Source organism: Thalia democratica, chromosome 6 (genome assembly GCF_965202585.1).
Source record: "Thalia democratica chromosome 6, ktThaDemo2.hap1.1, whole genome shotgun sequence".
Classification (NCBI taxonomy): domain Eukaryota; kingdom Metazoa; phylum Chordata; class Thaliacea; order Salpida; family Salpidae; genus Thalia; species Thalia democratica.
In genome coordinates this window covers 43,082,391-43,226,569 of record NC_139170.1, presented here as the reverse complement: position 1 = coordinate 43,226,569, position 144,179 = coordinate 43,082,391, and the positions used below count along the sequence as shown (strand labels likewise).

General features: G+C 26.9%; 7 protein-coding genes across 11 annotated transcripts; 3 read left to right on the top strand and 4 right to left on the bottom strand.

The window, feature by feature from the left end:
- Positions 1 to 5,815: 5,815 nt before the first annotated feature.
- LOC145839102 (uncharacterized) lies at positions 5,816 to 7,386 on the bottom strand. The gene is made up of 4 exons (XM_082946712.1): positions 7,141 to 7,386; positions 6,580 to 6,724; positions 6,426 to 6,520; positions 5,816 to 6,091 (listed from the first exon to the last, which is right to left on the bottom strand). The coding sequence occupies exons 1-4, from the start codon at positions 7,384 to 7,386 to the stop codon at positions 5,816 to 5,818; spliced, it is 762 nt and encodes a 253-aa protein (XP_082802838.1).
- A 22,900-nt stretch (positions 7,387 to 30,286) lies between these two features.
- LOC145837864 (abl interactor 1-like) lies at positions 30,287 to 38,622 on the top strand. The gene is made up of 5 exons (XM_082945329.1): positions 30,287 to 30,413; positions 33,476 to 33,966; positions 36,136 to 36,875; positions 37,160 to 37,314; positions 37,893 to 38,622. Exons 1-5 carry the CDS (start codon positions 30,336 to 30,338, stop codon positions 38,028 to 38,030), a joined length of 1,602 nt encoding a protein of 533 aa, XP_082801455.1. The 5' UTR covers positions 30,287 to 30,335; the 3' UTR covers positions 38,031 to 38,622.
- Positions 38,623 to 50,458: 11,836 nt separating this feature from the next.
- Positions 50,459 to 59,996, bottom strand: LOC145837984 (dolichyl-diphosphooligosaccharide--protein glycosyltransferase subunit STT3A-like). Its single transcript, XM_082945494.1, has 16 exons — positions 59,884 to 59,996; positions 59,549 to 59,731; positions 58,756 to 58,974; positions 57,566 to 57,690; positions 56,920 to 57,084; positions 55,198 to 55,378; positions 54,745 to 54,900; positions 54,320 to 54,411; positions 53,907 to 54,065; positions 53,301 to 53,489; positions 52,951 to 53,067; positions 52,557 to 52,659; positions 52,010 to 52,131; positions 51,667 to 51,733; positions 51,316 to 51,431; positions 50,459 to 51,080 (listed from the first exon to the last, which is right to left on the bottom strand). Exons 1-16 carry the CDS (start codon positions 59,969 to 59,971, stop codon positions 51,042 to 51,044), a joined length of 2,121 nt encoding a protein of 706 aa, XP_082801620.1. The 5' UTR covers positions 59,972 to 59,996; the 3' UTR covers positions 50,459 to 51,041.
- A 12,451-nt stretch (positions 59,997 to 72,447) lies between these two features.
- On the bottom strand, positions 72,448 to 83,077 carry LOC145837821 (BCL7-like protein). Its single transcript, XM_082945271.1, has 4 exons — positions 82,937 to 83,077; positions 78,941 to 79,041; positions 78,304 to 78,402; positions 72,448 to 73,005 (listed from the first exon to the last, which is right to left on the bottom strand). Exons 1-4 carry the CDS (start codon positions 83,029 to 83,031, stop codon positions 72,935 to 72,937), a joined length of 366 nt encoding a protein of 121 aa, XP_082801397.1. The 5' UTR covers positions 83,032 to 83,077; the 3' UTR covers positions 72,448 to 72,934.
- Positions 83,078 to 84,054: 977 nt separating this feature from the next.
- Positions 84,055 to 89,379, bottom strand: LOC145837820 (chitinase domain-containing protein 1-like). Its single transcript, XM_082945270.1, has 5 exons — positions 89,117 to 89,379; positions 86,709 to 86,905; positions 85,691 to 85,897; positions 84,904 to 85,070; positions 84,055 to 84,442 (listed from the first exon to the last, which is right to left on the bottom strand). Exons 1-5 carry the CDS (start codon positions 89,352 to 89,354, stop codon positions 84,070 to 84,072), a joined length of 1,182 nt encoding a protein of 393 aa, XP_082801396.1. The 5' UTR covers positions 89,355 to 89,379; the 3' UTR covers positions 84,055 to 84,069.
- Positions 89,380 to 107,492: 18,113 nt separating this feature from the next.
- LOC145839101 (carbohydrate sulfotransferase 1-like) lies at positions 107,493 to 109,979 on the top strand. Its single transcript, XM_082946711.1, has 2 exons — positions 107,493 to 107,706; positions 108,928 to 109,979. The coding sequence occupies exons 1-2, from the start codon at positions 107,493 to 107,495 to the stop codon at positions 109,977 to 109,979; spliced, it is 1,266 nt and encodes a 421-aa protein (XP_082802837.1).
- A 6,331-nt stretch (positions 109,980 to 116,310) lies between these two features.
- Positions 116,311 to 130,060, top strand: LOC145838043 (uncharacterized). 5 transcript variants are annotated; one of them, XM_082945569.1, is made up of 13 exons: positions 116,311 to 116,411; positions 116,854 to 117,075; positions 118,214 to 118,429; positions 121,688 to 121,870; positions 122,923 to 123,083; positions 123,510 to 123,651; positions 124,043 to 124,162; positions 124,396 to 124,475; positions 125,260 to 125,353; positions 125,881 to 125,940; positions 127,574 to 127,650; positions 128,244 to 128,280; positions 129,823 to 130,060. In XM_082945569.1, exons 1-12 carry the CDS (start codon positions 116,336 to 116,338, stop codon positions 128,253 to 128,255), a joined length of 1,443 nt encoding a protein of 480 aa, XP_082801695.1. In that variant the 5' UTR covers positions 116,311 to 116,335; the 3' UTR covers positions 128,256 to 128,280; positions 129,823 to 130,060. The 5 variants fall into 5 exon arrangements, 4 of the variants coding, with proteins under 4 accessions (XP_082801695.1, XP_082801697.1, XP_082801693.1 ...); XR_014370022.1 differs by having other exon boundaries at positions 127,574 to 128,280; XM_082945571.1 differs by lacking the exon at positions 125,881 to 125,940.
- Positions 130,061 to 144,179: the final 14,119 nt, after the last annotated feature.

Below are 144,179 nucleotides of genomic sequence, written 5' to 3'. Positions count from 1 at the left end.
AAATAGTAAGCGTTGTTTACGGGAGCAGTTAAACACTAAAACACATTAAATAGGATTAAAAGTATTTATAAATATAGAACAAGAAAATAAATCGTTTTGTCTATGTCTTTTTATTTTCGACATCAAAATACATTAGAAAAAAAAGATAAGATATACAAGATACCCGCGTACTTTATTTTTTTTATAAAGTAAATTTTAAACATAAAAAAAGCTTTCACAACTAATTTATGGTTTCCTTCTTGCAACTATAATAGTTGAAACATATAAATTATTAATTCATAAGAAAAAACAACATTTTGGAATAGTCTAAATTCATTCTGTGTGAGTAAAAAACCACGTGATAAGAGAAATCTAAAATCATTTAGTCCTAGTCTAAAAGTAAACTTATAGTTACTCCTTTTATGGTTAACTCTAAAAATAAGAACACATTTCTACAGTTCAGTTATGGTATTCTCAATGCAAACTTTCTCCTTGCAGTTGTTCACTCTACTGACGAAAAGTAGCCTAAAAAGGTTTTGAAAACCATAATATTAAATAAATAAAATAGAAAAAACTATAAACAAATTAAAAAAACAATTAAAAGGAGTTCTGTTTTAAAGAGTATTACTTATAGGATAATTAAACTGTTCAAAGTTATTTTCTCACCTCAATACGCTGTCAAGGTTTCTCAAGCGTTCTGTAGTCGCACAAGCACGGCAAGCATCTTCTACAAAGTGCAGCCACTCGTCCGATGAGGATGGCTCTGTACATTGGTAAAGGTAGACTACTAGGTTTATGCAGTCAAAAATATCCTTAAGCACCCAAAAGCATTTCATTTTGCCTTCTTTAAGCAGGTTCGAAGGACTGAATACGTTTTTGTCGATGTCATATCTATAAAGTATTGTTGTGCGCAATTTTTTGTTGGTTAACTTGACTATCATACTTTTAGCTTAAAGGTAAAACAAGAACAGTTATTATAATTTACTTTTATATATTTTTTTAATGAGTTTTTTAGTTTACAATACTTTAGAACAAAAATAAAGTCAAAATAAGCATTAAGTAACCAAAACTCAGAATATTTGACCTTTATATTTTTTGAAAGGACAGCATAAAAGTTTACAAAATTCATGCATTAATTACAGAAAAGTGAAATTTTTACTTACTGAAAACTCGTTTATGATTATAATTTTTTCATACATGTTTGTTTAGTTTATTTTTAAACACAACTTATAAACTAAATGAAAGTTAAAACAGTTTTAACCACATGTTTGACTTTTCTAGTATAATTAGGTATAAAGTATGTTTATAGTTTATAAAACAGTAGTTATGTAATGTTCTAACTTGGTTGTGCAAATATGGCAATGAAATCTATTGTCTCTTTTTGTGGTCTCAATCCATTTTAACAAACATTTTTCATGTACATACTTAGTACCACCTGTAAGTATTATACTACAGTTAATTTAATTTTCATTATAGGTAGTTTTTATTCAAGTAAACAAAAAAAGTATGTAATATAAATATCTAACTACCTTTGACTAGCAGTTATAAGAGTTAAAATTTAGTGATCTTACAAAAATATTGTGAAAAAAAATACTAATCTTTATAAAATCTCGACAAATATATAAAATTGTTTCTCTTAGTGTGCGCATTAAACTGTTGACTAATCTAAGCAAAATTAATTAAGATAAAAGTATTAGAAAATTTATATGACTTATATGTTATTCTGAAACACTGACTAGTTCTTTTGATGTTATTACAAACATATATAATTAAATCGTAATATGAAAAATAATAACAATGATAATAAAAAACAAATCATATAACTTAGTTTGCAAACATTTGCATCACAATAATTATTGATAAACTTTATTAAAAGCTGAACTTACTAAAAATAATTATAATTAAAAGAATTTACTATTAATTATTGAGAAAATCAACTTTTTGTACTAATAGAAAAGCAAAGCATCTCTTTTATAGTTTATTAAACTTATAAAAACTAATAAGTAACCTTTACAATTACAAGGATGTCTGAAATCTTCTTCATCTTCATCAGACAGACAAATGTAGCAACCTGTTGTTTAATAATAGATGTAAGTAATGTATATGACATTTTAAAAATTTTAACAGCATTTTTTATTTTTTGCTATCTAAATATCAAGTTTGTGACTATTTTAAAGGGGAACGGGTCAAATTTGTACGAAGACACTTTTGCACGAAGAATCACTTTTGCACGATAGATAAAAAAATAAAATAAAAAGTAACGAAAAAATTAAATAAGCTGACGACCAAGGGTAAGGGTCAGGGGTAATAATGATAGTAAAAAAGTTATAGTTAAAAAAAATTATGAAAATACAATAAACTAAAAAAACAAAGTTACAAAACAAGGGTAAGATTAAAGGGTAACAGTGATAGTAAAAAAATCATTCCGTGCAAAATTGTCTTCGTGCATATTTGACACCTACCCATTTTATTATTATACTTTTTTATATGCTTTAACACCTCCTCTGTTATTAAAACTAACCTTGTTTAAATTTTAATGATTAGTTTGTTTTATGTATTTAAATTTTCCAGAATTTGAGTAAGAAACTGTTTAACAGGTTTAAAAAAGTTTAATGAAAAATATTTGAAAATTTCTTTAAATATTAAAATATTTAATTACAAATAGTAACATATTTATCTCTAGTACTTCTTTAGTGTTTCTGATATTTGAATAGTTTAATGTGTAAGAAAAATTTTCTTTTAACAAAATTAGGGTTTTAATAATAATTTTCAAATTGCATTTAGAGACTTCATTTAAAAATTAAGGCTTTCAGAATACACTCATAAATATGTATTTTATATAAAGCAATATTTTTGCAATTCTTTATATCTGCATTAAGTAAACAAACAATACTGTAGTAAATAGACTTACTTCTTTGTTTTTCAGAAATGTTCTTTTTTACTTTTTGTTTTTTAAAAGAAGAAGAAATATATTCCAAAAGCAAAAAAGAAGTACTAATCATTTTTAGATGTAAAAATACTCTCTTTAGCACAAAACCTTCAAGTATTACAAAAAGTTTTGGAGTAGTTATAATAAAGTTATTTACACTATGTGTACTATTGTTTTAACAGGATTAAAATATGATAACTTTCCCTCATAACTATTAACATTAAAAGTTTATAAGAAGTAGTCTTTTGCCAGGACTTTGTTTTAAAACAAAGTATATATTTAGTAAAATAAATACTTTAACAGTTTTGTACTTTTTTGCAAACCTAATGAACATTATCAATACCTAGCAAGTTTATATCAAAAAGATAAATAAAACTATTTAAAACAATTTGTTAATTCAGAAAACACATATGTTAAAAGATAATACAAAACTCTGTCCTAAAGAGTATAAATTTGTTAAAGGTATTTTTATGCCACATTTTTAATCACACTGTTGTAATATTTTTTTTTTATAATAAATAAAATCCTTGTATTTTAATAAACCCAAAAAAGTCTTTTTTAAGAAATATATAGGCAGTATTACTTACAAAGAACTTGACAATTACATAAAATAACTGTTTGTAAGAAGAAAGTATGTAGTTTCATTTAAAACAGGATTTCCCAAAGTGGTCCAAGTATACCCTTTGGGACCACAGAGGGGCCATGAGGTCAGAATTTGAAACTTACTTAAGATATTTTGGTGCTAATGATGAATTAGTTTTTTGAGTAATCTTGTTGGAGGGGGTCATGGCGTTTTAAATTTCTTTAAAAGTGGCCTCTTGAAAAAAAAAGTTTGGGAAACTCTGACTTTAAAGAATTTTTTCTAAGAAATTGGTAACAAATTATACTTTGCAAATGAAAGATTATTTTAAGAAAAAGCTAATTACTAGAATTAAATACAATTTAGGTATAACATAAAACAATAAAAATATTATATTAGTTTCGAACTATAAACAAAATCTACAATTAAAACTTATATAAAAAGTATTTTGGTAAATTTTGCTAAATAATATAAAATAAGTAATTAAGTTAAAGTTTTAATTTATTAATTTTTTAAAAAATCATAAAGTGTGTAATTTTAAATTGTAAAAAACCATAATTTATTATTCAAATTTAACATAAAATAATGTATTTTGTATATACATTGGTGTTTTTTGGGTGATAAGAAGTAAAAATATGAGATTTTATATTAAATCTAAGGTTTGCTCTATTCTTCTTTTAAATACAAAAATTGCCTGGTTATTTTAAGATGTCAGTACATGTACAATTTTTGTAAAAATTACGAACATTCAATGTTCAACCAAAAAACTAATGTTCAATATCTATTTGAAAATGTTTGAATATTTGAAAATAACATTATATTTTTTAAGTTTAGACTTTAAACTGATAGTGTAATGTAAAAGCAATATTTTTGTTTTTAATTTGACTTTTTTAGTTATTTTATCACTATTTTTTTTTTATTTGCTTAAAATTTTGAAAAAGCCTACGACAGCAGATTCTGAAAGATATAAAACTATATAATATTGTATTAAGTTTAAACAAGCGATTCTTAAGCTGGGATAAAAATAACTTTGTTTAAGGGGGACATTTTCCTTATTACAAGTTATATATATTAATGTTATTTGATCGTATATTCAATATATAAATAAATACTTAACTGTAAATTTTTTAAGTTAAACAAATTCTTAAGTTTTCCGATATTTTTAAAAGGTTTTCAGTTCAAAAAAAATAGATTTTTTTCCACAAAATTAAGCTCTATTTTATGTATTTGCAGTAAATTTATTAATTACCTTCAAAAAAGGGTTAAACTTGGCAATAATAATCTAAAAAGGAGTAAAACACGAAAAAAAAGTTAAGAAAAGCTGGTATAAACATTAAAATTTATTGAGAAAAAATAATTAAAGTTCATATCTTTTGAAAGTCAAATCTAGACTGCTTTATTACTGTAATACTGTTTATCACCGCTAACTACAAATCAATGCAAAACATTTATTTTGAGTACAATAATCATTTTCTAAGAATTGCACTCTGTTGGTAAGCACTTCCTGTTGAGTAAGCGCTTTTGGACTGTATTAAAAGTGAGTACGCATAAGTAAAATCACTGCATAGTATATATATTATTTATCTATAAAGCTATATTTAAATTTCCTTATATCTAGAAGTTTATTTTTATTAATGTTAGAAAAACAACTGCTTCTAAAAGTTAAAACAATTAAAATAATTAATTGGACGAGCATTTTTGATTAAAAAATATTTGTTTTAAATATATGTTTGTAAGAAACTTTTAAGTTTCTTAAGATTTTAGTTGTGTAAAATATTAACCTTATACAGCCTAACAAAAAACTAATCATTTTCAAGCTGTCACACAAACTAAAGCATACTTAGAAATTTTAATTGTTTAAACTTATAACACAAATGTATCGGACAAAGGTAACAGAAAAAAAATAGTTATTTTAAGTATGAGTAACCAGCCTTGTTTAAGAATTATATATAAGCATAATATTGTTTAGTATAAAGAATTAAAATTACTTATTGTTATTTTTACTTTAAAATAATTTTTTGTAACACTTTAAATTTTTAACTCAAAAAGAATTGAAAAAAATAAAAAAAAATTTATTATTTACGTAAGAGTACTTTAAATTAGACAAATGAAAGCTTTAAAATACTTCAACCAGCATGAAAAATCAAAATTAAAAAGATCTTTAAAATTTAAATTTGATAAACTTAAGTATATAAAAGTGTTGATGTTTAATACTATATCAAATAAGCATATTGTTTTAAGTTTTATCGAATTACCAACATTATATTTATATCAAAAATTTAAGTAGAATATCATTTATAAATTACTATACTATAAAAGCAAATCATTCAATTGAAAACAAAAATATTCCTAAAGCTTGTTCTTTTCCCAGCCACCAATAACAACGCAAGTGCTGACAGAGTGGCCAATAAGAACTTGGAAATTTTAACTTCTCTATCAATCCGCTCGTAAACCGGGTGGCTGGAGAGTATTTCGTCGACCGCTGATCCCGACTTGTTTTTGTGCGGGAACGGAACATCGGGGACCGGATAACCGAGGAACTCGCAAAGCGGATGCCAACCGTCTTTGAAGTCGAATATTAGGAGGCGGTCTTTAGGCGCATTCTTAAAAAAAAATTAAGTGATTGTTGCTGTTAATATTGTTATGTATTTTATGTAACATATGTAGATTGTTGTTTAATTTTAGTAATAGTATATTTAGAAATCAGCTAAACTGCTCGCTACTCTAATCATATCTATAGTTTTAAATTTTAGTAATTTTTTTTCTTTAAAGCGAGACACCAAACAGTTTAAACTAAAATTAAAAGCTTATTCACTGAAACATTTATCATACCTTTAGTATAAACTCAAATTTTTTTAACCAAAAGCTAAATAACCTTAAATTACATTTTTTTTGAATTTGTAACTTGATACAACAACAGTTTATACTTTAACAAACCATGACAACATGAGCGTTATGCTTGTTGTACGACTCTACCACCAGAGCTTCATTAAAATCCCACGGTTTTGGCCAGCGTCCCATTATGGGAGTGACTGTTTAAAAAATGTATATTTGAATTTATTTATATTTTTGTACCAATAAAAAAACTAACAAATCATTTCAAAGAAGCTGATTTGTTTTATGTTGTATGGGGACAGCAGTCTGAACGGTGCATACATGTATCTTATCAGACTTTTGTTTTGCTTCCGATAGCTTTCCAACCACACCTCGTCCGACGATCTTGTTGTCAGTATTATCTAAACAGTAGCTTTTATACTAATGTTATATAGTATGAAATAGGAACGAAATTTTTATAATAAAACAATGCTATTAGCATACCTTGTTAAAATGTTATAGTTCACTGTGTGAGCAAAAGGGGTTAGCATTCTCTTCGACACCGGAGATAAAAAATGGTTTAAATCTAATATGAATTAAATGACTTTTTATTACACTACAACATAGTTTATATTTACTACAAACAAGTAAAAAAAAGTTTAACATACATTGATTACTAAGGTATTATTTTAAGGTTAAGTTTAGTTTACTTCAAGCTTAATTAACTTTTAACATATTTCGTTCAAAAACAAAAAAAAACAAATATGACTTTGACAAAAAGTTTGATATAGTTTAATAATGGAAAACTAAAAATAGACCTTCAAATAAAAAAATAAACCTTGGCATCGGGAAAAGCGTCGCTGATTTGCTTCCAAAAAAAGCAGGCCGGAGTGTCGGTGACGGAGTCGTAATTTTCAAACATCCGCTTGAAGTCGCACTCGCCACTTTCGATGAACTTCGTCCAATCACCGCGCTGCTCCATGAACTGATCGGCGAAATCGCAGTTTTTCAACCCCAGCTCCTCGAACGCGCACGCCATCGTCTTCGTCCCGCATTTCGGAAAGGAAGCCAGAATCACTTTCATACTTGCTTTTTGTTTTACTCAAAACTTGGCAATTTTAGGCTGGTAAGGAATATCAAGTACTCTGATTTTATAATCTAAAAAATACATGTTTTGGCAATTTACATTATAAGACAAGTGAAAGCTTCTAGTTTATATTATACCTGTACTTCTTTTAATATTAGGGCAAAATAAATTAACTGTAATAAATAAAATGTACTTTTAAGAGTAACATTAAGTAATTGAACAAGAACAAATCAAGATAAAGGCTGACCTATGTTATTAAAATAATCATCAACAAACACTTTGTTTTATACTAATGTAAGTATAAGTAACTTAAATAAAACTGTTTAAAAAGTAGTATTTTTTTAGTTTTCTTAAATACAAAGCTATATTCACAAAGAAAAGACTCAAAATACAAATTTTCTTATATTAACTTTAACAGCACTTTACTTACTCTGCCTACTTAAAAAAATGTATTAACTAATATTGTTTTTATCAGTATAGTCTTTTTTTTTTGCATTCAGTTTTGCCTACACTTTGATAATACTTCCGTTTTGTATAGTTTTGTTACGTGTTTTTTTTATTTTTGTGATAGTTTATCGTTAAAGGCATGCTTTGATAAAAAACGATTAAAACTCGTTAAATTTTTTTGGCTGGTTATGAACTATATCGTTATTTAACTAACATATTACTTTAATTTTCAAAAAGTTCTAAACCTAACTAGTTAAACTAACTAAATAAGTTACTTGGTTGGATAAAAATTAGTAAACTTATATTCAAGTGTTTTGATTAAACAGTTTTTTCTATGAAACTCAAAAGTTTAATTATAACTTAAACTTTAAAAATAATAAAAAACGAATTTTTGTTAATTTCTTCAACATTAATATTTGGTAAAACATAGTCTAAATTAAAAAAAAAACCTGTCTATATTTTTCAACTTTTTTGAATTATAGCGCGAGTAAGTTTCATACGCAGAAGTTACACTGGTTTTATCAAGCTTTTCTACTTCTTACACGTAACACTCCAAAGCTGCATTGGTACGACATACCATCGCTGCAAAATGATCAACTGCTGTGAAGCGACGTCGCACGCTTCAGTGCACATCATTCGCGAGAAAAAAGCTTCGCAGCATACTTCACTTCCGTTGTTTTCATTTTCAAGCAACTTGTGTTTAAGTCAGTATCTTCAGCTAATTATTTACAAAGTAAAAATTTTTGACAAAGTGTCTCAGCTTGGGAGTATTCGTGTTGATATTTTGAAACCAATACAACTAAAATAAGTAGTTTTAAACAGTGTTGCAATTTTGCTTCATTTCATCAACAAAAACACTTGTTTCAAGTTTAGGTACTACTGTGTGAAACTACAATTTTATTTATATCGACAACAAAAGACGTATGATTGTAGCAACCGACAAACGGACAAGTGAATCACTAGCTTTAGACTACCGCATTCCTTAAACAAAACTAATTGTTTTAACTAAGACAATTAACAAATACTCGAATTTTTGAAACATTAACTTATATTTTTGTTCGTGTTATACTAATAGTTATTTTTGCTGAAATTTAGTCTTATGTTATTGATACCTGTCAACTCTATACAAGTTTTGACTGATTTTTTTAATGCTTTTATATACAGTAAACTAATTTCAGTAGGTTCTATTTTTGTTAAAAAATTCTAGAATACTATATAAATTATTTTTTCAATTCAAAGTTTTTTCAACAGTTGGCTTATACAGATAACATTATAGTAAGCCTGTTTATATGGTTTAAAAAAAAAACAAAAAAGCTTTAAACTGTTTGTTAACTTTTATTTCGTTCAAAATTATTGACAAAAATATTTTATCTTACTGTTTCAAACTTTGTTTAAAAATTTACAAACATCAGGTCTCGAGTTCAATTTTTTTTTTTAAACTTTGTTAGTTTTTTATTGATAAGAATATAAAGTTAAAATTTCAAAGGAGGAATAATTCGTGTGTATAACCATTTTTTACCTTCTAAATAAGAACTTCTTTAGAACTAAATTTAAATAACATTGTCTGTTTAAAGTATTTTTATATATCTTGATTCTTGATACTGATACCATTTATTATATTATTGCTACTGGATTATTTGACACGATAAAAAATCAACGTTTAAACATTTCATTCAGGGGACCTACTGTATAAAAAAATCTTTCGGTCATCGAGCTTCACACGATCATTTTTCTAAAATTTTTATAATATAAAGTATATAACTTTATAACTTATGAATCATGACTTGTTCAATAGTTATCGTTAAAAACCTCAAGTTATTTAGTTATTTTAAAGGTATTATTAAAAGTTCAACTTATTTTAGATTTTACTCATGAATTTTTTGATCTGTTATGTTATTTTATTAAGCTTACTTTGCATATATATAAGATTGTTCATTGAACAACAAAATAAAGCACTCAAAATGTTTGGTTCAAAACCCGAAAAAGCAAGAAAAACCCTACGGTTATATATCAAGTTTATTGAACGACAAAAAAGGCGTTCAAATTATTTGGTCCTAGGAACTGGTGTACGGAGAACCTTTCGGTTATCGAGTCGCATCTCACTTGGTTACCTTTTACCGTTTTGTCCAAGACAGCTTAACAATAAGCTTAATAAGATATTTAAATGGGGGATTTTTCTAACAAAAAATATTAATTTTTTTTCAAGTAAGCTAAGGTAAATAAATGCATAAAAAGTTTATTGACATCATTAGTTATACTTTTAATTTTGTTTACCATTTGGTTTTTTTTTAAAGTAGTTTTGAAAAATTAATGATAGATTTTTTTATGTCTGGAAACCTAAAAGTGTGTATGGTTGCATTCGAAAACCTGCAGCTAATTATCATGAATTATTAAAGATAAAAAGAAATAAATTTACAACTATCAAGTTTGTTGCTGAGATCTTTTATTTCTAAATAAACTTATGCTAAAACCACTTAGTAATTTTAACATTTTCCTAAAATCAGGGTTGATGCAATTAGTTTAAAGCTCAAGTTTATTTAGGTTTTTTTACTATCCACAATCTTAGGATAACTTTCAAGACTTAAATATCAACTTGTTTTTTAAAAGTTATGTTTTTTATCCTTTTTTCTTATGACTTCTTAATTATTTAAGCTTAGATAGTAGTAAAATTACATTTACTATTGATCGGGTAGTCTCTCTTAAAGTAAAAAGTTCATTCTGAGTCAAAATATAAATCACTTAAGACTTCTTTGAAAATTCAACAAAAAATAATATTTTCTCCGAAGAATATTTTTGCTTGATTTTTCTGGACTTTTGTGTAATAGTCATCTTTAAATTGGATTAACTTTTATCATGTTTGACAAAAAATTTAGTGTAGGCAAACAATAAAAATTACAACTTTTAGAGTACGCGCGTCGGTTAAGTGCACACTTTTGAGCTGTGTTCAATGTAACTCTAGTGATAGGTTACTGTACAGCTATCTCTTCTTGAGCAACAATGTGTTCACTGCCCGATGTTGATCAAGAAATCTTTGTCGAAAATATTTTTAAAAAATCTACTTTATACATGTTAAATTTACTAATGTTTTGATAAAAAAATTACACTAAAACAAAAGATAAGCATCAATTTATTTGTTCTTTCTATGGAAACTACTTAAAACTATTGAAAACTGGTAAAAATGAAAAGCCTACTTTGACTAAAGCTGTTAAGTAATTTGTTAACTAATTGTATTAAAAGTAATTAAACCTCGTTAATAAAAACTAACAAAAACTGAAAAGCTCGTAAAAATTTATTGAAAAGCTTTAAATACCTTTGTGGAAATATAATAACAAATTTCAAAAATAGTTTTCTTCATAGTTGCCTCAAGCTTTTCAACTGTTTTTCATTAGTTTTTTAATAAGCTTCTAATAAGTTGTTTTGTTTTGTCTACCTGTTTAATAAGGGTAGCTTTCAAAATTGTATGAGGGCATAAAATTGCACAAAAATACTTTTCCACTAAGACACTTTTCAACGAGCATGCAATTTTGTACGAGTTAAATTTTATTTATTTTTGTAAATGTTCTTTTTTTGATTTAGTTCTCTTTTTTTTAAAGAATCCATGTTCTCTTTAACTCTTACCCTCGGTCGGTATTTTTTTTTTATTATTATTATTTTTTTATAATTGTTTCCATTAGTTGTTTTTTTATACTTACTATTACTGTTACCCCTAACCCTTGTCTCTTACCCTCAGTCAGTAACCTTTTTTTTGTTTTATAAATAAATTATTTTTTAATTATTTGTTTCTGTTAATTTTTATTTTTTTATTTTCTGTTTTTTTTTTATTTCTACTTTCTTGCAAAATTGATCCTTAGTGCAAAAATGCCTTCTTGCAATTTTGTTCCCTTGTGTAAATTTGTCGTCATGCAAAAGTATCTTCGTGAAATTTTGTGCCCTCTTACAATTTAGTCCCCTCGTGCAACTTAGTAACCTCGTGCAATTTTGACCAGTTACTGTTTAATTTATGTTTGCCTTAAGAAGTTTTCCAATTTTCATTAGTTTTTTGTCATCTGTTTAAATTAAGCTTGGCATTCATGTTTTAATATATGTTTATGTTGGTTATAAGAAATATACTAAAACTACGGGTCTCATTATGCTTGCTAATTAAGTGAAACATCGTTTTAAACATAAGTTCATAAATTGAAATTTTTAATTACCTCCTTGTATACAAATTTAGGACTTATATTGTTGCTTATACTGAAAGTAAATATTTATAACAGCTGTTATACTGAACTGTTTAAATATCTTGATTGCTTTCTTTACTTCCTATACCCTAAACTCAAGTTTATTGTACAGTTTTATGAAATGTTAGTAATTAAAATCTTCATTGGCTATGAGTTTTTTATTTTAATATGTTAAATTTACTTTTTTAATAAAAAGAACTAGGAACATACTGTTTGTTAATTTTTCAATATTTAAGAATTCTTTTTTATCGGAATCACATATATTTATGATGAAAACAGCAATGTTTTTGTTATTAGTTCAATTTTAGAGCAATTTACTGTATTTCTTTTAGTATTTTTGTAAGTTTTCAACTAATTTTATATAAAGTTTTAAAATATAAAACAAGGAAAAACTTCAACATGAATTTGTTTTTATTGGAAATATCAATCAAAGAGTTTTCAATAATAATATAATCTATTAGCATTTTTGAAAGTCGGACTTTATAAAAGAAAAGCTTTTACTTAGATAAGTGTGTTTAATAACTTAAAACTGTATTAAATACTACTTAACTTTTTTGAAAACAACAAAGCAAGTTCTGAAACAAACAGGAAACAAAAACTTATTTCGTATTAAAAAGTGTTTTTTGTTTAATTTCTACATGCTTTTCGCAAAACATAAAAGGTACTGTGCCACCCACTTTAGCCTGTGTACCTATGTAAATTTTTTATTGGCTTAACTAAGGAAGATATAACCTAAACAAGTCTTTGTTTTTACTATAACCAGGGATACCAAAAAACCTGGAATCCTGGAAAAACCTGGAACATGGCAATTTAGGCTTAAAAACCTGGAAAAACCGGGAATTTGAGAAATTTTATATAAATAAAAATTAATAAAATTCTCGAATTTTGAACATAAGTCACTAAAAAACCTAAAATTTTAAACAACTTTTACATGTTAAGTAGTAAAATTTCGATTTGACACAAATAGTCTACCATAGAGATAAAAAATATTTCTCATCAACAAAAACTTTTTTATTATAAAATACGTTTAAAGTAGCTTTACAGTATCTTTTTTAATGTATTTTATATTATTTATCACAGTTTTTTACCTTAAACTTGACTTTAACTAAAACTAGACCTAAAAATGTGTACTTTAAGAAACCTGGAGGAAGTTTTGAAGCCCTGGAGAAATTTTGCTAAAACTATTTGGCAACCCTGTTTTACATACCCTGAGGGGAATAACTATAATTAACACCTATGCACTAATGCTACAGTTTGCAACAACTTACAGGAAAAGAAACATTTATTCAATATACTAAACTAATGTGATGGTTTGCTACATTTGTTTAGATGAAAACAAAGATGATAAACTAGTTTCTCCCTGCAAATTCTGTGGTAAGTTTGGTTTATAGTATAATAAAATGCAGGTTATCTTAAATAATTAGTTAGACTTTATTTAAAAAGTTTGAGCTTTAAGAAGGTTTGATTCTATTTTTTAACTGAAAGTAAATAATATGTAGTTAGTTGCATAGTGCAATAGAACCAGAGTTACAAAAAACCTGGAAACCTGCAAAAGCCCATAATTTGAAATAATTTGAAGAAAATCTTTAAAAACCTAGATTTTGAATAAAATCTTTACAAATTACAAAAAAAACCTTGAATTTTTAATTATTTTTACACGTAAACACATAGGGTACTCAGGGTACCTCATGATATGTTTAACTTTTTTTTTAACTCACAATGACTCAGGACAGTTTTAATTATTTTTATCTCAGGTTACTTTTAAGATTTTTCTAAATCTTAGGACACATTTTTGTTTTATTGAAAATAAGATTTCGTTGATCCTATTTCAATCTTTTCATACCCAATTTTGTTCAAAATAATGATTTTTATTTATTTAAATGCTTACTTGTTCTTTTTTTCTTTTTTGCTTTGCTGTTAGTTCTTCTTTTTTCAAAGAAATAACATTGTACTTTTTGCTTTAAATCTATAATCAATATCTATCATGGTTTGAGTTCATATTAAACTGTTTAACAAAAACTGAAGCTAATATTAAAGCTGAAAAATATGCATTTAAATATTTTTTTTGTTAGATTATAGTTAGTCAACTAAAATGTAAAAGTATTCAAGCTGTTTGCTACTATAAATAAAGTTAACTAACATGGTTACATGAAAGTATCAACAAATTTTGTTTTGTAATCAAAATTTATTCAAAATTTAAACGATGAATCATCAAAAACTGTATTTCTCATAAGTTTGGTGAGCATCTACTGAAGAAGCCGGCATATTAAACTTTCCTTGTAACTATTAACAAGAAAATTAACAGGTGAAATGAGTAGTTTGCGCCAGAAACAAAAAATTTTAAATAAAAATTATTTTAAAAAACAGATCTAGATGACCAGGGCAGTTTTTTGACTCGAGTGGCAACCCTGTGCAAAGTAACTAAATTTCGATTAGATACAAAAATCTATGTAGATAGAATTTAAAAGTTTTGTACCATTTAAATCTTTTTTTATTAAGAAACACATTTAAAGTAGCTAAATAAATCAAAATACTTGCTTTTCTAAAATCCTTGAACAAAATACAAAATAACCTTTGGCAACTATGTAGAACTCAAATTATAAAATACATATTGACTTTCTATGAACTATACCAAGGTTTCCCAACCAGGGGTGCTCGCACCCCTTGGTGGTGCGAGGCAGCATTCAAGGGGTGCAAGATGGCTTTTAAATTTGGTTTGATAGATAAGAAATTTTTTCTTTAACTTAGGTGAATGTAATTTAAAACTTTGTTCACTAAACATAACTATCGATTTCTAAAGCTAACAAGCAATTCAAATCATTAAAATAAAATGATAAAGCCATACTATAATTGAATAATTGTAACCTAAGCTTTCAAACTTATACTAATTTAGTAGTAAAGAATAACATTTACTTATAATTCAATAATAAATAGAAAAAAAAATATCATTAAATTTAAAGTGGATCTTTTGTTTAATTCTAAATCTTTACAAAAAAATCTAAAATAAATAACAACTTAAACTTGCCTTAAATACGTTGTAAGTATTTGCCAAACGACGTGTCAATGGGAGTTTTATTAAAGAAATAGGATTAGTTCTTGTTTTTACTTTAGTTGGTTAAAAATAAAAGTTTTTTTTTTGTTGAAACTTAGATTGATATTTATTTCGTTTGATTAAAAGTTAATTGTTTTTTAACTTATTTAAAGATAGGGCAGGTAGAATAACGAGTGATGAGCTTAAAACTCACTTGCTTGACCTTCAGAAAACGTTTGTTGTTGCAGAATGAGTGTGAGTTCTGCTATTTTTTACCTTAGAAATTAGCTTAGAAAAAAAAACTTATGCAGTTTGTTGTATCTTTTAATTTCTATATATTTAATTCTTGTTAATATAGACCACTATACAAAAATTTGTAAACAAATTTTTATTGTTTTCTACAAAATTGTTCTTAAAAAAATCATTACATGTACTGCAAGGGGTGCGAGAGCAAATAAAAGTATTTTAACGGTGCGGGGCATCAAAAAGGTTGGGAACCACTGAACTATACGAAACAGGTTACACTTAATAAATGAATGATTTATAAAAGTTTGATCACTCTTTTTCGTTCACTAGAATACCAGCACATGTTAGACTAAAGTCATGAATTCGTTTTATTAAAACTCGCTATTTTATTGAAAGCTGTGGACTGATGTTCGAATACGTGTGATCCAACCTCTACCTTAAGTTGAGCTTGTCTTACGGCATATGTAGGTCTAGTCTTAAGCTCTGTAAGATTTCATTGATGTTTTTATTTTTGATGATTTTTTTTTTAATTGAAAACTATAAGTCTTATTCTTTTCTCTACAACAAAAAAACTTGTTTTAAAAGTCAAGCAGCTTCGCATTTAACAATTGACAATTAACTTACCAATAAAAAATATTTTTCAACTAAAAAAACTAGTGTTCTACCGAATCTAGGTATCCGTAGTCGCATCCTACCGGACCCTTATTTGAAAATATTACTCAGATCTGGCCGTATCTTAGATTGAAAAAATATGGATTCGAAGACTAATGGGTAGGTTTCAAGTTTGCACAAGGGGACTAAATTGTATGAAGATACTTTTTCACAAAGGGTCACTTTTGCATGATGACACTTTTGCACGGAGACATTTTTGCACGGGTTGAATTTTTTATTTGTTTCAAACGTTTTATTAATTATTTTTTATCATTCATTTATTTTATTTATTTTTACTATCTCTGTTACCGTTAACCCTTACCCTCAGTCAGTAACTTACTTGTTATTATTTTTTTATATTTTTGTTTTTTTTTGCTGTCACTGGCACCAACCCTTACCCTCGGTCAGTAACTTTTTTTTATCTTTTTCTTTTTTATTAATTTATCTTTATTTTTAATTTTTTTTACTTTTTTCCAAAAATGACCCTCTGTGCAGTTTTGTCCCCTGGTGCAATTTTGTCCTCTCGTGCAAATTTTTCTTCGTGCAAAATTGACCCTTCCTTCAATTTTGTCTTTGAGTAGTTTAGTCCCCTTGTGCAATTTTGACTCGTTCCAAAGATTAAATACCCAAGTTATTAAATGCAGGACTATTCAGGTTCGGACAATTCAAACTCTTTAAAAAAATTTAGGGTTACAACTCAAAAAGTAATTTATTATTTTTAAAGCAGCCTATACTTTTCATTTTTGCAAAGTTTTTAATATATTTTGACATATGGCTAAAAAAAAGTTTTTAAAGTATAGTATTTTTTAGTATCTTTCAATTAAACTTAAAAAAAAATTGAAAAAATAAAACAGATATTTTTAAGACCTACTTACGTTATTTTCTTTAAATATAAATATATATTAATTTTTTTGAAATTTGATTTTCAAAATGTCAGTTAAGACTTTGAATTGTCCGATTTTTAATTTTATTGAACTGTTGTCAATTTATATTTAAAAATCTCTAGATGTTAAAAGCCTTTACCTCTCATAGCGTCTTATTAGTTAATAACCGCTTAAAATATTGTGTCTTACAGTTTAAAAATTAGAAAATTTTTCAATAATTTCTCTAACAGAACAATGTGTGTACGATGTGAAAACAAACTTAGCAGCTTTATATAAGGTAGGAAAGGAAGAACGTATAACAATACACAACATATTTATATTTTTTTAAACTTTTAAAATATCAAGTTTTTGACTAGTTTATAAACTGTAATTTTATTAGAAGTAAAGTAATAAGAAATTTTAGCCATACTTCACTTAAATATTTTTACTATTTAATCTCATAAAAGTCACATTATAAATTGTTTAGTATTATATTATTGTTACTATTAGTTAAGTGTTATACTTTATTGAGTTTATTTTAATAAACTGCGGCTCGAGCTCAATTTTTATAACCAAAATTCCTAAACCTGCGATTTGTACAAAATTTTTCAAATTTTCTACAGAATTTTGCATACAGTATAGAATCGATGATAATTTATTGGTAACATGACAATTCGAATTCAGGCGATTCATTTTGCTACAATTAAAGTTCTTAAAAAACATTTAAGAGACCATATCTTAAAAAACAATACACAATTGAGAAAATTAAAATACTTATGTAGGTCTCAATAATATCTAAAAGGCACTTTGTTTATTTTCTAAAGTTTTAGATAATTTTAGAGGTATTTAAAAAGTATTGAAGTTTAACAAAAATTTTGTTTTAGCCTCGTGCAAAATTGACCCTCCGTGCTAAATTGTCACTCGTGCAAAAATGACCCTTCGTGCATAAGTGTCTGCGTGCATCATTGTCTGCTCGTGCAAAAATGTACCCTCGTGCAAAAGTGTCTTCGTGCAAAAGTGAACCTTCGTGCAATTTTGTCTACGTGCAATTTTATCTTCGTGCAATTTTGTGCTCTCGTGCAAATCAGTCTTCGTGCAAGAGTATCTTCGTGCAATTTTGTGTTTTCGTGCAATTTTGTCCCCTCGTGCAATTTTGTACGTTCGCGCAATTTAGACAGCTACCCTATTAAAACTGAGGTTTTTAATTGAAATTTAGAAATTTAGTTATGGTTTTAAACTAAGGTAAAAAAAAACTATGGCAATCGCTTAGTTCCCACAATTGACATTTGATCGAAACCGAGAATCGCTTATCGACTAAGATTAAGGGTTAGAGGTAACAGTAGTAGTAGAAAAAAAACAAAAAATATGTTAAATAAACCAAAAAAATTAAAAATGAACAGAAAATAAAGAAAATTTAAATAAAAGTTTCGCTGATAAAGAAAATTATTATAATAAATTATTTAAACAAATATTGCTTTAATTTTAATTTATTAGTTCTTATAGTAAAATTAACACCTTTAAATAACTTTGAAATTTAAACCATTTTATTTAAACGCGTTAAACTGCTTTTAGTTTAAATCACTAGCGTACTTATTCTCACTAACTGAAACTAAGCTATTTGTCACCTAAAACAGCGGAGTCCAAAGCAAATGTAGTAGGAATTGTTCTGGGAACTTTAGCTGGAATAGTTCTTGTAGGACTTTCTATCTTTTTAAAGCACAAAAGAAATAAACAAATATAAAATTAGTGTTTTTTATGTTATACTTCAATATTCCATTCATTTTAAAGTATTAACATAGCTGCATAAGTTCATATTAAATTCAACAACATTAGAAGTAGTTTAAATTGCTCTGTTCCCGCTAGGGCGTAATCACGGGCTATTTCAGATGTTTTACTTTTTTGTAGATTCGTAACTTTTTTGAGCAACGTCCCTGAGCTATACTATTTGAATGACCAATTTTGCCTCTTTATAGGATATATAGCCGAAGCAAGTTTTTTAAAGAAAAAACTTTTATTTTGTGACGTCGTTTTTAAAACAACACGTCAAAAATAAAAAATCAAAGACTGAATTGCAAAACTACAGACCTTGGGAAAGACTCCTGTACTATTTTCAAAGACCATTCTTGAATCTTTGAAAATATTTACATAAACATATAAAACTAATGTTTCAAATATTAATATATAATATTTTATTTTTAAAGGATAAAAAACTTTTTATTAATAACTACACAGTGTAGTCACAGAAATATTGCGATTATCTAATTTATTAATACTATTACTCATAACCATATCGCACCTTATTTATTTAATATTTTGCAATTACTAAATGCTACTTTGTTCTACTTTATACAATTCAGACAGTACGGTTTCAGCAATAAGTCTATTCTGAAAATAACTTAAGCACAATATCTCAAAAGTACAAACAATTTTCATAACTTTTATCAAATACTTGGAAATGGTTCAATCTTAATAACAAAGTCTAGTGAGCAACAAACTATAAAACACTTGAAAAACTGTTAAATACTTAAAATTACTTCAAAAGAATTAAAATATTTAAATATTGTCTAAAAAACTACTTTAAAATTAACCAACATTAAAAAATAAACATACAAACACAACAATTGTTATACAACTCTATCAGTAGGCAGATACACAGGAAACAACAAATAATAAATTGAGTTTGAAAAGAGTATTTTATGCTTGACTGCACTTCCATATATGATTATCTTAATAGTTACTTGAAAATATAGTCATTTTGCTGTCTGACTTTACATATACAAGTTTTAAAAAATTTTAAATGCAATAAAATGAAGAACTTTCATTACACTTCCTCTTCCTTCCCTTTTTGGAAGAAGATCTTCACTCTACCACATGTTTCCCTGGCAGAATTTATTGAGTTGTTTCTCTTAAATCTAATTAGTAAAGACCAAAACTAAAAAACTTCCAATACAATAAAACTTTTATAAGTTCACCCTAGTCTTAAAGCTAATTTAAAAGAGAAACTTAATCAGATTAAAACTAAGATAATATAATAAGTTTATAGTTTTTAATTTTTTATTTACAAAATTTAACAAATATTTAAAGTTATAGACAAAGATACCGTTTATCATTTTTAATTTTTTGTCTTTAAAGCTAGTACTGTTTTCATAATGCTAATTTCATTAAAACTCATAAAAAAATATATTTTACATTAATAAATTTTTATTCTTCAGTAAAAACAGCAAAATATTGAGACGATTTTATTGGTTTAAAAACACAATTAATCAACAAATTTTATTACTTTGAAAGCCATTAACAGATATTAAAATCCTTTATCTAAACATTGTATTTTTTGGACTTTTTTTATACAACTACTGTGAGTCTTCAATTTCGATACAAAACAAAATCAATGACATAATATAATATGTTTAAAAAAAATCTAGTTTTAGTAACATCGAGGCAGTTTAATGCTACAACCATCTTAAATAAAGTCTTTAATTTCGCACTCCTCTTCCAACCACTTAATTACAGTGACGTCATAACTAATAACTGCTGAGTATTTTTTTCTGAAAACAATTATTTTGTTTGCCATACAGACAGCTCTAACTTTGAGGCCCATAAGCAGGGCGGCGGTCTGTTTATAGTAACAAACTTGTTGGGAAAAGTGTTGTACATTTCACACGCATACCCGTCTACGTACCAGTTGTTTCTTATAGAAACCATACTGTGATCGCAAGCAGTCATGGAGGACCAAGAACCATGGAGGGCATGAACGACCACTCATCAGCCGAGTGGTGGTACACCTAAACGGTGTTGCTGAAATTTACATCGGAAAGCTGCCGGTTTTCGAAAAAACCGCCGCAGTAGCCGCCGCTCACGACTATTTTGCCTCGGAAAACGGCGCAAGTTCATTCCCGCCACATCCGTCATCTGCGAGCCTTCAGTGTCGAACTTCAAGCAGGAGTCTGGCCGTACGGCACCAAAAATATACACGCTGTCGATTAGAGCGCAAACGCAAAAACACTGGCGCCAGTCGAAATCAGCAAGGTTTTCCCACGCTTCAGATGCGCTCGAACACCTTTTGATGCTAATGTGATGTCTTTGGCGACAATATGAGTTTTTCCGTTTAAATAAATGACTTCGCAACAACCAGCAAGCACTATATTGATTGTTGCAAAACGTTTCCTTTTTTAAAATTTCCATCTAACAAAGTAAATACTTTTCCAGGATATGTTTTTTTTTCCTTTCACAAAAAAGTATATCAAATAAATTTTTATTGCAGCATCTACTCAGTGGAGAAGGTGAAATATTTTTTTTATTTACCAAGACACTCTCCACCATAGTTCTACACTTTTGGACGCTGCAAATCGTAGAGGTTTCAGCCAAAAGGCGTTTCAATGCCGGATCAGATAACAAAGGAAGTCGTTCTGTTTGTAAAAGACTGTGTGCGAGCTCTTTTCTTTTTCCACTGTTGTAGCTCACCCAGCTCTCAGCTGCGTGAAACACTTCAAGGCTCTGAAGTGACGTGCAGCTGAGACGATTTAAGTATTTTTCCGACAAGGTCGAAATCCAGCTGAAGGAAGTTTCGAGTCTTGGCCACCGTTGTAACGTGACGTGATGTCACGTGCAAAAGTTCTGTCAAGTTAAACACGTGACTGAGTTTGCAGTACGGGGTGACATTACGCGTGTTTAAATTTTCGTTTGCATAATTGAACATATCTCTTCTGAAGTTTTTTTCAACGTTTAGTTTGCCAAACTTAATACTTTTAGCAAGTACATTCTTTTGTTTATTCAACTTACCTATAAAATATTTTCATAAAACTAACTTTTGAAAATATTTAGTGCTGTATAAAATTATTATTTTGCAAAGTTTAAAAATTTTTAAAAGCTTAAAACTTATTACATCAACTTACCAGTAGGGCCAGAGTTGTTAGGTGGTTGCAAACAACTTTTAGCATATAACTTTGAAGCATTTTCTTTAAAAATCTTTACAGCTTCACTGTCATAAAACTTAGTAGTTTTGTTGTACTTAAAATTATTACTGGTATTTTTGATTGTTCGCTAACTGCTTTTGCTCATTTCGTTTCGTTTAAGTTAGATTTTCTAAACTTTAGAACTGCAAAACTAAAAATAAATATAAAAGATAGTAATTTGTTTTAGCATTGTAACCCAAGGATATTGATAAACTTAATTTGTTGGGACTACTAACAATAATTAAATATCTTCTTATTTAATTACTATCTCATAAACACTAGATGCTACTTTATGTAAATCAGACAAGACAGTTATAAGAATGTATTATTACAAAAAATTACCACAAAGTACTATTATAAAAAATCTACTTTAAAATTAAATATTATTTTTATAATTCGAATGGAAATGAATAAGACTTTGAACAATTTTAGTTTAAGTAGAAGATACTTTAAGAACTTTAACTAATCTGAAAACTAAAAATTATTTACACAATTCTAGAACAAATAAATACTATCTTAATAATATTTGCTGTACTTAAACCATAAAAGTACACTAAAAAATCTACATGCACTATTTACTATATACTAAAAACTAAAGGTCTAACTCTCTGGTCTCTAGGTATTATACAACAATTCTATCTCATATTAATGATAACAATGCCTAAGATACTTGCGTTTTGGTTGACTTGTAGGGTAAAAATGTGGTTGTACACAACACTTTAAGCCAAAATTAAATTTAAACTTAACTTAGAACTAAACAATACTTAAAAGTGTTCTATATTACCTATATAAACTAGGCATGACTTATATTAGTTATATTTTGTAATTAAGAACTTATGAAATAGTAAAAAATAAAGAACATCATACTTTAGAAAACACTTTGATTGTGGTCAAGACTTTTACACAAAAATTAAATCTAACAGGATTATATTATAACAATGTATAATTAAATTAAAAATTAACTACTTGAAATTAAAATCAAAAAAGTATATATAAGTAGTATACTTTATTTAGAAATAACTTAAAAATACACAGTACAGTAAGAAATAAGTTCACTTCTAGAACTACATCTGGAAGGTCTTTACTATAGTATCACTTCAATCACACTGTGGCTGGTTAATATGGCTATATCTTAAAAATTTAAACTTGCTTCAGATCAACTTGCTTTCTGGTTGACTCATTTTATAATATTTGATGTTACGCCAACTGGAACAGCAGTGAAACTTATATTCCATAACAGATTGATTTTGTGACACTCATGATTTAAACAATAAACATTCCAATAATGGCAGAGTATATAAAACATACATTCCAACACAGCATATATACAGAGCTTCATACTTGTACTAGAACAGACTGCTGATTATTATTTAAAAACTGCTTTCTATCGCTATTTTTGTCATTTTTTATAAAAATGTTTGTCGAAATACAAAAAATCTGATTTTAGTTGTCGAATTATATTATATATTTTTACTTGTTTTAAAATAATATACATTATTTATAGTAAACAAAAACGTAGACATGGTAAAATAGTCAAATTATATAATTTTTTATGTCGACTATAAAGCATTTTTAGCTGTAAATATAAAAGATTAAAATTAAAACTAGCTACTTAACTAAATATTATATCTTAGATTTTTCGTTTTTACATATATTTAATGAGAAACAAGATTTTTTCTGAAATAAACCGGAATATATAACATAAATTACAATTTATTTGTAAATATTAGCCAGAATATTTGGTGCTAGTATAAAATAACTTATAATTATAATGTTTCATGATAAGTTAAATTTAGTATTTTTATCGTATTTCTAGATAAAAAGTTCTTTAAAATGTAAAGTTTTAAAACACTAGTTATATTATACTAAAACGTAGTTTATAAAACCTAACAACAGCTTTTAGTGTAAATACTTGGGGACTAAAAAATAGATTAATAAATTTTGTTAAGGATTTTTTTTTTTGAAGAAACAAACTTTCAATTTACTTAAATTTAAAAAGTATAGTACTAATTAGGTTCATATTAAAGTAAAAATGCTTTTCATTGTATTTTGAAAAACGAATACAGTTTTATCATAATTAAGTCAAGACATTTAACAATAAGTTGCAAAAGTTTTCGAATCTTATCAATGACTTCTACATTTTAATATTTAAGCAGTAAACAAAATTTAATTTAAATACATATATTTTAACTTCTAGTGTTTTTTTTAAATCTAAACCAAGAATGTGAAGCTTTTTTTTAAAGTGTTATAAGTGGTTTATATTAAGTATAGTTTTAAAATTTAGCTAATAATTAACTAGAAAAAATAAAAACTTTACAATGTTTATATTATAAAACTAAACACCAGGAATATTTGTTTATATTACTTTACTTTCATGTTTTATAGGATTTCAATTCTATAAAGAGCATAAAAATGTTTTACAATTATAAATCATTAACAAAAAAAATAATGTTTGTTATATTTAACAATAACCATGAAATTACAATAAAAGACTACGTAATGTATTTATACTTAATATTGCATAATTTTCCTGGGCATGACTTTAAACTGTTCTGGTGTATGATTCGATAACCGAAAGGTTTTTTTGTGCACCAGGTCCTTAGACCAAACTTTTTGAGCGTAATTTTTGGCGTTCAATAAACAATATATAATATTAGAAGCCACTGTTTTATTTAGCGAAAGTACAAAGCTTCAATAAAATAAGTAGGTTTTAAGCTATGTTTACTATAGTAATAAAGCCCGTTTTTTTAAGGTATATTAAAGATCTATAAAATATGCTTAGTAATTTTTGAAAAGGTGTTATGTTTAAATTTATTTTATTTTAAAGAATTTTACTTAGCTTAACTCTAAACATTTTTTTTGTTTGTGATAAGTTTTTTTTTTAATATTACATATTTATTATTTTTTATAAAAGAAATATGAGGGATTCTACGTACAAATAGTGGTAGTTTTAGAAAAACGTGCATGGGTCATGTCTTACATAAAAACAGCTTAGATAAAAAAAAGCGTGCACCATATAAAGTTATCATAATTAAGTTGATCAAATAAAGTTTTTTTGAGTTGTAGTCTTTGAAATCTGAAATCGGACATATTTGTATATATTATTAAAACATTAAAAACTTGAAAAAAAATCATTCACCTTTAAAAACACAGCAAAGTAAGAATACTAAAAATAAATAATAACAAGAATTTTCGGCTATAACATCGGTTAAAGTAAAAATATCCAAAACAAACATTTTTTAAGGTGCCCCCCCTCACTAAAAAAGTCAAACCCCAATTCAATGGATTTTTTAAATGCAAAGGAGCGTTCTCTAGAATTAAAAAAGATCTTAATTAGCTTTAAAGACAAGAAAAATAATTGTATCTAAAATTTGGATGTTTTTTGAAAATTGTAAAAAATACTAATCGAGCTAAGTTAACTCTCGTTATTGTAAGTTGTCCATCATTTGTTTTGTCGAAAGGTTTTTTTAGCTATACATTATTTAAAATTAATGTATAATAATTTAGCTTTAATGGGTTTTTATTAGTCAAAAATTTATATAAAGTTATTTTTTGAAATGAAAATACCTTTAACTTATTGTAAACTAACCTGATTAATTGATAACCGATTAATTTATTAAAAAAATATATAGTACTTAACAACTTCAAAAAAAAAATTAGCCTACCTTACATTTTGGAACTGTAGTGTTTAAGACTTGAAAACAAAACAGTTTACATAGTATTTTTTTGATTACTTGCAAAAGTAAAGAATCTTTTTGAAAACTTAAAGTAACAATATTTAGGCTTATATTAATAAGATATTTATTTATATATACATAAACATTATTAGAACTAGCTCTATTTCTTTTTTCTTTTACAATATCTCTAACTGTTCAGTAAATACTATAAAATATATAGTATATAAAATGTATACAACTATTTATTAATAATATAATTTAAATAATGATATAATATAATTTTATCAAAAAACAAAAAAAAAATCAAACTGTTCTTAGTAAGCTATTTAAAAAAAAATTAGTATCTATCTCAATAATCAATGCTAAACGTTTTAAAGTAACTTTACTCTATATTATTATTATTATTGTAGTTTATTATGCAAAGATGGACTCGGGCATTAAAACCTGAGCCGCTTTAACAATACACACGAAAAAAGAAACAAACAAATTACATTCAATAAAAATTAAAGTCTAAAAATAACATAGTAAAAAAATTACAAACACATAGTCCTGTATGATAAATAATAACTTAGTATGCACATAGAACAAAACTAAATAAATTCTCATATAAAAACTTATGCATAGACTAAAAAAGATTACACATTTAACAAAATTATATATAAAAATTTATAATCTGTACGGGGAAGGCGTAAGGAAGAAAAAATAATCTTAGTGATACTAATATTTTACAATGAATTCTTATTCGTTATTCACTGTATTTTACTTGTGTTTATACTATTTAAATCATTTTTTTTTAGTTTTAATCGAAATTGTTCCACCCTCCCACACGAAACCACATCCTGCGGTAACCTATTCCACATATTTATTGTTTTGCGGAAAAAAGAATTTTGCCACTGACTGGTATTAAAATTGTATTTACATTTTATTTTTTTATCATTTCCTCTCAAATTATAATTGGTCTGAGGAAAAACAAAAATCTAATTGAAAAATTCTTTATATTTACCATTAACAATTTTAAAAAGTGTTATTAAGTCAAACTGCCATCTTCTATACTCTAGAGCAGTGCTTCTGAAATAGGGTTCCGCGGAACCCTAGGGTTCCGCGAAGCCTTTCGAAATTTAAAAAAGAAATTTGAAAAAAAAAACATAAATCATAAAACTTCAAAAAAAAAATGGAGCACATAAAATGGAAAACATATATAATTATAGCATTTATTGATCTGCTTAGTGTGTATCAAGCGGTAGGACTTTAAATGGGTATTCATTATTAATAGGTGTCCTGGTTACGCAAATTTTTGCAAACTTTTGAATTTCTATTTTTAGTGAAGTCATGAAAATACTGGTATTATCACTAAAGCAAACAATGTAGGAGCAATGAACTTACGCATGCAAGGGAAGCAAAATTTCATTTTTGTCATGACAGACAAGATTGAGTTGTTTAAAAATAGAATTAACTTTAATAGAAAAGAAAAAGGTTAGCAATGGTAATTTTGCGATGTTTCACCGGTTTGATGAGGCCCATGAAAAATGCATCGAGTTCATCTTCTCTGACGAAATATACAACCACTTTGATCTTTGGTCTATAAAGTTTCAACATTATTTTCCTGAAGATGTTCGCATCGGAAATTTATGGATTTTGAATCCTTTTATGTTTGATATTGCTTCAGAAGAAGTGAATCTTCCTACAGATACAAAAGACGAATTGCTGCAACTATCTGAAGATAGCAATTTAAAATTGAGTTTCAAAGGGAAGGAGCTTTTAGATTTTTGGATATGTGCAATTTCAGAGTACCCCGTTTTAGCAAAGCGCGCAGTAAAATTTATTTTACCATTCACCACCACTTATCTTTGCGAGTCCGGCTTTTCGCATGTAACAAACATTAAAACGAAGCAAAGGAACTGTATGCTGACTCCAACCTTATCTACCTGTCTCCGTCTCAGTCTATCCAAAATCCAGTCGCGCATTGACATGCTTCTTGCTAAGAGACAAGTTCAAGTTTCGCACTAAATGTTTTTTATTTAATTTTCGTTAGGCATTTTACCTGTTTATTACAGTAATCTGTGAATTCGATTAGGTTCATGTTTATTTCGTTATTGTTTGTAGCTCTCATTTTGTTTTTATTATGCAAGGAATGATTTTTATGACGTTGCGATTAATCATGTTTGCTTTCGTTTATTTATTATAGAATCATAAAATACCTATTGCCTCTGGCGCACTTTGAGTTTGACTCGACTTAATACTATTACAATTGGTATGATTTCTGACAATGATATAATTTTGCTAAAAAATTAGTTTTTCACTGAAATTCCTTTGGTTTTGAGTAAATATTATATTAAACATTTATGTAAAATTAAATTAGGGGTTCCGCGGAAAAGTTTAAATTAGGAAAAGGGTTCCGCCACTTGAAAAAGGTTCAGAAGCACTGCTCTAGAGACTCCAATCTGAGTTTCAACAGTCTATCTTTGTATGAGGTATTTGAAATGTTGCATCTAATACAAATAAAACGGGTAAAATTTCTTTGCACAGACTCAATCCTAATAATGTCTTTTTTGTAATAGGGTGACCATATTGGGGTATTGTATTCGAGTTTAGGGCGAACGTAGATTTTAAATAATTTAGTAAGAATACTAGCAGAACTGGTCTTAAAACTTTTAAATATTTGATATGATGGGTTTTGAGCAATTTTATATAAATAACTTATATGTTCGTTCCATTTTAAATTTTCAGATATATGTATTCCTAAGTCTTTAAAAGATTTTACTGCTGGTATTTTAGTTTTATTAATTAAAAGGTTAATAGGGAAGGGTTTTTTTTTATTGATGGTTAGAACTTGGCATTTTTTTTGGATTTAAATCAAGTGTTCTTGTTTTTAGCCATTCGTGAGTATTATCTAATGTTATTTGTAAAGAAGTTTCTGACTTGCTAAATACTTTTGCGTCATCTGCAAATAGACTTATTTCGCTTAGAATGTGACTATTAAAAGTGATATCGTTAATGTAAATTGAAAAGAGAAGAGGACCAATGACTACACCTTGTGGTACTCCACTAATAAATTCGAATATAACTGTTAAAAAGATCATCAGTTAAATAAAATCTGTAAAAATTTTTTAATATAAACATGCAAGAAGACATTAGGCTAAATTTGAAATATAACTGGCATTTATGTGAAAAGAAAAAAGAAAGAAAATTTTTAGTTTAAATTAAAGCTATCAATATAGGAAAATCATAATATTACTAGGTTAGTTTACGTCAAGATTAGAAAATTTTAAGCTATTAAACAATACTATAAATTTTAAAATTTAAACAAACAAATATACTTATAACTAGCAGGCTTAAACTTGTGAACAACAAAAAACAACTCTTGCAACTAAAACAGTAGACTGAATAACTGTTTTTACTTAAAAAAAAATTAACTATCGTATTGTGACATAATCAAACATATTTACCACATATCCTTAAAATGTTGGAAATATTAATCTATTTGCTTATGTTTGAAATTTATAAAATTTAGCTAAACATAGTTTTTACTCAAGTTAATAAAAAGCCACAAATGTCATCTTATCAGAATGCTTGGGCGTAGTTTTTATGCAATGGCAGATGATTCAAATATGTTATGAATGATTCTACCTAATTTGAAAGTACATTCAATACATCCTTTTGGAAAAAAATATAATTTTGAATAAAAAAAATCACTGTAAAAATTACAACTTATAATATGGTTTTCTTATAACTGAATTGATCATTTTATAGAGCTTGACAGTAAGATCTTAAAGATTTCGAATATATTATAACTTTGTGGTTATATTATAGCTTAACTTAATGGTTATTAAAGCATAGTTGCTAGATTTATAACAGTTAATTGCCACACACTTATTTGAACATGGTAGTTTAATTTAAAACAAACTCATATTTATAAATTACTCAGAACTTGGTAAATAGCTAGGATGATGTTGTGCCAATATCAAACTGAATTTATATTCATTTAATTTAGGCTGTAAATCAGGGTTTCCCAATTTTTTTTTCAAATGGCCGCTTTAAAGAAATTGAAAAAACTATGGCCCCTTTCAACAAGATTACTCAAAAAACTACCATTAAAAACACCTAAGAACTTTTTTTCTCTTCATCATCGACTCCAGAATATCTAAATTAAGTGTAAAATTGTGACCTCATGGCCCTCGGTAGCTCCTTAGCTGCACATAGCCCGCCCTTTGGCCCATTTGCTGCTCATAGCCTGCTTAGTATCTGTCATGATCCACTTTATGAAACCCTGGTTTAAAGTGTACATTTGTTTTTGTTTTCAGTTCTTTACTTTTTTGTATTGATTAGTATAGATGTTTCTAAATATTTTCTCAGGTTCCAACTAAGAAATATTTTGAATAAAAATAATTACTTTTATAGTTTGAGAAAGGTTGAAATACTTTAATATGGACAAGGTGTTTTGGTATGATCTTAAAACACCAACAATTATGTTTCAAGCATTCTGCCTTTGTCGTTAAGTTAGAGATGTTTTATTTACAAAAGAGACTAATTCTCAAAATGAGTGAGATGGTTTTTATAAAAAAGAAGTACTTTATTGACCAAAAAAAAAAAAACAATCTTGATATGGTTCATACAAACATAATAGTGTTACATAATAAACACCAAGTTGCAAACACTGTATACCAGCTTGTCTGAAAATGCGTTACATAGCAGCTTACCTTTTGGCTACCACGGGAGGCTATGTCAGCCTTTCTGCTGATGATGTCTAGCAAATCCCTGGATGATGTTGATGAGGAACAACACAATGTTGTCATCAAACAACTAAGGACGTCAATAAAGTCATAGCCAGTGGAGCTGAACTTCTTGCCAGTGTACCACTGATGCTGCCCCAGTTGAAGAAGCCAAAAAAGAGGAAAATAAAGAAGAATCTGATGATAATATGGGATTTGATATTTTCAGTTAGTTTTCTATAGATTATGCTTAAAAAACAAATTAGGCCATTTATATTATGTTACAGGGTCTCCACATACACTCAGGATATTTTGAAACCAATGAACACATCAGGATAACTAACTCCTATTATTATAATTTATTTTATAAAAACTCAGGATGATTCAGAAAAGTTCGATTTTTAAATTAATTCAAAATCTGTTTTATGATGTCTTAAAATCTTGGGCAATTTTTTTTTCATCTTATTTTGAATTAAATATAATTTCAGTATTTTCTTATTTTATAACTATTTTGTTGAAGAACCAAATTTTTCATAGTTCTGTAAAGTTTTTAATAACTTGAAATAATCAAGATGACCAAGGAGAGTTTCTGGTCACTCAGTACAGTTTTTTTTGACTCAAAAAGTGTCAACCCTGATTATATGTATTCTTAATGAAACAACCTAAAAGTAAGCTTTTTTTTTACTAAAAATATGTAGATACAGAGTTGCTACTTATTCAGGCTACTCACAATAACTCAGACTAATTTTAGATTTGAAAAAACTCAGGCAAACTCAAATTAGTTTAAAACTTAGTCTAGTTTGAACTTATTTGATTAACTCATGGTAGTTTAGTTTTTTTTTTAAACATCAGGCTAGTTTCATCTTACGCAAATCTGTGCACTCTAGGCATTCAAGTTCTCCCAAAAAGTGCAAAAAATTAATAAATAAAAAAGTTATTTTAGGTTTTTACATGGTTCTAGGTTTTTTTAGCAAAAATAATGAATGAATTATTCCATAAATTTTTTTATTAAATACTTTGAAAATAAATATTGTGCATTTTTAGTTTTTGCCTTCCATAAGGAAGCTATGAAACTTTATGACTTTGCTATTTATCTTTTAAGTGTTGTAGCCCTCTTAATACCTTTAAATTTAACAAGGTTCAATGTTCAATTCCTCACAACATTCATGGCATAAAGTTTCATTTGATTCAAAAAATCTCTTATTTAAGCTAATATGTTTCTTGCATCTTTCTCTAATACCATGCAAGGCAAGTTTAATCTTAAGTGGGAAAGGAACAAAAAAAACTTTTAATACACATAAACAATTTTTATCAAAAAACTTTTCACATTTATGTACAATTCAAATAAAAATTGTTTTTGTTAACAAAAATATTGGCAAAGCCCCCAAATTGTATTTTGTCAAATGTATTATAGTAGTTCAGCCAATGGAGTAGGTATGTTTGCTACTTCTTGTTTAGTTACCTTCTTTTGTATAGTTATGCACTTTTGCTGTGGACGCAGTGTGGGTATATTTGCAAAGGTGACTGTATTTTATATTTTTTATGTTTATAAATTTATGTTTTAATAACTTCCTTTTTTATTTTGGTATGCATAGATAAACAATAATAATTATTTTTTTTTCATAGTTTTGAATTTTACTTTGGATAGCTTGATGTAACTCCGGCTTATTTTTGGTTATTTAGGCTGGATTCTTTGTCTTGAAGATTTTGTAGCCCTGTAGATATTAGCTGTTATTTAATGTAAAAAGTGTAAAACTTGTCTCAAAATTGTAAAGTCTTCACTTTTTGTTTGGGTTTAAGATATGTAGCTTGTTGATGTCCCTGATGTAATAAGCAACTCCATAATTATGCTACAACCTAAAATTATTGAAACTTAATCTTTAAAATGTTATTAAGGCTATGTGATGGATAACAATTGCTTTTTCATAAAAAACAACCTTGACTTGTATATAATACTTAGAAGTATAAATATGATTTTTATAAAAATACCGAATAAGCATATTTGTGTGGTTAACTTTGTAAAACTTTTTTTAAGTTTTGTTAATCAGTAAAATTTTTCTGTTTTGTTAAAACTCTACACAATAAGACCAACTTGTAAAAAATGGTTGACATCCCAATGGCTTGATATTTTAACACACTTTTTTATAATTTTTTATTTTGTGTATTTTTAACTAAGCTACAAGTTGCTTTTTACAGGTTTTGATATATAAAAGTATTTTTTGAGATATAGCAGATCAAAGTCGGAGGCAACAACAGGTTCCAAAGCACAAACCAAACAAAAACAAAAGTTTTTTTGATTGTTGTCATAAATTTTATATTTTTAACTTTTAAAAATTTCTTTCAGACAGAATTTTCTTAATAAAGCAAGGAACATTTCCTAAAATGTTAAGGTATTTATCTCAAAAAGTGTAGGAGATATTTTTTTAGTGAAATGGCCTTTTTCTACGGTTTTAGTTTGTGCCTCTTATAAGAAATCTATTGTTGCCTCTGACTTTGACCTGCTATATCTCTAAAATTATTTTAAGTTTAAAAATCTGTAAAAAGCAACTTGAAGCCCTTACCTTTCCTATGCCCTTAATTTTTTTAGTAAGATGCACATTAAATTAAAAGTAACTTAACAGTTTTTTTTTCAATTATGTTATAATATTTAAGAAACTTATTTATAACTTAATTTAAATTCTATACTATAATGAGCAAAAAACTTGGCATTTAAAAACCTGGAAGATTTTTACAAAAAACTTTATGCCACCCTGATTAATGATTATTTAACTTTTGTATCACCCCTTTGGGAAACCCTTATTAAAAACTCAGAGAGGTATATTTTATCTACAGTTATATCTTAATTTGTTGAGTTTTATTTTAGCTATCATTCACTCTTTTCTGCTTACTAAAATTCATTGTAACTTTTGAGATAAAAGTGATAAAAATCTGTATGGTATGTAGGTTCCTTGAAGAATGCACAAACTAAAATGATTAAAAAAATCTTGTTTTTAATTTTTAACTAATATTCTTTAAATATTTAACTAAACTTAGTTATATTTGTACAGTTAATTTGCAACTAATATTTAAATAAGTTAACTAGAATTATTCTACAACAAATTTTTACTAAAAAATAATTTGTTTAATCCAATTTATTTTCCAATTGAACAATTTTATTTTTTAGTAACACTTTTAAAACTTTTTTTAAGTTTATTTATAAATGTAAAGGTAAAAATAAATATGATTTTCTGTATATGGTGTTACAAAAATTAAACAGGAAAGTCAAATATACTTCAACTTCTTTAAAACAGCAGAAACAAACAGTAAAAATGGCTGAGTTGAAAACTCTAATCGACATTGAAATCCCGGAGGGGAGAAAAGCGCTGCTTGAGAGCCACGAGAACCTCATCAAAGTGTCCGACTACTGCAACCAAAAGTACCTCGAAGACCCGGACAAGAAAAAGGTGCTGGAAGAAACCAAAAACTTCACCACGCAGTCGCTGGCCTCGGTGGCCTACCAGATAAACACGCTGGCCAGCAACATGCTCAACATGCTGGACATACACCAGGTCCAGCTGGCCAACATGGAGTCCAACCTGAACGTCATATCGCAGACGGTGGACATCCACAAGGAGAAGGTGGCCAGGAGGGAAATTGGTCGGCTGACCGCGACCAAGAACGTGTCGAGAAACCCAAGGATTTTCTCCCCTAACATACCGGACAGGGCGGTCAAGTACATCAGGAAGCCGATTGACTACACTGAGTGCGATGATATTGGTCATGGCATCAAATCAAATTCAAGGTTTGTTTGTTGTAGTTTATCTTCGGCAGTAAGTTCTACTTAATTTTTCTTAAAAATTAGTGATGTTACTTAAAAAACTTTTCTTGCAAATACAACAACAGTTTTATTACTTAATATTAGTTATGAGTACTTCTTTTAATATTATTTGGATTTTTTATTCTATTTATTAATAATGAATATTTTGTAAAAAAAAAAAAAGATACTGAAAACAATAAAATGAGCTACATAATTCTACAATAAGTACAAAATAACTAATATGTCACTAAGTATTTTAATTTATCACTTTTGATTATAAACCAGTTTCTTTTTAGTAGCCTTTGTTTATATACATATGGTTTTATGACCAGTTTTTTATGATATTAATTTTACAAAATAACACACAAAAAAGTTTGAACTTTTGTACTCATTTTTATGTATAATTAATGTTTTTACTAAATTTAAAAGTTAAAGCTCAATAAATATGATTTCTTAAGTTTAAATTTTTTAATTCTGTTAATTTTGTCATTAAGTAAAATATTTATTATTGTACTCAATATTGCTGTGTATTGTTCTTTAGTTTTATTATTTGAACTGTTAGTATAAAAGTTGTTTTAGTCATTTTATTTCTTGACTTTAACAAGTAAGTGTAATGATACATTTAAACAAACATTGATTTTACATATTTTTGAGTTGCTTGGTACAGGCTCAAATCTGAAATGTTTGTAAAATCAGTGTTTATATTTACTGAGTATATTTTTTTTGCTTTGTATTTCAATGTATTGAGGACTTCAAAACGAACAAACAAATTAATGAATTATCTTATATGGTTTAAAAAATTTATTTTTGTTGTAAAACTTTTAATCAAAATAACATAAGTGTATCAAGATATTTTTATATCAACTGCTTGTTATGTATGAAATAGCTTTACATTGTTTAACAATACGTTTAAAGTGATATTAAGGATTTTTTTTGACTACCAAAAACATTATTACTTGAGTTTTAACAGTAGTTTCCAAACTAAGCGTGCAATATCTTATAAAAATAGGCTCCCTATCAATTATTTTCTCATAGGTAGTTAAAAGTTGTTTAAATGCTTAAAAATTTAGTTTAATAAAGTTTTTATATTGAAGTAATAATAAAAAATCATAAGCGTTTGTTTGCAATTATATCAAAAGTGTATTCCAATTATTTGGTTAGGTTGATTATTTTTGAAAGTCTTTACTGCAATGTGTTTGGAGCTATATTTAAGGATTAATTAATAAAAAAGCAGTTGTCACTTAATCAGGAAGTCTTCCTGAAGTTTTACTTAATTTTTTTTCATCCTTTCAGAAAAGTGGAAATAATTCAGGTTATATCAATTGAAATTGTTTACTTATACAGTAAAATATTTGAAAATTCGTACTTTTATTATGTGGTCTAGAAAACTTGCACACTTAATGATTAATTAGTGGCAAACCTGTAATTCTTTCCATTCTCTATGTGTAATTCTTTATATAATTTTGCTTTATAAATATTATATACCAGCAGACATTAAAATTTACGTGTCCAAAAATAAGATATTTTAAACTTAAAATTTTTTAAGAAATAATATTTATTTATTATTATATAATTATATTTATTGAAACTAGATACAAGTCAGTTTAGTTTATCAAGTATTCAGTTGCTTAAGAATTAGTTCATTTTTATTTTCTAAAATTAAGAATAACATTTTTAGGTTTTACGCTGTTTTTAACGTCTTGAATAAATTATAAGTAAACAATTACAGTTATTATGTTAATTATTTATTTTTATGTTTTTAAATTTGCTGCTAAAATTAAATTTAAAATCAACGTCGCTGTTTACGGAAATGATTAAAGATAAAATACATAATTTTTACATCTATCATTATCAGTAACAACAACAGATCTACAATATAAATAATTTTTGTTGTATTGATTTAACATAAACATAGTATGTAAATTAATTTTTGTCAGTTTTAAACTTGAAAAATAAATACGCGTCAAAATTGTTTAAACAAACTATAATAAAAAGATTATCAACGACCATTGGTATAACAATACTAATAATAATACTTGTTATTTGTATTATAATTAGTATTGTTATAATTATTGTCATTGGTATTATATTATTATAGCATGTTTTAGCAATTTATTATATAACATGAACAATAAATTCAAACAAAACTCTCAGATCAAACTCGATGACGGACACCATGAGGCGGCACACGTCCATGTCCAAAAAGTCAACTTCTTCTCAGGACCACCACAGGGTCAGCTCGGACACCAGCAAGTCCAGCCTCTCCACCGGCTACGGCACGCTGAGGGCGGTCAAAGCTCCCAAGGTGCCCCAGGACTTCGGCCAGGGAGTGCAGAGGGTCCAGTCCCTGCAGCAGCAGCAGAGGAGAATGTCCAACAGCAGCTCGGGGTCCGGGTCGCTGGCTTCGAGCTACGCCAGCCCCTCCATAAACAACACGAACAGGGCCCAATCAGTCAACACTGTTCCGATGGCAACCGGCATACCCCCGCCCCCATCCACTCTTTCAGGAATCCCTGAGCCCCCTCCAGTTTCAGGTATACCGCCACCGCCGCCAGTTTCAGGAGGAATACCACCACCACCTCCAATGGCAACGGGAATCCCTCCACCGCCCTCCCTTAACACAACAATTCCCAGCCCCCCAAAGCTGCAAAACGTAGGTGGTTCCCCAGGCATACCTGCACCGCCGCCGCCACCAGCAGCTGTTGTCAAGGGAACAAACTTTGGGAGGGAGGACAGCGCAGGGTACAGCACCCCGTCAAATTTTCCAGCACCGCAGCTTCCCCCTCCAGCGGAAGATTCGTATGCGACCACTTCTGTCATGGACCTGCCTCCACCGCCCATGGAGGACAATTTGCCTCCGCCGCCGTCCGTAGGCGGGATACCTCCCCCTCAAAGTTTGTTTTAAGTAGAAAAATTTATTACTTCTTTATCTTTAAGTTTAAATGCTTGGTAGTTAACCTGTAATAATAAGCTTGTAATGATTGTAGCATTTGTTATATTCTTTTATATGAACCTTTATAGTGTATATTTTGTAATTTTTACCTTTACATATAAATATTGTAGATTCAGTTATTTAGAGTAAGTTTCGTTCAATTTTTAAAACTAAATTAATTATTTTAAATGAATATTTTTTTAATTTGTCAAAATTAACGAGTTAACATTTTTAATTTCTCACCAGGTGTTGGCATTCCACCACCACCGTCACTAGGTGGATCTGACTTCCCGCCACCAGGGGGCTGCATACCGCCTCCACCTGGCAACCTGCCTAGCAACGACCACGAGTGGGCGCCTTCGAGCTACATTGAGAAGATGATTGTCCTTTACGACTACCAGGTAAAAGTTGTCAACAAGTACACAGTTACATGGCAATTCAAATTCTTATAAAAATGTTTATACAACCATATCTCAAACTGTAATATAAACTTAGAATGAATAAAAAAAGTTGTTGTAGATCTATATGATAAGATTATTTTAGTATAATATAAACTGAAAAAATAATTATTAAAATGATTTATATAAGTTACTAAAAAAAACTATACTTTTAAACAGTGTTTAGCTATATCTTTAATAACATTTAAAAATTTTAGATAATAAAAAAAGTTTTTGTAGGTATAAATTAGACCTACAAACTTTTGTTCAAAAATATTTTACTTTTTGGTTTAAGGCCCTTTATATATATTTTTTGAATTTGGATTATCCGAGTTTGAATTGTCGTGCACCCGAGTACACAGTTATTAATACATATATATAATAATAAATATAAAAAATTATTACTTTAATTAGAAGAATAACAATAAAGACAAAAGTTTGCACGGAAAATTTAATGTTGAAAAATAATATATTTACATAAGCAAACAATTTAATTGAAAACATTATAAACAATCTTAGCAAACATTTCAATTAACAATCAGGCTCAGAACGCGGACGAGTTGGACCTTCGCGAGGACGAGGTGGTTTACGTGGTGAAGAAGAACAATGACGGGTGGTTCGAAGGGGTGGTGAGTGGGGTGACCGGTCTGTTCCCCGGTAACTACGTGGAACCCATGTAACTGAATGCGGTTGTTACCATGGTAACATTTTGAAGGTTATGTTTTGTTCATCTGTTACTCTTTTCAAAAAAGTTTTGATCAAGTTTTAAAGTCATTTGAGTTTGATTAAATTAAGTTTTGTGTCTTGGCAATCGTTGTAGAAAGTTTAAAGTCTACTGACTAATCAACTTGAATGTAATTCTGTATCTTTGTATAAAAGTCAGGTGAATGTAAGTTTTGTTTTAATAATATTTATTAATTATTATGCTAGTTTGGTTTAATTATTAGAATTTATAAATGTTTAACTGTTTCAATTGTATCAACTGTAGTTGTAAATTGTTTTCAATCAACAACTGCTCAACTTTGTTTTTATGGCTTTTGTTACCAAAGATGTTTTATTTTTAAATTACTTACATAATTTATGTGCTCTTTAAACGCAATAATCCTACGAAATGTTTGAATATTTCGCGTGTATTAAGTTAATTTCTGTTCCGTAAAATACAATAATTTTTTTTTTTAATTTATATTTCATTATTTAAACAACACTTTTCATTATCTTTTTCCTTAATTTCTATCGTTTTGTTGTTTCGTAAATAACTTTTTGTTCAATATTTTGGGTGTAAAGAATAGTTGAATTCGAAAATATTTATATATACTTTTTGTCAAGTCTTTTATGCTTCAAAAAGTATCATTTGTATATGTCATTAAAACTAACATCATTAAGTTTTTAGATTCTGTATATGATAAATATAAACACTATTATTTTTCAATTAATGACTTACTGTTGTTGTAACTTTATACCATTTATAGGTTTTGTCTTACTTTGTGACAATTTATATAATCTACTTTTTTTTCTGAGTAATGTACTTGTACAAAATGCTAACTTACTTTTTACTACAGCGACTGGTATTGTTTTAACATATAGTTCTGTATTCTTTACTAGCAAACCGATTTTATTTTTGTTCTGATATATTTATATTAAAAAAGCATATTTTAATTTGGTACTTAAACCTATCCTACTAATTAACAACATTTGGATTTGACCATTAACTCATAATACTTATATTTTATAAAGCTGTATCTTTTTCCAGCAAAAATCTTTTGTTGTTGACACAAACAAGTTGAATTAATTTAAATGCACTTTATAGAGTTTTCACTTTTTTTTGTAGCTAGTTAATAAGAAAAACTACAAAGACGTTGTTTTAATTCAACAGTTTTTTTTTCTTGCTTAATACTTTTTGTTTTGAATTAATATCTACATGTATACAAAGCTTGATTCAATAACTTAAAATATTGTTTAATAAACTACTTTTATTTATTATAAGTTTAGTTTAAATAGTTAAGTAATTAGTTTAAGCAGTTTTGTTAATTTATATGCAAAGATTATGGCTGTTAGTTATAGTTCAAAGTAAATAAATTAGTTTATATTGTTCAAGTACATTTTTTACGTAAAAGCGTTATTCATGTTTTGAAATCCAAATGCCCAACCATTTTTATGTAATAAACACATAAAAAAAAATTATCAGACAACATAAAAATTAACTTCCACATAACAGTGTCATATAGTTTTAGAATTATCAGGCAACTAAGTAAATTTAATAGTGTAGTTATGCCATGTAATTTTAGATATGTGAATGATATATGTTACGTCATTTCCCGTACATAAGTATAACTTATATTATATTAAATCATAGTTTTTATGGTTTTTATGTTAGGTAAACTTACTAAGTTTGCGTGAAATAAAAAACCATTACTAAGTTTAATATAAAAAAATCTTGATTTGTTTTCAATCAAAAAAGGCAACTAAAAAGTTAAAAATTAGAAGAAAAAAATGATGACTTGAAATTCTAATCAAATAATCTTAATGATTTATCAAAAATATCTAAAAGACACTATAGTATATCAATTAAAGACATCATTCTAATTACTACAATAAATCTATACAATAAAACAATACTAATAATTACAGTTGTTGATGCTTTTGTTACTATAAAGACTAAGTCGTAAGTCCTTAGACTATTTTTTAAATGTTTTGCAAATATAATTGTAAAACATACATGAAAAACTATTGAAAATTGTCACTAATAATTAACTTTAACTATTTCTTTTATTTTTTATTAGAATTTTTATTATTTATCTTCAATTATTTACCAAGGTGCGCTGCGTTTTCAAGAGTATTTTAGATCTATCGAAATAAATGTCTCTCTAAAGCAGAATACAGAGACCTGTACTTTTAACATTTTAAAAATTCCGTTAGTTTCAAATCAAGCGATGCAGGAGGCTACATCTCCTCATTGCAAAATGACCTTTTTTCTTGTTTTGAAGCTTATTTTGAGATGTAGGATGAACTCTATTTATTGTTTAAATTAAAAAAGCTGACTTTGATGTGTACTTTTATCTCATTAAATGTTAATGTAAAGAACTTATGTGTTGATACAAAGCCCTGTTATACGAACATTAGAGGTTATTACCAATATTTTGAGACTAATACCACATTATAAGTGAAAGCAGCATTTGTCAACTGATCTCGCGGGCTTCACAAATGACTGCCGAACACTTTGCATGCATTGTGTGGTTCTGATGATTTTCAAATGTATACAATTGTGGAAAGACTACGCAGAAAAAAAAAATCCTTTGCAGCCGTGAAGGAGAAATTTTGCTTAATCTTCTTTTTTGAACAAGTGTTAAGTTATCAACTTGTACAGAAACAGCTTTTGATAGTTTTTCAACTATTTTAGTTTTAATCACACTCAAATCGTCAGCCATTTTTTCTTTCATGTCTCTTCGGACATCACCGTCATCTGATAACTTTCTTCATTGATCAAGGAGTGCTTTGAATCTGTTCGTTAAACTCTACTTCTAGGGTGGTTTTCAGATTTACAAACCTCCTTAAATTTTTAAACACAATTTTAAGCTGTTAATTTGGCAACGCCCAGGTATTTAAAAGTATATGAGTTTAACTTTTTCGCGCATTGAAGCTAAACTGTTTCCAATATTTTCTTTGAGTTATTTATAAATTCAAAAATAAGTTCAAATACTTTTAATATATCTTTTAGACTCGTTAAAAGTACGATTTTAATAAAAACTAGTTGAAAACATTTTGTAATTTTTTGCATTTGTTTTAACTTTTAACGAGCTTATTATTAGACAATATTTTAAACAACTTAGTAGAAAACTTTATCTATTTGATAAAAAAATTCATTTTTTTATTGCTAAGTAAAAGTGCTAGTTTAAATTCCGAGTAATTTTTTAATTATTAAACCATAAAAGATATCGCTTTTTAAATTAAATACTGCATTTTAAAATCAAAAGTTTTTGTTTTAGTACAATGTAAGTTTAAATTTACTTTTAAAATTTATGTGTTACGTAAAAATAAAAGGAAATAGTTAAGAAACTATTGTCTACTTACTATTAATTAAAAGCATATTTACAAATATAAATATTTTTCCAAGCTTTTTGTTATAAAATAAGTCAAGGGTCTGTAGTTTCTGCTTTACGAGACAGATCAGACCAAAGTATACTATCATATTAAAATCAAACTAGTTTCAGGGTTGCCACTCGGTCAGGAAAAGTCAGGAAATCAGGAAAAGTCAGGAAAAATTTGAAAAAATTACAAAAGTCAGGAAAAGTCAGGAAAAAATGGGGGGTTTTGAAAAAAGTCAGGAAAAGTCAGGAAATTTGATAAAATAAAATAAAAAAAGTCAGATGTTGTCAGTTTAAATTTACAAAATTCCTTGTTTTCCAAAGCCTTTAAGTGGTAAAAGTTAATTAAAAGTCCTTTAAAGTCAGAAAAAAATTCCAAAATTTTCCTAGAAATTTACAAAAATATTTAGTTTTATTTCCAATGCCTTCAGCTGGTATAAATTAGTAAAATATCCTTTATAATACTGCAAAAATTTTATATTAACATATTGAACAACTACCCTACTTTAACAAGCAGTTTTTGTAAGCTTTTTAGTATTTATGATCTGCAGCAAGCACACTTCCATAGTGAAACTGTGATATATACACAAAAGTTTATCTAGCATAATTTTAGAATCAAAGAGTTTTTTGTCCAAGTAAACAATTGAGTTCTTTATAACTAACCAGTTAGTTTAGTATTTGATGTAACAAGTTAATGTGTATACTTTACCTCTTTATAATTTTTTCAAAGTTGTTTAAATTTTTTAAATAAGTTATAAGAGAGGTATATGCCAAGATCAAATTTACTTATTATTTTTATTTTTTGTACAGTAACTCAACTTTTTAAAGTAAATAAGAGTATATTTATTTGTTACAAATTTTATACTAAATGATAAGAGGAAATATTTTATACAACAGATATATAGTTTACTTTTTTATGTCTTTTTTTACAGTCACTTAATTATATTCTTTTTTATTTTTTATTTAAGGATTTTATATTAAATAGTTTGGGTAGTATTTTATAAAACTAAGTGAACAATTTATATAAGTAAAACATGTTTTAAGTAAATACTTTTTATTACTAGATATTTTTAACTTATACGCTAAATTTTATTACTAGATTTATTTTACAACTTATATGCTAAATCTGACTAAAGTTTACTTTTTTAGTTAAATAAATAGCTTATTACTGATAGAGAGTAAATGAGTAATTAGATAAACCATGACTTCATTAGATGAAGAGGTTGAAGTGCTAATAAAAAAACGGAGAAAATAAATTTTAGTAAATAAATTTAAAAAAACAGTATTTGATTAATTTCTTTATTGTTTTTATGTTTTAACTGTAAAAGTTCGTTATTGTTTTAAGGTTTGAGTTGTGAAAGTTCCTTCTTAATTTAAGGTTTCAATTTTATAAGTTCCTTATATGTTGTTTCGTTCATTTAGATACATTTATACTAGGAAATTCTAAAAAATATTGTTATTTATTGTTTTAAGGTTTCAACTGTAAAAACTTGTTATTGTTTTAAGATTTTAGTTGTGAAAGTTCGTTATTAATTCAAGGTTTTAATTGTAAAAGTTCCTTATATGTCGTTTGTTTATCTAGATACATTTATGCTAGGATTTTCTAAAAAATTGTTTCGTTTTTCAGACAAGCTGTGTTTATAAGGTAAAAATGCAAGAATTTTGCTGATAGAGCTGTTTATTACAAACATCAATCATACACAGATGGTTTAAGTGATGTACTGGAAGTTTGATTATAGAATTCAGCAAAAAACTATTGTTTTTAAAGTTAGATTGGAAGTTTTATATAGTTTCAAGTGTTAGATTATGTATTTTGGAATAAGTCTAATTTAAGAGTTTGATTTAGAAAAGTCAGGAAAACTTTGGTAAAAAGTCAGGAAAAGTCAGGAAATTCTTCTCAGCTTTTTGAGTGGCAACCATGTAGTTTAAATATAAGTATCATTTACGCATTGCCAACGTATAAACATATTTTTTAGAAGAACTGGTGTAAACGACCTCTGCTTAGCTACGATTAATGTTCAAACCATGCAATTTTTTTGAGTATTCAACCTCTTTTTTTTATTGCTTACTTTATTAAAATGTATTTAACTTATTTAGATTAGTCATGTACCAATACAAGCCAATGGATTTGATTTTTAAACTTTGAGAATTTTTATGGTATAAAGATTATTTGAAAACTTTTCTTACAAATATAAATAAAATACATTCACAAAATATACTCAAGTAGAGCATTGTTTACTTAGAAAAACATTACAAAGTTGCAGTTTTTGGAAATAAAACTTGTGCTAGTTCAGAGAAAATCATATTAAAGTTTTTTTTTATACCGGCCAAGGTACCACTTGTGTGTGAAAACTACAAGAGAAGCTCAATCAGCACAAGAACTTAAAAAAAGTTTTGATGTTTTTTAAACATACAGGTAGTAAAACGGTTGAAGTTTTAAAATATTTTAACATACTTGAATGTTAAAGTATGTTTGTGCGCATTCCAAATTTTCTTTATTTTCTATATATTTTTTTATTCTTAGACAACTACTTCTTGAGACTTTTAAAAGTGTTATTGAAATATATATTGGAGTTTTAACAATAAATTATTTAATTTAGTTAATGAAATATACACTTTTAAAATATTATTTTGAATTTGGTAAAGATGTTACACAAACTAATAAAACTTTTACTTAATTGTTTAGATTTTTTCTATTTGTAATAAACGTATTTTTCTGCAAATCGGTTTTAGATAATTTAATAAGTGTTTTAAGATGTAAAATTAAATATTACAGATTTTTTCCTGGAATAACTATACAGGGAACAGTATAAAATTGTGATTAACAGCTATTATGTCACATGTTCAAGAAATTAAAAACACACGTCGTTGTGATTTGTATTAAGCATATATGTTAGCTTAAATGCTTTCCTACCTTTATTGAGGGCTGCAAAGTTACTTCTTTATTTTATACTAGGACGTTAAACTTTTATTATAGTATATAACAGTTTGGTGGATGAGTAATGTGTATCTTGATATCCCAAAAAGTCTTAATTTGGTGACCATACTTAATTTAGCGTAGTTTTCTTGTGCTTTTTAGTACAGATTGTAATTTTGATTATTTTTAGAGTCACTTTGCAATAATGTTTAAAACAGTAATAAATAACAAAAGTAAATAGATTTTTTTTTTGTTATGGGAAAAAATCTGTTTCCTTGGTTTTTAGTAATTGATCATCACAGAAACGGAAAGTTTTCGATAAAGTTAAACAGTCAAGCAAGAAATCACTACCAATATCTCAAGTATACTTTCCAAAAGTGTTACATTCTTTAAAAATATCAATAGAGTTACAACTTCAACAAAATCCATTGAGTGTTGTTTAAAAAATCGTTATTTATTTCAAAAAGTGTGCCAGCAACTTGGCTTGTTGCTACTTTGTAATGATACAAAGTAGTATAAAACTTTAACAAAAATATAAGAAACCTATGATTTTACTCTTGTTAAACACACTGTAGTAAATTGATAACAAGCTGAAAGCAACTACTTTAACGCCGGGTCTGGCCCGTAAACAGGCATCTCTTGCGCAAAACCTACTTTATAACTTTTTAAAAAACAAACATTGCAATTTTTTAAGTAAAAAACACTTTTAAGTGTGCTCTTGATGCACAGTATAAAACAGTTGTTCATTACAAACTTACTTTTTTAGAGCTTATTTTTATCAAACTATCATTTTTTAAATTACATGGCTTGCGAACACTCTATTTAGTGTATCTATCTCTCCGACAATAAAATTTACCCACCCTTACTATAAGACAAACAGTTCTTTTTTACAAAAGCTTACCTAACATTCTACAATAAGGAAGCTGTTAGTTATTTTTAGTAGTTAGCTGAAACTAAAAACTTTATTCGTAAAATGTTTACTCTTTTTTAGAAAAAAAATAAACTACTGTTTCTAAAAACTATCATACGAATAAACCAGGTATAACTTATTTAATTATCTTTGTTTATTAGATATATATATAGAACTTGATAATAAATTAACGCTCAAACATTTCGTTTAGGGGACCTGGTGTACAAAATGACCTGGTGTATCATCGAGCTACACACCAACTATCTAATTTATTTGTTTGTATTTATAACACAAAAAATTACTTTCTTGCATCAAAGAATATATAACTTTACAAAATTAGAAGTTATGAAAAAAAACACATGTTGAAAGAAACAAAACCCAATCTGATATTTTACTTAGAACACTTTGTAATAAAAAAAAATAGTATGTATATATTATATATAAGAAAAATGCAATTTTAAAAGTTCCAGAACATATGCTTCATAAAGACAAAAAAAAGATTGTCTTTAATCTTTAGCTGGTTTAATTTAAAATAAATAGCATTCTCAAACTCATTTACTAAATCGCCCCCCTATCAGAAATTTGAAAAAAATCGCTCCCCATGATTTCATAAAGTATTTTTTTCTACTTGAGTACGCACTTTTGAGCCAAAAAAGTTGTTTTAGAAAAGTAATTTAGTCTGGAACTTCTTATGCACGCACTTTTGGGCTGTGTTCAAAGTAATTTACAGGGCTTGGAAAAATGATTTACAGTTATTTTCTTATACGCCTAGTAGAGTGTATTAAAATACTAAAATATTAAAATGCCTTTTGTAATCTGTAATCAATTCTGTTTAAACATAAATTGTTTTGAAACTAATGAAACCTAAAGGTTAGTTGTTGACAACTTTTGTAGTCAGCAAGTCATTTTTATTAAAAAAACTTCTTAGTGTCAACTTGTAAAAAAACGTACTTTTGGGCTGCATAATAAAATAAACTAACATATAAGAAAATTATAAAACTCGAGCAAAATCCAAGCAAAATTGTAATAAATTTATTTACTATAATTGTGATCTAGGAAGTACTATTGTGAACTGAAAACCAAATTGAAAGCGTATTTCAAAGTATTAAGTACCAAAAAGCTAAATTTTATTTGTTTTGCACAATTAGCTTTTAAGTTACTTAGTGGGCCGAAATTTGACTAGATCTGGAGCGTACGTTACCCATCTAAAATCTTATTTGAAACCTGTCATTATAATAATCTCTTATATAACGAATTTCAGACATTTAGAAGTCAATGCTAAGTAAATTATTTAAGTCGCACAATACATTTAAATTATTTTATAAATAGGCATGTTCTAAAATTACTTTACCATAGATTAAAAAACTACAAAAGAATGAACAGCTTATTATGTACATAATGAAATGAATATTTAAACATCATTGCTGACCTAGTTTTAGGAAGTTTAAAAGACTGGTTGATTATCTCACATGAAAAGTCGTTTTATCAATAGCTTCTGTTAATGAAGAAAAATTATTTATTTTTATGCTAAAAGATATTATAACCAAATTAGTTGTAAATTTAAAACTTTAATTTTTAACTTGTTAAACTATATGTTTCGTAGTAGAATACCATGAAACAGTATTTAACTTGGAATAAGCTTTAAAAAACTAAACCTTAATCCTAAAAATATTTTATTTTTTAAATTACATTTTTAAAAATAAAACTTAAAGATTTTACATTTAATTTTGTGAACAGAGAGTTACCAACTAAAAATTTTTTATTAGATTAAAATTTTGTTTTGTAGATGTAGCAGTCTTTTCGATGGCTTATTTAATTCTGTTCAAAAATGAATTTGTTTCCTAGCTATCAACCTATAATAGTTTAATAGAGGACAATAGTGAAAAATTAAAAGCTAGGGTGGAAATATTAAAATAAACAACACATTTATATTGTCAAAATATTTTGAATTAAGATAAAACAAAAAACAGTTGTACTAATAGTTTAAATTAAAATACCTTAATGTACAAATTTATTAACAATAATAAATCAAGTAAGAAAATAAAACTGACTTTAAGAATCTTTTTAGTGAAACAGTTAAAGTCATTTCAAATAGAGACCTCAAATCTGTACTCTTTTAATGTTAAAAAATCTTTTTTGATAAAAAAACTTGAATGGTTTTCAAGATTTATTTACATATACAGATTAAACAAGTAACAACAAAAATCTGTCAAATAAACATCTTTTAAACAAATATTTTATTCACTATGCTATAAAAACTTTTAGTGCAATGTAAAACAACAAATATAAAAGACAAAATTGTCCAAGTCAAAACATAACTATAAATAACTTTAAAACATAAACCACTCAATAAATACCGTAAACTTCCGTTTAAATTTGAACTTTGAACAAAGTCAAAAAGTGCGAACTCAAAAATGCATTATCATTTGTTTTTTAAAATGGCAAATTTCAATATGTTATAATGTAATAGTATTATGAATAAACGTAAAATCCACTAAAACATAAAATGCACATTCATTAAAAAAGATTGATCTATATAAGCTATTAAGTATAATAATTTTTTTGTTTTATTGATACTTAGTCAGTTATACACTTTATTTAAGTTGATTTTAAGAAACTGTATACTTGCACTTTTTTTTTGGGTAAAAATTGCGAATTCAATAGGAAGTCTACCGTAATAAACATTCATTAGGCATTAAGCAAACCTGTTGTATAATAAATAACTTTAAAAAATTGTTACTATAAAATAACTACTCAATTACAATACAAACCAGCTTAAATAATAAATCTTTTAAAAATTTAATCAGCTAAAATTGAAAACGTTACAGAAAATACTATCTGCAACTAAAGTCTAATGTAATGTGAAGGATGAGCTTCATGACTGCTTGCAATTTTTTCTACATCTGGTTCAAAATCAGTCAAATAAAGCCTAAAGTCACCTCCTTTACAAATATCTAGATTATATATTTGCTCAAGATGTTGATAACTGAATTGGAAGCTTTCTTAACAACATAGCTAGAAGGAAAAGCTATAAACAACAATCTAACTTACTCCCAAATAATTGAATACTTTTGCCTTAGTTTTTGTTGAGTCCGAAAGATTTCATATCGATCGTTGGAAAAATTTACTTTAAGTTCAAGGTCAGTTTGTAAGTCTGAGAAAGTTTCCTGTAAGTCAATGACTACTTCAAAAAGATCTGCTTCGAAGGGATCCATAATCCACTTCGGGACGTTTAATTGAAAAATGTCAGTAAACCGTTTATCAATATCACATTTAAGTGTACTTCACCTTCGGTTATTTGAAGTTTTAAGTTTTCTAAACTTGCAAACTGTGAAAACTGATCATTTTTTAAAAATTTTCCATACACTTCAAGTTGGTTTCTGAAACTGGTTATCTTACTTTTGACTTTTACAAGATTCAAGTATTTTACCTTTTAAAGTTTTGTTCAGATTGTTAATCTTACCATATAAGTCTGACATGTAAGCAATGTCTATTTTTCCTTTAACAAGATTGTCTGCCCATACCTTATCTTTTTCAGAATAAATATCAATAACTGTATTAAAAGCAGCCGAAAACTTTCTGAACAGTTTCCTTTTGTTGCACATATCACTTCTGTATACATTATCAACTTATCAAAAGCCTCATCATTGTCATTGCACAGCTGTTTAAACAGACGACTTTGTAAAGCATGCCTTTTTATTTTGTTGACAGCTTTTATCACAAAGTTTAATGAGTCACTTAAACGGACACTCAAGTTTTTTGCAACTAAATGTTGGCGATGTATATCGCAATGAATAATAAATATATCAGGGTTTAACTCTTTGTAATATGCGATTAATTCATGATACTTTCCTATCATAGACGGAGCACCATCTGTTGCAATTCCTATAAGATGTTTTGAAGGTATTTTATTTACTTCATAATACTTTTTTAATTTTTTAAACACAAACCCCCTGTGCTATGCGTTTCTATTCGTTGGGAGAACGCTAGTTCTTCGTACGTGTATCATCAACTATTAAACGCACGCGAACAAGAAAAAGACATCAACCTCGTCAACCTGCATCGAAAAATGTTTATTGCTCATCATTCGAACTAACTTTTTTTCAACACATTCTGACATTTCATCTATACGTCATTTTACAGTGTTGTTACTTAAAGGTTAAGAACGTAAAACATTACAAGTGTTTTTATAATGAACAACTTTTTCTAGAACTGTTTTTGAGACATGAAAAAACGTTTTTTTTTTCCAATGGTGTGAGGCAGTCCTTGTTTAGCAACTGTGAGGGACATATAATAAGGAGCTAACTGTCCATCTTCTGTGTAGATTTCTTAAACATGCTTGTGATTTTAAACAGTTTTGTTTTCTTATCTCGACGTTTTCTGAAAAAGTCTACATTCTTATCTACATGTTCGGAATGAAATCTATACTTTACGTAAACAGAATGGAATTTTTTCTTAAAGTTTTACCTCAGGGTCAAATATTTTTTGGCAAGCTAAAATTAGTAAAATAACAAGATAGAAAATATAAATTTTATGACTGCCCAAAATTAAGAAATCGCCCCTCATTCGCCCCTTTACTAGTTATCGCCCCCCTTTCGACCCTTTACTAAAATTCGCCCCCGAATTACTAAAATTGCCCCAAGGGGAGTTTGAAAACCCTAAATATAAAGTAATAGTTTTTTCTGTAAGTGATTCTAATTAGACATCTTAAAACAAAAAATAAACTTACCTTATACCGAATAGTAAATATTTATGTGAGATCATAAAAGTTTTAATTTATTCCGAAAATTTAATCACACCCTGAAAAAAGACAAACTGCAAAAGCAATATTTTTAATAAAACAACATTAGCAAAATACAGTTTTAGTGATGACAAACTTTATTAATAGAGCATGTTTATATCAAATTTATTAACTTTTTTTTTGAAAACCTCAAATTTTTCTGCTTTTTTTTTGTTTTTACTGTCTTTGGGGCAACCCTGAATAAAACTTTTTATAACGACAGTCTTGTTCAGATACTAATTTTAAAGTTAGTTTTTCACACTAAATTTTGATTAAAATCGTTATTTTTTATTAAAAACATACTTGATGTTTTATAATGTTATGTATTTACACTATAAGGTATTTTGGAAATAAAAGTATAAAATGTAGAGGCTGACACAATGTACATAAACGTAATTAACTTTATTAATTATCTGTTCAAATTAATTTTTATTATAGAGTACAGGCGACAAAGAATAAAAACAATCTTAATTCAACATAACTTAAATTAAACAGAAAACATATTAAAAAACTGCAGGTTTGTTCGAATAAATAACAGAGTTGAGAACACCATTAACAGAAGTACTCCAAACTTAAAATAACGCTTAACAAAAGAGAGTACTAACTTGGAATTGAATTAATATTAGTCACAAGAAAACGTAACAGTTAAATGTCCTAAAAAGCTAAAATATAAAAAAAGAGCGCGAAAAACAAGGCGTACTTCGCAAAAGGTCATGCCAACAGAAACTCTTTTTTTTTAAGTTAAAAAAATACTCGAAATTTAAAGATTCGAAATTAATTTAAAATCAAAAAGTTGAATAAAAAAGTATTCGTTGGCATGTGGATTTGCGGCTTCAATTAACAATTTCACAATAATTATTTCGAATGTAACAACATAGCGCTTCGTTTGTTTTTTGTAATAATACTCTAAAATAAATTGAACGCTTCATTAATGGTACTCGTTGCAATCGCCTATGAAACTATTTAATGATAAAAACTTTTTCTATGTACTAGCAATGGTGTTTATGTCCTGGAGTTTCCGCGGTTGTCCAAATCCTTGACCTTTTTGAGTAAAACATTAAGTAAAAACAAAAGTAAGAAAATATTTTAAAGCTAAGTTTAGAATTAATGGTACTTCTTTACCTAAACGAACATTTTTCATATTTTTTGCAATTAACAAAGATTTTTAAATTGAAACAACGTGTGAAATTTTTTATTTACACTGAAGTTATTAAAACATTAATTAAAAAAACTTTATATGTTCTAATATTCAGTTCAAACTATAGTTCAAAACAACCTTGTAGATTCTCACGATCCAGTGTTCTGAGGTGTACGCTTCTTCGAGCACGTCCAACTCGAAGTCTTTGTTTCCGATCTCAGCATTCCTCACTCGGTCGTATCCAGTTGGTTTGCCTGATGAGTGGAAAGATATTAATAACTAATACAGATTAAATTAAGTATAAATTAAATCTATTAAGACAGAAAATCATAACTGAGATTTATAATAGTCTGTAGTAAAAATAAAAAAATATTTTAAGGAATTGTTTAAACAATAAAAAATAACATACACTGCCAAAAAATACTAAATAAAAGTATTTAAAATTTTGTTAAAGGTTATACAAAGTTTTCAAATAGTTAATTCAACTACCTTGTTCAGTGTACACCTGTCCGAACCTGTAGTAACACATCTTGTACATCAAGCAGTTTTGAAGAGTCTGTTAACATCATTTTGTTTGCTATGTACAAAATATGATTAAAAAATATGAAAAACGTAAATTATTTCTTATATAAAAATTGCCTAGGTTTTCAATCATGAGAAATATGAATGACTTATAATTTATTGACATATGTTCAAAAATTAGCCATTAGCATTTTCAAATATTGTGAAACAAAACTGAGTTAATAATAGTATGTACACTTTTTTAAGTACACAACATTATTGTTCTACCGTACAAATGGACTTTTACACATAATTTTATCAATATAACAACCTGCGATCCTTCCGAGTCAACCCTGAACTCCCCATTGGGCGTGTAGTACTGGTTTTCCTTGATGTGCGCGCCCCTGTCCGTAGACCCTCCGATACGCACCATCCACAAGAACTTGTTGATATCTGATCATTTAACAAAGTTTTTATTATTTTTATACTGTGAAACAAAACTGTTTTCAACCCTAACTGTGAAAAACTGACCAACTTATGTTTCTTGTAAAATTAGATCTTACAATCAAACATTTCGACTTATTTTGAAGATAGATTATAAAACTTCAGCAGGCGTTATAAGTTAGTTGAAAAAGTAATTTTTTTTTTTTACTTTTATTACTTTCGATTCGCTTGCTACTTCAAAATTCGATTTGCCTGCTACTTTAATCCTCTATCATCGGTTTGCTGATTCAAAATTTAAACAAAAAACTTTTTTATTTCTTTTATTTTATTTACTGAGTACATCTACAACCATAAGTATATTCTTTAAACACATAAGCTTTACATAACAGAGGACAAGTTTAGATGCACATAACATATATCAACCACAATCTCACCATCGGATGAGTATCCGGTCATGCCACCGAAAATGACGAGCACGTAATCAACGTCCAACTCCCTCATTATTTCGTATGCGTCCTCCTCTGTCGACGCCATGGCCTGTGAAATTAAGAAAGAGGTATTTTTTAAGAGACAAACACAGTGTTCTAGTATCAACGAAATAACATTTAAAATATTTTGAAAAGAAACTCAATTTTTTTTTTACATTTTTCAACTGAATATTAAATTAATACTTTCAAAGAGTTCTTAAGTTTGGTGATTCTAAAATTAAATTTTAAAAGACCGTCAACGTAAGCCAGTAATACAATAGCACATATATTACTTTATAACACTTTTAGTAAAAAAAACAATCTAAAATTTCAAATTAGTTTTATTAAAATGTTTTCTAACCTGTCCAACCCTGGAAATATGGGTGTTGTTCCAAGTGTTGTTGTCCACAATAATAGTCCTGTTAGCCATGGCCGTAATCTGGTACCCGTAATCCCACCATGACATTACTTTGGCATCCTGTGCAAAAAAGGCTTTGTAAAAATACAAATAAAAACTTTTTTTTTTTTTAGAAAAGTTAAAATGATCAAATTACTTTTCAGTTTATTTTCTTTTACAAGTATATATTAAAAATTATAAACCTTTTATAAAAACTTCAATTATAGTAATAGTTTAAAAATATTCGTATTTAACACCTCAAGCACTTTATATCATGTTCAGTTTTTTTAATCTCGCATCAAATCTCAACAAACCTCGGGAGTGTTCTGCCGGAGCCAGTAGTAGGCCTCCCTGAAGTCGTCGAAGATGATCCTGCCCCCGTCCCCGCTCTTGGCGCTGAGCACGATGGAGGGCGAGGAGTAGGCCTCGGCGGTGACCCACACGCTGTGGGTGGCGAACAGGGCGAGGAAGACCGTCAGCACCATCACCACCGTGGTTGATACCTGTGTGAGTGTGGGAAGTTGTTTTTGGTAAACTTACAGCTCATTTCAAACACTGTGTAAAGGTTACAGCACAGTCTTACAACTTTTAATTACATTTCAAACGTTTAATTCATATGCGTGTTGATACACGACGAAATAATAAGTTTAACATGTTTATCAAAATAAAATTCAATTAATCAATTAATTTAAATAAACTATTTACGTTCACATTTTAAATAAACCTAACTGTAGCCTACAAACTATCTACACTTTTAAACATCCGTCAAACCAGATTCTATTTTTAACATTTAGCTCATTCTTGTATTGATACATAACAAAAAAAAATAAGATGATTAAATTTTTTTTTCATGTAACTTTTTTTTACTTTTATTCTTTAAATAAATCTAATTTTATATTTCAAACTAGCTACACTCTAACCTCGTGCTTGGCGGGGTAGGTCTGGTCGGTCTTGACCTTTCCCCGCTTGTCCACCTTCTTTACCTCGTTCAAATTCTTGATGTAGTTGGTGAGAATGTGGTTGATGCCGATCGACCCGATGATGCACATCACCGGCGCCAGTACGAGCATGAGACGCACCTGGTGGGAGTGACTCGAATTATGCGAATTATACGGCGAATGAAAACACCCGAGTTTATAGAACAAAAAATGTAAGTGAGTTTTATAGTTTTATACATTTTTTCACAGAAACTTTTAAATAAGTTAAAATATTTTTTTTTTATTTAACTTATATAAAATAATTTTTTTATTGAAAATAGTGAGCTTAAGAAACATAAAAAGGGGAAATATTCTACTATCTTGTACATATTCTTATTAACAAATACAGATCTCACCATAACGGCGGCAAAATACATGGATGTGACTCCGTACAGAATGATGAACATGTTGATGTCGTTCATTGTTTTGAAGCACACGTACAATCCAACTGTTATCATTTGCAATATATTAAGCGTTTTTAGATAATTTTAACTATTTCGCCAGATTTTAATAAAAGGCGTACATATAACACACTCTTTTCAACAACAAACAAGAGAACAACTTAGGTTTATTTAAATTTAAAAGTTTATGTTTAAAAATACAATCTGAAAGTAAATCAAATGTTTACCAAATAAAAACATCTTATTAACGAGTAAACTGAAGAAGAGTTTAAAACTTTAAGCTAAACACTGACCATGAAAGTGATATTGTTGATCTTATTAATGAGTATAAAAAACAGAAGAAAAATACTCAAATTTTTATAAATACAAGTTTCACTCACCAGGGAAGAGGAAGACAAGTAGGTGGAGATCGAAGTAGAAGGAAGCCCACGTGGTCGGCTGATGCTCGGACACGGACGCGATGATGGGAATGTTGTTCTTCGCGTACGACGGATCCAACAGCGAGTAGAATCTTCCCGTCCACGGAGCGATCTTGCCTGCAGAATGTGAAACGCTTTCATATTAACGATTTAAAGTTGAAAAAAAAAAACTTTGTTAAGGCTTGTGTGTTTTTCATGTAATATAATTTAACAATACCCTTCATTAATAAATTAAATTAAAAAATTGTTTAAAGCTGGGTAAAATTTGCTGTTTCAAGTACCTTGATTTTAGAATCTTTTAAATTTGGTATAAAAGTTTGTGTAAAGAGTTTAATGCTTCAAGAAAAAATCATTACTAAACAATTTCATGCTAACTTTTCTGTAAAACAGCAAAATTAAATCAGAAACACGAACCGGACAAGGTGAGCACGCCAAGGGCGACGGCGACGACCGCCCCGCTGAAGTACAGTATGGACTGCCACAGGACGGCGAAGTTGGCCGGTGACAGCTTCTGCTTCAGGTAGGACACGAACGACACGATCTGACACAACCCGAACACGCCCAGCGCTCCCATGTGCTCGCTAGTTTGCAGCGGCTGTTGGTAATGTTATTTGTCTATCCAGGGTTATGTGGTATATTATAAAGTAATAAATAAACAATAAAAGGTTATTGCTCGTTTGCAGCGGCTGTTTTAACTGTTATTTTCTATTAGGGGGTTGTGGTATATTATTAATCTGTTTATGTTAATTTTCAAAGTTACAGTTCAAAAACTACAAACGAGATCCAATACAAAAAGATGGTGCAAGAAGGGGTAGATTCAAGGTAATTTTTATATTATTTTGTATTCTGGAGTTTTCAAAGGTCATTGCTATTTTGTGAGGTCATGCTTTTTTTTAATAACACAAAAATGACTGGTTGAGTTACTGCAGATTAACATAGTTTTGTTCGTTTTCTCAACGGTTGTTTGTTTTAAATTTGTAGTAATTCTTTTTTTTAATACTAATGTGTTTACATTATAAAAATATTTTTATTTATTTTGATATATTAATCAGCTTATAAACAAACGCTTAAATTATGTCAATAAATATCCTATAAAAACAAACTATATTTCATTTGGTACACTTAATGCCCATCATATTTATAATAAAATAACAATTCAGATAAAATGACAATTTCAATGTTTTAGTATAATTCTATGACAATTTTAGAAATTGATTCATATAAAAGTAAGCTTGAAAAGTTTATAATGTTAATAACAGCGTGCCAACAAAACTTGGCTTGATTCCAATCGAGCGTGTAGTCAATGTTGCTAGTTATAAATTGCTCAAGCGTACACTAAACGGTTGCAACTTGTATGTAAACATAGCTGAAAATGTAGCATTATCAATTTGTTCCTACACAAAGCTAAATCATAAGTATTGACCCTTCCTTTTTTATACTATCTCTTTATACTATGATGTTAGTTTAAGCAATAACTTTTTTTTAACTTTTTTAAATCTCTACTAACCTTAAAAATTATTATTATTATAAAGACAAAAAAGGCATTTTTTAAATAAAATAAAACTTAAACAATATACTATATACTATATGACAAATTAATTGTCAAGTTAAAACATTTTACTAGTTATAAATATTTTGTAAAGATTGCAATGTTTCTAACTAACAGTGATATTAGTAAAATAAATATAAACTAGTAAGAAAGTTAAAGTTTGATATTTAAGGATTTTTAAAAAATTGGAAACTTTGTAGAATAAGCTCGAATGTATGGTAATGTTAAGTTTACTTAAGTAGTTAATAATTAATTTAATATACTCAAGGTATTACAAGCAATGATATACCAGTTTTAAAAAAGTAAAACATTTCAGTGTTAATTTTAAATATTATATGTAAGTAAACTTTATTAACTAATAAAATTAAAAGGTTTTAAACTAATTTATAACAAGCTTTAAAAAATTTTTTATGTTTAGCTACAATCTTTACAAAAGATTAAAACAAAAGTTTTATAGCTGAAGAAAAACAAACAACTTTAAAATGACAAACTTTTTTTTTAATTAGTTTTTATGGAAAAATACCATCTACATTAACAAAAATAAAAATTAGCCAAAAACTTATTTTCAATCCAAAATCTCAACTGACCATGAAACCGACGAAGGAGATCTGCATGGAAAGGATGGTGCCGACGCAGTACACGGTCGTGTAAGCGACGTACATCCTGTGGCTGAACCTGTTCGTGATGATGCACATCAGAACGTGGATGGGGATCAGGTTGATCAGGAACACGTATCCTCCCCACGATGACACCTGGGAAATAAACAGAACTGAAGAAAATTTTATTAGTTAACAAACAAAAATAAATTGCTCGTTAATTATAAAAATTAAATATAAACAACATGTCTTTTTAGATAGACAAAACTTACTAAAGTAAAAATTATAATAAAACTTGTTATAGTTTCCAAGGTTTTTAAAAAAATATGCTTAAATTATTTCTGTTTTAAATGTTGGCCAAACTTTAATGAAAATTAGTAAAACAACTATAATAACAGCAACTTATATTTTAAAAACATGACCAATTTAGCTAGCTCACAACTCTTGTAAATTTCTTTAATTATACTCAATTGGTAAAAAATACATCTAAATTTTCTCTTTTTAAGTAATATTCTTAGTAAAATTTAATGACTACACTTAACTTTATAATATCTAATAATTCACAGCTATTTCAAAACACTTTTTTTATATAATAAATACAAGAAATTTTTTAACCAATTTCTTAAATACTACAAACCATGTAAAAGTAAGCAAGAGAGCAGAGAACAGCCCAGAATACTTTACCAGTTTTGACTGATTTGATCCACAGATAGTATGTGAACAACATACAGAAGATGGCAATACCTTCGTTATCATAAGATCCTGAAAATATAAAATGTGTCATAGTTTCATGTCTAAACTGAAAGACTTAAGGCCATAGGGGGGGTCCAACATTTTTTTTTACTAAAATTAACTTTGGCTTTTATATGAAAGCTTAAAGTACAAACTATAAGCCAGTTTTTATAGAATTCAAAAATATCATTTATCTTTTGAGATATTTAATTTTTTGTAAAAATTTTCCAATATAAACGTATGGACCGCACATTTTTTGGGGTCAATTTTCTCGGAAATTTTAAAATTCACTAAAAACCTATCTCCTCCTTCATTTTTTGACCTAGAGACTTCAAATTTTCAGGAAATGTTCCTTTTAATATTTTGAAGAATCTGAATGTTGGAATTTTTGAAATTTTGAAAAATAAAAATTTTATCCACAAAAAACTAGAAAAAAGGGTAGTTTTTTGACAATATTTTTTTTTTTACTCAAAATTAAAAAAATTCCTACAATAGATCTCTTTAAAGTTTAATGATACACATTCTGTAAAAATTTGAGAAAGATTACTCAAAAAATGAAGGAGGAGATAGATTTTTAGTGAAATAGTTTTTTTTTGCATTTTTAGTTTTTGCCTTCCATAAGGAACCTATTGAACGCCCTTTCTTTGATCGCTTATATCTCAAAAGTTACTTTGAGTTTTTTTAAGCGGTTAAAAGTGTCTGATAGCTAAGATTAAATTCTACAAAATAAGATCAAGTTGTAAAAAACAAAGTGGACCCCCCCCTATGGCCTTAAATTATAATGATGACAAAGAATAGTAAGTCTTCTCTAAACAATATAACATTAATGATTAAAAAAATTCTTAATTCAAATAGGCAAAAAATTAAAACAGATAGTTGTACAAGTATAACAAATTTAAAATTTATATTATGTATAAAAATAATATTCTTACGTAAAATAATTTACTAAAAACAAAAATGCTAAACAAAAACAGTTTGTACAACTTTCTAGTTTTTTCCAAAATCAACCAGTCACAACCTAATTTAAGCTAATAAAATAATAATCAAGTACAGATCTCTCTTTTTATATAAAACACATTACAACAGAAAACAAACCAGCAACGGATCTGGAGATGTACCCGGGGACGACCGATATGAAGGCAGCGCTGAGCAGACCGGCGGCCGTGTTGCTCAACTCCTTGGTCAGCAAGAAGGTGACGATGGTGGTGAAGGAGCTGAACAGGGGCGCGAGGAACACGCACATGTTCCTGATGTCAATGGTGACGTTGATGAAGTGGAGCACCTTGTATATGAACGCGGCCGTCATCATTAGTCCTGAAAAATTTCAGTTAATAAGTTGTAAGTAAACAAAACTTGTGGCACAAAAACTTAAATAAAATTTTATACCAACACTCTTTTATGAGTTATAATTATTGAATATTTTGACAATATACATGTGCTTGAAAATTTTATAGGTTTATTATTAATAAAAAAAGTAATGTTATTATTTTAAGCAATATATAATTGGTTTTTAATAATGGCTTAAAAAGAATGAACCCAAAAAAACATAAAGTTATTTTTTTTATAACAAGTTCTTTTAAAAAATAGTTTAAATATTACAAATAAACCTCAAAGTTGTAACTTTTTTCTTATTAGTTAGATTTTAATTAATACTGGCAAATTTTTCGATTTGTCAAAAAAAAATCTACATATAAAAAATTTCAAAAACTAAATAAGTAACAATTTTTTTACAAAGGTTTATTTTGTGCATAACGTCTTCAACATAAACTTTATAATAATAAAAAATCTTATACTAAAAGTTAAAAACTACTAAATAGGAAACAATTGAATACAATTGAACTAATACTAATTTAACATTTGTAAAATAAAATAGTGTGTTCAAACAAACCTGGATAGATGGTACCACCAATAATCCTACCGAGTGGGTACCATGCAGTGTCATCAAACCAGTTGTGGAAGTTGTAAAATCCTTCTTCAGTGAGAAACTTGGTTGTTCTGTAGTTGAAGTAGGGATCGAACTCGTGAATGACGCTCTCAAATCTCAACACTGAGAAGAGCCTGACACTGAAGGCTGTTAAAAAGATATACTTTAAATAAACTTTAAAAAAATCAGTAAAATTACACTGTTAAATCGTTTAAACTAAACTTAATAACCTTTGATAAAATACTTGATTACTTTCACTACTTTGTATTCATGTATTACTAAACAAGTTTGAAACTCACCTAAAATGCAGCATAGTGCAAGAATTAATCCTTTCAACAGAATCTGTTGTCTCTCAGGTGTCAGTCTAATAAAACCTACTTTTCCCATTTTGGTTTATTCTATTATCATAACTGAAAAATTGGTTGTTGATAATTTTAAGAAATTAAAATTGTGTCAGCTATGTTTTTTAATTTTTAAGAAAGTAGGCAATATATTGAATAAACAAATAGGGCAAATAATTATATCAACTTCAATCTATATAGTTCTTTTTTTTTTGTTTTAAAAGCTATAAAAGCTTTAATAACCTTGTAGTAAATTTATTTGTTTTACAGTTTTTTAATTAAAAGCCAGTTGTATCTAATATGAAAACTTTTATTTTTCAAGATTAAAATAGCTTATATAGTAATGTAATAGTGTAAAAAAATAATAAAAAAATTTAAGGAAAAACTTTTATTTTATTAACCAGAAAATATTTCTTATCTCAATCAAATTTTTGATTAAACAATTTTTTATAGGCAAGGAGGGTTGGTGTCAGAAAAGTACTGCGTCATTTTAGGAGTGTCACTTTTGCACAGAAAAAATTTAAATGTTTTAGAATGTTCATTTAAATATTGTTTTATTATTTTATAAACATTAAGTTAACAAATAAATAAATGTGAAAATTAGTTCTAAAACTTTTGAAAGTATCATGTTGAAAAAAATTGAAATTAAGTTTGTACTAGGAGCACTTTAAATTAAGCTGTTTTTTCAAGTTTTAAACAATGGAAATTAAACAAAAACTAACAGAAAAAGTTGTTGAATTAAGTTTGTTTACCTTGATAGTAGTCTATATATAAATTTTATAACTTGTAGATAAGGATAAAAATGTTAGGAGATGGTGCTTATAGAAATAAGAGGAACTTAAAATCCTTATGTATTATCATGTTCAAAGCTGTATGTATTTTGATTGAAATAAGTAAGTTTTTAACCTATATTTAACTCACCTGTTAATAAATAGTTTAACCTTGTTAAAATTAATCTAAGCCTTTTAAAAAGTTTTAAAAATCCTAGAGCTTGTTTATATCGCTAGCTTTATAAAAATAGTTTTATGTCAAAAACTTAAAAGTAAAAGGATCAAATTAAAGTAAAAGTATTTAAAGTTATACAGTAAAATAAGTTAATAAAGTTTGTGAATTTACCCTTGTTTTAATTTTAATTAAAGCTATTCTTTTGACTCATTTAAAGCTTTTTAGTTTACATGTTGCATAGTTTGTTATTTGATTTTAAAAAATTATAGTACAAATGTTATTTAAGCAAAGAAAAAATTGCAAAATAAACTTTGTGATAAAATGTCATTTTGTGCTAAAATGTTGCTCCGTGCTAAAATGAAACTCTGTGCTAAAGTGTGCTTTTCTGACCCGTACCCAGGTAAAGATGTCTAGTTTAAATTTTTCAATTAAAAGTATATCAAATACATTTTTTTGAGAGAAAAACTATATGCAAATATCATATATTAACTAAATCAAAATTAATATTCAACTATCATTGAGGTAGTAAATACATTATTTGCAATGTTTTCAAAGCAAATACTTTTATTACAAACTAATTTGTTGAAAAGCCTTTAATTTCAAAACATGAATTATTTCTATTAGGCTTAAGATTTTATAAACACTATTACTTTTATAAAAATTAATGCTAACATTTCAGTTTTAGAACTCATTTTAAAGACCAATGATCTACCAGCTGCTTTTTGTCAATTTTTTCAATAGTTTTTGAGGATTAAGAGTACAAAGGTGAAGAGTTCAATGAGTTCTTTATGTAAAGATTTTTTTATCTACTCCAATAGTACATAAGTAATTGTTTTTAAATATTATTTTATAAATAAACATTAAAGATTGTATACAAAATTTATCAAGTAAGTAGTATTTCCTTTATATTTGTTTTGTTTTATATTTAAATTTCTATAATAAATTTTTAATGCAAGGAACATTAAATTTAGGATTAATAGAAAAAAAGAAAGAAGTTAATTTTTTGATAAGTTGTTTTCTAATTCTAATAAAATTTAAATTTCTACTAAAATAATATGTGGCTAAATTGACTTTTTTTTTGAAACTGTTGAAATGTCACAATAATAATTTTGTGGTGAACAATTTCAATAGTTGAAATTACATAATCAGATTTCAGTGACTTAATAAAAACAATAACTTGAAATGGTTAAAGGTTTTAAAAAACTATGACCTAAAAAGAGTGGATCTTACTAAATTTATAAGTTTTACTTCAAGGCCATAGTGATTAAATCACTTTTTTACAACTTCATCTTATTTTCTTAAGTTTTAACTAGGCTACAAGCTGCTTTAAACAGAATTTAAATAATTAAACTAGTTTTTAAGATACAGCTGGTTAAGTGGGAGAGTACAAAGAGTCCATTATGGGAGAAGAAAACTAAAACAGTGAAAAATCAAAAGTCTATTTTAATCTATCCATTTTCTTGCATTTTGAGATAATTACCTAAATATTCTGAAAATTTTATTTGAAATATTTTTAAAATTCTAATTTTTTTATTAAAAATGTCAAAAAATATGAAAAAATTAACTATTTTTTCTAAATATGTAGTACATTTATTTTTAATCAAAAACTTAACTTTCTTGTTATAGAATTTTATAAATATTGCAAGGAACATTTACTGAAAAATGAAGCAATTATCTTAAAAAACATAGGAAAAGATAAATTTTATGTGATTTTAATGTATTTACCAACAAAATGTGGTCTGATGGCTAGGGATCCTAATGAAAGCTTTAAAAATTTTCTGATTTGAAAATTGCTAAATAGAAATCTATGGCCAACACATGTACAAAAAAAAAGTTTTCTCTTCCAATAAGGAACCAAATGTAATAAACAACTTTAACCAGCTATAAATCAAAAATTAGTTGAATATTAAAACTTGTAAAAAGTAACTTGTAGCTCATTTAAAACTCATCAAGAAAAAACCAAGTTGTAAAAGCAATTAACCCCTTCACCTCCTATGGCTATAATTTATTTAAATTAATAAAAGATAATTGTACACTCTCTACTTTATATAATATAAACTTATGTCAGTTTCTGTAATATTGCTTTTAGAATAAAAATTTTAAAAGTTTTAAAAGCTAGATACTTAAACCATATACTTTATTTGTTTGGAATAAAACTTATTGAATTTAATCTTTTAAAACACTTCTAAAAGATTTAATTTGAAGGTCAATTTGCAAACCAACTCTTATTAATTAAAATCTGTGTTTTATTTTGTTTTTTTGAGGAGGAAGAAAATAAACTGTTTATCCTTAGCATAACCTGTATAACAACATGCAATTTAAGAAATTATTTATTTAATTAGCTTTTGAAATATAAAAACAAGTTTAAAAAATATTAATTTTTTTTTACTAGAAAGTAAAAATGATTCATATAGTAATAAAAGTTCCTTTTTTAATAGCCCATGTCTGTTTTAAACACAAATAATAAATTCTTAATCAGTTTAGTACCATTCAAAGTTAAATTACTTTACTTAAAGTAAGAAAGCTTCAATTTAGAACTTTAAATTGACATCCTTATAATAAAAACAGAATAAAACACAGCCAGGAGTTAAAACATTGTTCAAATTAGTGAAAGACTTAAAAAATTACCAAAAGAGTTTGACATCTTAACAGAAGCTCAACTATTTTAACAACCTTCAACCTGCTTGCTTAGTGATGAAAGCTGCAAGAATTCGAATTTACAAATCTGTTTCTACATTACGTGTCAGCATGCTTTACAAGAAACTACGAACAGCGCCACCAAAGAGAGCGGTGATTATTGCCACGTAAGTTTGTAAAGCAAAGATTTTTCGAATTTCGTGCCTTTAAGAAACAAAACATTAAATTGGAAATTTAATCAAGTGCAAAAAAAAAGTTAATAAACAGTATTTTGCATAAACTATTGAAAAGAAATTTGTAACGATTTCGGTCACTTGCTAATTTGTAGAAAATTAACCGGTTATTAATAATAATTTTAAACTTAGACTTTATGTTTGTTTCTAGTTGCCATGTATTTTGAAAATATTTATTGTTGTCTAAAACGGGTGTTTGAATCAAAAAAAAATTATTGGTTTGTTTACAGAAAGTATATTTTAGTTTTAGTTTATTTCTTAAATTGGTTTTTAGTCTTTAACAACTAGTTAAAAGTCAAAAAAATTTAAACAGTGGAATTAAGTATTTATAGTATTTTTTCTTCATTGCCATAAAGCTCGAGTGCGTTGAATTTTTCTTAGGTTACAATAGTTTTATAGTAACTTTAACTTTTCTAAGTAAACAGTTATTTAAATAATGCCTTTGTTTTTGACATTAAACTGTTCTGGTGTATGACTCGATAACCGAGAGGTTTTTTCGTGCACCAGATCATTTGACCACACTTTTTGAGCGGTTTTTGTCGTTCAATAAAGAATATATATCAATTTTAAACTTATTGATTAAAATCTTAAATATGTATTAATTATAAACAAATAAAATTTTATTTGTATCAACTCAAATTAAGGTTCTTATTTTTTTTGCTCAAAACTAGTATCTGAATTTAAAATTAGAAACATATCAGACCTGTATCGTAACTCTTTACTTAACTTCATTTCAAAGTTTTAAAGTATTTTTTATATTGTAACAAAAAATAAACAAAAAATAGTTATTATTTTAAATATGTGTAAATTATATAAATAGTGCAGCAGTACATAAATTTTATGTTGTGCCAAACAAACCTGTTTTCAAAAAAAACTTAAATATGTTTTTTTAGTGTCAATGTTTAACAATAAAGAAAATACACTTTTTTCAAATTTAACAAAATTTGCTCAGTGTAACTAAGTAATTAAAAGATAAATAAGGAAGTCAAAAAGTTTTATAAGAAAGTTTTAAATAACTACCAGCGATAGCTTAACTCGAAGAAAAATTCTAAACTGTAATTTTATTTTAAAACACGAAACTTTAAGTAAACAATATATTCTATAACATTAGTTGTCTATGAAATAATTTTTTAAATGCTTTAAGAATTTATATTAAAAAAAAACAACTTTTTGTTGTTTTTCTGTATTGAGCATGTTTTTTTCTTTTGTAATTTATTTGTTTATTTACTTATACATCTAGTTTAACAAAATAAATAAGATTCTAACTTTACGAAAAAATAAGAACATTTTTTTTGCACTGTTAAATTACTTCTCTAACTGCTGTCATTCAAATAATAACATGAAAATTTTATTAACAACAATTCACTGTTAAAAAAGAAGCTCAAAAATCCGCATCTTAAAAAATAACATATTTTTAAAGTAGTTTTGTTGGTCAAACTAATAAGGTTATGACAACCAAAAAATAAAATAAAAAGTAAACTTATCAAAAACAATTTTCAAAGCAAATATGTTTTAAAATTCTAATTAGTTAAATCTTAAAAAATTTATTTTTTATATTTGTTGTAATTAGCAAAGCTACAATATTAAAAAAAAGTTTGAAAACAATATTTATTAAAAACAAATTTAAACATAATTAAAGGTTTTACAATTTGAATTATTATAATTTGAATGGTCGTGGAACTTGCTAATATAAAATTTAACCTTTTTGTTTTATGTGAGCTTGTATTGAACCAAGTTATAAAACAAAACTAAAAACTTAAATTAGTTTTCTCAAAATTAAATATTTTATTCTTATAAAAATTCATTTCTAAAGAAAAACAAGTTCGTTTTTACTTATGCTTATAGAAAATAAAAACATACTTCATTTAAAGTATTCCATCTAACCGTTTTTAAAACCTACAGTTGTTATTGTAAAGTGTTATTGTGTTTCTTTTGTTTTATACATTTTCGAGTTAAATAATGTTAATTTTTTTTAATCATTATTTGAAAATTAATGTTAGCGTTGATTTTTTATAATTGCTAAGATAGATTGTTTATGCTTTGTAGCAGTAAAATATAAAACAATGACTAAATTTTTTGAGAATAAACTTAAGAGTTTAAATCACTTTACAAACTTCTACATATTTATTTCCCTTGAAATTGTAAAGTGTTATAGTTTATAACAACTAGGGTAAACGAGGTAATTGTTTATTTTGTCTCAATGAAGCAAATTTTGAAGCAAGAATATTTTCTGATTTATTTTATAGTTACTTAAATATTTAAAAATAAATTACTATTTAACTTCTTTTCTTTACAAATAACTTTTTGTGTAAATTACTAAATATGATTTGTAAACAACTAAAACAGTTTTATCCACAAAGTCATGAAAAAGCACATTTGTGTTTCAAAACAAGCTACCTAACTTGCATAAACATTTATTAAGAAGTATCTGTATAAAATAAAAATAAAAGTTTTGAAATTAATTTCAGTACTGAGTTTTTCTATTTTTAACGTAGTTTATTTTTTAATATTATAGCAAATAAGTTACACTATATAAAATATTACGGGCTCCTTTTGACTACAGCATTTAAGTACTTACAAAGAACAAAAGAAAACTTTTTTAGATTAAAACCCATTGGTGGATCGCTGTTTGTAAAAAAACAAAATGAATTAGTACAAAAATATTTGCAATAAAGTTTCATTCTATCAAAGTAGGCTGCAATTTAATAATAATTTTATGTTAAATGAAATATATTTTAATAGTAAATATTGATTTATATAACATTTTTTCAAGTTATATTTTTAATTTTCTTGCTAAACTTATCTTTAGAAACTAAACTGTTGTACTAAATTCAAAAAAATACGAACTAAATTTAATTTTTGTGGTCCGTACCAAGAAATAAACTTTTATTTTTGTCATTTTAATCAAGGACCTTATTCTACAAATGTTAATTATTAAACTCAGTACATGGAGAAAAATTTCTCTTTGCATAGTTTTTTTTTTAAACACAATTTTTTATATGAGAAAGTGTAAAACTTTAATTTTATTCCACAAAAGTTATAAAACAAAAGAATGTTTTTTACACAAAGTATCTTATTTTTCAATTTCATACGAATGATTAGTTTTCAAAGTAATCAAGCAGTAGAAACTAGTAGAGTTGCAGTTAACGTTTGCTCGAAATCCAATACATAAATGTGTTTCTACTTTAGGTTTTTTCAATAAAAGTTTTCGATATAACTTAAATAACTTAGTTTTTGTTAATTATTTTAGCAAAAACTGTAAATAAAAAAGGACATTTTTTAAGTTTTGATATGTACAGGACTGATTTAATACTTCTTTGATACTTCTTTGTTTGTTAACTTTAATAACTTATCGTAAATAACTTTAAAATGCAAACACAAAGAAACTTGGGTTATTTGCTAAACATATCTTATAATGTTGTTTAAGACACCAGCATGTGACAGTTATCACATAACATTTTATATCATTATATAATCAAGTTTTAAAACCTATATAACTAAAGCTTATTTATACTTGTTCGATGTAAAAACAAAAAACATGAAATTTTTTATGATAAATAAATTGTTTTGAATTTGAAAAAACATTTAAATTATAAAAAGGTAGCGCAAGCTGTGCGAAGTAAAACAAAACAAAATAAAAAGTTTTTAAACTAATTTAAGCTCATTAAATAAACAAAAATGTTAATTAAACAGCTCAAAAGTTTATCTTTAGGCTAATGACTTTAAAATAAATTTTTAATAAAATATATGTTTAAAACCATCAAATACACCACTTTAACGTTGATGTTAATAATAAAAAAGCGGATAAATTTTGTAACTACTTTTGTATATTTTACAGCTTCAGCTTCGTGTTAAGAAGTCTACACCAACTCATTCAAGGTTAGTTTAGATTAGCAACTAACTAAGCTGTTTTCTTGTTAAATAGTTTCAAATATTCGTTTACTGTTACAAATAAAGAATTTTCTTATTATAGTTTATGCTGTTTTGGTTTATGAAAATAAATGTTTTTAAGCTTAAAAGATTTAAAATGAAGTAATACCAAGTATTAAAAAAAAGTTGTAAACTCAGTAAAACCACAACAAATGTTCTGTCATAATCAATAAATCAGTGATACATTTTTCTCAGATGTTAAATTTTTTGGACAACTTTGAGAAAAAACTAGCAACTGCTTTTAAACAAATAACTGTATTTCGTTTGAAAATTTTCAGTGCATTTTTTTCTAAAAACTTATAAGTTTATTTTCAAAACAGTTTTAGTATGAGAACACACTTATGTATAAGTGCATAAAATATTCAGAAAATTGTGTTGGAAAGATGTTCATACTGACATTAGCGAAAGCAACGCACTTAATAAGGCGCAAGTGTTTGTCACTGGAGGGCGGTATAGTGCAGTATGTGAAACAGGTGATAAGTTTCTCAGGTTATATCAAGTAGATCAGTAAATTAATAAAGTAATTGAAACTTTTTAAATAGAAGCTTAAAAACAATTTCAGATGTAGAAAACCTAGCATAAGCTTGTTAACTTGAATGTAAAACAAAACAGTAAACTTTAAAGTCATCTTTGCATTATGTACTATGAAGTTTTAAATTTTTTAAACACATGACCTGTTTTGTACTAACTTTTTGCTTTGAATTTAGAAAAAATTATTGACAAAATAAATTGCGATTGTTTAAAAAAAAAGCCTTTACAAAGCTAAAACACTTAAAGCTCTTAAGAGCAGTTTATATTTATGTCATCAGTTACTTTTTGTACTTTATGTAGATACTACACGCTTATGATCAAATAAAGCTTACTGTTTTTATAGTAATGTAGTAGGTGTTGTTACGTCCTTCTTGTTAAGAGTCTATTATAAAATTGCCGTAGTTGCAATTTTTTTTTTTTTGCTACTATAGACCAGCACTCAGTCACAAAGCCAAGTACTTTCTTCCAACAAAAAAGAATCGCAGTTCAATATTTTATGTTATGTATCTTAAAATATGAAAAAAACTAACACAAACATAACTTTTAAATAGTTTGTTTACATATTTCAAGGTGTAGCTAATACAACACCGCTAAATCTAAATAAACTTTGACATTAACTCACTGTAGAGTTAAAGTTATAAATTTTAAAACTCTTCAAAAAATGTTGTTGTTGAAACAGCAAATTCCTAAAAACAGCTTCGACAGCCAACGGCAGCGGTCTGGGGACGATTTGATGGGTGTTACAGACGAGGAGGAAAAATAAATTCACCAACACGGCGTGAAGGTGGACTGCGTTGTGGGACGGGTTGGGGACACTTCATGCAGGAAGTTGTTATCTGCCAACTTGAAAGTAAAATTTGCTGATGTGTCTGACTTTTTAATTGAATAGTGCCCAATTGATTTTGTTGTTTGATGAATGAGTAACTACAAGTACGTACTTTTTGTTTTATACCTTTTAGTTTATTGAACGTTAAAAACAAAGACGCTCTAAACATTTGGTTCTGGGACCTGGTGCACGACGAACCTTTCGGTTATCGAGTCGTCACCACGGATACCTTTTAACGTCTTGTCCAGGACTGTATCGTAAGCATGTTGCTCTACTTTGGCTATAAAGCAAATTTGAATAAAGTACATGTGTAAGATAAAACTATGTTTTAGTTATTTTTAAATAAGTACAAACGTTTTTGTAAGTAAACTTTTAATAATGAAATGAGAAATTGCAAAACTAGTGTTAAACTTTCACAAAAAAGCAAAATTTAAGTTAATTATAATGCTTATAAGTTTAAAGGTTTTCAGCAAATAATTATTATAATTAAAGAATGTACGATTGGCAGCTGTAGACTATTAAAATTTTACTAAAAATAGTTTGGTGTTTTGGAGAACAAAACAACCGTACATTCTGGATGGTTAACTAACTAAAAGAAGTTTTGTATAACTAATTAGATTTATATTTTAAAGATGTTAGTTTTTTAATTTAAAGTAAAGTATGTATACTTAGTTATGTTAAAGAAAATTACATTTTTAATGTTAACATTATGATACTACTTAGATCAAAAAGCTATAAAATTATTTAGCTCCAGTAAAACATCAACATAAAACTATACAGGTCTTTTTTTTTTAATCGTAGACATAATTTGGTTGCCGTAACGTTGTTTGGAATTAAAGGTATGTAAAAAAGCAATAAAGTAGTTTTTTTAGTAAAAAGGTTTTATAAAATATCAGGAGTAAACATTAGTTTTTTATTGTGTTTAAAGTTGTAAGGTTTATAACTTGAGTTTGATTTGTAAAGGATACATCTTAAAATTCTGTTTTGAACAATCATGATTCTATTGTTGTTTCAAACCTGTTTTGTTTAAAAACAATTAAGGTATTTAGCAGTATTTTCTTCTGATCTGGGTGACTTGCTTCTTGTTATCCCTAGCCCGTCATCTTTATGTAATACGAATTCGTTTTCAATAGTCATCTTACTTTTATCAATTTCTTTTAGCGGAATCAAGCCTATCAAACCGCAGATTTCTGCTCCGTTTAATGACTTCATGCTAACATTAAACAGTTGGTTTGAACTTGATTCCCCAGGTTTGATTGTTATCTGTTAGGATTGTCTTACAGGAGTGCATTATTAGATTTATACATTTGTTTGTTATAATATAAAGGTTTTCGGCGAGTTCTAATCGTTTAGTGAAATAGCAGTGTTTATATATACATATATCATTAAAACCACTTTTTTTTTGTGAGCTAGGTAATACTAAAAAAATTACTTTGTTGATAGAAAAATAAGGAAGTAAATAAGAACTTAAACCCTTAAATACGTTATAATATATATTGTTAAAATAATTATATTATTTATTATATATAATTATTAAGATTTTTTGTTGCAGCATTTAGTGACTATTTTTTTATTTAAAAGTTGCTTAAGTTAGTTTTGAAGCTTATAAGCAAACAAACGTCTGTAAAATAAAAAAAGTACTTATCATCAAATAAATTTAATAGACGCATATGATAAAAAAACTGTTTTAATACTTTTTAAAATTAAAAGTTTCATACCAATACATGTATTATTATTTAGATAAAACTTATTATAATTTGTACTTGAAAAAAAGGGTCAACACAAACTCTACCTGTTATAAACTTTTAGAGCTAAGGCTAGTTAATTAAATTTTTACTAATATAACAAAGAAAAATATAAAGTTATAATTTTTTATCAGAATAACCTTCTTCTATGCTCACTGTTTAAAAAACACGTTATTTACTTAAACAAAAAGAAGTTTTACTATAGTATACGAAATTCGGCGGTACTATTTTTATTAAAATAACTTTATTAAACTATAGTTTAGTAAAATATAATAAGTCATCATTAAAACTTATTAGTACTTTTTAAAATTTTTTAGTATACTATTCAGTTAATTAAAACCGTACTTTAACTTGCAAGCTATGAAACTTAACTTAAATTCATTATTTAAAATATCATAATAGTTTTAAAAAAGTAGTTATGCAGATAGATTTTTACCATACTAAGCATTTATCTAATAAATACGGAGCTAAACGAAGGAAAAGTTTTTGTATGTTTATCTTAAAGTTATGCGATTCAAACAAATAACTTTTAGTATATGATACTCATGTATTTCAAATAATACTTTTAACAAGAGTTGGTGGACCTAAGATTAGTTTTTGTACAAGAAAGTACATTACTTATGCTATATTAAATAAGAAGTTAAATGACATTGTTTTACTTATTTATAAAAATTAAAAGGAAATATTCATACGTAGTATGTGCAATCATTTTAAACCCATTTAAAAATAAATAAAGTAATTTGTTTACCTTAGCGTGCAGGGTAGTTAAAATTTTGTCATTATTTACTGAAACTTATCAGAAGGTCCATGAAATTAACAAAATATTCGTGCTAGTATAGAGGTAAAGATTTTATTTTGATAACCACAAAAAGTGGAAAGGATTTTTAAGCGAAAAAGTAATGGCTGAGCCTAAAATGTTGCAGTTAATTTTTATGATGCAATATCTTACTTCAGCTTAAAATTTTGATAATCAAAAAAATATGTTTCTAAAAATCTATAACGACAGTTAGAAATAAAATTCTCAACTGACATTTAAATGTTAGGTTAAAAAACACTTAAAACTGTTTGCTTATTACTAACCAAAAGTATATAGTTTTTAATACATTTTGTATGAAATACTCCTAATTTGTTTTCCTTATCAACTTTAATAATTAAAAAAAAGCTTTTATTTCATTTTTAAGGCGAATATGGATAAATATTTTAGGAACCAAACTGTTCAAATACATTACAAATATGCATATTTTACTACCTAATTTGCACTACAGATTTTTACCGTATATCTTAAAAACTTGTAAATATAATATTTTATAACACAATCTAAGCATGATCAAATATCCAAGGAAATATTACAAAAATAATATAATTGCGATACTTAACTACTTATAATAACATCATTTTAAACTGACCGCATACTAGATAGAAACTGATTTATAAAAAGGTCTAACAATTTTGAAGCTTTTAGTTTTTTACTCAAACTAAAAATAAGAACGAGTTTTACAAAAACGTACTGATAGAAATTTACTGAGTTTTATTTGCTTAGTCAAAATTTTACAACTTCATTTTTAAAATCTGAACTACCATGCATTGCTAAATAGTACTTTTATAATATTTTTGGTATTAAGATTTTTGGTTATAAAATAAAAAATATATTTAAATAAATAGTAGTTCAGCCACGTTTTGAAAACTATATTTATTTATTTTTTTAAAAACAGTTTTTTAATCTTAAGTTTTTATCACGACAAATTTTATTTTGGACGACAATACAACGACAACTCTACGTTATTATGTAAATACAAGAGCAATACCATAATCACAACTAAAATTTCATTGGTAAACTAATTAAACCTGAAAGTTGAGCATATCAACTAAATTAAGGAAATTACAAATTGGAGAATCGAAGCTAGGTTAAAACTTTATCAAACTTTTAACAAGCCTACCTACTTACACCCATTTCGATTATATGGGTACAATAAGCGTAGGAATCTCCAAGTTATGTTTTTTTAATCTGCGCTTAATAAAACAACAAACAAACACAAAAACACTTAAGTAATTTAAAACGATGATGAAAATGTACAAGACTGCAAACGACTAAATATACTTTTGTGCAAAATCCCTGGTACTGAATTTACTGCGACGATTTTGGATTTTATTGAAAACAAAACTCAGTTGATCTTCGGCTTCTTGGCAACGTTTTCGTCATTGGGTGGCGTCGGAGCGCTTCTTTTCAGGTCAGCTAGAAATATATATTTTAAAATATAAATATGGTAAGCATATATCAAATATTTAAACATGTGAATTTACTTCTACAACTAAGTTTATAGAAAGTTAAAGAAAAATAAACTTAAATCTCCTAGTCCTAAAACAAAATAAGTGAACAAAATAACAGTTGGATATTATAACTTCTTATTAGATTATTGATTTTTTTTAAGTATAGAAATAAATTTGAACATTTAATAATTTTTATTTAAATAATATTTTATGAACTAACTAATAAGAATTACTTATTCGATTGATGAACATGTGAGTCTATTAGTTACAGTGTTAAAATAACATTAAACTTAAAAAAAAAAAAAAAATATATTACAATAAGTTACATAAGACACACACTTACAAAAACACTAAATATATTTCGATCAATTCTCTTCAGTAGAGTACAGTGATAACAAATAACAAGATTTTACACACTTATATAACAACCAAGTAATCAAGTAATCATAAAGTAATCAAGAGATTAATAAATCCAAACGTTCATCTATTTCAGAACATTTAGTTAATAATCCAACTTGTGCAAAAAATTATAGTATAGATAGATTTAAAATTATTAAAATTTGTAGTAATGTTTTTGATTTAATTAAATTAGAAATCATTTGTATTTTTTAAGGAAACCTGTTTTATGTAAGTAAAAAGATTTTGACTATACTGTTTCTTTATTTTCGTAACATTTTATAAGAATTGTTTTCATTTTATTTATTTATTTATGTTTAGTTTTACTGTAGATCAATTATAACGAAAATGGACTTATTTGGTTTTAACTTTTACTAATTGCTTTTGTCTTTTATTAATCTCTTGATTACTTTATGATTACTTGGTTGTTATATAAATGTGTAAAATCTTATCATTTGTTATCATTGTACTCTACTAAAGAGAATTGATCGAATTATATTTAGTGTTTTTCTAAGTGTGTGTCTTATGAACTTATTGTAGTATACTGGTCACTGATGTTCCAATATCTGAGAAAGATATATTAACAATTTTTCTGCATTATAACTTAAACTTCTTTTTCACTTTGATAAATAATTTCCTTTTTTACTTTCAAGGATAAAATAGCTATAAAAAGAAATGATGCGAATATTTCTAAATAACTACTATTGTAAAAAGCTCATTAGACAACTATTCTATAATATACTTCTGTAATAGAGTTATAACTTTCAAAAAGCTGAGCTTACTTGTTTGTTTTAGATGGTGGTAAATTTAATTAAAATTTATAATAATCCATTTATAAATAGATAATATACATTGTATATATAAATAGGTTGATTAACTTAATAAATCAAAAATATCAACACATAGCCCACCTTAAGGGTTTTTTTAATAAAAAAGTTTATTACAAGACTTGAAAACTTGCAGAACTCAAATTTCGTGCCTACGCACTCCTTAATTGCAAAACAAGTTCAAAATAAAGCACAAAACACCCAAATGAAAGTTTAAAACTTAAGCATAAATACGTTATGACGTAATTTTAAAACTGTTAAAAACCATGCAAACGGCTTGTGCAAAAATAACTTCCCAATCGACAATAAACTGGCAAACATTTATAAAACTTCAGAGAGTGACAACAAATTTGAACAGAAAATTGAATAAGATAAAAAGTTAAATAAAAACCAAATTAATTTGAGCATACATGTAGACGTAGTTTAAAATTGCAGGTTTTTCTTTTTTTTTTCAAAACTTTTCAAGTTCCAGGTTTTTCAAGGATTCCAGATTTCATACGAACCCTGTAGATTATTTAGTTGGTACCCCAATTTAAAATTTAAAAACAAACACTACCCTTACTTTCACATAAAATACATAACAAATTTAAATTAATTAGTTTGACAGAAACTTTTTGTTTTGAACATGTTAAAACTAAAATTTACACTGTTTACTAATTGCTTATAAATGTAGTTTCAGACCTAGTAAATAATTTACAAAAGTAGTTAGCAAATTTCATGGTTTTAGAGGAAGTAATATACATCCATGTTCATTATACTTATAAAACATTAATGAAGAAACCAAAAACTTTTATAAATCGAATAAAAATTTCAAAACAAAAGTAAAGTTTTGTATCCTTATTCGTGAGTGAACAATTTAACGAATAAGACAAATTTTTGTGTTCCTTATTGTCCTAATTTTAACTTATGGTATAATAATTTAGTGTAAATGTAGTTTTTAACTGTGCAAAAAACTCGTGCCAGCTGTTTGTTAAACTTTATAGTAATTATCAAAACGTATTTTTACTTTTGACTGAAGTGAATTTAATGATTGAGTTTTTTATTAAACAATTACCCAAAAATCTTTTTTTAACTCTGAAAAAGGTAACAAAATACTTTGATGTTAAAGTAGTTTTTCAAACATCCATTGATGTTTGATTTTTAAAGACATCAAAGCGTGAACCAATCAAAAACCCTTCAAATCACAATCTTTAAACTGGCATAACTTTTGTTATAGATAGGATTTTCAAATTTAGTTTCAAGCACTAAATATGCTAGAACCTTAACTTTCTACCTAAAAATAAAAAAAAAAAAAATTCTAGTTGCCCGGGCCCACTGTGAAATGCTTAAAGAAAATATATAAATAAATAATTTAACAGTTTTACTGTACGACTTGCTTTTAAAAAATTATTAATCAAGTATATAGACTGATAGCAAGTATACTTAAAAACTAAAAAGCTTTCTAGATATGCATATAGTAATTCATAAATAATTATAAGAACAACTTATATTTCAGTAAAAACTATGGAAGAACATAAGAACAGTTAGAGCAAATGTGGACAGACATTTTAAACTGCAAGACAATTAGTTTAAGACACCAAGGACAGCAAAACCAATTTAATTTTTTTTTTTTAAACAGATTGATTTGTTTCACGGCCAACTAAAACATTAATACATATTTAAATTCGCACTAATAAAAACACAACCATTTATTTTTCAACAGCACAAAATAAAAATAAAATTATATTTTACGACACTTACTTAATATTTTTAGAGTTAGCGTTCGTAAACTTTTAAATAATATTACAGTATTATTAACAGTTTTTATATACAAAAAAAAACAAAAATTAATTAAAACACTATTGCAAAATATTTTTTGAGTAAAAGTTCAAGTACGTGATGATATTTACGTTTATGCTAAGAACCAAGTGTGCAATATGGCTGTATACAAAACAAACACAAATTACAAAGCATTTTTCTTTGATGAAACACTTATGTTGGGTATTATAATTAAGCTATTTGCATAGAATTACTTTGATGTACTTATAATTAAAGTTCAGAGTTTCAAATATATTTTTAAAGGTTACAAAAATTATAAAACATGAATAAATTTCAAAAGCTGTATTATCGATTTAATAAAGTTTTGTTTTATATTCTTAAAGTCTAATTTGTGGTTAAATATATCTAAGTGTAAAATGATTATTTAAAAGTTGCATAGTTTTTAAAAAGTTAGATGTTTTTACAAAAAAAAAGCTAAAAGAAAAATATTTTATAATTTAAAAAACTAATTAAAGTACTTCTTGAAGTTTTTACCAAATATACAAGCTAACAAAGATTATAAATTTGTTAATTAATATATGAGAAGGAAAAACAAAAAAAATGTACTGTTTCTGTTTACTGACATGTATACATTAGTTTGTTAAAGTACTTAAATTCACAGTTTACAATTAGAGATTATACTCAGTATCAATGTAAGCGACAAAAAAAAATTCTAATATTCTAGAACTTGCTAAATAAAAAGTTGGTCAATTATTCCAGGTCTTTCCATAGTTTTCAAGGATAAAAGGTTTTAAAAACACCCTGTTGAAACTTATGTTAAAAATAGGTTTGCTATTTCTGCGCAGCATATAAAAATTAAAAAAAAAGTAATTACTGACTTAAATTAAACTAAAACATTTTTTATGTATTAACTCTTCGCCTTAAGCATAAAAAACTTTCAGAAAACAAATGCTGCATAGAAGAAAAAACTACTGAAACTTTTATCAGCTAAAGTGTATTTAACTATTTCTAATCATTTTGCAGATAAAAACAATATTTTTGACTAAGTTACAACCAACTTTACATATATCATACAAGTAGTAAAAAGATGTATGTTGCAAATATAGTGTTTGTTTAACAAATAAATAAAGTAATACCTAGTTGAGTAAAAATACTTGAAGATATTTATTTTTATTTTCACGCAAAAAGTTATGTAAGAAAGCGCGATAAAATAAATATTGATAATTTTTTTGTAAACATTTGTTAACTATTAAAAAGTATTTGTATCTAAATTAAACTTCTAAAAAACTCATAGTGAACTGTAGAACATATTGTACGATTTTCTACAGCTTTTAGAGTCTCACAAAAACATTAGGAGCATTTCACAGTACACTAATACTAACAGCTATTCAAGAATGACTACTTTAAAGTAAAACAAACATTTTAAAAGCAACTGTAGTAATAAATTAAATTATTTAAAATTTAAAATGGCTCGCTTGCTAAAAGAGATCTTAGCGAAACAAGTTCAATGGAAAATATAATACCAATTTTCACAGTACTCTTTCTTTATTAAACTAAGACATGTTTCTGTGTGTATACTTTGTTTTAATAAACAACTATTAATGTCATAACAACTTAATTAGACTAATTATAAATCAAGTATACCTCATCTTTAACACATATTCCATTAATATTGAATTTAAGATTTAGTCTAAAAAAACAAAAAAGTTCAAGGAAAGTAAAAGTTCAATTTAGCTACAAAAGGGGTTTTAATTGTTTTCTAGAAGTTGATGTTTTTAGTAAACTTTCTTTGCTACACATGCTTTTAAGTTTAAAAATTTTTTAGTTAAGTCATATAAAGAAAATATATGAAAGGAACAATACTCAATTTATGGTACATATTTCCTATAATTTTTAAGTAACACTTTAAAAAAATTTCTATCAAACATCTATCAGGTTTTGGCAACAAATGATTATTTTTTAAGTTACAAAACACATTTATGTATTTTGTAAAAACAATCTAACAATTTTGAAGATTCAAACCTAAAAATCAAAGCTTTTAGTAAGCTTTAAGTTTATGATAAAACTTTTAAAAAAAATTATTCTAATAATTATACTACTTTCATTAAACTAAACAGACTAAACCAGTAAATTAAAAAAAAACACGCATCTAGTCATAATATTCTTAAAAAATACCTGTCTTTAATTTTTTATCGTATAACTCAATTAAAGTCTTCAAATATCGTAGAAACACTACGTTCAAACTTTTATTAGCTAATTTTATCACAAAAATATCAACCAACCAGATTCGCGTGATTGCTGTTGTTGCCAAGCAACGGTGGAAGAATCTCTGGAGCTTTCGTCACCAGTGTCCAGAATGTTCTGAATATCAGGCTTCTTCACTGTGGTGTATGCAACTTAATTCTTAATGCAGTTAATTTTCAAACAACCAATTTATTTCTTACGTTGTTTAATAATTAAAGATAGTTAATTTTCAAACTGTTTTTCTAAAAAGTTAGTAACTGAACACTTTTCAATTTATCCAAGGAACTTATTATAAAGTAAACGATACTTGTATGTTGTTATAATATCTTACTTTTGTACACAACAAAAAATGTAAACTACTCCAACATAAACAATAATTTTAATATAAATTAACCTCAAGTTTTTTAGTTGACTAAAATTTGAAAAAAAAAACTTTATAATATTTAATTGTTGCTGTATGAATCACGGATAAATAACCAATTAGTTTGAAAATTTTAATTAAAGATGTTTTTGGATTAGCCAATGCTACACAACTAGCCACAAATTTAAACTTCGTATTCATATTTATCTTTTCTAGTCTGAACATATTTAAAGTGTTTGTACAAACATTATCAACAACACAAGCTTGAAACGTAGCAACATTAAAACTACATGATAAAAACAAACAAAACGAACGTTGAAACTTGGATTGAACAATCTGCACTTCGCTGTCGGCCACGGGAACCCACTTGTACACCTGGAGCGAGCATTCCGCCAGCGTCACCCATTTCTTCTCCCTGCAATCAGTAAAACTTATGATAAACTGACTTTTTTTGAAAATGATTAATTGCAACTTGTATAAAGTGATACCATGCAGCGAATTCTGGAAATTAACAGTATTCATACATTTAGTTATTTACATAATTAAATGGAATTTAACATAATTCATACATAGATTTATATTTAAGCACTGACGAGGTCTTTGACCGAAACTTAGTTTGTAAAATAAATTCTTGAAAAAATAAACACATTATTTCTCCTCAAGAGATCTCTTTACTTGTTTTTTAAAACCAAAACATATAATATAATTCATACACTCTGAGAAACTGATTTGAATGTAGTATTTTGTTTTGCTGTAGTGAGGTCATAAACGTGTAAATACTTAAAATTTCTTGAGATTTATTTTAGGAGAAAAAATTTCTGAAGCTGTAAAAGTACAACTTAAAATCTATTAAGGTCGGGTGGATTTTAATGTGTAATTTTAATTTTATGTGTCATAAATCAAAACAAAATTTTAATTTGTAATATATCAGTAATAAACATGTTAGACAATGTTAAACTATTTTTTACACTTTAATTTAGCTTCAGTGTTATTAAGTTTAGCATGAACACTACTACTGTAATTTGAATTTGATGCTATTACCAAGCTATAAATAAAATTAAAAATCTAGTAGCTTAAAAATATACACATAGTGTAGAACTTTTTTTTTGTAAGGTTAACATGCTTTGATAAAAATGTTTGTACAGAAACAAAATTCTATTTGAAAAAAAAAACATCATTTAGTCAGACGACAAATAAATTAGTTTTAGTGAAGCGTATTAGTTAACTTTATGTTTAGAAAAGTAGTTACAACAACTAGTAGTACCACTGTATGTTTATTCTAGAAACCTAGAAATTTAATTGCAAATAAAAAGTAATTATAACAAACAATTTTCTTACTAACCAATGGCTGACATTTATTAATTGAATAGCCAAAGACTAACCATAAAAGTTTTATAAATATTTTTTCTACTTTTACTATAATTTTATTGTTTTGCAATTTATAAGAAAAATTAATACGTCTTACAGTCACCTCTCGCGAATCTACGCACATTGTGTCCGCAGCAAAAGTGCGTAACTAAACGAGAGAACGTAACTAAAACAGAGGTAGCAGATATACCTACTAATTGGCTGTTTTCCTATGATGCATTTGATTAAATACAGTTTGGGGACCAATTTTTTTCATTGAAAAAACAGTTTTCGTTCAAAAAGTTTTTTAACAAAAATTATTTATGTGTATATAGTTTTATTACAATGGATGACAACGCAATTTCTGAACATTCACAAAGTATTTTACAGAAGCTTGAAGCGGCCAAGAACAATGTTGAACCCACGAACATGCCTGGGACTTCAAAGGTTGTTCATGAAACTGTAGAGAAAGGAGAAGAGTTTCGATTCGAGGCTTCTTGTTGATGAAAAACATCAAATGTAACGCCCAGTAGTGTACTCCAAAACTGTAGCTGGTGCTGGAAAGCACTAAGGAGAATTGAAGGTCAGCATTTGCTATGTAAAGCAAGTTCTACAAAAGAACAATTGAAACGAAAAATGCCAAACTACAATCAATTATTTATTTTTTAAGTTAAATATGCTTTAAATTTTTTACATACAATAAATTAACAACATTAACATTTTTTAATTTTAATTTTTTGAGAATTTTATTAAACTAAACGAGAGAGTTTAAACAAATGAGTGCATAGATTCGCGAAAAGTGACTGTGTATTACAAATTAATAAAACATAAAAGAAGTTTAGACCAAAAAAATAATAATTTGTATATATTATTAATTGTCAAGCTTTTTACTCTATTCTTAGAGGTAATTAAAGTTAAGAAAATAAGATTAAATATTCTCTTTAATTTTAAATAACAAATATTACTTTAATATCTCAAAATTATAAACAAACTTTCTAAGATACTAAAAACTGATGTCAATTTAAGCTTTTAAAATGATATGTAATATATTTACTTGTCTTAACTAAGATAGCTTGCTCGATTTACTCAAATGTAAAGAGGGTATTTATATAATGCTGTGCAAATTCAATATTTAATATAAATGATAAAAGTATATTATCTGAACAAAAAAACTTAAAACTCACTAAATGAAAAGTAAACAAAAAAAGTTTATTTTATAGACTGATTAGTTTGTTAAGTAACTCGACTTTAAATCGATTTAATCCAATATAGAAATTTGTTTAAAGCAAGTAACACAAAAATATAAGACTAATTTAAAATTTGGTAAGGTTGAAATAATTTATTTCCAAAAATGTTTAGGAAACTAGTTTTTATGCGATATTATTTTGGCAATGTTAAAACTTGTGAAAGATTAATGAGCTTACATGTTATACTTTATAGACCATAAATATTTAATTCTAGTATTTCATTACTTCTGTGTAAGTAGTTGCGTAAATATTTATGTTTTTAATAAAAATATAAATATTTAATGATATATGTTGTTCAAAAAACATTTATCGAAACACCTCTACTTGAATTTAATTATTAGAAAAGAAAATAAGCATATGAAAGTAAGATAAATTATTTTTTCATAGTTTTTTCTTTAACTTACAGCCCTAATAACAACTTAAAAACTTAGATGATTTAAAAAGTCATAGTTTTTTTTTATATTTATTAAGTTTGAAAAAACTACTATCAACTAAGCAAATAAATACAAGTAGTGTAAAAAACATGCTGTTATCTTAAAAAGTTTAAAGTATACGATTCTATATTATATAAACTTTGTATCCAGTGAGACACAGTTATATATATTTGTTAAGTTAGTCTACAAATAATGGAACTAATTTTACAGCTTTTATGTTGAAAAATTCTCATTTAGTTAAAGATAATTTGATATTAATTTAATTCAATAAAGCTACTTCAAATGGACTAATGTTATTTCCTTATGCTTTAAGTTACGAAGAAAGCAAAATAAACAATATTGCTTATCAGTTTAGCAGTAATATTAATAAATATAATTAGGTATTTACATAACTAGTCATTCAATAAACTAACTAAAATAAGTTTGGTTTAAAACTTAAATAAGAACTAACTTGCGCTTTTTTAGTTAGATATACTTTTTGAAGTTGAGACCTTTTTACAAAAATTAATTTAAAATGACTCCCCGTTTGATTTTTGAAAAAAACAGTGTTTGTTCAACAGCAGGGTTTCCAAAAAATCTTCAAAAGGCCCCTTTTGAAGAAATTAAAAAAAATATGGCCCCCTCCAACAAGATTTCTCAAAAAACTACCATTAAAAATGCCAATGACTCTTTTTTTTTGCTCTTCATCAACAACTCCAGAAAATCTTGAGTTAGTTTCAAATTATGCTGCTTGTGACCCCCTAAATTTACTAATAGCCCACTTTGGGAAACTATGTTCTACAGTCAATTTTTAAAAACTTAACTTCAGATAAAACTTTTGAACAAATTTGTATTTTATATATACTACCAATACGAACAACTTTGTCCGACTTTAAAGATTAAAAATAACAAATAGTTAATCATCATTTTTTGAACTTATTTATATGCTTAAAATATGATTTGTATCTTTGCAAACCTAACTGTAAACAATAACTAATAACTGACCGGTTTGTTGTCTAACTTTACAATAAAATACAATAAAAAATACAAATAAAATAACAACTTGACTAGTAAACATTGAACGTATAAACTATATTTTTTGTTAACCTTTTTTAATGACAATCAATAACTCACCGGCTTATCTACATATGTACACACGTGTGATATTCAAAATCAACAGTATAATTTATATAACTTATAATAATTTCATATAACTCTTTGCTATAAGAATCGAAAAGGCTCAGTGGGAATTGACTTGGTTAATTTAATTTAATTTATAATCATGAAAAAGTTGCAAACTGACCACTTTCTGACTTTGTGCAACGTGGACATGGTCTTCTTGCCCTCGTCCTTGGCCCTGCTTCTGGTCTCGGCCCGCGTGCTTCTCGTCGATGTCATGTTTTATTACTTACGTCTAAATTAAAACAAATAAAGCTTCAGACATGTTCGTACTACAGTTTTTTTATGCTGTTTTTGTGAGAAATTTTTTTTACTAACGACATATTTCAAGTAGTAATTGATCTGTTGAATTTTAAAAATATACGGTAAGTTTGTTGCAAGCACGTTTACAAGCAATGGGGTAGCCGAGATATATTAAAATACTTAACAAAGCTGAAAAAAAAACGGTTGTTTAAGTAAGACTAAAACAAAACGTTTTATGTTTATAACACTCTGTTTAAGGAGCAATTTTTTTTTTCAAAAAATACAGCTAACCTTTTTCAATTGTCAAACACTATCTAATTATTTTTTAAACTACCAAATTTCCAATTTCAGCTTGTAAGTATTATTTGTAAGTATCATTTAACAGTCTTTTATAAAAAAATGGTGCTTTAAAACAAGGCTACCTCGGACTACACTTGCAAAGTTCTTGTTTCAGAAATACAAAAGCAAAAATTAGAATGTTTACAGTAATGCTGCTTTGTATAGCAACACTATCACCAAGTAGAAATAAATTATAGCAAAACTCAATGGTTCCCAACAAAGTTGTACAGAAAAATGTGCATAGATAAAACCACCTAAAAAGCAATATTTGAAAACCCTGTAAGCGCTACATTATAATAGAATGTTTTATAAATTATCTATAACGAAAATAAACTTGAGATAAAATTGTTGTGATTGATAGATCGGCTCACGTTTTGAAAATGTTTTTAAAACAATCTCCGACGGTGAATTGAATAATTTGAGTAGTTATTTCTCTGAGTAGCAATTTTTTAATTATCTATCGATATCAAAACATACTTTTATACAAAATTAATTTTCAAATTTATGTCAGTAACTGAGAACTATACCATGAAACCTTGAAATTTGTTATATTTAAAATTATTAGAAAAAGTAATTTGTGATTGATATGTTAAAAGTACTACAAAGTCGTTTTAAAACAAATATTTCAAAACGCGGGCCGGCCTGCCAAACGCAACAACGAACCAAAAAAAAAAATCAAAGCAAATCGTAAAAATAGTCCAGTCCCTGCCCGATGTCCCACACGGCTATTCCCACGCCCAACCTCTCGGCCAGCTCCAGCCGCTTCTGCACGGAGAGCAGCGTCGGGTAGGAGATGATCTGCGTCTGCCCGCTCCGCTCCCGCTGCTTGCACAGGTGCTCCCCGTGCTTCTCCTGCCACTCGATCTCCGTCTTCCTTTCCTTCAGCAGCTTCACGTAGTCGCTCCCCAGCAGCGCCCGGGTGCCCTGCTGCGTGTACAGGTACCCGTAGAAGTTGATGCCGATGAGCATTTTGGGGCGGGCGAGGTTGTTGGGGTCGAGGTGCTTGACGCACGACTCGATCCAGTGCAGGGGGGAGGTGGGGCCGGACCTGTTTTTTTGTTTTGGTTTTCATGAAACATTGACTTTCATAAATGATCTTGTATATGAGTAATAAAAATTTAAAGCGTTTTATTTCCGTTAAAAATTGACAAAGATCAATTGATATTATAAAAAGTGAAAAAAAAAAAAAAAACTTTCAGTGCTTTTTAAAAAATTTTAGATTTTAGAACTCTTTTTTATAACTTCGCTTGGCTGTTAGTAGATCGTACTTTATAATAACGAAAGATTTACCAGCTAGTGCACATGTTTGCAGTACTCTGTCTAATATCTAACAACTCATTTTACCATTTAATTTTAGAACTCACAAGCACCATATTACCTTGGCGGGTAAAAAAAGTACTTCGAAATATATTTTTAGCCTTTGTATACTATATTTTATATTTATTGAAAACTATTTGCTGTACTCTATTCGATATCTTGTGTATTTTAGTGTCAGTGCTTCTGTATTACCTGGGCGGGTAGGCGGTGGACATGTAGTCGTAGGTCATGATGCTGAACGCGTCCACCATGGGCACCATCTGCTGGAACAGCTGCTGGTTTATGGTGGACTTGCGGTTTTCAAAGTAGAGCGGAGGCGGCAACACCATTATTAGCGACAGGTCTTTCTGGCGGAATATCTGCGTGAAATGTTTCCGATTAATTTGAAAATTTTAAATAAATTGTGGATATTATTACAAAAAGCTGTTTGTAAAATATAACGGAAAATGTATGAAAATTATAACTGTATTAGAAAATAAAGCTTTTTAAATTGAAGTTAAATTAAAGTTCACATAATTTCTTTAAAAACGTAAAGTTATTTCTGATAATTAAGTGAGTGAAACTTTGTTTGTAAAACTAAATCTTTTTTTTCTCAGAAAATTAATTTATAAAACTTAATTTTATTTCTAAAATTTTATTAATTTCACTCTGAGATAATAAATCTAAAATTTTTCAGCTTGTAAAAATATCTATAAAAACAAAATTTGATTTAAATTTAAAATAAAAGATTTAATAATAACAAAAAATTTCTTATAATTCATAATAAAACTTATTTGGTGTTTTAATTTTTTAAGCTTTTATTCTTTTTTATGTAGCCTTAAAAATCATTTGCGACAAACATCAGGAAAATAATATTCACAAAACCAAGGTGTCTATTCTTCAACTTGTGCTTCAAGAAACATCAAAACGATAAACATCAATCTACGCCTTACAATTTACACTTTGACTTAAACAAACAAATCTACAGCTAATTTCAAACCTGTGAGAAGTGGCTGACGACGTGCACGCCGCTCCTGACGAACTTGGCCGGCAGCTGGCTCCACATCTCCAGAACGACGCCGTCCAGCTCGTACTCCTCCAGCTTGCCCACTATCGCGTTCACCATGTCCTCTATCTCGTCCTCCGACCCCGTCATCAGCTTGAAGTCCTTCTCGCTCCAACCGTCGAACAGCACTCTCGGCACCACCTGCGTGCGCGTCAGTGGGAAATTTAAGAAAAAACCTTGTTGTTGAACTTGGCTAAAAAAAAGTCTTGACTCAAAGACTGCATTCAAATTTAAGCCGTGGTGTAAAGTTGAAGCTCAACTTAAATTTCAAAACGAACTATGAAAGAGAGATGTGGAGTAAATGTACAGTTTGAATTTGTTTTTTGTTTGCTACTCATTCATGAACTAAATATTCATAAGTGACTGAACATTTATTTTGTGTTATATTTAAAGTTTACTAGTTACGCTAAATCCAGGTGGTGAATAAAATATTTAATTTGCACTTATATTATTGTTTAAATAAGGTATTTTAATTCCAGTAAATTTAGCAAATACTTTTAGTTAGGACAAATATATAGTTTACTAATTAAAAATAACTTTGTAAACTTAAATTCGAATAAAAATCTTACTTATATGAGCAAACATTCAAATTTAAAGACTAATTACTTAAACTTTTGATTTACAACTTTATCATTTAACCAAGTGTTATTTAAAATGTGCTCAAGTGCATATAAAAGATTTTTCTGTGTTGAGAAATCTTTTTTACAATTCATAACTTGTAATTTATTCTAAAGTAGTTTAAACTTCTAAAATATTATGATCCAATTTACATTTTTGTAGACAATTAAATAAAAATAACAGTAGTATCTGTTGAACATCACATGATTTACAATTTTAATACCACAATGTTTTACTACAGTCAATGAAATGCTTTTCACAGTTTTTGAAGCTTCCCAACCACTGCTTGAAACAAAACCAAACGTAACTGATTCAAACACTGAAAAACACAAACTTGCACTTCGTGATTGAGGCTCCTGACGTCGTTGACCCAGCCCTGGTCGATGTCGTGGCAGCCCTCCACGACGTACTTGCCCCTGGGCTTCCTCTTTATCTGCAGCCACACTGGGCTGATCATGTTGAACTTCTTGAACTGCTTGGCGATATCGTACCCGTGAGAGTTCCAAGGCGTCACGTAGCCGAGCGACAGGCCTGCAGTGTGTAAGTTGTTTTTACAATATTAGTAGGCTTGTCATGTTACAAGTAATGTTTAATAAAATTACAAAGACAAACATCCTTTTATCTTTAGCCTTTTTTTATGTTTCAAACTGACTTTTTTATTAATCAAACTTTTAAAAGTGGTTTTTTGGCAAAAAAAAATAACCAAAAATGTAACTTTTAAAGATGATAAGCTTCACAGTAATGACAGTCTGTTAGTACATTTGTTAAATTACCATATATGTAATTTTAGTTTACAAAATGACTAATAATATAAATAAATAATTAATTAGTTCTAAAAATACACAGCAAAGTATATATACAAAAAATTATTGAATATTATCCAGTTACTGTAAATTATATAGTATAAGATTAGAGATGTTTGACACAGCATGTATACATTTGTTTATTAAAAAAAACATGTAAATTATTACTTATAGTTAAAATTATGAAACATATCAAAAAAGAAGTATTTTTAGTCATTTAAAACTAGTTTATAACGTATTTAAAAATAATCTGATTTCTATATAAGCTTTAGGTATTACCTAAAAGTTACTTCTTTATAGAATAAAAAATCTTTAAAATTTCAAGAAATATTTAGTTTTGTTTAAAGCAAAAGAGGGTATAAAAGTCTTTTTCAATGTATATTTTCAAACAACAGGGTAACCAAAGGAGGTTTTTTGTAATTTTTTTCAAAGCTTTTTAAATTTCTTCCATGTTTAAAAAAAAAACAAGTTATTTTGTTCTTTTATGGTATAAAAATAAACTTAAGTTGAAAACTGTCTTAAATTTAAAAACTATAATAACAATGAAAAGACACTGTAAAGCTACTACAAATGTGTTTTTAATGAAAAAAAAAGACAATATAAAAAATTGTTTAAGCTTTTTGATTTTTCATATATAATCAAATTTTATTTTCTTCACACGTATAAAAAAGTTTAATATTCCTGTTTTTTAGTGACTTTTGTTGGAAATTCCAAGTTTTTTTCAAACTTTTTAAAGTTTCAGACTTTTTCAGATTTTTTTAGCCTAAATTGTCAAAATCCAGGTTTTTGGCAACCCTAAACCAAGCTACCAAATGCTGTTTTTAGCTCTTTAAAGTTTAAATAACTTTTGAGATGTTGGATTAATTTTGAAGATATCAATATGTATTTTATGGAAACTATAAAAAAAGGCAATAAAAATGCTATTTCATTAAAAATATTTCTTCTTTAGTTTTAAAGCTTTTTTTTTCAATGTGTTATTCATTTAAAGTCAAATACTTGTATAAATTTAAAATATTATTCAAAACATTTTTACTTATTTCAAAAGTGTGGCAATTTTTTTACAATTATACAAGCAACACTGAACAATTTTCTAGAAATTTGAATTATTTCACTAATAAAGATGTAGAAATAGGTAGAAATACAACAAGTTTTTAAATTTATTACAAAATTGACAATAAAAAAGTTGTTTTAACAATTTTTTTCATAGCTGAATATATCTCAAACGTTTATTGAAATGTTTATGTACTACAATAAGTAAATTATAGTTATACTATGATAACATCAAAAGATAGTGTTTGTACCCCTATGTCTTTAAAACTTTTGAATGGTTGTGTATAAGATTTTTTACTTTTTTTATTATTTTCAATTGTCTAAACTCTGAGGAAAAAAAAGACAAAAAATAATATACATTGTTTTTTTTTAATTAAGTACTAAAAGGATTTTAAAAATAGTTTATTTAACAATATCATTAGCTAGATTAGTTCATTCAATCCTCTTCCAATCTTCCACAATTTATTAGTTTATAGTTTTTAAACAGTTTGCATTTATATTTTTTCTTTACAAAAAGGCTCATACAAAAAATTGTTTACATCCATAAGGCGAAATACTTAAAATATAGATAAGAATTAAATGTGTAAACTTTCAAAATATTATTTGTCAAAAAAGCTATTGCATAATATTAGTAAACTAGTCTTGTAATTGTTATATTGTATTATTGAAACTATTAAACTTTGAAAATCCGAAGACTATTTATACCGTAACAAAATTGAACTATAAAACTCAATTTTATAACTTTTTAATAAATATATAAATAATTATATTACTATCAATATATTACTGTCACTGATATAACTTATTCAATGTTACACAAAAAACAAAAACAAATATATGAAAAAAAGTACTTTATTGATAAAAAGTTTAAAATAACTAAGCTAGCTACCTGATTTAAAAGACTTTTCTTCATTGTTCTTGTAACAGTAATTCAAGTAATTGTCGATAATGTCTTTTGCTTTTACATTTTTAACCACCAAGCCTCTTTCTGTGACAGTTTTCGATGAAACTTTTGCTTTGTCCTTTCTAACCTTCTTTTCTTTTGGTTTGGATAAGGTTCCTAAAGCATAATACGTGACACAACCAAGAAGAACTATTTTGATAAGGTTGTATAGAGATGTATTCATAGTGATTAAAGTATACAAAAGTTTATATACCTTGAAAAAAAATTGTAGAAACAACCAGAAAAACTAAACGTATTATAAGGAGTTTAAAAGTATTTAAATAAAACATTTAATCATAGAATGAATAAATAATTACTGATGACAGATTATTAATAACAGACTGATATTTTAAACTAATTTTTTGTAGAAAAGTTACTAGTAAAAAGACCATATTTTATGTATAAAAAAGTTACTAGCACTAAACCTGAAAAAATATACTTAATGTTCAATATATTTTTTTAAATTAAATAATTTGACAATATAAATAGTCATCTTGGATTTTTTTTATTTAGTTTGGCTTCAAAACTAAAAAACATAGTCAAAAAGCTTAGTGGAAATAAAAGCAATCTATACTATTTTAATCAGGTTACTATTATTGTAAAAATAAAGTAAAAAAAACAATTACAAGTTTTATTATACTTGAATTAATTGTACTACATTATTTTTAGACAGAAAACAAACATATATAGATATCTTATTAAGGTTTAGTTAGATATATTATATGTTACAAAAACAGTATTTAATTAATTTTCTAAGATAAGGAACTATATTCAATGAGAAATAATCACCTCTATTTACATCTTAAAAATTACCTTTTATTCTTTATAAAATAAAGTTAAAACTAACAAAAAATAAGTAAAATACTGTGTAATATCCTACTAAACTTTTTAGCTATAAAACGCTACTTTTTTCAAAGCTATAACTCTAAATTAAATAAAATTTATAAAACTAAAAAAATTGTTATATTTTTACAAAAATTTTGATCACTAAACAAAAAAAAAAGTAAAATCTAGGGAAATTAAGGATTTTGAAAACTATTTAAGGGCATAGGGGGTTAACACCTTTTTTTGAAATTTGATCTTTTTTTATATAGTTTTTACTAAGCTACAAGATGCTTTTTAAATATTTAAAAAATTCAAAATAACTTTTGAGATATAGCCGGTCAAAATTGGAGGCAACAATAGGTTCCTTATGGGAGGCGCAAACTAAAACTGCAAAAAATATATTATTTCACTAAAAATCTATCTTCTCCTACGTTTTTTGAGATAACTACCTCAAACTTTTAGGAAATGTTCCTTGATATATTTAGAAAATTCTGTCGGAAATAATTAAAAAAAAAAACTAAATAATAAAAATTTTATATAAGAATAAAACAAAAAAAACAGTTTTTTTATTATAAAAACAGTTTAAACCAATTTTATTTATATTGTGTTTTATATAAAAATTTTATAAGTTATAGTTTAAACCAACTGACTGTAAAAATTTATAAATAAAAAATTAACTGGATAAGAAATTAAATTTAAAAATGTTACATACACCTTTTTCTAGTAACTATTTTAGATATTTTAAGAGTAATTTAAGCTTAAGATAAATACAATAATTTATTAAAATTCAATGCTTTCATTCATTTTTCATGCAATTAACATAAAACTTTAAGGAAATGTTCCTTGCATTATGAAAAATATTTAGTTATATTTTTACTTAAAATATTTAAAACTTTATAGACACAATTATTTATCAATAGACTAAGATAAGACTGATAAAATTGAAGAAAGCTTGCTAAAAAAACTGAGAAAGACAAATTTATGTTTTTTTTTCATAAGTTTGCCTTTCTGTAAGGAACACTTATAACTATAACTTTATCACCTCATATCTTAAAAACTAACTTTAATGATAAAAAAGGTAAAAAGCTATTTCCAAGAAAGTTAAATATCTTAAATATAAGATCACATGTATAAAAAAGCCTGGCCCCCATTGCCCTTAGATCTCGAAACTTTGTAAAAAAAAAAAACTAGCCTGAGATTTTTAATGACCTCAATAAGCTTGAAATTAGCCTAACTTATACTGAGTTGGCTTGAGATTTTCTAAAGTATTTAATTAGCCTGAGTGTGTAGCAACCCTGATTAATATATCAAACTTTAATAAATAATATACAAAGACATAGTTTTTAATAATATTACATCCAAGTCAAGTTTATATATTTGAACCTTAAAAATGTTACTATGTTGAAAGTAAACAGGGTTGCCAAATTTTTTTGGTAAATTTTCTTCAAGTTTTAAAAATTTCCTCCTTTTGTAAAATGTTTCCAATACAAACATATAAACCGCAAATTTTTGATCACTAAAAATCTATTTTCTTCTTCATTTTTTGAGCTAGAGACTTCAAACTTTCAGGAAATGTTCCTTATATAGTAAAAAAATTTAAAAATTGGTATTTTTTTTATAAAATTTTAATTTTTCAATATTTTCAAAAGCACAATATTTAAAGTCCTTTAAACTAAAAAGCATTCATGCATTGAATCTTATTAAAATTTAATAATAGACTTTCTGTGAAAATTTAAAGATTGGTAAAAAATGAAGGAGATGATAGAGTTTTAATGAAATAGTCTTTTTCAGGTTTTTGAGCTTTTGTGCTTTCCATAAGGAACCTATTGAACTTTAATCATTTATGTATTGTTAAAAAAGTCTGATAGCTCAGATAAAATTCTATAAAATAAGATCAACTTGCAAAAATCAATGTGTTCCCTCCTATGCCCTTAAGATAGACTTTAAATTTGTGTCTAATTAAACTATTGGTTGGTGTAATATACTGGCTGATTTATTTATTTGCAGCAGCTGATAATGGCTTAACCTTAGTATCAACAAACAAATAGTTGGAAAATGTGATCACTCACTTTTATGGTTAAACAACTGGTGTGGATGACCTCCTGGTCATTGGTCTACACACCAGTATTGTTGTTTTATGTTTTAATTTTCGGTAGAATAAGTTTGAGAGTTTTTTACTAATATACTACAAGTTTTCTGATTTTCTTTGAGATTTTTGAAAGTAGAAGTTTTCTTACCCCTTTTAGGTACAAAATCAAACTTTTGGTAAATTTTTTTTTAATAGTATAGAATCACAGAAAATATACTTTATTAGTATTTAAAATTTGTTAAATAAAATAAAAACTCTATTTAGTATACTTTTTAATAATAAATACAACAGTTATTTCTCAACTTATCTAAATTTTATTATTTTAAATGTTTAAACTTTCAATATTTCAGGTTTCCAAACTATTATTTACTAAATTCTAAGTTATTTTGCTAAAGTTATCAGCTTTTTAAATGTTTATTGTTGAGAGGGAAAAGTAAGACAGATAAAATAAAAATACTCTAGATTTTTTTTTTGTGACTTTTGTGGTAATTTCCAAATTTCAGAATTTACCAGTTAACATTACCACCATTATGATCAAACACTTGCTTATGAGGAATTCTAAATTCAAGTGTTTTCCATTCTATTTTACTTATTATATACATATAAATTTTATGCATTTTTTTCAAATTAACTTGCTTGTGAGGATTTAAATTAAAAATATAATTCACATTTTTAGTAAACATTTCGACATTGATTTTTTAATAAGCAGGCAAATGTACAGTGATTGATTATATTGACATGGATGAGAGATAACTTTTTCAAAAGAGAGACTGATGTTAACCTTAAAAAAAATTCACTTGTTTAATTTTAAAGCAAAATGATAGTTAATTTAACTTCTGACATATCATAAAAAGTTTATTATTAAACTTTTGTAAGACTAGGTCTTTGTATTTTTTGTTTTGAAGATTTTGAACTAATGCCAATCATAAAGCAACAGCTAACAGTTTACTTTAGGGAATTTTGAGTAGGAAAAATTGCTTTCTGTAAAGATATGTAAAACAATCTTTCGTCAAGTAAAAGCAGAAGTAAGGCTAACAAAGAATTACATACTTTGCTAATTTTTTTCTTTTAGAACTAAACAAAAAAAAACGATGTTTTTATCCTCTACAATACTAGTAAAATAACTTTTACCCAATGACTCTAACCAAAAAGTAAAATGTTCTTTTTTTTACTTTAAATAAAACTACTTTATTTATAAGATAACTTTAAAGTTTATTTTGACTTTTTACAGGCATTATAAATTACAATAGGAATGTATTTAAATACCAATGTTTTTTTTTTATTGTACAAATAGTGTAAACTATAGATTATATTGTTTTTTCGTGTTCAATTATTGTAATACTTTTTTAACATTGTTTACCTTTAAAAAATATAATTTAAATGTTGTGATCGTGATTACAAGCTTAAAACTTTAGATTATTTACTTCAAACACTAAGTTAAACTGTGCAGAAATAACAGATGCCTAACTATAAATCTTGAGTAAAACATTTATTTTTTCGTAATGTCACAATTTTTCTTTGACAGTTTAGTTTACCCTATTTTACATCAAAGAAAAATCGGCGAAAGTCTATCAGGTCAAAGCCTAAACTTACGTTTACCCTGAGACGAGATAGTTGAAATAAAAGTTCGATCATACCAATTCTATCCTTAGACCACAAGCTTGCGGTAGACTGAGAACCGGGTTTCGACAAACGGTTGCTTCAAGGTTAAACATAATAATCTTTTTCAGATTGAAATTGCAAGTCAACCGAAAGTTTGTAGTTTAACAATTGAGAAGGTATGATCAAACCTTTGTCTTAACTTTTCTACATCATATAAAATTTACCGTTCCATAAAATGTTCGTAGTCTTTGAATAATTAAATTGTTTCACTGTGAAACCTAAGAGTATCAGTGATATTTTTCAATAAAACCAATAAATGAGTTTTAGCCATAAATTTAAAGTCAATCGTTTATAAGTTGATAACAGAAAATATAAATTTGTATAATTTTTTTTATTTACTTTTAGATAAATTTTCTATCATAATAAATTTTTATTGTAATTCAAAATTTGAAAAATCAAGACTCTTGAAATATTTAAGAGCTTTGAGTTTTTTTGTTGAACTAGTTCTGTTTAAATTTATAAAGATTAAATTGTTTTTAAAGCTTATACTTTCTAAACTGTATATGTATTTATTTTAATTGAAAGAATAAGTTATAGTTGAGTCGTTTAAACTTTCGATAATAGTTTTTAAACACACGCAAAGACTGCTTTATGTGTAATTTATTAGACAAAAAAAAATTATGCGCTCAAATACTTGGTCCTAGGACCTGGTGCACGAAAAAACCTTTCAGTTATCGAGTCGTACACCGCAGGTACCTTCTTTCCTTCCCATTTGGATAAAGCTGTGAAGTTTTTTTTTTTATCGTATTTTAACCAGATAAGTTATTTTTATATACTGGTTATGTTTATGTCTTAACTACGTGGTCTCTAGTAACTTATAAACTGACTGCTTTACTAACGAGTAGCTTACAACAATAAAGTTACAAAACTCATTCCTAATTTTTGAATAAAACACACTTTGAATAAATGGAATTTACTTTATTTAAAATAATAATTAATGATTCTCAAGAAAGAAACTATTAATTTGCGACTCAAATAAAATCTATAAAGAGTATTAACAATCGTAAAGTTCAATTAAATACTAAAGATTTAGACGTTTTCTTGATTCTCGAAACTGGTTTTATGAAACGTCGAATTTTATTGATCATCGTAACTTGAGAACTGAAAGCAGCTTAACGCGGAATAATTAACTAACGCGTTTTTGAAAGACAACGCAAATATATACGCATTAAATGAAATTGAATCCTTTGAATAAACAATGCTGTTTTGGGAATTGGGAAAATTGTTTTATGAAATGAAACCTTATTGAATGTTTTTGTTGTTACAAACAATTCCGTTTTTATTCACACGCTTTAAAATTATAAATTGAAATGTTAGTTTCATTACAGTATTACTCCATAAGACGGAATTACAATTTTTTTTAATTTATAAACTGTAAGATACAACAACAAAAACGATTTTTTTTAACTAACAAGACGCTAAAGAGCGGTAAAGACTGTAACACATTAGAGTTTTCAGAGCTATAAAATGATAACTTAGGTATAAAAAGTCATAAACACTTTTAAAGATTAATAAACGAAATGAGTTAAAGAAGTATCTTGAAATCCATATGATCATTGTTTTAACTTTTAAACAATAACGTAAAAACAAATACTGGTGAAAAATCTGAAATCCAACAATGTTTGTATTTTACTTGGGAAAATATTCGTTTAAAACGAGTTACAACTATTTCTGGAAAACACAAAGTAAAAATCATACCAGCATTATTGATAAAAAGTGCTCGAATACTGATACTGATAAATACTAGACTAAAATGTCATAAACTACTACACCTGCTCTAGGTCAAAGCACCTCCTAAGTAGGAAAGATATCGGGACAAATATTTCGAAGTGGTGCTACTTTTAGTACTCTTTTCAATCATTTGCATCAATGTCTTAAATCTCAATAATTGAGAACAACTTGAAGCTTCCAGAGGTGTGTTCGAAGTGAGCTTAATAGTTTAAAATCAATGCTAATCAAAAGAGAAAAACCGAATTTAAACACACATGTAGCCACAAATGAAAAGATATCAAAATCAAAATTATACTAGCTTACATTCGTTTTAAACTTTAAAATGCTTGCTTTAAACCTATTATGTTTTACGTCTTAATTAATTTTAATTTTTATATTTTTTCAAACAGTTTTACACTTCGTTTAACTTATGACAAATAATTGAGTATAATTCAAAAAACTTAAAGTGATGTACCAGATTCAAAATTTTGGATCAGGTCGGATCCAAATCCGAATGTTTAGATGCGGTAGATCACTAGTTAAAATAGCTTGCTGGTTCACTTCACCCTACATATGTTTCATTAAAAGTATCTTCATTTAATAATGGTTCACGTTTATTCTCATTTCCTATTTAGACAGTTAAAAGAAGATAGCATTTTTTCTTAAAAATTTAAGTTTAAAACTTTGAATTCAAACTTGTAAACATTTTTATTTAATTGTTTAAAGGAGTTAAAAGAATTTTAGCTCCAATTGCTGATTAAAAACAGTTTCATTAAATCAACTACACTGCTAAAAAACTTTAATTAGAAGATTTTGGATTAAATTTTTTATATAAATTAATTAGTTCATTAGCGCAATCTATATCCATTAATTTAACGCTGGAAAAAACTTAATATTAAACTGATAAAATTGTTTTTGATAAATGCGCTTTAACTTTTAACAAAATAGTTCATTCCACCCAGTTTTTATTTATACTTAGACTTAACTATTTCTCAAATAACAAAATAGTATCTTAACATTTTTTAAATAAACTATTTAAAAAAAGTTCTACTCAATGAAGTTATTTTTGTTAAAATGATAAAACTAAACCAGTATTAATTAACGATTAATTAACAATAATGCAGAAAGAATCTAAAGAGTAATCGACTTACCATAAAAAATCAAATGAGTTTTTTAAATATACCTTAAAAAATATCAATTCTTATTTAGTATAGTTTTTAATTACTTAACTTTAGTATAATTAGGTTTTTAAGAAAAAAACAGAGCAAACTATATTTAAATTAATAACAAGCCTGCTATAAGGTAGTTTCAAGTTTGATACCTAACAATAAAATCGCAACTAAACTTTTCATCGAAGAAGCGTGAGAAACATTTAGATAGCAGTACTAAAACCACAAGTTATCAATCACAAACAAATATTGAACGCAATAAGCTGAACTTATCGAATTGCGAACTTATGAGGCAAAAAACCAAACTACAATACAAAGTGAAACGTAACAAGTTTGGTTGTGAATTATATACGTTATAAAAATATGAATAGAAGTTATATAAATAGATAAGCCTTGGAAAATAAACCCGAAAGGTAAAACGTATTCGTTAATTTTTTTAATAAATGCTAAAATAACCAAGTAACACATGAATCAGATTAAAGCCGCAAACGCTGATAACTTTTATTGCATTTTTAAATTGTTATTAACTGATTTATTGTTTTTGTTAGTTTGGTCCTTTTTCCTAAATGTTTTTAACTTTAAACCAAAAATATTACCCCCAAGCAGTTTTCATTAAAATTATCTTTTAAACAACTACAAAAACCTTGGCAAACAAAGTTGAAACAATTGACTAACAGCAAAATAGGTTACATACTGCAAAGAGTTTTTACAAACTAAGCTAGCTTACTGAACTTAAGTAAAGTTTAAACTTAAATAAAATTACTTGCAAAATTTATTGCTGTAGCAATATTTTATTGTTTCTGGAGACGGTTTTATCGTAAAACTTTAAACTTAAAACGATCGTAAAAACAATATTTGCTATTATTTTATATATAAAACATCGTAGGTAAGTTCAAAATATTCTTCAAGCTGTTGCTGTTTGTTTTTAACACTAAATAAAGTTTTAGTCATAGATTGTATATTTTTTGAAACTAGTACATATACCTAATTTAATAAGAGTACAACTTTTAAGCTTTAATCCAATGTTTTCTTAAAACATTAAAGTGTCTTACATCATAACTAAAGCACAAAAAACTTTAAAGTTAAAAAAAGACTGTTAATAATTTTATTTTTTTTTAATTGTGTCGCTCAGCTTTGTATAGGAGCATGTAGGTCAGTAAGGTAACTATTACACGCATGAATAGTTCGTCATGCCTGCTTGCGTTGTAAGCCGACATACATGCGGATGATATATAGGTCAAGTTGTCAGAATTAAAGTTTTACGGAATAATTAGTTTCATATTTTGTATTCTTTTTTCGTATTTTTGAGACTAGTTATGATGACTTGCATTTGTTTCAAAGTATAACGAGTAAAAGTTTACAGAATAAAAACACCGATAAGACTATTTAAACAAATTAAAACCTGAATGTAATATTAAAAAGAAAACTTGTAGGAAATGAAGTGTTTTACAGCTATATAAGTTCATTAACTAATACTCTTTTTTTTTTTTTTTTGACTAGTTGTGGAAGCATAGTTTTTGAATAGTAATAAAAAATTATAATAGTTATGTTTTTTTTTTTTTAAATAAAATGTACTTAAATAACGTTATACGTTTTGATATTTAGAAAAAAATAAGGAGTTCTCAACTACTAGGCGAAAAATAATAGATTTATTCTTTTAAGATTTTGTTGTTCAAGCTAAGCTTCGGTCAAAGACCTCGTCAAGGTTTAAATAAAAATCTTTGTCAATTTTTTTATTTAAAATCTTATATTTATTCTAAATCTTTTAATTAATTAATACTTTTTTGTAAAGAATGAAGAGGTCTTTGACCTAAATTTAGTTTGACAATAAAGTCTTAAAAGAACAAATACTTGCTTAAATAAGTTAGTTTGCATTTTGCGTTTAGCAGTTTTCCGTTAAAACGACTACTCATAAGGTAAAAAGCTGTTTGAAAAATATATTTAACAATAGAAAACACGTAAAAGTAATCAAGCAAAAAGTATTCGTTAATCATTAATAATTCATTGATATTTAGTAATTGAGCTATAAATGTTATAAATAAGTTTTTATATTAATCAAAAGCTAATTGCTTAACTATCAAGACACAATAATGTTTTGTGTGTTTTTATATAGCTACATGCTAGAGATATTTTTATAGCAAAACTAATCGAGTTTCAATAGACTAAAACCAACAAAAATAGTAAGATTATTCAAAATAGAATATAGTAATGTACAATAGTTCAGTTATAGTGACTTTTTTAAGCAACGTTTTTTTCTATGAAAACTAAACAACATTTTATAATAAGAATTAAAAAAGGTTAATTTTAATAGAAATAGTACTGAAAAACACCGTTTTTAATCAAAAAAATATTCAAAAGTATAACATGTGTCTTAAAACAAGTTTTAAAATTATGTTTAAAATAACTAATCAAACTTTGTCATGTGTATTTTTAATAACTAGTAACAAGTAACTTGTTGATAAACGTGAAAAAAAAGTTTAACATTTATAGTTAGCAAACGATGAACGTTTCTGGCTAATTCGATTGTATTTTGTTTATTACGTAGGAAGATATCTAGTATCACATAGATAATTCAGACTCATCAATCTTTCATACAAAAAAAATTACCTGGTATAAATCGTTAATGGTTCATTAACTGACTGTAACAGTAGCCATTTTTACGAAAAAATCCAATTGATTATTAAATACCACATGAAATGATTTTAAGTGGTTCTATTACTTATTTTTACCTTTTTTTAAATTCTCACAAAAATTTTGCCTTATCAAACAGTGTAAAAAATATAAAACTATTTCTAAAATCACAATTTACGAACTTTTTCCATATAGGCGTAGGTGAATACTTTGATAAAATTAAGTATTTTTGAATATTTCTAAAAAGCATTGTTACTTAGACAAACACTATGAGATATGAAATTATTTTTTAGTTTTATTTGTTTAACAATTTAAACAGCTTTAGCAATTATATATTTCGTTTGAAAAAAGCTTTTGTCTATGTTGTAGAAATCCAAACACTTTAAGAATAGTTTTATCAGTTTATGATTTTAAAAGGTTTTTGTCATATATTATAAATATTTTAACACTCTTTAGTTAAAAATTAATGATTTAAGTTTCGTTTAAATACGTTGTCTTTGGTTTTAGTTCTATTTCAACTTTCTTTTTTTTAACTAAAGACAACGATAGACTTTATTATTTCCGATGCTTTACATATAACTAATTAAAATAAAATTATAAAAATTTTTTTTAATTAATTTCAAAGTTTTTGACTGTACACTTAAAAATACATTAATACGTTAAAGTCAACATTTTACAACTTGAGTTTCCTTAGTTCGTTCTCTTTGTTTTTATTTACAGTTTTTATAGACTTTAAGCTCTATTATTTTTATTGATTTTCAAGAATTGTGGTTATATATGAAACAAACAAAACATTATCACGTTAAAGTGAAAGTCTAACAATTAAAATTTCGTTTAGTCCAGGGGTCGGCAGGTCAAAAAGGAACGTTTTTTCATGTGCTTTAAAAAACATATTTAAAGACAAATTTTTTGAACAAAAAAAAATTAGGCAATAGAATATCCTTTAAATATAACACTAAAATTTATTTTTGTGTATTCGGAAATATTAGTATACAAAACTAGTTGAATAAAAATTTTAATGTGGCCCGCGGGCAGCAGTTTGCCGACCCCTGCTTTAGTTCATTGCCTTTGATTTTACTTTTGAATAGTTTGGTTTTGGTACTGGTTTTAATTAAAAAGTTTAAACATAACTGACTCATTTTCGAAAAAAGTTTGTTTATTAATTTCGTTTAGCTCTCTTCAGAATAACATTGCTAAAAACTATGAATATTGTAGAGTAATTTTAGTTATATATAATGAATTTGAAAAGTCTAACAAAAAATAGTTACGTCATAAAGTATAAAAGTCTGTTTAGAAAAAGTTTGAAAAATAGAATAGAACTGTACTGAACTAACTTGAATTAATTTATAAGACAAAATTGCTAAAACAAAAACATTTAAAATAGTAGAAATTTTTACCTTAAACTAAATTAAATAAAAAGCACATTAAAAAATACGACAATAACGACAACAAAAATAATACTACTAAAGACCCTATTTGTAAAGTTTTAAATTGTAAAAATCTCTTTGTTTGCAAATTTTTGGCTCGCGAGATCTAATAAACAGAGATTCTAGAACTGAAAGATGGTAGGTGTTTCTAGCTCGGGATAGGATTTCAAACCTATTATCCAGGTAGTTCTCGGCACAAACAGGGTTGTTGAGGAGGTGCTGATGAATAGATGACTGCTCACCTTTAGGCTTCACGTCGTCATTAAAAATAAATCTTTTAAGCTTTTTCGTGACATGCTGCTTCAGTCCAAAATGAATCGCTTACCCTTTTTCGGCCCACATCCTTGCCCAGTGTACCTCCGCCTTCCTTATATGGGTGAAAACTCAATAGGACTGGCTAAGCAAGCTTCATTGGCTATAAAATCCACCTTTAACAGCGTTTCGCTACGTGTTGTGTACAACACCAACCGCCCACTTAACGGAATCGTAAAAGATGCCACACCTACCCATGATTTGAGTAATGTAGTTTACATATTTAAATGTCATTGCGGAAATGACTACGTGTGTCGTACATCTCAACGTTTCCACGTCAGGCGAGAGCAGCATGTCACGAAAAAGCTTAAAAGATTTATTTTTAATGACGACGTGAAGCCTAAAGGTGAGCAGTCATCTATTCATCAGCACCTCCTCAACAACCCTGTTTGTGCCGAGAACTACCTGGATAATAGGTTTGAAATCCTATCCCGAGCTAGAAACACCTACCATCTTTCAGTTCTAGAATCTCTGTTTATTAGATCTCGCGAGCCAAAAATTTGCAAACAAAGAGATTTTTACAATTTAAAACTTTACAAATAGGGTCTTTAGTAGTATTATTTTTGTTGTCGTTATTGTCGTATTTTTTAATGTGCTTTTTATTTAATTTAGTTTAAGGTAAAAATTTCTACTATTTTAAATGTTTTTGTTTTAGCAATTTTGTCTTATAAATTAATTCAAGTTAGTTCAGTACAGTTCTATTCTATTTTTCAAACTTTTTCTAAACAGACTTTTATACTTTATGACGTAACTATTTTTTGTTAGACTTTTCAAATTCATTATATATAACTAAAATTACTCTACAATATTCATAGATTTTACTTTTACTGTAATTTTCGTTTTTAAATCAGACACAACATAATATTTTATAAAATTTAACCATAAAAATACAATTTTTTTTTTATTAAAAAAAATTTGTCAAAAGTTTACTTACAGCTTTTACGACTGTCTTTTATTGCAAAAGAAATTGTTAAGAAACAAAAGACCGAAGTACATTTGTGAAACTTGCCATGCCGCATCAACAATTGCTAGTTCTGAAAAAGAAATATTTGCTAGTTGTCATTATAATAATATTTTGCATTCTCGCTTACCAGCAATCGCTGATACTAAAGCTCGAGTCTGCTCGCAAAGTCCATGAAAGACGTCTGAACACAGAAAAGAAAAGTTCACTGTTGGCTACTGGTACAGTTAAAGCAACAGGCGAGGCATCAGGTATGTATTTGCTGTTTTTATTATTCAATGTTTTCATATGTTGTTATTATCCAATCACGATAGTCTCAGATAATAACGTTATAATAAAGAAATCACATAATGGTAAAAGCCGTGATAGCCGGTAAAATTTTAATTAAAAAATAAATTATAAATGAAAATAGCTTTAAAAAATATTAAATAAAATAAGTTTAACTCATAGAAAGAATTTTATATTATTGTCCATTAAGAAAAAATATATCTGTTGTTAAATATTACATGTCTTTTTTCATTTCTTATTAAAAATATATGTGCTATAGTATTGTTTATTGAACAAAAAGAAAACGGTCTAAAAATTTGGTCCAAGGACCCGGTGTACGAAAAAAACTTTTTGGCTATCAAGTCGTACACCAGAAAAGTTTAATGTCATGTCCAGGACAGAGTTATAGGTGTTTATAAGTTTAGTTATGTTTCATTTAAAAACAGATTGCATATGTACACAGAATTTGATTTTGTAGGAGATAACTAAAGTACTTATACTTTAAAAAACTATAGTTATAAACAGTAAATAAACTATTTAAAATCTTTTTATATGTCTTAGTATATTAAACATTATATCTAATTCTGAAATTATACGAAATGATTGTAAAAAGTGTAAATTAAATATATTTTAATGTTTTATTTGTTATTTACAAATAACTAAGATTCATCTATTTAATTTTAATGTAAAAAATATGTTTAACAAAGTTTTTAAGATTTTAAATTATAATTTATTTATAAATCCAATGCTTAAAAACATTTTTTATGTTTAAAAAATTAAGTTATACTGTTGTTTAAACTAACAAAAAATAACAGAAGAGTTAAAAAAATTATTTTATTTTAAGGAAATTTTAATTTTAAACTTAGTCTAAAAGTAAGGTTCTGTTACTTTTTTATTAAAGTTTTAACCTTGTGTGTGTTTAACAAAATATGTGAACTAAGAGGTTTCAAAATAAAAAAACTACTTATGATTAAAAAGTATTGTAAGTTTTGTTAGCTTATTAAAAAATCGAAAACTTTATATTCTATTTGTTTCACTTAGTAGGCCCCGAGAGATAATTATTTATCTTTACGTTTATACACATTCTGAAAAGTATACTATTCAGCTTTAAAATTTTTGTTTCAAATAATAAATGACCAGAAACAAAAGATTAAAATTCGTAATTAATTATTTTAATGCCGCGCTAAAAACTGCTGAGGAATAATACTTGCCTGTTACCTTCCTGACAATATTTTTTGTTCTAGCCTACCAGCAGACGCTCATTCAAAAGCTCCAATCGCAAGTCTACCAGGTAGCAGAAATACGGGAAAACCCCCCGAGTGAGAAAATTACCTCCGTGCTGCTCGTCTCGCAGTGCCGGTCGGGGTCGAGCGTCGTCGGGGAGCTGTTCAACCGGAGGAAGGGCGCCACCTACCTGTACGAGCCGCTGTACCCGCTGCGGACGGCCAACGGGGTGCAGGCGCCGGACGAGCTGATCCCTCGCAGCACCGAGCTGGTAAGTGACATCGTGCACTGCAGGTTCCACCGGCTGCCGGAGATATACAGGCAGGCGATCGAGGCGACGAGGAACAAGGACTACTTCGGCTGCGAGCGAAACGGCATCTGCTTCCGGGGCTGCGGCAAGTGCGACGCGTTCATAAACAGGGAGGCTAAACACGTGGTGGCGGGCAAGAGCAAGGTGAACCTGAATTTGTTAGGCAAGCACTGCCTTGACAGCGAGTTTTTTGCCGCCAAGCTCAACTACCTGCCGGGAGTCGACACTATTTCGCACCTCGTCAACGACGAACGCTTGAACTTGAAGATAATTTTGCTGTCGCGCGACCCCAGGGCCATCATTCGGTCGTGGAACATCAACGTGAAGCCGGAGAACCGCAGGAAGACCTTTCTGAGGACGGCCGAGCACTTTTGCAGGAGAGTGCACGAGGACGCAAGGTTCGTGGACAGTATTTTGAAAAAATTCCCAAACTCGACGCGGCACTACCTGCACTTGAGGCACGAGGACTTCGCCATGGACCCGCTCGGCGTGACGAAGAAAATTTACGGGTTCATTGGCAAGGAGCCGGGCGAGGAGCTGATGGAGTGGGTGCGGGGGTCGACGAACGCGTGCAAGGGGCAGCAGAACGACCAGAGCACTTGCAGGGACTCGAGGAAGGTGGTGTCGGCGTGGAGGACGTGGTACAAGCTGGAGGAAGTGGTTGAAATTCAGGAGGTGTGCGGGGACGCGTTGAAGGCGAACAACTACGCGTTCTACCACGACAAGGAGAGCTTGGAAAACTTGGACAATCTGTCCTTTTAGATTTCTAAAATTTTAAAACTCTTTGTAATCATTTGCTAATTTTCGGCTCGTTACAAAATACTAACACTCTTTAGTTCTAAAAATTACAAACAAAACTAAGCATATATGTTTTCGTAATTTTTTCTTCTAAATAACTATTTGCTTTTTGAATTAATTTATTATTACCTATTATGGTAAAGCTCTAATAATTATCTTTACGTATTTTTCTTAACTCTTGACTACTTGAAGATAAATAAAAATTTTCTAAATAATTTATAAAAACATTAATTACATTAACTGAAACTGTTTACCTTATAAAACTTAAAAACCTATGCATTTTTATTCGCCCATTTTATTTTCAAATTTTAGTTTTTTGAAAACTTTATTATACGAAACTTTTGAAATGGCTTTAAAAAGTTTGATTTAAAAAAATTACAAAATAATAGTTTTACACAAAGCTTCATAAAAATGAACAATTTGGCTTCGTAAAAGATTGTTTAAATTTATTTTCTATTTGGTTTTAAGAAGCAATCTAAATATAAAAACGTACAGTTCTTTACACTTTTGACCTTTATTAAAGGTTTTAAACTTTTTGTTGTTTTGATAAAGTTAAATACTTACAAAAATACAACTTCTTTTTTGTACTTTTTTGAAAGTTTTTAATTCATAACTGGTTTTCAATCAAACTTTGTAGACTATATAAACTTTAAGTTTTATAACTTTGAACTTTATATTCTATTTTCTACTTAATATATCTCTATTTTTTCCATACAAGTTAAACTTAGCTTTTCTTCATTTCATAATGACTATCATAACAAACTTAAAAGAGCTAATTAACATTATTTTAATCATAACTTTACTTGTTGTGTTATTTTTAAAGTTTCCCATTGTATTTTAAACATATATAACTTAATTTTGTTGGTATATATCGCAAGTTTATAGTTTATTTAATTAGACAAGACTTATACTATGTTTAATATGAAATAGATTATAAAATAATATTTAAATTTTACTTTAACTATAAACTTTATATACGAGCATAATAAGTTCTACATTAAAATTTAAAAATTATATACAATAAACACAAAAGTTTGGTTTTTCGGTAATATTATCTCTTTAATTAAAAAAATTCTTTTGCATGCAACGTTTAACTTAAATATTGTTGAAACATTATGCTTTGTTATTTTTTGTTATGCTTGACATATATTGTTGATCTAAGCACTTCATTATCTATTGTTTATTTCGAACAAAAGGTCAACTATTAGGAACTAAAAAGCCACCCCCCACCAGTGGCCAAAAACAACGTTGCACTGTTTTCCCGCCACCATACAGGAGTGCCTCACAAGAAGGTATCAAGTTATTCGAGTTGTATGGACCGTTTAGAGATTGCAATTTCTTTTTGTTCTCTTTTGCGCACAATATTAGTATTAAAGACACTTTTCTATTCATACTTATAGTTATTATTAAATGCTTTGAAAGTACACAATATCAGTTGAAACAAACGGCGGTAAACTGTACTCAGCTTTGCCTTATCTGACAGTTTAAAAAGTATTACACTATTTCTAAAAACACAATTTAAGAACTTGTTCCATATAAGGAATATGTGATTACTTTAATACAACTTAGTATTTTTGAATATTTCTAAATAGCATTTTTACTTAAACTAAAAACGATTATTTTTTAGTTTTATTTGTTTGACAATTTAAACAAATATAGCAATTACTTGTTTAACACATTATTAATATTATTAATTACTAAATTGAACTAAACTAAGAACTTGAAAAAAATAGGTGATTGCTTTTTAGGCCTTAAATATTTTAGCTTTTAATTTTAATGTAGTTGTTGTTTAAATGTACAGTCAAAAACTTTAATAAAATTCAAAGTTTGTTTTATAAGTTTATTGTAATTAGTTACATGTAAAGCAATTATTGCTTTTGATTTTTAAAGGTTTTTGTCATATATTATAAATATTTTAAGACTTTTTAGTTAAAAATTAATGATTTAAGTTTCGTTTAAATACGTTGTCTTTGGTTTTAACTATATTTAAATTTTTTTGTTTTAAACTAAAGACAACGATATACTTTATTATTTCCGATGCTTTACATATAACTAATTAAAATAAAACTATATAGATTTTTTTAATTATTTTCAAAGTTTTTGACTGTACACTTCAAAATATATTAGTACGTTAAAGTCAACATTTTACAACTTGACTTTTCATAGTTCGTTCTCTTTGTTTTTATTTACAATTTTTTTAGACTTTAAACTCCATTATTTTTATTTTTTTCAAGAATTGTGGTTATATATGAAACAAACATAACATTATCACGTTAAAATGAAAGTCTAACAATTAAAGTTTCGTTTAATCCATTGCCTTAGATTTTACTTTTACTTTATTTTTTTTTTAACTAGAGACAACATAATATCATATGATTTAAAATAGTCTCGAAGTACTAAAGTCATACAATGTAAACCAATTAATCAAATTTAAACTAAAATTTTTGAATTTCTTTGTTATGTCATACTATATTTTTTTATAACTTTTCTGTATGAATGTAACTTTGTTTCATTTTTTAGTGTTTAACAAGTTGTTTGCTAAAAAAGAATCTGAAAGTACGTAAAATATCGAATGAGTATAAAACAAAAGTTTTGAAATATAAATTTTTTATGTATAGTTTGGAGATAGAAATAAAAAATTTTTAGTTTTAAGGTCTTTAAATTGTTTTTGTTTAATCAAGTCACTCGCTTGAATAACTTTAATTCACTCACATTAATAATACCCATTACCCAGTACTCACTCGTTGGCCTTCAGAAAACGTTTATCTTTGCAGAGGGGAGTGAGTTCTGATATTTTTCTTAAAAAAATTTAACACTAAAAGTACAACATTTTTTATTTTGATTGAAAAAGTTCTGTCAAAAGTTTACTTACAGCTTTTTACGACTGTTTTTTACTGCATACAAATTCGTTAAGAAACAAAAGACCGAAGTACATTTATGAAACTTGCCATGCCGCATCAACAACTGCTGGTTCTGAAAAAGAAATATTTGCTAGTTGTCATTCTAATAATATTTTGCATTCTCGCTTACCAGCAATCGCTGATACTGAAGCTCGAGTCTGCTCGCAAAGTCCATGAAAGACGTTTGAATCCAGAAAAGAAAAGTTCATCGTTGGCTACTGGTACAATTAAAGCAACAGGCGAGGCATCAGGTATGTATTTGCTGTTTTTATTATTCAATGTTTTCATATGTTGTCATTATCCAATCACAATAGTCTAAGATAATAACGTTATAATAAAGAAAACACATAATGGTAAAAGCCGTGATAGCCGGTAAAATTTTAATTAAAAAATAAATTATAAACAAAAATAGCTTTAAAATATATTAAATAAAATAAGTTTAATTGTAAAAATAATTTAATTTTATCTAACATAAAAAAAAATTCTGTTGTTAAACATTTGATTTCTTATTAAAAATGTATGTGTTATAGTATTGTTTATTGAACGACAAAAAGTATGGTGAAAACATTTGGTCCATGAACCCAGTTTGCGGAAAAACCTTTTGGTAATCGAGTCGTAGACCAGAACAGTTTAATGTCTTTAAACACAGAATATGTTTTCGTACGAGATAACTAAAGTACTTATACTTTAAAAAACTATAGTAATAAACAGTAAATAAACTAATTAAAATCTTTTTATATGTCTCAGTATATCAAAAATTTTAAATAACTTATACTTAGATATCGTATCTAGTTCTGAAATTATACGAAATGATTGTAAAAAGTGTAAATTTTAATTTTAAATTTTAAATTTTAAAACATTTTAATGTATTATTTGTTATTTATAAATAACTAAGATTCATCTATTTAACTTTGATGTAAAAGTATGTTTAACAAAGTTTTTAAGATTTTAAACTTTAACTTATTTATCAATCCAATGCTTGAAAACATTTTTTATGTTTAAAATATTAAGTTATACTGTTATTTAAACAACGTCTTATAACAAAAAACAAAAGAGTTAAAAAACTATTTTTTTGAATGAAATTTTAGATTTAAACTTAGTTTAAAAGTAAGGCATTCTTAATTTTTTATTGAAGTTTTAACCTTGTGTGTGTTTAACAAAATATGTGCTCTAAGAGGTTTCAAAATAAAAAAACTACTTATGATTAAATAGTATTGTAAATTTTGTTAGCTTATAAAAAAATCGAAGCCTTTGTATTCTATTTGTTTCATTTAGTAAGAGTTAAATATTTATCTTTACGTTTATACACATTCTGAAAAGTATACTATTCAGCTTTAAAATTTTTGTTTCCAATAATAAATGACCAGAAACAAAAGATTAAAATTCGTAATTAATTATTTTAATGCCGCGCTAAAAACTGCTGAGAAAGAAATACTTGCCTGTTACCTTCCTAACAATATTTTTCGTTCTAGCCTACCAGCAGACGCTCATTCAAAAGCTCCAACCGCAAGTCCACGAAGCAGCAGAAAAGAGGGAAAACCCCCCGAGTGAGAAAATTACCTCCGTGCTGCTCGTCTCGCAGTGCCGGTCGGGGTCGAGCGTCGTCGGGGAGCTGTTCAACCGGAGGAAGGGCGCCACCTACCTGTACGAGCCGCTGTACCCGCTGCGGACGGCCAACGGGGTGCAGGCGCCGGACGAGCTGATCCCTCGCAGCACCGAGCTGGTAAGTGACATCGTGCACTGCAGGTTCCACCGGCTGCCGGAGATATACAGGCAGGCGATCGAGGCGACGAGGAACAAGGACTACTTCGGCTGCGAGCGAAACGGCATCTGCTTCCGGGGCTGCGGCAAGTGCGACGCGTTCATAAACAGGGAGGCTAAACACGTGGTGGCGGGCAAGAGCAAGGTGAACCTGCATTTGTTAGGCAAGCACTGTCTTGACAGCGAGTTTTTTGCCGCCAAGCTCAACTACCTGCCGGGAGTCGACACCATTTCGCACCTCGTCAACGACGAACGCTTGAACTTGAAGATAATTTTGCTGTCGCGCGACCCCAGGGCCATCATTCGGTCGTGGAACATCAACGTGAAGCCGGAGAACCGCAGTAAGACCTTTCTGAGGACGGCCGAGCACTTCTGCAGGAGAGTGCACGAGGACGCAAGGTTCGTGGACAGCATTTTGAAAACATTCCCAAACTCGACGCAGCACTACCTGCACTTGAGGCACGAGGACTTCGCCATGGACCCGCTCGGCGTGACGAAGAAAATTTACGGGTTCATCGGAAAGGAGCCGGGCGAGGAGCTGTTGGAGTGGGTGCGGGGGTCGACGAACGCGTGCAAGGGGCAGCAGAACGACCAGAGCACTTGCAGGGACTCGAGGAAGGTGGTGTCGGCGTGGAGGACGTGGTACAAGCTGGAGGAAGTGGTTGAAATTCAGGAGGTGTGCGGGGACGCGTTGAAGGCGAACAACTACGCGTTCTACCACGACAAGGAGAGCTTGGAAAACTTGGACAATCTGTCCTTTTGAACTCCTTAAATTTTAAAACTTTTCGTAATGATTTGCTAAAATTATGCTCGTTACAAAAAACTAACACTCTTTAGTTCTAAAAATTACAAACAAAACTAAGCATATATATTTTCGTAAATTTTTCTTCTAAATAACTATTTGCTTTTTGAATTAATTTATTATTACCTATTATGGTAAAGCTCTAATAATTATCTTCACGTATTTTTCTTAACTCTTGACTACTAGAAGATAAATAAAATTTTTCTAAATAATTTAAAAAAACATTAGTTACATTGACTGGAACTGTTTACCTTATAAAACTTAAAAACTTATGCATTTTTATTCGCCCATTTTGTTTTCAAATTCTAGTTTTTTGAAAACTTTATTTTACGAAAATTTTGAAATGGCTTTAAAAAGTTTGGTTTAAAAAAATTACAAAATAATAGTTTTATACAAAGCTTCATTATAAGTTTATAAGGTATAGGTATAGTTTATAAGTTAAGCAAAACTTTTACTTTGTGTAAGAATGAAAAAAAAAAGTAAAAGAGTAAAAAATAATATTTAAATTATGCTTAAACTTTAAATTTTGTATACGAGCATAATAAACTCTACATTAAAATTTAAACATTAAATACAATAAACACTAGTATTTGCAAAAGTTATATAATATTATCTCTTTAATTAGAAAAATTCTTTTGCATGCAACGTTTAACTTAAATAAAGAATATTTTTTGTTATGCTTGACATATATTGTTGAGGTAAGCACTTCATTATCTATTGTTTAGTTTGTATTCTAAATAAAATATATGAACATTAGGATTAGCTATTCAATTTGTATTATAAAGTTAGATAATTTATTGTTCTTATATATTGTGACATAATTGATAAATATATTTTGTTCAATCATTAGCAACCAGTAAATATATTTGAGTTAGTTCTTTCTTCTATTCATGTAAGTACTTTATATTATGATTTGTTATTTTATTGTGTATTTTAGTTTACGTTACTTAATTTAGACTTAATAATTACAAATATTATATAGTTTTATAACAGTCAGATTTAACATTAATTATTCTAACTATTAACCTCTAAATATATGTAGAAATTATTTTATTTTAATTTTAATGAGCACATGTATACACCTACCTTAGCTTCTATTCTTTTTATTACAGTATTAATTTTTTACAGAACCCAGTTGAAGTGTGTTAATCCGTTAACACACATAAACATATGTCGGTGCAATAAAAGAAGGATACTGTATAATTTGTTTTTATTTTATATTCCAATGAAACTGTTTCACTAAGATCTTTTGTTAACAAACACTTAAATTTATATTTTGGGTAGTTAAAGTCTTAGTCATACAGTTAAAGAGTGCATATACTAGGAATTTTAACAAGTTTGTAAGAACTTAGTATAAGTTTTCTTTAGTTACAATTCTCTCTACGATTAAGTAATAAAAGTTCTTTTAACAACAGTTTTGATACAGTGAGTCTACAATTGAAGTTACAAGTATGTAGTACTAGCCTATTGCATATTATTAAGATAATAATGTTTATTTGTCGGGAAATTTTTAAGCTATTCAAGATTAAGAAATACTTAATTTTTTTGTTTTTTGGGTTATTTTTATTTAATTTTCTCTATGCTTTCTCAAGTGCCAAGGTGCTCAAATTCTAAACAAAAGATGCAGTGTATCTAAGACGCCAACACACGCAAAAGTCGTCGACCGAGCACAATAAATGCAAAGTGCATTTGTTATTTTATAAAAGCATAGAGAGAAACCATTTTAAACCACAGAAACATTTAGCAGCAAAAAAAATTAGCCCGATAAATATGATTCTTGTTGACTTTAATTCTCAACTACTACTAAAAGCTTCTGACTAACGTTTCAGGTTTTGCTCAAAGTAAGCTACAAATGTTTATATTGTGGATATACTGAGTCTGTAGACATTCTTAAATTTATTTTTGTGTAACAAAATGAAAATATTTCTTATGAAAAAATTACTTTAAATAAATGTAGACGGCAGAAAACTGTCTTATAAGTTATGAGCAAGTATGTTTTTAGATTTCTGTTGCGAATAAACTACTTATGTGTAATCATATCGCAAACTTTCGATTTAACAAACTAAATTTAGTCGAAAAGAAAATGATAGTTCCTAAAAATTTTAGCAAATACTTTATACTAGTGGTTAAGAATAAAGCAGCTAATGTACTAGCAAATCAATTAAGCACTTTTATTGCTTCAAAAAAAAAATAGTAATTCAATCAGAAAAGTCTAGAAAACCTTTTTTGAAAAACCATACAGTTTGTTTCCATATCAAAAATAATATAGTATTTTTATAGTAATTTTCAATATATGTGGCTTTTGGTAGAATGGTGAGTCAAAGTCACCTTTTAACTCTTTTTTATGCTGAGTATTATTTAGTCGACTATTATGTTTATGTATGATTTATAGTGTGTATTTACTTTGTAGTTTGTATATATTGTATTGTGTAATAAATTGTAAAACCTATTGAACAGTACTAACGTTAATGTCTAAAAGAGATACTATTAGAATATATTATCAAGGTTAGCTTTTTATAGTAAACTTAGTTTATATAATGAGCCATCAGATCCTCTATCACTATGAGTATTTTTATTATGTAATTGTAAAAACATAGGTAGTTAAAAGGTTTTTTTGATGTTCTTATCAAAACTTAGACTAGTAAGGATTTTTTTAAATATTCATGTTGATTTAGAATATTTTATATAACTTAAGGCTAATTTTCAAGTAACAAACCTTTTTACCTTCAAATTAATGTTTCAAATTATCTGTATGTTATGACAATGATATTTTACTTAATCAACAAGGTTGCCACAAATTCAGAATAATCCTGGATACTTTGAAATTTTTGAAAATCTCAGTATGACACAGGATAACTTAAGAAATTTTTAATTTGCTTTTTAAACTCCAGCTGACTCAGGACAGTTTTTTTCTAGCTCTTGAATGAGATATAGTTGATTTATTTTCAATATCTTATTATTAATATTATAATATAATATTATAATTAATATTTAATTATTGAATATTTTATAGCTTTGATACCTTTTTCAAGAGTTTAAATAACTTATTAAAAGTAAATATAATAAAAAATTGAAACTAACTCTGATATATTAGTGCATTTTGAAAACTTATAAAAAAATTGTAAACTTTACAGACAATAGGAACTTCAGAGGCATGGATTCCGGAAAACCCTTTTACGTCATCAACAAGCTTTCAAACGTCATCGAAAGACCGGAAGCGAGTCATCGACTGCACATGCTGCTTCGCGGGCCGAGTGCGAACAACTCTCACATTTACTGGTACGACGCACCAGACCAATACGGTAATGTGAGGCGCGAGTACAAGACAGTCCCGTACTGGCAACAATGCGTTCCCTTGTACTTGTACCACGGCAGGAGATGGTGCGTGATTGGATCGAATAATGGAGACGCGGGTCTGTTCGCTGAGGATAAAAATGCTCATGCAGACAAGTACGATCGTGTTAAAACTGTAAACTTACCATTAAAACTGTCTGTCTAGTTTATGTATTAAAGCACTATATTAGAATTTTGGATGCTATAATTGTCTTTTCGTGTCTATTAAATCTTAAAAGTACATTTATTCTCATGTTCATTGTTTAAATTGCCTATAAAACCATACCTCGACCAAGTATTAATGTTATTTATGTACAAAAAGGTTCTACTAAGGACGTTTAAACGGGTTTCCGTGTTTATTTTAACTGAAAGACTATTATTGAAAACATTCAATTAGAACTTTTAAAGTTAAAACTTATAACTGCTATAAAATAGTTCTAGTTGTTACATTCGAACAGATTTTTTTTTAAATAACTCATAAAAATGTTATTTTCTAGTTAAAACTGATCAAGTTCCAGCCTTTTAATCTATATATTTGTTTTATTACAATTCAACAGTTTGTTTTATTTTAACAGAAAACGTATATATTTTTACCATTCTTAATAATTTAATCTATTTAAGTCTAAACTCTTTTTTATATACAATTTAACGTTATACTATAATGTAGTAATTAATTGCTACTTTTTTTACTTTATATTCAAAATAGAAACAATTAATAAATTAATTTATGTTAAAAATATCGCTTTGTGTAAGTAGATTAATTTTTAAATAACAATGTTTTAATTAATGTTCATATTAAAATATGTTCAAAATCGTGTAATTTTATTTTACGTATACTGTACCAAAAATTATAAAAGTGTCTTGTTTAAAATTTCTAACTGTATCATAGATTTAACAAAAAAAATTCATTTTATCTTTATATTATACTTTTATATGAAACAATTTTTGTATAGATAAGATTTTTACATGTATTTTTTATATAAAATAATATTTATTTAGATATTTTAATCTAAAAAGTCACATAACTAATTTGTATAAATAGTGAAAATTAGATAAAGTATAGTGTAAGAATACAATAAAAAACACTTGAAAATATGCCCGTTTAAAACTGATATTTAAATTTAATTTATTCAATTCGCGTTGGTTTTCATCGCTGTTTAACTAATTACTATAATGAACTTTTATAATAGATAACAGTTAGCTTAATTTAAACGTTGAACACTTTCTTTAAAACAGCTATATTTTGTCCTCAGTGGAGCGAAAGATCTAGTGGCTAAAAGCAAAGCTATTCTGCAAATAATGGATAGACTACATTATTTCTTTTTCTCCCAAAGTAAAGTAAATTTTTAAGCTTGAGAAATGGTTCCTACAAATCATTGTAGCATATTTTTATTTAAAAAATTTTACTGAGCTTCATTGTTATAAAATTTTATCTTTGTTTGAGTAGTTTAAAAGATAAATAATTTCATCTAAAATATTGGCTACAATTTAGCCTTGTATTAGTAAAATAAAATGTAACACGACTTAATCTGAAATATGTGAGCTTAGAAACTTTGATATGGTATTCTACCAAATTAGGTTTATTACTATCTGTCCCTAGTTGTTTATCCTATAGTTAGTATAGTAGCTAAATATAGACAAGTTATTAGATGCTTTAGTCTAGGGCTCATTGAACAAAAAGTATTTAAAAAAAAAGTTGTGACACTTTCTTTTGTATATGTGCTGACTGCTGACCACTTGGTTTCGATCTTTCAATGTTTAACTCAAAGAGTTACACACCATCAGCTCCACATCTGCATTATGAAGAAATTTCATTTATTAGTTTACTTAATCATACTTATTAACTTATTTTTTACCTGATCAAATTGAGAAACTTTATCTGTATTTAAACAACACATAGCATGATGAAAGTTTTTGACAAAGCTAAAATCTCACTGTAAAAGTATGGAGACAACAATGTAAAAAGCTTAGCTTAATTCCTGTTTTTTAAAAGTTGTGTATACAGAAAACAATGGTTAACATTTTTTTAATAAACCCTATACTTAATGAAATTATAAATGTTTAAAGAGTGATTACTGTTAGTTAAAAAAATTTGTTTCACTTTGAGCAAGCTTAACTTTATTCTAACAAGATTTTAGTCTACTGTTAAAAAATTAGTAAGATTTTAATTTAGTTTCATAATCCTTCCTAGTATCTTATAAGTAATTTTTGCTTTTCAGTTAAATTAGTAGTATTTAAGTGAACAAGTTCTTCTCATTCTTTACTTTTTTTAATAAATGTTTCATTTTGGTAAAATATGTATGGTGTCAGTATTTTACTTGTTCTATTAACTAACTATTAATAACTATTAATAGTTGTTTTTATTTTTAATTTTTTTACTTCAGATACATAATTTTTACCTGTTATACAGGAGGTCTTTTTTTTTAATCTGTTAACTACTTGGTTTTGATCTTGCAAAGTTTAACTCATAGAGTTTTCAAAGTTGTTATTTAGCCTCCTACTCCATCACGCCTCAATTTTTTGTTATTATATTAAAATTAATTTATTTAATCCAACTTACTGACATTCCAGTATTGCAATTTTTTATTGATTATACATTGTTTTCTTATGTTTTAAGTTTTTATTCACATGTTATTAAGGAAAAGTAATAAATTTTTTAAAGAACATACTACAAGCTCTGTACAATGTAGTTGTAGAATAATTAAAGTTTTTTTTCCTAAAAATCAACTGAAATATATTTTATTTGGGTAAATTTAGTAATTACTTAATACAAATGGTAAAATATGAAAAAAAAGGTTAAGAACTATTGGTCTAGTTTGTTTATATAATTTTTCAATCATATTAGTAGATTATAAGAATAAGTAGCCATAACAATTTTCTAAATATATACTTTCAATAGGAGTTAAGTTTTGTTAGTTTTAAGTTTTATTTCTTACAATTAGAAACAAAAACAGTTTTTAAACAGATATTTTACAGAAAATAAAATGACATCATTTCCAAAAGTTTTAGTGTTGTTTTTATTCATTTCAATGCATAAAGTGCTTTCTGCCCGAAATCCAGGTACAAGTTAAAATATTTATTCTAATATATTTTATACAACTTTTTAGCATGGAAGCAATTATGTTTTAACATTTGCTTTGTAGTACTATTCAAAAAACAATTAAAACTAAAAGCTTTAGTTTTTACAAAATTTTCTAAAGTAGTTTTGTGAAACAACTTAAGGTAAATATTTTTATATTTAAACTAGTTTTTTATGAGTAAATCAAGTTTTAAAGTTAACAAAAGGATATCTAAACTAATTGTTTCTCAAAGTTGTATTTTGCAAAGTAAATAAATACTAAATAAGTGTCTCTCAAAATTGATTGTTGTGCTAAACAGTATGTTTTTCAGGGCACGATTTCTGTGATAATCACTATTTTTTTAAATTTTTATAACAAAAATTATTTCTGAACTGCAACTTGATAACAAGTAGACTTAATTAAGCACTTTTTATTTCGCTCAGAGAGCTGTGGAAAATCGCCAGAATTTTCAATAGACTACGTGGCAGCAACAAATTCAACATTTGAACAGTTTGCAGTCGGGTACAAGGGAGTCAGTTGGAGAGTTTTCATTGGTATAAAGTTGATAATAGTGAAAACAACTGTGACTTTGTCATTTCCAAGCAAGTCTGAAAATGATGCTACTTTTACAAACGTCATAAGAGCTATTACTGGTGATCTTCAAGGTGATTAACTTGTTTGATTTTTTTTAAATACTAGATAAATAAGTATTTTTAAGTTTGTTACTAAGTTATTTACATAAGGTAAGCTCTCCTAATTGTCAATGGTATGATTACTAAGTTCTGTGAATTTAATTGATTATAAGATTATTCAATTTTAAATATGAAAGTTTTATTATGTTTAAAGTTTGATATTTTTCAGATGTTTTACCAATATAATAAATTATTAACTATTTTTACTAACTTAAGCTACAATCAGGGTTGCCACACACTCAGGATATTTTGAAATTCTAGAAAACCTCAAGATGATTCAAGATGTTTTGACTTTTTTATCCCAGAAGGACTCTTTTTTTGTAAAATTTAAAGGATAGTTTATGTTAATTTAAAAATCTAAGGACAGTTTTTTCAAGATCTAGAATGAGATTTAGTTGACTCAGTTTTAATATTTTGTTGTTTTATATAACCAATTTTCTTCAAAAACATTTTTTTTATTGGTTTTGAAATGCTTATTTAAATTGGTTTATCTTTGCATCTAGTCAAACTGTTTAGTTAACATTGAAGTTAATAAATATTTATTAAAATTAGTACTTTATGTGGTAAAATTAAAATTAGTCAATTAAAATGTCAAAAAAACAATTTCAATTTATTTCTACTATACCATGTTAGTTTCTACTAATGTGACCATGTTAGTTTAGTTTATATATTTACATATGTTAAATGAACATCTAATGCAGAAGCATACACATACAACCTTCCTTTTAATTTTTAAGAAGAAAAATGAAAATGAGGTATAAGTAGTTTGTGCCAGAAGAGAATTTTAAAGGGTTTGAAAAAAAAAACTTAAGGGTAACTCAGGGCAGTTTTTGGTCATTAAGGACAGTTTTTTTTTGAATTGAAGATTTTGTAAATAGTAGTTTTGTACAAAAAAGTTCAAACTTATATTCTTTTTAAAATACTACAGACAACATGTTTACAATATTTAAATGAAAAATTCGTAACAAATTCTGACAATAAAATAAGTAAATAAATAAACTTATTATTGATATTAAATGCATTTTCTAAAAATCTCAATTGTGGTATTTTATAAAGCCTGCACAGTGTTTCAAATGAAATAGTCAAGTAATTTGCATAAATAATTTAACAGGGGATTTCAACTGTGACACGACCAAGAGAGTAGTCAACGGCAACCAAGTGACATGCCAGACTGCGGTGCACGAGGGAGTGAAGGGAATTTACTTTTTTGTCAATTTCAATTTCAACCTGGCCCCTGAACACAATGACCTCACGTTCAAAGTTCGCGCTGAAGACACAAAAGCAGTAACTCTTAAGGAGTGCTCTGTTGAAAATGTGCCTGTCACAAGTAAGAATTGCATAACTTAGTTTTTTTCTAACATGATATTTTGATAACTGTAGTTTGACTTCAAAATTTTAAAACGTTGAGTTGTTTGATATTGTGTTTTTTCAAAGTTTTGTTTGTTGACTATTTAAAAACAGTATCATACTGTAAAATTAAAACAATATAGATATAATATAATTTATATAGAATTTATGTTTGGTAATAAAAATCAACGTAACTATCATAGAAATAATATTATACACATCATATTGTGGTTGTAATAAGAAAAAAAAATATTAAAGTGGAAACACCTTGATTATTTTATGATGTTTTCCTTGTTTTTTTCATTATCTATATACTTTGTAAGGTGGTGTGTCGATTTGTTATAATTTGTACAAGTGCAAAAAATTTTACAAAACTTGTTACAAGTATGTGCTTTGAAACTTTCTAACTGATAAAGTCTTACGGTTATAGAACTTTTAGTTTAGATGTATGATATATTTTTTGTCATAAAATAATTTTAATTAAATATATTAAGACCAAGTTATAAATCATATATTTCTTAATTTCAACTCTTAATTATTTATATAGATTTGAGATTAATATTTAATTAATTTTAGAACTTTTTTATCAAACAATACAGTGTAGAATTGATTGTGTAGTTGATTAATTTAAAATTCTAAGCAAATAAAAGTTTTTTAAATGTTATCTGTAAATTTATCCTTTTTCGCTTTGATTTTTTGTAGAAAGTTAAATAGTACACCAAATAAGTATTAATTTGTTTTTATAAACTTGCAAGACTTGCTTTTTAATTGAAAATAACAGGTATTTATTTATAAGTAAAACTTAGTTTAAAAGCTTAAATTTCTTTTTTATTCCTTATATTTCAATAACATAACAACCTATTTGATTATTTTTAGATATGTTAAATTTTGTTTTTGGCTGTGTAAAAAATAGCTACTTTAATTTTTCTATGAGTAAAGTATGATTTTTAATTTTAATATTAAGTTTTTTGAGAGAAAATTGCAATAAACAAGTTAAGTTTAATTACTTTAAAAAGACTTGATTATTTTCTATTCTCAAAATGCTGTTTACTATTTTGGTATTTTTATTTTTTTAAACATCAATTTCCTTTAAACTTTCAGATCAACTTTTACTAATAAATATGTAAAAGTAATAGTTTTTACCTCAAATACACATAAGAAAATTAAGTAACTTATTAGTTTTTATTTCTCCAGCACTAGAAGTAGAAGTTTTGTTCTCTAAAAAACTTATACAAAGCTGGTAAAGTGTTTGACTATTGTTTACTTTATTAATACTAACATATACACACATGACTTGAGCAGGAAGTTTCTTTTGATTTTGCTTTTAACTTCATTAAATATATTGTTTCAGTTTATAAACATAACAATAGTTAAGCGCATTTTGCACAAAGATTATTTCATAAAATGAATTTGTTGCAGTTACAAGTTATCGTAAAAGTATGTGCTACTATTGTAGATAACTGTTTAAATCTTGTTCCTTTCTATACTTTTAACTTTGAAACTGATGTTAAAAAACATAATGTATATAAGAATTAGTTTTTATATCTGTGAAAACAGCTGAATAAAAAAAGTGATCTATGTCTTCTAAAAGAATATTAAAAGATTTGAACTATGTAAATTATGATAATGTTGCTTATTATGTTAAGTTTAATAAGAAACTTTTTTTTTGCCAAATAGTTGTTGAAAAAAAAAGAGTATCTCTTAAATTTTTTTTTACAAACTTATTTAAGTAAGTTAGTTTAACTACAGCTAAAGTTTTATTTTGTTTTAATTTTCATAATGTTTTTTATTTCTTTCATTCACTTGAAATATAAACCTTGTTGACTGTGGCAGTGCAGTCCATAGTTTCAAATCAAAGGTAAACTTTTACGCTTACTTTCAAAGATGCGTTTAAATTTGAAACAAATGTGAATTGTCTGGTTTTATTTGAATTTATCAAATCTAAAAATAAAAATTCACAAAATTTGTTTGTTTTGCTTTTTTGTGTTTATAATGAATAGAAATGACCTCAACGTACACTATACTAATGTTTCCTTATACCTTTAGTTGCAGTTTTATCTAAGGCCTTTAAAAAATTTTGAACCAATCGTTCTAAACATTTAATTTTGATTAAAATATAGGTCTAGCAAATTTTTGTTGATTTTAAAGTTTTTAGTTAGAACAAAGTTTATTAGGTTAATTTTAATGTTGTTATGATGTAAAATTGCACGAAATGTTTACCAAGAACACCATATTTTTAAGTATATCGTGAAGCATATAAATTTTGAAAACTTAACTATATTAATTGAACTTTGCCTTTAGTTGTTTGTAATTATATTACTGTTTTGTTTTTTTGTTGGTTAAACTTAGTTGGTATTGTATTCACTTGTTTTACAGCTTATAAAACAGAAAGTAGTCTATTAGATCATTAAAATAAAAGATTAAATTTCACTTAGATGATTAAGATAATAAGAAATTCAAACTAAACCTAAAATAAAATTACAATTGTCGTGAACAAATTTATTTTAATTTGCTTTAATTGTTCTTTGTTATGGATTGTTATTAAAAATTAAGTTTTTGTTATAACCTTAAAAACTGGTAGTTTAGAGAACCTTCTTTTAAACATTATCTATCTTATACTTTTAATTACTCTAACTTGTAAAATTTACACATAGTTTTACGGATTTGATTTTTTCTTGAAGTAGTTTGTTTCTCTAGATGTTATTTGTGTCTTTTAATCCTACTTTATAAATATATTTTTGTAGAACATCGTATATACTTATATAAATAATTAAAGTTAACTTAAACATAAATGAAAATGGGTGACAAATGCACAGAGCGTCACTTTTTCACGAGCTTTAACTGTTGTGATTAATAACTTTATAAAATGTTAATTTTTTGTTTTGTTTTTTAATATAGAAAAAGTAGTTAGTTTATTCATTTTAAAATTGGAGTTTTTGACAAAGTAAGTGACGCTCCGTGATTTTCTTACTTCATTACCAGCATAAGTATTAAAAATAATAGAATAAAATGTTTATTTCACCTTTTTAGATAAGAACCTCGTGACTTAGATAACTAACTCGTGAAATTTAATAAAACTTTTTAACGCTTGAGCAACATTTATGATAAAGTTTAATAAACATTTCAGCAAGTTTAAAACTCAATACAAAAAAACCTTATAAATTTTAAGCGAACTTCAAGTATAAACAAATGAATAAAGTTATACAAAACAGAACTGTAGTTCCACTAAAATTTTCAGCTTGCCCGACCGACGTCAACGATCAAGTGAGCGCCGAGTCGACGTCCAGTTACGGCGGGGAAAGCAAACTGGCTTGCAAGCAGCAGGGCGCCTACCCGTTCAAAAATCGGCAGCCCCTCACCGCCGCCGTGAAGTGCCGGGCCGACGCCAAGTTCGACGCCGACGGAGTTGAGTGTTGGACAGGTTAAAACTCGTAGTTGTACTTTTTCATCAAAGCGTGGTTGTAAACAGTTCGTTGTGATCAAGTTTTAGCTGATATGCTTGTAAAGTTGTTTTTTCACAACGCGTTAAAGCACTAGGAAGCTTAGGAATTTTTGTGCGCATATTTATCATTTTTAAGCCTTGCTTAACTAAAATTTATAAAGTACATCATAAATTTGAAAATATTTTCAGAGCAAAACTATTTTTTCACGAAAATAGTTTTTATGGCACTAAACCCTTATCCTATCTTGAGCGTCAATGATTTAGAAAATAAAAAATATAAGGCAGGAGGTAGTGTGGTGCCTATGGTAGATTTCCATGATTGATATTGACAGTAAGGGGTTTGGAGAGTACTTACCAGTTTTTAAGTTAAATATATTACATTTTTAATATATAAAATATCAATCTTATATTTATTTTTTTACCATCAAACTAGCTGAAAACAGTGTTTATCAGTAAATGGTGTGTAGCTCGATGACCACTCTACACTATTCCATTGACCATACTTAAGACCGTAACGTTTATTTTCTTGCTTTTCTTAATTGTTTCAAAAAATTAACATTATAAATTTAATCAATATGATTTTAATAATTTGAGAAAAAAGTTTTTAGTTTATTTTTTGTTAATTATACTATACGTTTGTAAATATATACTTATTTGGTTGTATACTATCTCCTTTTTAATATCAAATACAAAAATTATCAGGTAGAATAAAAATTTTCAACTCATCTATTAGCAATTTTGTTGAAGCACTCAACTTAAACCATAAGTTTTATATCTTCAACAAAATGTTTTTTTGTTCGACTTATGTAAGTTATTTTTTTATGTGTAATGAAAAAAATAGTTTCAACTGGTTTTATGTTGCTTGATAAAAACAGCCTCTTGGAATTTACAAACACCAAAAGGTGTATAATATTCATAAATAAAAAAACCTCAAGTTACAAAGAAAGTTTACTTGAGTTTTTCAATTGGGCCACCTCAAAGCCAGCAGCAAACTAAAAAACACTTTGAATAAAAACGCTCTTTTTATGCAGCACCCAAATCGACACTGGTGGGAAATGTGAAGTACAAAGTTGGTGAAAGCATGAATTTGAAGTGCAGCCACGTTGATGTCGTGCCGAAAGTTGATCAAGTCAAGTATGTGTACTATAAAGGCGACGACCAAAAAGAGGAAACAATTTTGAATGTTGATCGGGTTTGACATTGTCTTTTTTTGTGTTTGTGTCATCAGAGGGCTTTAGACGATTCAGATGAGTCTATTTGTATATTAAAATTATAAATTTTACTCGTTTGTGTTTAATAGTAGAAGGTTTTCATATACTTATAAACACTACTCATTTAAAAATAAAAGCAAAAGTATATTTTTTAAATTTAGTCCTTTCTGTTTAAACGAAATACTACTTAAACTGAAACATTTCGAACAAAGTATTGCCTAAAAGTATAAAACTCTTTTTTTTATTTGGCCAATATTTTTAAACTTTCTATCAACACTTAATTGAATAGAGGGTGGTTAATAATCATCTACAAAAATCACAAAAAATAAACAAGTACAAAACCAAAAAAGCTCGTAGTAACTATCACCTCAAAATGGTTCAACGAGCTCAGTAATTAATTTGTTCAGGTTGGTGGTTACAACTTGACAACAAAAGTGGCTAATGGCAGAAGCGACCAAACTGTTACCTGCCAAGCTCTCAATTTGGTCAACAAAAACAAAATGTACAAAGACACGGGTCTTTCTCAATCGCAAACTCTCGTCATACTTCGTACGTTTGTTGCAGTTTTTTTCAGCAACTTAAAACCTTTAAAATTCAATAGTTTTTTAATTGTAGCTTTTAATATTGGTTTCAAAGTTTAATGTTTACGACATTATGTTAATGATTTTTTTTTGTGACTACGCTTAAATTTTTACTAAAATTAAAATTAAGTTTTCTAAAATGTATACTCTTTAATTATTCATAACTGTGCATGTGTATGCTCTTAAAACTCATTGCAACATATTTATTTTAAAAGTTTTGAAAATATAATTTTGTAAAACAAGTAGCATTGTGTATTTTATGTCATTTCAAGTACAACGTGACATTAAAACAATCTTAAAACGCTTATAATTTAACCGAAACCATAAGCTTAAAACACTATTAGTTTAATTGTCAACAGAGAAACCGACCTTGTTGCAATCAAGCAAAGAATGCACAATAAGAAGAAGTTCATCTGAAAAATCATGCCACCAAGTAGTGCATTCGAACCCGCTCGTTGAAAAAGCCACTTTAGTGTCCGGTTCGTTTTATATGAAAGACGTTGTTATTTTATCTAATTTTATATGACCCGAACTGTTACATGATGATTATATTTGATATACATTTTTAGGTTTTCTTTGTAGTGGTTTATAATATTCTTGTAAATTCATAGTTTAGTTTGTATTTATTTTTGTAGGTATTCAAGTTTTAATCAATAAATGTGTGTTATTTACACGTACCCTGCAACATAACAATGTTTAAACAATCTTACAGGAAACACAAGTACTGATATACAGCCAAGCAGCAGTGTTGGATTTAATCAGACTTTCTCGCTTGCCTTTTCAGACTTTAAAGTGAGATATTTTGTTTAATAATTATTGTTGTTTCAAATAAGTTTTTTTCGTGAAAATGCAGATAGAAAATATGATGATTATAGAATCTTTTCATAAATAAAACGTTTTCATGTATAAAATTATTATAGGTTATTAGTTTTCTGTTTAACTAAATGAACAAATTCAAAGTACTCAAATTTAAAAAATGTGTAGTTAGAAGTGCTTGAAAAAACAGTTTTATTTTGATTTGTTTAAGTATTTATTTCGTTTTATTGTATTAGTCATTAAGTGATACACTTTTTTTTCTAATTAACTAAAAAAAAGTTAGATAATAAAAAAAGCAACTAAAAAGTTGGTAAATATCTTATATTTTTTCCAGTTAAACAAATTTTTAAAGATATCTAAGACTTAAAATTGTTATATTTTTCTGTAAAATCAGTGCTTTGGTAACTGTTTTTAAGAGTGTAAAAAATCAAAATACCAACTATAATTAAGTAAAATTGTGGAGAAAATGGATGCAATTCATCATTAATGTACTTCTACACCACAAGCTCTGTTTCTCCTATGATTAATGTTTGAAAACTTAATCATTTTTCTTTTTAATTTAAGTCGATGATCATTAAGATGGAAATTATAAAATTTATAAACATAAAGATTTAAATATCAACATTACAAGTTTAAAATCTTTTAAAGAGAATTTCACTTATTAACGATTTAAATCAAAAAGATTTCCCAACTTGCTATAATTGTGTACAACTCAGCTTATATTAATTTAAATAGATATTATAAAAGTTTGTACTCACAGAATGAAAATGGTAGTTACAAGTTGAGTATGGAAAACTCTGAATTTCCAGGCGAAGTTTTATCTATTGATCTGAACATTACTGTAATAGATGATGGTACGTTCGTTATTTGCTTACAACAAAACGACAATGCTTTGGCTTGCTCTTAGAATTAATTTAGATAAGTAGACTGGCTAAATTTTTAAGCACGATGTACATAAAATGAAAGAATTTTTTATTGGTGATTTTTCACCATGTACAAATTAAAATATTAAAAGAAATACGTTTTATTTAAAATTTTTTAAAACATTGATAAGTTTAAAAATTATTGAAAAATATTTATTCTAAAACTGTTAGAGTGTTTTGTTACAAAACATATTTACTTTAGGTTGTAAGTGAAAAAAAAGTCTTCTGTTTTAGGTTTATTACGTTTTAAGCGTTTTGTTAGTCATCACTAGTCATAATACACTTGATATTTGTTTTCAAAATCAGTGGTGCACATAATTCACTCATTACATTTTTGTTAACATTCAACTTTGTAATCACACTTGCATTAGTTGGTAATTTGCATTGCTTGAGTAATGTTGCTGTACATTTGCTCAATTGATTGTGTTCAGTTTAGTGGCATGCAACGCTTTTAACAGGTGCACCAGCAGTAGTACCAACTAAAGACGGCAGGAATAACAAGAAAGACACCACCACAAGTAGTTTATGCGTTTAATACATAAAAATACTGATATTATTTTAAGAAAAATTATAAGGCTAGTTAATGTGAATGGTACAAATATTGAAAAACTATTAAGTATGTTAGTTAACTTCTATTATTGAAACTTTTTTAGTTAGAATATACTAAAATTTTTAAATGGTTTACATTTGTTAAAATTTTTAAAGTAAGAAATAATAAGGTATTTTTAGCTAATTATTTCAAAAAGTTTTAAAACATTAGTTTTATGGATTTCAAAGGACTTGTTTGGTTTTGTTTAAAAATAAAACTCGATGTATTTAATTAAATTTGCGTATTACCTGAGTGGTTCAAGTTTGAAAATAAAATAAAACTTTTTCAACTGTGAACAGCATAAAAGTAAAAAACTTTACTAATAAAAATAATAAATACTAATCAAAATAGTCATAAATGCTAAATTAATTTTAGTTGTTTTATAAATAAAAATGATAAGTATATACAGAAATAACTATAAGTAGTGTTAAAACTCATAGCTTAAAAATACTTGCTATATAACAACACAGAAAAAACTGCTGAAGTTATAGAAGAAATTACAGTTTTTAAGAATATTCCACTAGAAACAACAAGTTAATAATAAAATTGCATGAACGTTGTTTAGTAATATTATTTTAAATCATAGTTTTTTTTTTCAGAAAATAACTATTAAAACATTAGTTTTTTTTATTTTTTGGTTTAGTTGGCTTGTTTTAAGTTTTTTAAAATTAAGTCTCGTAAGTTAGCATTATTGGTTTCTAAGAAGGCTGATATGCTTAATGGTTGGCTAGCATTTACTTTTTAGAATAACTGCTTATTTGCAAGACAGAACAACAATTACTTTGTTATTAAACTGCTATTTACTTAATTTAAAGATTTCTTAAACTAGTTAATTTTTAAAAAATAACAAAATATTTCTAATTAAATTGTTTTTACGGCGCTTTTATATAATCTATTATAAAAAATGAATTTACAAATTAAAAGCAATTGATTATACTTAAATTACGTAATAGACCATATTCTTCGTAATTTCTATTGCACTACCAATTAAAAGCCTTTAATAATTTTTAGTTACTACCAAAATATTAAAGGTTTAAATTCTAATTTAAAATAAAACAGCGTGTTTTTGTTTAGGATTGAAATTATTGTGAGTTTTTTTTTCTAATATGTGTTTTATTAATTGTGCATTTTGTAACCTTCTAAAAATTATGTTATTTTGTAGAAAATAAAAATTCTTTTTTATTCTACAGTAAGAAGCTAAACTTTTCTTAAAACTGAAAACAATTATTCTTGTTTGTTAACAATATCAATTCAAATTTTGTCATAACCTTTGTCTAAAGAAAATTGGTATATATATTTTTTTTACCGATTTAGACTTAGCTCACATGATATTATTTAATTTAAAAAAATTGCTTTTTGAGTGCACAAAGCTTTAAGTTGGAAACAATTAAAGAGTAGTGTTTATTTTATGTAGTATGAATATTACAAAAGTTTGTAATTTTTGGTATCAAAAATTACTAAAACCCTCCACGAACAGTTTACATGTTAAGCATTTAAAAATTTAAAAACTAATGTAAGTATTATGATAGTTTATACAACAATTGATAAATTTTACTTCTCAGGCGCCCCACCAAGTGCCGGAAGCTCTCCAACTTCAACGGTTCTTCTCGCAGTTTTGCTGCCGCTGCTGGCCGTCATGGTTGGTGTTGCGTTGTTTTTCTATTTGAATAAGCTCTATTGCTTTAAGCAAGACGACAATCATGTTAGAAATGACGAGGAATTAGACACCATGATGCGTAACGAAGGCACTAATGTTTAAATGAACTTTTTCTTAACTTACAATAGTTACTTTTGCCGGTATGTAAGTGCACACTTTTCAGCTGACAAAAAGGAACACTGTGTGCTATGATGTATATTTTTAATATGGAAAATTGCCCTTTTTGAGGTAGTAAATTTTTAATTAGGCACTAAAACACTCAATTTTTGAGGGTTAATCTATTATATGACAGTTCTTTTAAACTATTCTACGACGCGAACAAATTAAAAACTAAAAAAATTAAATTCACTTTAAAGTTTTGTTCTTCACATATCTAAAAATGCTATAATATGTACATAAAATTTTTAAGTTTTGCTTTAAAATTTACACTTTAATGCTTTTCTTAATTTAAGCACTGAATATATTAAAAGAATATTTAAATTTTTCTATAAATTAATGAGATTTAAACATTTCCAGATATTTGATGGGGATTAAATGTAGTATTTGAAGTTTATTTTTATCAATATGTTTTACAGGCACTCCAATAATAAAAGTTTATTTGATTATAATCAGGTCAGTTAAATGAGCATGTGTTGATAATGTTGGTTATTTATTGGTGTTTTGATATGTGTCTGTTCTGTTTATATTTTTTGCATTGATTATAAATATTGTGTCTTAAATCAAAAATGTCTGTCTAACTTTCTAAAGCTGTTTTTTTATTAACATTCCATTTCTTACACTTTTAGATTTTCAATCGTTTTATAAGTATAAAATACACACGTTTTTAATTATTATATTTCTTGCTTGCCCTTTTATTATATTAGTTAAAGTTTGCCTTTTTCGAATGAAATTTCAATTTTTGTATGTCGCATGACAATGTTATAAAAACTATCTGTACACATTAAAACTTTATTGGTGTTTTGAAGAATCTTCAAAAATTGCTTATATACATAAATTGTATTTTTACTATTGCGATCGTTGAATTGTTATACTTGATATGAATGTTCAATAAACAGTTTACTATTTTTGTATAAAAACATAATCTAATTATTTAAGTTGTTATTTGTTAATGTTAATTCTACAATTCTAATTTTTAATTTGTTTTATTCAAAAAGTCTGTTAAGTTTTTGAGATTTCTCAAACTAAGTATTGAAAACAAAAAATACATTTGTACAAGCTTTCAACATGCTTAACTGTACTAAAAGCACAAACGTTAAATAGTTCGGAATTACAATTTTTTAAGTTGTAAGACATATTTTTTTAGATGTTTAAATTGAGTTAATATATTTGACATAAAATTACTAATAACCCAAAAACATGATAACAAACGTGCTTAGAAATTATTACATATACAACTCAATTAGTGTTTTAATTTTTTCATCAAAAGTCATAATTAAGATATGACTGATTTTATTTACGCAATATTATTTGGTTAACTTATAAAAAATCATAACAAGTGTTCGTTTTATCAAAAAGTGTAAGTTCTATTTATATAATTGAGCTTATCAAAGTAAATGAGTCATCCTTACCAAAGATTGGACGGTTGTATTTTATTGACAAAATAATTTTTGAGTCTATAGATAAGTTCAAGTGGTGCTGATAAAATCATTCTTTTTGTTCAGTAAACTTTCTACTGACATCTAAATAAATAAATGAAAAGTAAAAAAATCAGCTATTTGGCAATAAGAATAAAATAAAGTATAATGTTTACATTGCTATGTTGTACAAAAGAAAAAAAAAACAATTTTAACAAGTGTTACAGTCAATAAAATAATATTTTGAAATATTTCTTCTAACATGTTGATCTGAAAGTTAAATTTTGTGCTCAAGCATGTTCGACACACAAGCATGTTGTATTCACAGCTGATTGTTTTAAATGTTTTCAACAGCTCTTTCTTGTGTTATTAAATTCTAGCCTCGTTTTTGATCTTAAAAAGCCTTTATACTATAAATCTAACGTTGCTTTTTAAATTTTAATTGAGCTTACATTTTAAAAATGTTTTTTAAGATTGTTAAGTAGAAAAGCATATTTCATTTAAAGTTTGCTCAGGTGTGTTTTCCGAGGATAAAGTAAAGAAATAGTTTAAAATATTATTAACAAAAGTATATCAACAGGTTCTGTAGAAAACCACCATTTCCACGGATAGCTGCTATGTTTGTTTTATATAAATGAAACTTCTTTTATCGTAGGGGTTTACATAGTAAAAATATCTACCGTCAATGCATATACGCAGTTTTTGTTTTCTTTTTGCCCGAACAAAAAATGTTTGTAGTTCACATTTTTCTTTATGACTTCATACTTGTTTTTTATTGTAGCATGTTGAAAAATTAGAGTTTAATAAAATTTAAAAAGTTTAAACACCTGTTTTTAAAGTTTGTTACGCTCAAACAGTTTGTATTCTTATAAGTAGTTTTTTGAACATACAAATAAATTAAAGTAATATTTTTTTATCAAAGTAGTTGTATATTTGTAGTCCTAGAGGGCCTGAAGTAGGAACTAGCTTTAATTAAGGTAAGTCCCCTTTTTTGTGCTAAACGCTTTGAGCGTTTAGCTCTAAAGGCTTTTACTGAATTTACCTTACGCATTAGGTTTAACTTAGTAATTAATAAATATGTATGTATATATAATTTCGTTAATGAAGTGAGTTTATTGAAAAAGTGACGTTAATGTGAACACTAGAAAGGAGAAGTGATAAAGCAGCTAATATATCAGTAGAATAAAACTGCGAAAATAAAGACAACAACTAAACACAAAATTCTACAAATAAAAATTTTTATAATTAAGTTCTAAAAGTGTCCAAATGTCACAATTTCAAATAGAGAAATAGATCTTACTAATAATAAAGCGTCTTAATATATGTTGTGCTTCTTGCACAACGGTGGCTAAACTGAGCACAATACAATCATACAAATAAACATAAAGTTCTTATAGAATCAAAATCATAAAAGAAGTTCCTAAATTCAACTAGTGCCTTAAAGTTGATGTGCTTTCCGCACGGTCTTATGGCTAACTGAGCCAAAAAAAAAGAACAACGCGTAGTGCGTGAGCTAGATGCTAATAAGCAATTTCTTAACTTATCTTGAAATAAGTACACAGCTTCGGCTGACTATAGCGCCAACTGGCGGAAAAGTATAACTCGATTTCGTTACATACTAAATTTAATTTTGTTTGTAAAGCTAGATATTTGAAATAGTACTTTAGGCAGGGGTTGACAGCCTTTTATGAGAAACAGTTCAGATTTGCTAAAATAATCTTTGCATGTTCTTTTTTTTGCGCACCACGATATACTTTTGAAATTTTAATAAAAGCAAATGCTTATTAATGCAATAATAAAATGGTCAGAAAAGCTTCACTAGCAAAGAAAGGGACATTTGTGAACTTTATTATAAAAACCACTAAAATTGCCTCTACTGCATTTTTTTTAGAAACAAGCATTTTACCAGGCACAAATGATGAGCGGACCGCAGTTTGCCGACAACTAATTTTTTTGAAATATTGTTCTTTGGTGAGGACACAATAGAAAGTAAAATATTTTCTTCAGAGTTTAATCTTTATTTATTCTCAAAATTCTTTTGATTTATTTGCTGCTTGAAATATATTCAGTATATCTTTGAAATACAAAAAAGTTAAAAAATAGCCCTTAAATAGCTGTCTAATGAAACAATAACCAAAACACTTTAGTTGCAAAGCTTTCGTCCTTTATTTAGAACATTTTCAATGCAAAAATACGGCTGTAAAAACAAAAGTTAAATATATATATAAAAAAATGTTTTTAATTGATAAAATGACATCTATTAACAGCAAACAAAACACTTTATATAAAAAAGTTTTACTAAATAAAAAACACATTTGCTTTATTCCTATAATATTAAAAAGAGTTTTGTTTTATAAAATTACATATGTAATTAATATATAAATGTATGTTAAGAACTACTAAATAACACAACGATATACAAAAAAATCTACAAAAAAGATGCATCTAACAATATGTACTTTAAGTACTCTACCCCTATAAATCACTGTATTGTGTTTTAGCTAAATTAATATTTGATTTGAGTTTATTTATCCAAAAATATTCTTTATAGTCAAGGTTCTTAAAGTCTGGTTCTTTCAAAAAAGCAACTTCATACGCGTCATCAAAACAACACTCTTTCTGTAGATCGTTCTTGTGTTTAAAATAGTAGTGTCTATATAAGGCATTTATACCTGTTATATCTTTTGGGTTAAAATTTGACTTTGATCTATTCCAACTATATCTATGTGCTGTCCATCTTGTACTGAAGCTATTTTTAGTTTGTCCTACATAGTTGCTATTACATTTTGTGCATATAGCTGCGTAAATTCCATAACTCTTGCAGTTCAGATTCGGTTTCAATTTTATTGTCTTACCCTTTAAAACACAATACAGTGATTTATAGGGGTAAAGTAGTTAAAGTACATATTGTTAGATGCATCTTTTTTGTATACTTTTTTGTATATCGTTGTGTTATTTAGTAGATCTTAACATACATTTATATATTAATTACATATGTAATTTTATAAAACAAAACTCTTTTTAATATCATAGGAATAAAGCAAATGTGTTTTTTATTTAGTAAAACTTTTTTATATAAAGTGTTTTGTTTGCTGTTAATAGATGTCATTTTATCAATTAAAAACATTTTTTTATATATATATTTAATTTTTTTTTTTTACAGCCGTATTTTTGCATTGAAAATGTTCTAAATAAAGGACGAAAGCTTTGCAACTAAAGTGTTTTGGTTATTGTTTCATTAGACAGCTATTTAAGGGCTATTTTTTAGCTTTTTTGTATTTGAAAAATTTAGTATAGCTTTGTCTGAAACAATAGTTAATTGGAGTTGTTTTTGGACCCCGGAGTACGGCTTACCTGTTTTCTTAGTATATCTTTGAAGTGTGTTAAAAAATAGTTCAAGTTCAAGAAACATGTTTATTATTAATGTTATTGGGTAATATCTAATTGATCATCTGTTTATATAAATTTGTTTTTAAACTGTTTGCCACCACACAAAAACAAATTTGTTATAAAATAAGCCGTCTTTTATTTATTAACAACATGCATTTCCAATAAAAAATATTTTTGAAAGCTACGACAAAATTATTAGACTGTGAAATAATCTGCAAGTTTTATAAAAATATAAAGTAAAACATGATCTCCTGAACTTATTTCTACAATAAAGTCTGAAAAAATAAGCTACAGAAGTTGTTACATCAAAATATTAAGCAAATTAAGAACGAGATTAAGACCAAGGACAATCTGAAAGTTTTGGTTTGATCTTGTTACGGTCAAAATACGTATTAAACGGTTCTAACAAATATAATGTTTATCCTATTTAAGTTGTTCACACGAGTTCATGTGAAGATATTTTCAAACCAGCCATATAGATTATGTGCTGCTCATAGAGAATATTTATGTAGTTTTTTTTCTTTTTTTTTTGTACTTACAAATACTAAAACGAAACGTTTATAAAACTATAGCTGCGAACTTTGATTTGTTTGTTTAAAATTTAGTTTGGCATAAATATTCTAAAATTTTAATAGCTCACTTTCAAAGTAATTTTTTTCAATTAAATAAATTAAATATTCTTCATAAAGAACTGACAGTATTTTCAATTTATATTATTTTTATCAAAAAAGCTTCAGTATGCCAATAAGCGGTATACGACTCGATAACCGAAAAGTTCTTTTGTGCACCTGTTTGTTAGACCAAAATTTTTGAGCGCTTTACTTTTATCGTTTGATAAACTATACAACAAAATTAACACTAAGAAGTAAAACGTTTGTTCGCTTATAATATCTTAGTTGCAAAACTTAAGTTCGTTTGGAACAAAAAACGCCGTTTTCTTTTATATTCAGTTTTTATTCAAAATTAATTACTTAATAGCTACACATTTTGATTTTTTGTCAATTAATGTACTTGTTTTTACTCAGGATTTTTTTACATTTGTTGTTCACTTTGTAGTTATTTTACTATTAAAGGGTTCTTTAACATTAAAAAAACATAAAACTGATATGGAATGGTTTAAGTTTTTACAACTATATAACACACTTTGTAAAATTTATAAAAAAAGTATAATAAGATATTGTAGCATTTTGATAAAATAATTATTTATAAAGTTTAATATCACTGTTTTTAAAATGGTGCAAAGCTTTTTAGAAATATTAACCCACAATTATAAAAGACTCAACTAATCAATTACTAATTATCAGTGCATAGTGTGACAGTACTATGTTTTTAGTTTTGTTGTTATGATTAGTAAATGAAAAATACGAGTTTTTATATATGTACGTGCAATCATTCTTAGTCACTTTTTTTAAGCCTTTGTCAAAAAGTTCTTCAAAGAATCATAAATTCTTCTTAAGTTCTTTAAAGGTACATTAATCTTTTATTTTCGGGAGAAAACATAAAACACATAGCTGAAATTAAAAAATACAGAGTACATCACTCATTCTCTCAAAACAGTTGTGTTAGTTTCCTGTGGCCCTGTTAGTTATTCAAACACCTGAAAATTTATTTTCTTCTATCCTCAACGCCCCAAACAATATTGATGCTATGTTCTGCTGGGAAAACACATCGTCGTATTAAAAGTTACGTGTGTTGTTGTAAATGGTAGTTGTTTGATTGTTGTCATTTTCAGACAAGTCTTGATTAACTTTTACATATAGAAATATTTTTCTGTTTATAAAAAAAATGAACTATATTTACGCTTTAAACTCCAAACGTAGGAAACAGTTTTTTGTCGGTTAAGTTTTGTAAGAAACTTGAATATAGATGAACAGACCAAGTATTTACAAAAATTATCGTTTTTTTTACATCATGTATTTTAAAACTTATATCAGGGCTGCCAAAAAACCAGGAATCCTGGAAAACCTAAAATTTAAGAAATTTTGATAAAAAAATCTATACAGTTATTTGTCTTAACTAAAAAAGATTGCTCAATGTACTGAAATGTAAAGAGATTATTCATACAAAAATTTGCAAGTTAAATACTTTATTTACTACCAGGTTTCGGTGGCAAAAAAATTACGACCAGTATTTAATTAAAATTAAATAAAAGACTTTCCACCGATAACAAAAAATATTATAAATAAACAATATAACAATCTTTGTTTTCAAAACTCATTTTTACATTCACTTTATATATTATTTTATTTAACGATTATAACTTTAGCTGACATTTTTTCTCCTAAAAGGATCTTCACAGCTTCAAAGTTACAATATTTAATAAAATTTTGATTTCAGTGTAATGAGCACTCTAATTCATAAAATTTTCCGACTTGTGTAAGCTCTTTAAGTTAAATTTTGATAATAAAATCATGAAGCAATACTAGTTTTAAGTATTTATGCTCGGAAAAAAAGTAGTTCAAGTTGTTATTTAAACTAAAAATTTTGTTAACACTGTACAAAGTAGCTAACTTATTTTTGTGGTAAATATTAAGTCAAACAAAATTCTATAAACTTTTGAATGATTGCAATAGAAAAAGCTATATCGTATACAACTGATAGAATAATTCATAAAAAATAAATACTTTTTCAAACTACAAAATAGATTTTCAAAATACTTTACATCAATCAACTTTAAATAATTCAGAAGAAAACTTTTTCACGAGTAAATTTTTAAGAATTTTTTTAAAAGTTATTCAACAATAACAATATATTAAACATGCTTATTTGGTGTTTGCTTTAGAAAACACGAACAAAAGATATGTGGCTTAAAAATTTAGAAATGTTGAAATAAATTTTAGAAAAAAAAAATAATTAAATGATTAAAAAAAAGGATAAAAATAAAATGTTCTTAAACGAATTAGTTTCTTAAACTTGCTATATTATCAGTGATTCTTTATTTTTATTTCAAAAACAATAAATAAAAAACAGATGCTACTTGTACTGGCAAATGAAATACTCTTTACCGCCCGCAGGGTAGTTCCACATCGTCCCGAACTTTTCGTTTGTCTTGCAGCTCATTTGAAGGCGGTCGTGGTCTTTGGGGTAGCCGGGCCACCACGTGAACGCGAACTCCTCCTGGACCGGTCCCCCGTCGAAACGCCGCCACTCCCCACCCGAGTTGTCCCTGGCGAAACCGATGTGCACGTAGGTCGTCGCCCCGGTTTCTCTGCACACTTTTCTGCACAAACATTTGTACATATGACTAAAATTAAAATTTTTGTTGATACTCCGCAGAACTAAAACAAAACCGAATAAAAAAAAAAAAAAAAAAAGCCGTTCATGTAGTCTAAAAAGTATGAAATCGAATAAATCAAAGAAGAGTTATCACTAAATATAATAAAAGAAAGACAGCAACCCTGTCTTCACAACTGAAATATGTATTTGAAAAAGCAAAAAAAATAATCAATAACAAAAATAGCAACAAAAGAAAGCTGAAAATAAGAACAAACAAAGTTAAACAAAACATAAGTTAACTTGTACAGAAGATATTTAAAGATTAGCTAACTAAAATTATTCAACTTCATTTAAACGTCTTAAGAAGTTTTTTTGTTAATATTTGAAAGTTATTAGTTTTTTACTTTATTAATGTTCTGATGAAACGCAAAATGCGTAGAAACTAAAGTAAACAATACGAACATCAGTTGTTTGTTTGTATTGTTAATATTTATACATATATATATTTTTTCATGTTAAAGAGAAATTACAGCGATTTTTCAGTCGATACATACTTCGTGTTTAGTACGAACTTTTAGACTGAGTTAAAAGTCTGTACTCGGGAAGATTACTGTGCAGTTTGATTTTCCTTCAGTTTTTTTGTCTAATACATTTCAAAACCTTAGTTAATATATAAAAAGTGAAACTGATACATTCTTTGCGCAATCGTATCAATTCCATCCATAACAAGCTGGCCACGATTGAGATTTTCTTCGCAATAACTTTGAGCTTCTACTGATGTCAACTTTTGTTCTACTAACTTGTATTTGAAAGCTAAAAAATAAACTAATTGCTGTTTTTGTTTTGCATTATCAAAAAATGTTAAATTTTTATTGTTTTGCTAGAAAAACTTGTTAAATACAAATTCTTAACGCTTTAGTTCATAATAAATTTTTGAATATTTTTTTTAACGCTACTGATTTTATAAATTTACACTACGTATAAAAGTTTAGGCAAGCGTAATAAAAAACGAACACAAAAACGGAGGAAAAACTTACATGGAAGACATTCAAAAGGGCTCGTTTGAAAATCGGGCTCCAACTTTCCCAGACGACACTTCCTAATCTTCTCGCCTTCGCTTTCATAAGATCTATTGCAGCTCAAATGCACGAACTCATTATGACGTAGCTCGCTCGTGTTTGTTTCAACATGATCGATTGCAGGCACGCTGCATTCTGTAGAAAAAGTGTTTACTTTACAATTTTCTCACAACTTTTTTAAGTGGTTAGGTGTATTAAGAAGTAGTACAAATGCAGTTATTTGTAGACAAGCTGTACATTTTTGTTAGTTTAAATGTGTTTTTTATATTCTAATAAAAACTTCACTATAAATAGGAAAAATAACAACAATTGAAGCAGTTAAAAAAGAATTTAATGCTGCTAACAAAAATAAAGAGTATAAATTTGAACTACTTAAGTAACATTTTTTTAATAAAACTTCATATATTATCTAAGGATCCTTTTATAACATTTATATAAAAAACAATTCAAACTAAAGTTTATTATCTGGTTTCTTAGAAAATCTTAAATTAACTTAAGGTAAAATAATTACAACTTAAACTTTTAATGAACATGTTACATTTAAAACTTCAATTATAGTAAAAGTGCGAATTAGCTAGTCTACTTATTACCAGGTTCCGGTGGAAAAATTTCTGACCTTGTCAAATACCAATAAAATAGTAAACTCCTAAAAAAAGTTTGTACTAAATATTTCTGCTATGTAAAATTGAATTTACTTATTTTTGTCGACTAATATAACAGTATGTATCCGTTCTATAAAATATAATAGTATACCTACACTAAAATACCTGCCAAAATAATTTATCATCATAACATTAATGAGCAGTTCCATGTTGAATAAAAGTTATGAACCAGTTTAAAAACTAAAACAACACTTCAGTTAAATCCCTTATAAACCAACCACATCTGAATCGACATGTCCTGATAGTAACATTGAAACTGTTAATCAAACACACTAGACTTGCGGTAACAATAAGTTAGCGAGTTCAATTTTTAACAACATCAAACAATGTTATTTTACAACAAACAGCAACATCAACATTCTCAAACTTGTGAGCTGACTGATGACGTCCCCCAGTTGGGCGACGGTCGACTCCAGAACCCTTATTCTCTCCTCGCCACTCACAATTTCCCCCAACCTGTCCGCTCCTTTTTCGCCCTTCGACCCCGCGTCGCCCCTCTCCCCCTTCGCCCCCCTCTTCCCCCGCATGACGCTTGAAAGGGTTTGGGGAGAGGGGCGCGGCTCGTTACAGGAACACTGGCAGCTCTGACCGGTGGCAGTCGACGCTAGCAGGTGGAAGATGAGCAGAAATAAAAGTGAAATTTTCAACATTTTTCTGTTGATTTTTATTATTAAAACAAAAGTTACTAAAATATTGTTAAAATAAGATTAAACAAAACAAATTGTTGTTACTAATAGCTTTGTAAGCTGTTTTTACCCTTTTTTATGTTAACTAGTGTTTTTTGCACTAAATTGTCAAGTTGCTTGTTCTGTTAATTTTTTAGTTTAGTTTAAAAGCTTAGGTTTTTGTGAAAAATAAAATCATCTAAAAACAAATTCTACCTACAAACAAAAGTATGATTCAACACACAACAAACTCACTTTTTTTAACGCTGCTAAAACTTACTTTTATTTTTATCATTAGATTAAAGTTTTTTTTAAATCTATTTTTTATTAGTCTATGATGTAAACAAACTTACTGAGAATATATTTTTTTAGTGAGCACATTTTTATAAACACAACTAGGATAAAAAAAAAAAAAAAAAAAAACGTTATGTTTGTGTATAAGATAATGTGCACACGTTTGCATTATTTATAACAATTTAATTATAACTTATTTGCTTCTGGACAACTTGTTTGTTTAATCTATAATCTTTGTTCTTATTTATTTGTTATAATAACTTCATTTTCTTCGAGTGCACTTGCTTCAAAACTTTAAAGATAATATATTTTAATTTTGAAAACAAATTAAATTTAAACTATCAATTTTTTTTCAAGTAAAAAACATTTTCAGCTGATATGTTGTAGAACTAAAAAATAATTGTTTTAAAATTTTCTGCATTTGTTAGGCATAGTTTGATTGCAAACAAATATTGACAGAAACAGATTGCAAGCAAATATTGACATAAACAGATTGCAAGCAAATTGCGCAGAAGTTGTTTGTAAACAATTATCATGCAAGCAATTTCCCTCAAATACATATTGTAATGAAATTAAATTTTAACATTTTTAAAAGTATTTTTGTTATATATTGTGCAGGAACAATCATAAATAATGAATCAGCTACATTGTAAGTTAAGGTAAGGAAGAAAAAGCAGGCACGTAATTAAATTCAATTATCGTGTTGGGTTCAATTCTTCCAATTGTAGTTACTTTTTGCAAAAAACTTTATTTTTTAAATGTTATTTAGTAAATATATTATCAATCTGCTATAATAAAATCGTTAAAATACTAAATATTTTGATAGTTTTTAATAACATGCTAAGAGTTATAACCAAGCTAGTCAATATCACATAATAACTATTGGGTTTGCTCACATAATATAAAAAATTATAAGTAATAAAATCTTCTGACAAACATAGTATTTTAAAACTACTTATATATTTGTAAATATAAATATAAATGCTTAGAAAAATAGATGAATAAAAGTGTACTTAGATTATTTAATAAATAATAAGCTTTTCAAAGCTAAAAGCTTTTTTATTCGTTTTATGCTTCTTATAAACCAAAGTTTCAAATATATTTTACAATAAAGAGCTGTACTCTATAGTCAGTTACAGAACTAGAAAAACATTTATAGAATTTTTTAAATGAAAAAAAAATATATATACGGATTTAACAACAATAATATTCTAACACAAATAGTTTTTGACAACTTTTATGAAGTAAATTAGTAATTTTAACTGTCTTAACGTAAAATAATTGCAGAACTTCTGTCTGTGCCAATTTACATTATGCTTCGTAGAAATAGTTTTTCAATTAAAACGTCTTTTAAAAAAGTAGGTCAATTTATAGTAAGTTATGTTAGCATAAAAATTTATTTTTGTAAATAGGAAATTTTTAACCAAAATATTGTTGTTAAATATATTTAATAGTTATACTTGCATAACTTTTACTGAAAAGGTGTAGAGGTTTACATAATTTAAAAAAAGTTTATCTTATTGCTTAAAGAGGTGAAAATCTTAATACTAAAACCTTCAAAGTTAAAATTAAGAGTATACATGTATTTGTAATAACTTTTTGAATCTCAAACTTAAAGTAGGCAAAATACATTTGTACGCAAAAAAATTTCCGTTAGTAATTAAATTATCAACTATTATTAAAACAGATAGTAAAATAATAATTTGTAAAATGTTAGCTGTAACAATGAATGTTAAGAACAATTTTAAAGCAGTATTATTTTTATTCTAAATAGTTTATCTTACAAAACTTAAAATAAAAAACTAATAGAAAACTTTTATGAAAAGTTTTTTGTAAAACTGACTATTACTAAGAAAGTTAAGATGCTATAGTTTTGAACAACTAACTAATGTGTGATGATATTGATCTATAAAATCAATTTAGATTTTATTTTATTTTTTTAAGTTAAAAATTCTGGCTAATAATAGTTTATAATCAAAGTTTTGTTTAAACTAAAAATTTCTTAAAAAAATTAATGGATAAAAGAAGCTTAGATAGTTTTATCTGCTATCTTGACAAGTTAATAGATTCGTTACGTATCTTATACTTGTTAAATGTTGTATTGTTTTTGTAGTTCCTAACGAACCCTTTTAGCAAAAATTATATATGTTTTTCCACCTTGCACAATACTTAATAGCACCTATTTATTAACATTTTTTGTGTTTTTACATCTAAAAATCTTCACTAATAAATGTAAGATATTTCTACAGAAATTAGTTATCAAAACTTTTTTTAAATATGTTGTAGTTTTAACAACAAAAACATGTATATCGCAGTAGCAAAAATCTTTAACTTAGCGTTTTATATATATTTAAATTTATCAATAAAACTTTTAAAAATTAAATTTTTGATAATCTTTCAATTAAAAAAATAAAAACTTTGAGCTAAGTGAAGTATTTAACTAAAAGTTTATAAACTATCAACAAATATCTTTGCTTGTCTGATACCGTTTTGCAATTTGCTAATTTATACTGAAGTTTTACAAAAAAAAAATCGATAAATTTTTCATAAACGAATTTTACAAAAAAATACTGATTATTTATTAAGTTGTAATGTTTTACACTGCAACAAGGTATTAAAGTGAAATACTAAAAAAATATAGACTAAAACAAGAATATTTTTTAGTTTTTTATTAACTGAATTAAACTAATCTAAACGTTAAAAGGCTCATACGTGTATTTAAGTTGCTAGTAATTTTAGAATATTAACAATTTTGAACTTTTGAAGCATTGACAGTCATAAAAAACATCAAGCTTTTTAGCTGCTTACTGTTTTTGTTTAAAGCAGGAATTACAAATGTATAAATCAATTTACCAGAATTGTTGTTGAGGTTAAATTTAAAACTAGCAGAATCAATTTCAACAACACATCTGAGATGTACTTAATGTAATAAAAGTTTAAAATAAAAGTTATTGTGTTTTACTTTTAAGTATTAATCCTGTATGAAATTTTGTGTTCATAAGTTTAGTTCAAGAAATTCAAAAGGTATCAGCATTCATCAGAGTATATTTTTAATTTTATTAAATGTCTTCAAAAGTATGGTAATAACTGAAACGTTTTTAAAGTCAACCAATACTTTTGTTGACAAAGTATTTGAAAGTTAAAAGACTTTTACTTTTTTTAGAGTATCTACAGTATCTATGTTTTATAAGTATCAGTTTAAAATATTTTATTCGCTTTATAACAAAAAAAGGAAGTTTTCTTTTTTTTGGTTTTCTTTAACATGAACAAAAATTTCACATCTATATAGCAAAATAAATTGTTTGAGATATTTTGTCTAAGTTTATTAATAATAATTGTTTGCTCAATTATAAAATCTAAGTAATATCTTTTTAACAGAATAAACAAGTAAAAAGGTTAACTTTTAGGTTATTAAAATTTTTTTTTAATGTTTATGTTTAATCTAAACATAAAATGTCATATTTGCAAACAAGACGAACCGTTTGAGATGATTTTTGTCTAATTTTTTTCAAGAATTGTGAGCTTCATTACATTTTTATAAATACGTGATTTTAAAATTAAAGAAAACAAGAGTTAAAAAAACGCGAATATCTGCGAAACTTCAGCTTACTTTCTATGCCTCAGTCAGTATAAGTCAGTTTTTAAGCATTGTCGTTACAACTATTTTTTTAAATCAACAGATTTATAAAGCAATTTTCTTGATTATCACTTTACTCAAAACAGGCTAAGCTTTTACAAACATAGCATTAACGATAGCTAGACTTATAAAAACTTTAATTATGACTACTTTACAGGCTTAGATAAATCTAAACTAAGTTAACTAAGGGTATTTCCCTTATAAGAGGGAGCTTTTTTGATTATAAACTTCAAACGTTTTGGTAGCTTTCTACCAAAAAAGTTTTAATTAAAGTGAATTCACTTTAAAGAAGATTTATAACTAATTATAAAGCTGTAAAAATTAAATATCTTGTCATGGATATGGGAAGTATTCAAGATCGTGTAAGAAGTATTGAAAACATACTTGAAAACTGCATGGTATGATTATTTTTTTATTGTACTTTTTTAATAAAATAATTTTAAATTATAGACAAAAACAGTTTTATTTACATATTAAAAAAAATTAAGTATAATTATGTATAAGTACATTTAAAAAAATTTAATTTTCTACGAAATTACAAGCACATGTACTAAACATTTATAAACACTAGTTAAAATTACATACTGCTTTTACAGTTTTAGGTCCTTACTAATCAGGGGTGAAGTTTGAGACTGATATTTTTTTACCATGAAATATATTTTTGTAACTACTTACCATTTTTAGTTTATTATATTATGTGTATTAACTTTAAATTACTGTATTTAGTATTTACATTTTAGCATATTAGCCAAATGATATTTAACAAGGGATTTTTTCAGCTAAAAAAATGATTTTTATTTTTTATTAGTTTAATGTAATATTTCAAAGGAGGAAAAAAATGAAAAAAGCTAATAACAGAGCTTAAGCCTTGAATTACATATGTTGTGAGACAAGCTCAAGTTAACATAACTGTCTGATGGTTTTACTTTGATCATCAGACCACAAGCTTTTGGTAGACTGAAATTTGGTGTATCAATTTAATTTTATTATTTATTTTTATTGATCAAAACAAAGTCTGGATCTCAGTCTGTCCAAAGCTTTTAGCCTAATGATCAAAAGGTGTGAGATCAAACTTGAATGTTTTATAGGGGCAAGTCATTATTCATAATCTAACTTACTTGCTGAACTTTAAAAAAAACGTTTGTTAGACTATTATACGTTTGTTATTGTTGTTGTTAATGTTGTTAGACTAATGAAAAATATTTTATTATACTTATTATTGTTGAGTTGGTTGTTGTGTTTTTATGGCTGTTTTTGTAGAAAGGGCAACAAAAAAACTTTTAGCTTAAATGATTTAGAAATTAGTAATCTAAGGGGGAGAAAGTGTTGTGCCCATCAAGCTGTTTTTTTACTAGACAAAAAAGACTAGATGTTTTATGATCAACAGTGGTGAAGTTTTTAATAGATTAGTTAGAACACTAAAAAAAAACAAAGGGGTGTTTATAACTGTATATTTAACAAAATTTCTGCAGAATTTGAACTGTTTTTTTTTAAGAATTGTTTGTGTTATAATTTAAATGAATGAGATAAAAATATATCTTAAAATGTACAAATACATATTTTCTTAAGTATATATATTCAGCAACTTTGAAAAGAATAAGGTTTTTAACTGATAAAGTTTTTTTAGTGTGGTGTCACAATTACTTATTGGATCAAAAACAAGTTAGGAAACAGTTTGAAAAAATCTTGAATAATATGTACACAAATTTTAATACTTATATTTACAGTAGTTTGAAAAAATAATAATTGTAAAAATACTTAAGATTTTAATCAAAAAGTATATATATAGAACTTTATAGAAACTATTTGTAACAGTAAAAAAGTATTATTCTATTGTTTAATTAGTTATTTTTTATCATAATCAGGATTGCCTCAAAACCTAGAATCCTGGAAAAACCAGGAATTTGACAACTTTGATTTTTTCACATTTTGATCTAATTGTGAGGATTTTCAATCTAGCTAAGAACTGCTTTTTACCATTTGTTATAATAAAA

What these genes read in the sequence shown, in the direction of transcription:
- LOC145839102 (XM_082946712.1), bottom strand. Translation starts at nt 7,386, where the DNA reads ATGAAAGTGATTCTGGCTTCCTTTCCGAAATGCGGGACGAAGACGATG. An exon ending in CAGCTTCTTTGAAATGATTT is followed by an intron (nt 6,521 to 6,579) that starts GTTAGTTTTTTT and finishes TTTTTTAAACAG; the next exon opens with TCACTCCCATAATGGGACGC. An exon ending in ATAACGCTCATGTTGTCATG is followed by an intron (nt 6,092 to 6,425) that starts GTTTGTTAAAGT and finishes TTTTTTTTTAAG; the next exon opens with AATGCGCCTAAAGACCGCCT.
- LOC145837864 (XM_082945329.1), top strand. Translation starts at nt 30,336, where the DNA reads ATGCTGCCCCAGTTGAAGAAGCCAAAAAAGAGGAAAATAAAGAAGAAT. An exon ending in GGCATCAAATCAAATTCAAG is followed by an intron (nt 33,967 to 36,135) that starts GTTTGTTTGTTG and finishes CAAAACTCTCAG; the next exon opens with ATCAAACTCGATGACGGACA. An exon ending in CGGGATACCTCCCCCTCAAA is followed by an intron (nt 36,876 to 37,159) that starts GTTTGTTTTAAG and finishes ATTTCTCACCAG; the next exon opens with GTGTTGGCATTCCACCACCA.
- LOC145837984 (XM_082945494.1), bottom strand. Translation starts at nt 59,971, where the DNA reads ATGGGAAAAGTAGGTTTTATTAGACTGACACCTGAGAGACAACAGATT. An exon ending in TCTCCTTCGTCGGTTTCATG is followed by an intron (nt 55,379 to 56,919) that starts GTCAGTTGAGAT and finishes CATTACCAACAG; the next exon opens with CCGCTGCAAACTAGCGAGCA. An exon ending in TGGCGTGCTCACCTTGTCCG is followed by an intron (nt 54,901 to 55,197) that starts GTTCGTGTTTCT and finishes CACATTCTGCAG; the next exon opens with GCAAGATCGCTCCGTGGACG.
- LOC145837821 (XM_082945271.1), bottom strand. Translation starts at nt 83,031, where the DNA reads ATGACATCGACGAGAAGCACGCGGGCCGAGACCAGAAGCAGGGCCAAG. An exon ending in TTGCACAAAGTCAGAAAGTG is followed by an intron (nt 79,042 to 82,936) that starts GTCAGTTTGCAA and finishes TACTGATTGCAG; the next exon opens with GGAGAAGAAATGGGTGACGC. An exon ending in ACAGCAATCACGCGAATCTG is followed by an intron (nt 73,006 to 78,303) that starts GTTGGTTGATAT and finishes ATATATTTCTAG; the next exon opens with CTGACCTGAAAAGAAGCGCT.
- LOC145837820 (XM_082945270.1), bottom strand. Translation starts at nt 89,354, where the DNA reads ATGAATACATCTCTATACAACCTTATCAAAATAGTTCTTCTTGGTTGT. An exon ending in AGAAAAGTCTTTTAAATCAG is followed by an intron (nt 86,906 to 89,116) that starts GTAGCTAGCTTA and finishes TACACACTGCAG; the next exon opens with GCCTGTCGCTCGGCTACGTG. An exon ending in TCCACCGCCTACCCGCCCAG is followed by an intron (nt 84,443 to 84,903) that starts GTAATACAGAAG and finishes ACAAAAAAACAG; the next exon opens with GTCCGGCCCCACCTCCCCCC.
- LOC145839101 (XM_082946711.1), top strand. Translation starts at nt 107,493, where the DNA reads ATGAAACTTGCCATGCCGCATCAACAACTGCTGGTTCTGAAAAAGAAA. An exon ending in AGCAACAGGCGAGGCATCAG is followed by an intron (nt 107,707 to 108,927) that starts GTATGTATTTGC and finishes TTTTCGTTCTAG; the next exon opens with CCTACCAGCAGACGCTCATT.
- LOC145838043 (XM_082945567.1), top strand. Translation starts at nt 116,336, where the DNA reads ATGACATCATTTCCAAAAGTTTTAGTGTTGTTTTTATTCATTTCAATG. An exon ending in TTGCCTTTTCAGACTTTAAA is followed by an intron (nt 124,476 to 125,259) that starts GTGAGATATTTT and finishes TTGTACTCACAG; the next exon opens with AATGAAAATGGTAGTTACAA. An exon ending in CAAGAAAGACACCACCACAA is followed by an intron (nt 125,941 to 127,573) that starts GTAGTTTATGCG and finishes TTTACTTCTCAG; the next exon opens with GCGCCCCACCAAGTGCCGGA.